This window comes from Leucopleurus acutus (assembly GCF_964270905.1).
Source record: "Leucopleurus acutus genome assembly, chromosome: 1".
NCBI lineage: Eukaryota > Metazoa > Chordata > Mammalia > Artiodactyla > Delphinidae > Leucopleurus > Leucopleurus acutus.
Genome location: NC_139142.1, coordinates 185560313 through 185704491, shown reverse-complemented (window position 1 = coordinate 185704491; position 144179 = coordinate 185560313). Strand labels below are relative to the sequence as shown.

The 144179-nt window shown below is 41.5% G+C and overlaps 2 protein-coding genes across 2 annotated transcripts; one reads left to right on the top strand and one right to left on the bottom strand.

The window, feature by feature from the left end:
• Nucleotides 1-37673: 37673 nt before the first annotated feature.
• On the top strand, nucleotides 37674-38479 carry LOC309965335 (ester hydrolase C11orf54 homolog; the record flags this gene model as incomplete). The annotated part of the gene is given in 4 exon segments (XM_082844760.1): nucleotides 37674-37926; nucleotides 38130-38256; nucleotides 38258-38280; nucleotides 38283-38479. Coding segments are annotated over 4 exon segments (600 nt in total).
• A 36521-nt stretch (nucleotides 38480-75000) lies between these two features.
• Nucleotides 75001-141134, bottom strand: CUL2 (cullin 2). Its single transcript, XM_082841631.1, has 20 exons — nucleotides 140998-141134; nucleotides 133261-133363; nucleotides 125774-125868; nucleotides 119570-119675; nucleotides 115056-115138; nucleotides 103355-103451; nucleotides 103148-103258; nucleotides 100216-100378; nucleotides 95418-95542; nucleotides 93397-93504; nucleotides 92613-92672; nucleotides 91554-91682; nucleotides 91366-91452; nucleotides 90210-90362; nucleotides 89849-89926; nucleotides 84908-84974; nucleotides 80865-81067; nucleotides 78593-78694; nucleotides 76210-76326; nucleotides 75001-75464 (listed from the first exon to the last, which is right to left on the bottom strand). Exons 1-20 carry the CDS (start codon nucleotides 141114-141116, stop codon nucleotides 75333-75335), a joined length of 2238 nt encoding a protein of 745 aa, XP_082697757.1. The 5' UTR covers nucleotides 141117-141134; the 3' UTR covers nucleotides 75001-75332.
• Nucleotides 141135-144179: the final 3045 nt, after the last annotated feature.

Here is a 144179-nt window from a genome sequence, read left to right as displayed (position 1 = left end):
CAATTTCAAGTTCAATGAGGTCACTGGGCAGCTTGAAATCAGCCACTGTGGGAGTATTTACACCTCGGAAATTGGCAGATACTACACATCAGGGCTTGATTTGATTTATTGTTTTGTTTTGTTGATTGTCTAGACTTAAGGAAGTAATAGGAAAAACTGCTACATTGCCAAATGCACAGAAAATTCAGGAAATATTTTTCAGTTTTCAAAAACCATTATCCAGTTCAGCAATCAGTCACTCGTGTTGCTGGTGAACCAGTGAGTGAAGTTATGACACACATCTTGCTTGTTTCACTTTCATCTTAACTTGTTCACTTAAAGGAAAATATCAACCAACATGCATGATGGAACCACACTTGTTCTCTAGTTGTAACCTTAGGTTGCCTGTGGACACAGAGTTTGACAAAAATCAATGAAGCCAACTTCCCTGGTAGCGCAGTGGTTAAGAATCCACCTGCCAATGCAGGGGACACGGGTTCCATCCCTGTTCCAAGAAGATCTCACATGCCGCGGAGCAACTAAGCCTATGCGCCACAACTACTGCGCCTGCGCTCTAGAGCCCACGAGCCACAACTGCTGAAGCCTGCATGCCCAGAACCCGTGCTCCACAACAAGAGAAGTCACCGCAATGAGAAGCCCGCGCACCGCATCGAAGAGTAGTCCCCGCTCGCCGCAACTAGAGAAACCCCAGCCTGTGCACAGCAATGAAGACCCAACACAGCCAAAAATAAACAAATAAAATAAATACTTTTTTTTAAAAAAAGAAATGAAATTTTAAAAAAAATCAATGAAGCCATTCTGTGAGAATTAATTGGCTATATGGAATTTACAATAAAAATTGTAAATACTGTTGACTCTTGAACGGTAAGGGTTTAAACTGCACTGGTTCACTTAGACACGGCTTTTTTTCACTAAATTATGTGCTACAGTACTACTCAGTTAGTTGTATCCACGGTTAGTTGATGCAGGACCGCAGAAAACAGAGGGCCGACTGTAAAGTTACACTTGGACTTGCCACTGTGCAGGGGTTGGCGCCCTTAACCTCTCTGTTGTTCAAGGGTCAACTGTATTGTTAAAACTGTACATTTCATGGGAATTCCCTGGCTGTCCAGTGGTTAGGACTCTGCGCTCTCATGGCCAAGGGCTGGGGTTCAATCCCTGGTCAGGAAACTAAAATCCCATAAGCTGCACGGTGTGGCCAAAAAAAAAAAAAAAAAGAAAAAGAAAAATTGAACATTTCATTATTATCTGTAAATTGTGTGCTATACATTCTTTATGTTGGTAAAGTTTATAATAAAATCTTTACATATAAATTTTTTTTTTTTTTTTTCCCTGTACGCGGGCCTCTCACTGTTGTGGCCTCTCCCGTTGCAGAGCATAGGCTCTGGACGCACAGGCTCAGCGGCCATGGCTCACGGGCCCAGCCGCTCCGTGGCATGTGGGATCTTCCCGGACCGGGACACGAACCCACGTCCCCTGCATTGGCAGGCGGACTCTCAACCACTGCGCCACCAGGGAAGCCCCAAACTTTTTTTTTTAGAGAGCTTGCTGTTAAGCATTTACTAGCACAATAATCACACCTGTGCTGTGGTGTGGGAATGGGATTAGGTTTAAGATGGACCTATTCTGCTTTTCCATGGGGTCTCTCTCTCTCTGAGATTCATGGAGACTATTATCTTATGGAAAATATGCATAATTATGGCCACCAACGTCACTGCGTTCTCTGATGTTACAAGACATAGGACGTCCCAGGTACCATGTCCTACGCCACTCTGCCCTGTACCTTCCCTACACCCTTCAAGTCAGTATCCCTCCAGTCCAAAAGAAACTGATCTCCTTCAAGCTCTTAGCATCCCCCAGGCTCCTGTGACGGCCAGAGGCAAGGAAGGGCAGTGTGGGGAGCCCTGCTCGTCAAAAGCCAGGCTGGACAAATGGTTACACCCACGCAAACAACCCCACTGGCTGCTGTGCTAGACGCTGTCCACACTCCCCGTCCCTTCACGAAACCTTCGTTCCCTCCACAGTACTCACACCTTTCTGCTTACTTTACTTGTTTATTGTTTGTCTTCTCACTGAAATGTAAGCTCCACGAGGCAGGAACATCTCTCCCTTGTTCACAGTCATGTCCATGATGCCTAGAAAGTGCTCAGCACTTAACGACTGTCAACAGGCACTGGATGATAGAGTGAAACTTCGAGCTCAGGAACTCTAGTGCCTCCTCTCCATGACCACACACTGCTGGTGTTCAAGGCCCATGTCCATACATGCTGATGAGAGAGGACCAGCTGCTAGGAGATACCCATGGGGGGCCTGTCCAGCCCTCACAAGCCCAGGTGGGGACTGCTAGAGACAGCACAGAGCTGGGAGGGCCCCAGGGCATCACCTTCCATGGGAAGATGGGCAGTGGCATTGCAAAACTCCTTTTAAAAGTATTTTTGTAGGCATAGAGGGAACTTTCCTCAACATAATAAAGGCCATATATGACAAACCCACAGCCAACATCGTCCTCAGTGGTGAAAAACTGAAAGAATTTCCACTAAGATCAGGAACAAGACAAGGTTGCCCACTCTCACCACTCTTACTCAACACAGCTTTGGAAGTTTTAGCCACAGCAATCAGAGAAGAAAAGGAAATAAAAGGAATCCAAATCGGAAAAGAAGAAGTAAAGCTGTCACTGTTTGCAGATGACATGATATTATACATGGAGAATCCTAAAGATGCTACCAGAAAACTACTAGAGCTAATCAATGAATGTGGTAAAGTAGCAGGATACAAAATTAATGCACAGAAATCTCTGGCATTCCTATAAACTAATGATGAAAAATCTGAAAGTGAAATCAAGAAAACACTCCCATTTACCACTGCAACAAAAAGAATAAAATATCTAGGAATAAGGAGACAAAAGACCTGTATGCAGAAAATTATAAGACGCTAATGAAAGAAATTAAAGATGATACAAATAGATGGAGAGATATACCATGTTCTTGGATTGGAAGAATCAACACTGTGAAAATGACTCTACTACCCAAAGCAATCTACAGATTCAATGCAATCCCTATCAAACTACCACTGGCATTTTTCACAGAACTAGAACAAAAAATTTCACAATTTGTATGGAAACACAAAAGACCCCGAATAGCCAAAGCAATCTTGAGAACGAAAAACGGAGCTGGAGGAATCAGGCTCCCTGACTTTCAGACTATACTACAAAGCAACAGTAATCAAGACAGTATGGTACTGGCACAAAACCAGAAAGATAGATCAATGGAACAGGATAGAAAGCCCAGAGATAAACCCACGCACATATGGTCACCTTATCTTTGATAAAGGAGGCAGGAATGTACAGTGGAGAAAGGACAGCCTCTTCAATAAGTGGTGCTGGGAAAACTGGACAGGTACATGTAAAAGTATGAGATTAGATCACTCCCTAACACCATACACAAAAATAAGCTCAAAATGGATTAAAGACCTAAATGTAAGACCAGAAACTATCAAACTCTTAGAGGAAAACATAGGCAGGACACTCTATGACATAAATCACAGCAAGATCCTTTTTGACCCACCTCCTAGAGAAATGGAAATAAAAACAAAAATAAACAAATGGGACCTAATGAAACTTAAAAGCTTTTGCACAGCAAAGGAAACCATAAACAAGACGAAAAGACAACCCTCAGAATGGGAGAAAATATTTGCAAATGAAGCAACTGACAAAGAATTAATCTCCAAAATTTACAAGCAGCTCATGCAGCTTAATAACAAAAAAACAAACAACCCAATCCGAAAATGGGCAGAAGACCTAAATAGACATTTCCCCAAAGAAGATATACAGACTGCCAACAAACACATGAAAGAATGCTCAACATCACTAATCATTAGAGAAATGCAAATCAAAACTACAATGAGATATCATCTCACCCAAGTCAGAATGGCCATCATCAAAAAATCTAGAAACAATAAATGCTGGAGAGGGTGTGGAGAAAAGGGAACACTCTTGCACTGTTGGTGGGAATGTAAATTGATACAGCCACTGTGGAGAACAGTATGGAGGTTCCTTAAAAAACTACAAATAGAACTACTATATGACCCAGCAATCCCACTACTGGGCATATACCCTGAGAAAACCATAATTCAAAAAGAGTCATGTACCAAAATGTTCATTGCAGCTCTATTTACAATAGCCCGGAGATGGAAACAACCTAAGTGCCCATCATCGGATGAATGGATAAAGAAGATGTGGCACATATATACAATGGAATATTACTCAGTCATAAAAAGAAACGAAATTGAGCTATTTGTAATGAGATCGATAGACCTAGAGTCTGTCATACAGAGTGAAGTAAGTCAGAAAGAGAAAGACAAATACCATATGCTAACACATATATATGGAATTTAAGAAAAAAAAAGTAATGAAAAACCTAGGGGTAAGACAGGAATAAAGACACAGACCTACTAGAGAATGGACTTGAGGATATGGGGAGGGGGAAGGGTAAGCTGTGACAAAGCGAGAGAGAGGCATGGACATATATACACTACCAAACGTAAGGTAGATAGCTAGTGGGAAGCAGCCGCATAGCACAGGGAGATCAGCTTGGTGCTTTATGATCGCCTGGAGGGGTGGGATAGGGAGGGTGGGAGAGAGGGAGATGCAAGAGGGAAGAGATATGGGAACATATGTATATATATAACTGATTCATTTTTTTATTATTATTATTTGTTTTTCCGTATGCAGGCCTCTCACTGTTGTGGCCTCTCCCATTGCGGAGCACAGTCTCCGGACGCGCAGGCTCAGCGGCCATGGCTCAGCGGCCATGGCTCACGGGCCCAGCCGCTCCGTGGCATGTGGGATCTTCCCAGACCGGGGCACGAACCCGTGTCCCCTGCATCGGCAGGCGGACTCTCAACCACTGCGCCACCAGGGAAGCCCTATAACTGATTCATTTTGTTGTAAAGCAGAAACTAACACACCATTGTAAAGCAATTATACTCCAATAAAGATGCTAAAAAAAAAAAAAAGTATTTTTGAAGAAAGGGTACCGGAATTTTTCCTATCAGTCACTGTCTTTGGGCACCAAGTATCAAAGCCAAGACTCTTCCCTGTTTGTTTTCCCATGTGTGGTTTCAGATCAGCAGATCAAGGTCAATATTGTCAAACTGGCCAAAAGAGCAATCACGTCTTTTCCCTTGCTGTTGACCCCACTGAGCATACACCCTGCTGGTGTACAAATGGCAAGCAACATTGACCCTATTGGTTTCTACACTTGGAGGAATCCAACAGCTAGACAGAATGGTGACCCATTTTTGAAAATATGGTAGGCACCATATAATTAAACCTTATATAAAAATTCTGAAGAAAATAAAGATGTTCAATTTCTAATTTCTTTATAGGAGACTAAATGGAAAACCGGCATCTTATTATAGTAGCTGAAAACAACCCGTGGGTTTTATTAGGCCAAGAGTCATAATGCCCTTGAACTTGAGCCAAGGCAATTGTACATGAGCCATCCCAGTTTATCTGCCTTCAGTACCCAGAATTTATTTCCTTCAAGCTGAAGAACATTAGGATGGAGATGACACTTAACAGCAAACAGATGTGCGGCTGGATTCAACTGAAATAGACCCAACAGAATCTTTTAAACAGTGAATTACATCACAGGAACAACGGCCTTTCTAGGAGTCTGCCAGTCCTCTGGTGTGGGGTTTAGAGGCCTTAGGCAACTTTAAGCCAGAGCTTTATCTCTGGGGAGACCCACCACCACCCCGAGGTCTTTCTCGCTGTCTTCTCACCAACATTTTGTCTCCTGTTGCCGCTCTTCACATGGGAACATACATGCCTAAGCTTTCCCCATTCCCCATTCCTGCTCCCTCAAGGCCCTGCGTCTCCAGAATTTGGACTAACAAAAATTGGGTTTACTATTACCCTCCTTTGGCCACACACTGGTGTTTTTAAGGCACCTGCCCCAAAGTCACTAAGCAACCCCAGAGAAAGATCTTTAATGGTGGAATCCCCACATTAGGTGGGGCTGTGGGGCAGGGGTTGGGGGCAGGTGGACTCTGGCTTGGACAGTGGGGCAGTGTTGAATAGCAGGGCAGCTGTATCTTTTATTTTATGGCCACGCGTTGCGGCATCTTAGTTCTTCGACCAGAGATTGAAACCCAAGTCCTCAGCAAAGGCAGCTGTGTTCTGACAAAGGCTAGGAGGAAGGAGAAACAGCACTTCTTTCCAGTTTTCTGCTGGGATTCATTTGGAAGAGTCTAACCAGCCAAAAAGGCATTTGCTATTCCAGTAGCTCCTCGGAGCACACCAGACGGAGATGAAGCTGCCCTGATAAATACTCGATCAGCTGTTACCGCGTGGGCAGTAGACAGCCAGACGGCCGGGGCTGGGAGGACTCTCATTTCACCGGAACACACTCTCTGAGCAGTTTCCAGGGTCCATAGATTTGCAGTCTCCCCCTTTTAAATGCACACATTGTAGGCAAAGTCGTGGTCGCCTGCTCTTCAGAATTCCTGATCAACAGGCTAAACAGTGGATCAGTCCTGCCGGCCTGTGGTTTCTAAGACGTGGATTGTTGGCATGTGCATGGCAGGAAGCTGATTCAGCCTTGACCAATAGCAGCCTTTTTTCAGGAGCGAATAGATCAGGCAGCGAAAGCAGATCTGGCCACGTTCCCACCTTGGCCCAGACACTGCTCACGCGGTGGTCGTCTAAGTTCTGAGCAGCCTGCAGCAGCAAGGTGAAGTGTGCTGTCCGGTGATGTTCACAGCCAACTCCATCCCTCGACTAGTCCTTCCTTCAGTTCCTGCTGTGGTTCTAGTACCAGGGACAGAGAACTTTCACACACATTCCAACAGGTGCGACAACAGCACAGTGACCAGTCCATCATAGGAATAGCCCCCTGAAGAGTGACGTGATCTACTATCCTCCTTCCCAAGTGGAGGACACTGTGCCAGGCAGACAGAACAAGACAGTGATGGTGATGACAACCAACACTGAAACTGCCTGAAGGCTCCCAGAGAGAGGTGAGTGCCAGCCAGCGTCCTGGGCAAACAGGCTCCACTTCTGCCCCAACACCCCAGGGGCTTCTCCAGCCTCTGCACCTGGCCACCCTCCTGAACACACAACCCTTATTTATGTTACCCATCTTGGAGGATGTACCGGGTGTCTCATTCTTCCTGTCCCTGGGCAGTGTCATTTGTTCTTCAGTTCCTGCCCTGAAGCTTCAGGGACCAGCTACTGCAACCCAGCTCAGGCCAGAGCCCAGGACCCTGACCACTTGCTGGGAGAAAATAACCCTGGTTGAAGATAAATAAAATGATGGGTTTCCTGATTTGTGGTCCTGAAACCCTGATTCTCTTCAACCACCTTCACACGGAGGGGAAAACCTCTCGGCGAGCTGGCCTCTGCAGAGAAGCATAACCGTCCCTGAAATAGGACCTCTGCTTATGTGACTGTGGCGTCCTCCCCGTTGGTGATGGTGGCCTCCCGGCCAGCCCTGAATCCCCACTTAGCCAGGGCCAGCTCTTCCCTCTAGGTTCCGTCCAGCTGTAATCAAGGGTGTTGGCTTAAATAAGTGACGTGAGGCTCTGTAAATTCAGGCTGTACCTCAATCTGCTTGATGCTGACACTCCTATCACAGACGTGCTCGGAACCACCACAGGGAGTTGGAGGCCAGGATGTCCCTAAAATGCGTGTTGTCAGGAAGCACACAAATCGGTTATAATGATCCAAGTAAAAAGGCTTTTATTGTTGTGGGTAGGTGTTTCTCGTTTTCTTGGGTTTTGTCTTTTTACTGCTTCTTATGGGACTTTCTGTTTGTTCGTTTCTTACTGAAAACTGTAAGAAATAGTTTCATTAGAAAAGGAAAACTAAAGATGACAAGGTAATAGGTAGGTAACCGTGGTTTAAACATGTGGTTGACAATAAGCCCAGGAGTCTACTTGCCATTCCACGGCTTTCTGGATTTTAAAGGGCAATTGGGGGAATTCCATGGTGGTCCAGTGGTTAGGACTCCGTGCTTTCACTACCAAGGGCATGGGTTCAATCCCTGGTTGGGGAACTAAAACCCCTCAAGCTGTGCAGCACAGCCAAAAATTAAAAAAAAAGAAAAAGTGGGGCTGGTGGCTATTAGAACAGGAGACTAACCATTTGGAGGTAAGTATGAATCAGTAATTTTGGAAGAATGTATCTCTGAAATAGCAGATAACCATCACACATGGGTATAGCTATCCTAACAAAACTGACTTTGACATGAACAGCCATGTCACCTATTCAGACAAATGATATTATTCCTAGAGACTTGAAGTGAAATCATTTATTCTAAACCATTAGTAATCATTTATTCACACATGCATGTAGCAAAATTTTGAGTCCCTGTTATGTGCCAGGATATAGCACACAAGAACATGAACAAAGCATAAGAAGTAATGAGGGAAACAGACATCAAACCCAAAAATCACATAAGTAAATATATAATTGCTAAATGTGATGAGAGCTACCAAGAAAAAGTAAAAGGCGTGCTGAGAGACGACATGGGGATCAGGTGGGGGGTGGCAGAGAGTTAGGGACAGCTCTCTCATGTTAAACTGAGATTCGAAGGATGAAGAATGGCTGGCCAGGCAGAGAGTGTGGGGAAGAGAGTCGTGGGCATAGGGAACAGCCCGTGCAAAGACTCTGAGGCAGGGAGGACGTGGAGAGTGAGGAACTAGAAGGGGGCATGAGCATGGTGAGCCCAGGGACAGTGGCTCCAAGGAGGCTGCTCACGCAGGAGGGGCACACAACGGGTCCTTGAAACACTGGCGCGTGCTTAGATTGGCCCCCTGAGTGGTGGCTCTGGTTGCTCTGTAAAGACCAGCTTGGGGCGCGGTAGGGAGACCAGATGGAGCCCAGTCAGGATGCTCACGCAACCCTCCCAGCGAGAAATGGTTTCTTGGGCTGCGAGGGTAGTGGTGGGAGTAGACAGGGCAGACCAGGACAAGGTGGATTTTGGAAGTGGACTCAGTGGACATGTTAACAGACTGGATAAGAGGAGAGGAACATATTAAGAACAACTCTTAATTGTCAACTTAATTGAACAGCTCAGAGATTATCATACTGAGTGAAGGAAGTCAGACAGAGAAAGACAAATGTCATATGATATCGCTTATATGAGGAATCTAAGAAGAAAATGATACAAATGAACTTATTTACAAAACAGAAACAGTCTCACAGACTTAGAGAACGAACTTATGGTTACTGTGGGGAAGTGGGGGGAGGGATAGTTAGGGAGTTTGGGATTGACATGTACACACTGCTATATTTAAGATGGATAACCAACAAGGACCCACTGTATAGCACAGGGAACTCTCCTCAATCTTATTTAACAACCTAGCTTGGAAAAGAATTTGAAAAAGAATAGATACATGTGTATGTATAACTGAATCACTTTGTCATACACCTGAAACTAACACAGCATTGTTAATCAACTATACTCCAATATAAAATAAAGTTTTTTAAAAAACCAAACAATTCCTTCACTGACATTATGAGAAATGAAGACACCCAAGGGGGCAGATCTCAGGGTGAGGGGGAGAGGCAGGGAGCCAGAAGTGTGGTGCATTACGTCTGAAGTGTCCACGAGACAGCCACACAGAGAGGTGGAGGGGGCAGCTGGCTGGAAGGGGCTGGGGACACACACTGGGGCCTTGGCAGTGTGCTGACAGCATCCAAAGCTGAGGAAGCAGATAAAATTCACTTGGGGATGAGGGTGCTGAGAGGAGAGAAGATAGCCTGGCGCTGAGCTTGGAGAAGAAGCTGCCAACAGACAGGCAGGAAGGAGTGGGCACAGAGGCAGAGACTCGGCCTGGGGAACTGAGTCGAGGGGACAGGTTTGCAAGGAGGGGCACCTCCACCAGTGACGCCAAAGTCATTCAAGAGGACACCACAAAAGCATCTGCCCCATTTAGCCACGTGGAGGTCCCCGGCCACCTCACTGGGGCAGAGTCTGCAGCATGATGGGTGCGGGGAGCCCATACAGCAGGGGAAATATCAATAGTAAGCAGGGAGGGGAGGCAGAAGTGGGGGGCGACTGCAGTGTTGAGGGCCTTCTCTAGGGTGCGTGGCAGCCTGAGAGGAGGGCTGGGCTCATCTGAGAAAGCCTGGTCTCATCCCAGCCCTGTCATTTCGTGATGTATGACATCCTGGTGAGTGGGATGGAATCTGATGAAGGCACCCTGGTGCTGGGTCAGTGCTGTGACAGACATGCTGGTCACCCAGCCAGGCCGCCTTCACCCACTGCCCTGTCAGCTGCCAACTGTGTCAGCTCCATCTTCAACGTGTCTCTCAGATATGCTTCCCTTTCTCCAGCCCCGTCTTCATCTGTGTTGGCTGACGTGAGCCCAGGATGGGCCTCCAGGCCTCTCCCATCCCCGGGCCATCCACGTTTGGCTGAATGTCTCAATGCACACAGGTAGAAAGATACTTCCACAGAAATTTGAGTCCTAAAGACTCACAGATTTTCAACTAAAATCCATGGAATTATCTGCTACGGACAAAGGAGGAAGCTGGTAACCCTCTATTTTGTTTTAAAAAAAACCAACTTAGCTTATTAGGAAAAGTCTATCCTACAAGAACCCTGATCTGTTACAGGATGTCAGGTGATCACGTGGAAAATAGGATCTTACAAGAAACTGTTGGGATACCTGTTCTAAGAAAAAGAAAGAGACAGAGATTCTAAAGTCTATTCTTGAACACTGAAGAAGAAAATCTGGATTTAGTTCCATCTCACCAACTTCTTTTTCTTTAAGCAAAACAACTAGATGTTTCCCCTTGCACCGTAAGTTTGTTTCTTATTCTGCCTTTTCTTTAACACCAGTATTAATAGTGGACCCAGAGCAAGCAGAGGCGATTCCATGATGAGGCTCCATGGCCATTTGCTCTGGGTTAGAACTGACCCCCTGAGTGCACGGATGTCAAGGAAGGAGGCAGAACTGCTCCCAGCTTCCAGGGTATGCGGAGAGCAGAGCAGCTACCAAGGCCAGAGCTGACAGTTGACAACTGTCTGCGCTGGCCACAAAGTAAACGTCTTGATGAATAAAGGAGCCTTCTCTTAACAAAATATATAAGAACAAACGTTTTAATAAAACATTAGGCCAAGAAGACCAATTTCCATTTCTAAGAAACAGGCCCTCAAGCTTTCGAGATGCTCTTCCTCTGACCCAGAGGCAGGCATGACCGTGACGCTGGGGAAGGACATGAGCAGATGCAGGAGGTCAGGGCACCGGGTGGGCTGCCGCGTGGGCGCCCCCAGTCAGTGGGGAGAGAAACACTGGACATGTGGGGCGTCTCGGGACAGGCAGGGCTGACTGGACTCTAATTAGATTTGTGATCCACAGAGGCACTTTCAGAGATTTCACTGTGTGCTGTTCTTCATTTTCAGGGCTTTGGAAATGCACTCTGAATTTTATAGAAAACAGACAAGACTCCAGGTTACAAGAGAGACCGCACGGGGAGCTCACGCCTAATGGCCTCACTCGGGCTTGGGGGGTCGTCCTGGACAACGCACTAAGCCTGACTTACTGCCCATCACTCACACCCTGGAGCCATCGTTAAAATGTAGTTCAAGAGCAATTTTTCATCAAATTTAAATCATTATTTGTTTAAGTAAGAAACACTTTATGAAGAGGTAGGTATTGGAGCAGGTAGCAATAACAATGTCATCAAGAGACATGGAAAGACTTCCTAGGGAGCCTGAGATGATGGGTGCTTCCTTAGGGCCATGAGTGATGGGGATCCTGTAAGCAATGGAGACCCAGGCACGAGGAACCCTGAGTATAACTGGTAACAGTAGTTGTAATAATATGCTATGATTTTAATAATTGCTTCTATCCTCATAAAAAATCTTTAAGTTAGATCATTTTAAAGGTTGTATTATACATATCTGTATGTCTGTGTGTATGTGTATTGTACGCAGATGATAGATAGATAGATAATAGGTAGACAAAAGTGAATCTGATTTTTTAAAAAGCATTCTCTCACTTACTGGGTTGTTGGTTAATATAACAAACAGATTGAGGAAATTTTTCTTTGAGAGGACAAGGTCAATTCTATAGCCACAGGAAAGAACAAAAAGCTTTATTCATTGTAGACAAGATGTTTTGCAAGTATGCCTCTATTAACAGTAGTTGCTTCTGGGGATGAGTATGGGGAGGAAGTTGCATAATTTTCCTTACATGCTTTTTTATATACTTACACAGTTTGACTTTTTTTTGCCCCAAGCAGGTCCCAAGTATGCCATATGAAAATGGCATTGTATATTTTGAAATGAAAATGGTATTTTGTATTGTATTTTCACCCCAAACCGGGTGGATCTGGTGCCAGCCCCGTCAATCGTGGTCATATAATATAGGAGTGAAGACAGAAAAAGCGGAGAAAAGTGAGAGAAAAAAATATAAGGTTGATAGTGGGTTGTCTGAGCAAATTTAGAGAACAACCTTTCAAGCATCCTAAAACAATTTGGAAATATTCAGCCACTAATTGTTCTCAGCAATTACTAAGAGTTAATTTCTGTGGAGCCACTTCTGGCCTACTTTCATTTCAGTCGTTTTGTGCAGGTGTCTAAAAAATCTGTAATTCATATTGTTCTTTTCCTTAATGGAACTGGAAAGTATAATGGGAGTATGCGGAATTCCGGCCTCATGGAACCACAGTCTAAAGCTGTTCAGGAGGGTGTGGGGCAAGCCCTGCGGAGCCCCCTGCTGCTGTCAGGGTCTGAGGCTGGAGAGGACATGGCTGCATCATCTGCTGACGTCATTTGAGACTAGGAGGCAACTCAGGACGGATATTTCCATTATTTAAGTCAATTACCAGCACTCCTTTTCGTGTGCACTTAAACATAGTTTGGTTATCCCTTTGCCAAAAAAAAAAAGAAAAAAAGGCTTTCACTGCTAACTTCAAGATGAATAGTTGTGTATTATTTTGTATTGCATTCATGGTGTTCCCTGTAAAGTTAAATGTACAGCCGTCCTCCAGGCCAGGAAGGACCTTGTGCTGCCATCTTGTTCTCTCTCTCTCTCTCTCTCAGCGAGGGACCTCTAACCACCTCCAGCTCTCAGGTCCTCCGATCACCCCACCCTCTTTCTTCTTGGACACAAGAAGCAAGAGCTTGAGTTTCCTACACTCACTTCCTGTTGCTGATGTTCTGAGACCGTCATGAAAAAGATGGTCAACACTTTACACTCAAGTCACCCCTACCTGTGCCTACAGCAGATATTCCTAATACATCACAACTTTCTTCTCCATTGAACTTAGAAATTCTTAATTTGGTGCTCCAAGAAGCCATTAACAATTAATCACAGGCAATGTGGAAATGAAAACGTACAGTCTGCCCCTTCTCTTGATTTATATTCCCACTGCGTGGGGACCCCGACACTCAGCCCTCCACTCCGCACTTCACCCTTTGGGACTGCACCTAAGGTCTCGGCTGTGTAACTCACTCCGCTTGTCAGCTCCCACCTTCCATTTCTCAAGCGGAGTCTTCTGGGCTTGATGGAACGTACCAGCACCTCCCCTCACTGGCCCTGGGAGTGATGCTACCCTACCCGTCAGAGGAGCAATGCCAGTAGGGCTATGGGGTGTGACTGGGGATTTACTCGCTGTGTTTGTGTTCCAGCCTCACTCTAACGTACTTCCTGTCTTGGGAGCCAGGACAGGAAAGGTCACTTCATGAGCTCCTGAGCAGCTAGGGTTCTACGTGAGATTCAGGTGCTGCTAATTGGCTGCACTCATGCAAGACTTGAATTTAGAATGGAATTAGGTGGGGTAGAGGCAGGGCACTGGGCCTCCAGCCTGCCGGTGTGCACTGCAGCCGAACTGGGTGGATCTGGTGCCAACCGCTCCAGGGGAGGCCTCCCAGTTCTGCAGGCAGCTTTCTGATGTGGTTGGACCGATGACTCCCTCGCACCCACTGCTGGAATGTGGGAGCTGGCAGCTCAGCCCAGAGTCTGCTTCTTCTGTCGTCCCAGTGTTCCTTTCAGCCAGCCAATACCCTATACTAAATCCCTTTCTGCTTTAACCACAACTGGACAGGATGGACATGGGATGCAGCCATAGGATACTTCCCAAACATCTTCCTGTTGCTTCTTTCATCTGACCTGGCTCCACTCTCAGAAACTGCTGGGCTGCAAAGAGTGCAAATGCTGGGCTGCACCAGATAATCTAGTTACCATAGATAAGAGAGGAAAATGCTAAGTTTTCGACAGCCGTTAGCCAGAAGATATGTTGAATATAGGAGAACACAGAAGACTATTTAAATAACGTGTTTTGATTACTGCAGAGAATGAATTGTTTCTTTTTAAAGTGGAAGAACTTACATGCAGCACAGGGAGAAAGTAACAATGCTAATTATAACCTTAAGGAGCCACAAGAATGCATATCTTCCACACCTGCTGGGTGCTTATGTTGAGAAATCTTTTTCCACTGTGCTCCTACCAGAGTATGACCACTACTACCCATCACATCTTAGACAGAAGGTGTGAACAGACTCAGTATCTTTAAAAGATCGCTCTCAGGGATTTCCAGAGACTTCAATCCTTAAGGAAACTTTAGCATCCTAAATCTCCATGGGTACAAAGTTAATGCTATGGATGAGTTTAGTGAGGAGAGAGATGTTTTTCCTTTGATAAAAATAAAAAAAGGATACAAAGGGAAGGGAAAAAAGTAAATTTATAGTGGAAAAACCTGATACACACTACCTCATGCCAGATGACCAAGGGTAACATCACTGGTGATAATTCATGTCGGGAGCACATACCTTGATACGATGTGACGAGGACTGCACTTTACCTTCCACTCCAGGACCCAGGACTCCCGTCTAATTGTGAGAAAAATATCAGGCAAATCCTAATAGAGGGCTATTCCACAAAACACCATACCCATACTCCTCACAACTGTCAAGGTCAAGAAAAACAAGGAAAGTCTGAAAAAGGTAACAGCCAAGAGGAGCCTGAGGAGACATGACAAGTAATATAATATGGTATCTGATGGGACACTGGAACAGAAAAAAGACATTAGTTTAAAAATAAGGGAATCTGAAGTGTGGACTCAAATGATAATATATCAATATGGGTTCGCCATTTGTTACAAATATATCACACTAATATAAGATGGTGGTAATAGAGGAAACTAGGCAAAGGGTGTATGGAACTCTATGTGCTATCCTTGTAATAATTCTGTAAATCTAAAAATTACTAGGGAATTTCATGGTGGTCATTAGGACTCAGTGTTTTCACTGCCTGGGCCCTGGTTCAATCCCTGGTTGGGGAACTAAGATCCCACAAGCCGCGTGGTGCAGCCAAAAGTAAATAAATAGGGCTTCCCTGGTGGCGCAGTGGTTGAGAGTCTGTCTGCCGATGCAGGGGACACGGGTTCGTGTCCCGGTCCGGGAAGATCCCACATGCCGTGGAGCGGCTGGGCCCGTGAGCCATGGCCGCTGAGCCTGCGCGTCCGCAGCCTGTGCTCCGCAACGGGAGAGGCCACAACAGTGAGAGGCCCGCGTACCGCAAAACAAAAACAACAACAACAAAAAGTAAATAAATAAATTAAAATGTCTAGATAAAGAGTTTATTAAGGAAAAAAAGAGGTTTGCAGCTATTGTCATAAAAGGAGACTCACCAAAAAGGCCAGAACAACCCAGTGCCTGGATTTCCGAACTCCGAGCACCTGGCTGTTAGTTTTCATTTAGTCGCTATAAAAAAGTCAGCTTGAAGATGCCTTGAGAGTTTTCTCTGAGTATTTCAGTGAGTTTGTAATAGAAATGGAACTTTAAAACATCAAGTGAGTTAAAAAGCAACAGAGTAATTTTATCACTTATTAATTCTGAACTGCACTATTTACTTAGCAATGATGGTGCAATTCAGTGTACGTTTTGTCTACGTTGATACCTATCCAGAATGCTCCTTTATTTCAATTATTTTCACTGGGTTTTAAATGGAAATATGTATGTACACACACAAATTTTAGTGGCTGAGATAGCTGTATTTTCTCTAGTATCACTTCTATGTACTTATACACACTCAATAGAAACTGGAAGGATCTTATAAAGGTTTTCTTATTTATGGACACCTTTTAAAAACCTGGCCAAGATATTAATGCCAGCACTAAAATGAGGTCCATGCAGGTATTATGCTGCCTCATTTGGAACCCACACACACATTCTGGGATCTCCATCTTATTAGATAATCATAAAATACCAGAATTTTTATCAATTCCATCTCCCTCCGACTCACTTAGGCTCACATTGGCTGAGATTAAGACACTTATCTTTAAATGCTTATGGTATTGCCCATCAAGATGTTAAAGTATGATATTATTTGTAGCCCACCTGGGAAAGGTAAAATATCTTGAAACTTAAAAATCCCAGTCGGCAAAAATAGAATGGAGAGACAGCAGGAATTCTTTGCAGAAACTCTAGTTTTAAATATGCATTGGGGGAAATTACCTGGCAGTCCAGTGGTTAGGACTCTGCACTTTCACTGCAGGGGTCATGGGTTCAATCCCTGGCTGGGAACTAAGATCCTGCAAGCTGTGCTGTGTGGCCAAAAAAATAAATTATATATATATTTTAAAAGAATGACTGTAGTTTAAAAAAAATATTCATTTGGGCCATGGGTGTAAAGATTTTTTTCCTAATCTGGGAATGGCTGGCTTCTTTTTTTTTTTGCTGTACGCGGGCCTCTCACTGTTGTGGCCTCTCCCGCTGCGGAGCACAAGCTCTGGACGCGCAGGCCCAGCGGCCAAGGCTCACGGGCCCAGCCGCTCTGCGGCATGTGGGATCTTCCCAGACCGGGGCACAAACCCGTGTCCCCTGCATCGGCAGGCGGACTCTCAACCACTGCGCCACCAGGGAAGCCCCCTGACTGGCTTCCTTGATAGGACAGCGGAAAGAAGGCTTCTGCTGGCAAAGGTGACTTGAGCCGTGTGGCTGACAGGGTCTTGGTGCTTCAGCCTGGTATCAGGCCTGAGCCTCTGAGGTGGGAAAGCCAAGTTCAGGACATTGGACCACCAGAGACCTCCTGGCCCCACATAATATCAATTGGCAAGAGCTCTCCCAGAGAGCTCTGTCTCAATGATAAGACCCAGCTCCACTCAACGACCAGCAAGCTCCAGTGCTGCACACCCCATGCCAAACAACTAGCAAGACAGGAACACAACCCCACCCATTAGCAAAGAGGCTGCCTAAAATCATACTAAGTTCACAGACATCCCAAAACACCCCACTGGACGCGGTCCTGCTCACCAGAAAGACAAGATCCAGTCTTAACCACCAGAACACAGGGACCAGTCCCATCCACCAGGAAGTCTACACAACCCACTTAACCAACCTTACCCACTGGGGGCAGACACCAAAAACAACGGGATCTATTAACCTGCAGCCTGTGAAAAGGAGACCCCAAAGACAGTAAGTTAAGCAAAATGAGAAGACAGAGAAATACACAGCAGATGAAGGAGCAAGGTAAAAACCCACTGGACCAAACAAATGAAGAGGAAATAGGAATACTACATGAAAAACAATCCAGAGTAATGATAGTAAAGATGATCCAAAATCTTGGAAATAGATTGGAGAAAATACAAGAAATGTTTAATAAGGACCTAGAAGAACTAAAGAGCAAACAAACAATGATGAACAACACAATAAATGAAATTAAAAATTCTCTAGAAGGAATCAATAGCAGAATAACTGAGGCAGAAGAACAGGTAAGTAACCTGGAAGATAAAATAGTGGAGGTAACTACCACAAAGCAGAATAAAGAAAAAAGAATGAAAAGAACTGGGGACAGTCTCAGAGACCTCTGGGACAACATTAAACACATCAACATTCAAATTATAGGGGTCCCAGAAGAAGAGTAGAAAAAGAAAGGGACTGAGAAAATATTTGAAGAGATTATAGTTGAAAACGTCGCCAATATAGGAAAGGAAATAGTCAATCAAGTCCAGGAAGCGCCAAGAGTCCCATACAGGATAAATCCAAGGAGAAACACGTCAAGACACATATTAATCAAAATATCAAAAATTAAATACAAAGAAAAATATTAAAAGCAGCAAGAGAAAAGCAACAAATAACATACATGGGAATCCCCACAAGGTTAACAGCTGATCTTTCAGCAGAAACTCTGCAAGCCAGAAGGGACTGGCAGGACATATTTAAAGTGATGAAAGGGAAAAACCTACAACCAAGATTACTCTACCCAGCAGGATCTCATTCAGGTTTGATGGAGAAATTAAAACCTTTACAGGCAAGCAAAAGCTAAGAGAATTCAGCACCACCAAACCAGCTTTACAACAAACGCTAAAGGAACTTCCCTAGGCAGGAAACACAAGAGAAGGAAAAGACCTACAATAACAAACCCAAAACAATGAAGAAAATGGTACTAGGAATATTCATATTTCATATCGATAATTACCTTAAATGTAAATGGATTAAATGCTCCAATCAAAGACATAGACTGGCTGAACGGATATAAAAACGAGACCCATATATATGCTGTCCACAAGAGACACTCTTCAGACCTAGGGACACATACACACTGAAAGTGATGGGGTGGAAAAAGATATTCCATGCAAATGGAAACCAAAAGAAAGCTGGAGTAGCAATTCTCATATCAGACAAAATACACTTTAAAATAAAGACTATTACAAGAGACAAAGAAGGATACTACATAATGATCAAGGGATCAATCCAAGAAGCAGATAAAACAATTATAAATATATATGCACCCAACACAGGAGTATCTCAATACATAAGGCAACTGCTAACAGCTATAAAAGAGGAAATCGACAGTAACACCATAATAGTGGAGGACTTTAACACCCCACTTTCACCAATGGACAGATCAACCAAAATGAAAATAAATAAGGAAACACAAGCTTTACATGATACATTAAACAAGATGGACTTAACTGATATCTATAGGACATTCCATCCAAAAACAACAGAATACACTTTCTTCTCAACTGCTCATGGAACATTCTCCAGGATAGATCATATCTTGGGTCACAAATCAAGTCTTGGTAAATTTAAGAAAATTGAAATCGTATCAAGTATCTTTTCTGACCACAACGCTATGAGACTACGTATCAATTAGAGGAAAAAAACTGTAAAAATTACAAACACATGGAGGCTAAACAATACACTACTAAATAATCAAGAGATCACTGAAGAAATCAAAGAGGAAATAAAAAAATACCTAGAAACAAATGACAATGAAAACACGATGGCCCAAAGCCTATGGGATGCACCAAAAGCAGTTCTAAGAGGGAAGTTTATAGCAATACAGTTCTACCTCAAGAAACAAGAAACATCTCAAATAAACAACCTAACCTTAGACCTAAAACAATTAGAGAAAGAAGAACAAAAGTGACACCAAAGTTCGCAGAAGGAAAGAAATCATAAAGATCAGAGCAGAAATAAATGAAATAGAAACAAAGAAAACAATAGCAAAGATCAATAAAACTAAAATCTGGTTCTTTGAGAAGATAAACAAAATGGATAAACCATTAGCCAGACTCATCAAGAAAAAAAGGGAGAAGACTCAAATCAACAGAATGAGAAATGAAAATGGAGAAGTAACAACTGACACTGCAGAAATACAAATGATCATGAGAGATTACTACAAGCAACTATATGCCAATATAATGGACAACCTGGAAGAAAAAGACAAATTCTAAGAAAAGCACAACCTTCTGAGACTGAAACAGGAAGAAATAGAAAATATAAACAGACCAATCAAAAGCACTGAAATTGAAACTGTGATTAAAAATCTTCCAACAGGGGCTTCGCTGGTGGTACAGTGGCTAAGAATCCGCCTGCCAATGCAAGGGACATGGGTTCAAGCCATGGTCTGGGAAGATCCCACATGCCGTGGAGCAACTAAGGCCATGTACCACGACTACTGAGCCGGCGCTCTAGAGCCTGCGAGCCACAATTACTGAGCCCGCGTGCCACAACTACTGAAGCCCACGCGCCTAGAGTCCATGCTTCACAACAGAAGCCCCCGCAATGAGAAGCCCGCACACCGCAATGAAGAGTAGCCCCCACTCGAGCAAGTAGAGAAAGCCCACTTGCAGCAACGAAGACCCAACACAGCCAAAAACTAAAAAATAAATTGAAAAAAAAAAAACTTCCAACAAACAAAAGCCCAGGACCTGATGGATTCACAGGCGAATTCTAGCAAACATTTAGAGAAGTTCTAACACCTATCCCTCTCAAACTCTTCCAAAACATTGCAGAGGGAGGAACACTCCCAAACTCATTCTATGAGGCCACCATCACCCTGATACCAAAACTAGACAAAGACGTCACAAAAAAAGAAAACTACAGGCCAATATCACTGATGAACATAGATGCAAAAGTCCTCAACAAAACACTAGCAAACAGAATCCAGCAGCACAATAAAAGGAACATACACCATGATCAAGTGAGGTTTATCCAAGGAATGCAAGGATTCTTCAATATACGCAAATCAATCAATGTGGTATACCATATTAACAAATTGAAGAAGAAAAACCATATGATCATCTCAATAGATGCAAAAACATCTTTCAACAAAATTCAACACCCATTTATGATAAAGACTCTCCAGAAAGTAGGCATAGAGGGAACTCACCTCAACATAATAAAGGCCATATATGACAAACTCACAGCCAACATTGTTCTCAATGGTGAAAAACTGATACCATTTCCACTAAGACCAGGAACAAGACAAGGTTGCCCAGTCTCACCACTATTATTCAATATAGTGCTGGAAGCTTTAGCCACAGCAATCAGAGATGAAAAAGAAATAAAAGGCATCCAAATCGGAAAAGAAGTAAAACTGTCACTGTTTGCAGATGACATGATGCTATACATAGAGAATCCTAAAGATGCTACCAGAAAACTACTTGAGCTAATCAATGAATCTGGTAAAGTAGCAGGATGCAAAATTAATGCACAGAAATCTCTTGCAGTCCTATACACTAATGATGAAAAATCTGAAACAGAAATTAAGGAAACACTCCCATTTACCACTGCAACAAAACGAACAAAATACCTAGGAATAAACCTACCTAAGGAGACCAAAGACCTGCATGCAGAAAACTATAAGACACTGTGAAAGAAATTAAAGATGATACAAACAGATGGAGAGATATACCATGTTCTTGGATTGGAAGAATCAACATTGTGAAAATGACTATACTACCCAAAGCAGTCTACAGATTCAACGCAATCCCTATCAAACTACCAATAGCATTTTTCACAGAACTAGAACAAAACATTTCACAATTTGTATGGAAACACAAAAGACCCCGAATAGCCAAAGCAATCTTGAGAAAGAAAAACGGAGCTGGAGAAATCAGGCTCCTTGACCTCAGGCTATACTACAAAGCTACAGTAATCAAGACAGTATGGTACTGGCACAAAAACAGAAAGATAGATCAATGGAACAGATTAGAAAGTCCAGAGATAAATCCACACACATATGGTCACCTTACCTTTGATAAAGGAGGCAAGAATATCCAATGGAGAAAAGACAGCCTCTTTAATAAGTGGTGCTGGGAAAACTGGACAGCTACATGTAAAAGAATGAAATTAGAACACTTCCTAACACCGTATACAAAAATAAACTCAAAATGGATTAAAGACCTAAATTTAAGGCCAGACACTCTAAAACTCTTAGAGGAGGGCTTCCCTGGTGGCGCAGTGGTTGAGAGTCTGCCTGCCGATGCAGGGGACACGGGCTCATGCCCCGGTCCGGGGGGATCCCACATGCCGCGGAGCGGCTGGGCCCGTGAGCTGTGGCTGCTAAGCCTGCGCGTCTGGAGACTGTGCTCTGCAAGGGAGAGGCCACAGCAATGAGAGGCCTGCGTACCGCAAAAAAAAAAAAAAGAAAAAAAAAACTCTTAGAGGAAAACATAGGCAGAACACTCTATAACATAAATCACAGCAAGATCCTTTTTGACCCACCTCTTAGAGAAATGGAAATAAAGACAAAAATAAACAAATGGGACCTAATGAAACTTAAAAGCTTTTGCACAGCAAAGGAAAACTTCAACAAGACGAAAAGACAACCCTCAGAATGGGCGAAAATATTCACAAACAAAGCAACTGACAAAGGATTAATCTCCAAAATATACAAACAGCACATGCAGCTCAATATCAAAAAAACAAACAACCAAATTCACAAATGGGCAGAAGGCCTAAACAGACATTTCTCCAAAGAAGAGATACAGATTGCCAACAAACAAATGAAAGGATGCTCAACATCACTAATCATTAGAGAAATGCAAATCAAAACTACAATGAGGTATCATCTCACTCCAGTCAGAATGGCCATCATCGAAAAATCTACAAACAATAAATGCTGGAGAGGGTGTGGAGAAAAGGGAACCCTCTTGCACTGCTGGTGGGAATGTAAACTGATCCAGCCACTATGGAGAACAGTATGGAGGTTCCTTAAAAAACTACAAATAGAACTACCATACAACACAGCAATCCCACTACTGGGCATACACCCTGAGAAAACCATAATTCAAATACAGTAATGTGGGCTTCCCTGGTGGCACAGTGGTTAAGAATCTGCCTGCCAATGCAGGAGACATGGGTTCAAGCCCTGGTTCGGGAAGATCCCACATGCCGTGGAGCAACTAAGCCCATGCGTCACAGCTACTGAGACTGCGCTCTAGAGCCCGCAAGCCACAACTACTGAGCCCACGTGCCACAACTACTGAAGCCCGTGTGCCTAGAGACCGTGCTTCACAACGAGAAGCCCCCACAATGAGAAGCCCACGCACCACAACGAAGAGTAGCCCCCGCTCGCCACAACTAGAGAAAGCCCCCACGCAGCAACGAAGACCCAATGCAGCCAAAAATAAAAATAAATAAATTTATTTTAAAAAAAAAAAGAGTCATGTACCACAATGTTCACTGCAGCACTATTTACAATAGCCAGGACATGGAAGCAACCTAAGTGTCCATCAACAGATGAATGGATAAAGAAGATGAGGCACATATATACAATAGAATATTACTCAGCCATAAAAAGAAATGAAAATGAGTTATTTGTAGTGAGGTGGATGGACCTAGAGTCTGTCATACAGAGTGAAGTAAGTCAGAAAGAGAAAAACAAATACCATATGCTAACACATATATATGGAATGTAAAAAAAAAGAAAATGGTTCTGACGAACCTAAGAGCAGGACAGGAATAAAGATGCAGACGTAGAGAACCGACTTGAGGACACGGAGAAGGGGAAGGGTAAGATGGGATGAAGTGAGAGAGTGGCATGGACATATATACACTACCAAATGTAAAATAGCTAGTGGGAAGCAGCCACATAGCACAGGGAGATCAGCTCGGTGCCTTGTGACCACCTAGAGGGGTGGGATAGGGAGGGTGGCAGGGAGATGCAAGAAGGAGGGGTTATGGGGATGTATGTATACGTATAGCTGATTCACTTTGTTATAGGGCAGCAACTAACACAACAATGTAAAGCAATTATAGTCCAATAAAGATGATAAAAAAAATATGCATTTGAAGACAAGGTCTGTCTACAGGTGTTGGCTCAACCCTGCCTGAAACAGGATGGACCAGAGCGAAGACATGAACATCTCCTGGGAACAGGAGGTGGGTGGTGGTGACCAGCTGTGCACAGCCTGCTGGGCATGGAGGTTCACCATCCCACAAGAAGGGTAAGGCAGGTACCCCTACACTTTAGGAAACAGGCTTACAGAGAGGAAGTAAGTTAACAGGACCCAACAGCTCATAAGGAACAAAGACAAGAACCAAACCTGGGTCCACAGTCTGACACTGAAAGCAGGTCCTGCTTCGTTGGCCCTCACCGTGCTGTGGCCTGAGTGTGGCTGCTTCAGCACCGCTGTTTGCTGAGAAGGATTTCTGCATCTGATTAAAAAGTACTTTTTCTGTCAAAGGCTTTGGGAAATCTTTTCACTTTTATTTTATTTTTGCAGTTTCTGCGGGGTGATGTCAACAGGCCCTGACAGCTACACAGAAGCCTACATTTCCATCTTTGCCAGCTCTCCTGCCCTAAACTCACACTCAGAAGAAGATACTGGGCCTTCTGGTGACCTAATGGGGTTGAGCTGTGGAGCCCTTCTCCCTGATTTTATTGCAAGGCAGCCAGCAAGACTAGTCAGTAATTACCTCAGGTACTTGCATAACATCTGCGTGTGCCTTGCAAACCTGGTCTGGAGCCATGCAGATACGTGCAGAATGAAGTCTTTACATGATGGGATCTGCTGCTGCCTGCATTGTTCCTGCCACCCCAAAGGGGACGATTGGAAGATAACTGAATGGGCCAAGCCAGGGTTTTCTTTGGTAATCACACAGGGACCCAGGCCTCAGAGAGTTAGAGCCTAAAGATCTTAAAAGACCTTTACATTTGCATATCAAACACTGTTTACATGTTTGAAACATTTGGAATAAATCTACAGACAGAGCACCACATTTCATTGTGTTTCTAGAGGCAAACGTGGATATGAACCATGACGGTGTAAAACTAAAAGTCCCCTGATAAAAACCAAGAGAGGAGGAGGGGTGGTGGGAGGGGAGAGACAGCTGGAGAAAAGCCTGTGGTCCTTCACGAAGCCTTTACGCTGCTGGAACTTTTTAACCAGATGCATGTACCACTGTGGCCATTTTAAGTACTTTATTAAAGACGAGAAACAAATCATTTATATCCACCCAGCATCCCATGGCAAGGGACCAAAGACAACCTGGGCCTCCGGAGTCTGGGGACCGTATGTCAAGACATCCCCTGATGTGAAGTGCTTCGTGTTTCTTGAAGATGGTTGCTATACAACACCCATGATGCTTTCTCTTACGCCTTTCATTTCACTTTGAAGTCACTGGTTCTTAACCGCCTGTTTCAGAAAGTTTTAAGGAATGAGCACAAACATTCAACAAGAAGCGCTCTGAAGGCAATCAGCTCTCATAGTCCCAGCTGGCAGGAGCCAAACACAAAGACCCCTTGCTTTCCTGTAACCAGCGCCCACCAGGAACTGGGAGGCAGTAGGCTTAGCACACTCAGCGCTCTGGGCTTTCTGGCCTTCGAGGAAGAAGCCGCCAGGGTTAATTCCTGCACCGAAGCAAGTAGGTGCAGGCAGGCCCAGGCTGACCCCTCGCCAAAGGTCAGGCAGCCCCTGGCTCCTCCTGCCTCTTTGTCAGAAGGAATATCTTTTTGTGACTTGATGTGATTTTAAATCTGTTCTGTAGAAGGTTTTTCCTGGAAGAGCGTACTCTGAAGCAAAAATTGTCAGCGGTCTCTGCAGGAGCCATCAGAACATGGAGTTCCAGTAACAGTTCTTGGCTGCATTGTAAGTGTCGACTCCCTCCTGGGGTTAGAGCAGGCTTGGCGGAGGATGTAGGGCCCAAGGCCAGGCTGGCTGTGACCCGCATCGCAGGCAAGTGCTCTCAGCGGGCCCACGCCAACCCTGGCCGGACACTGGAACCACTGCTTTTCTGGGTAACTTTCCTTTTTTCCTAACGGTAAGTCCCAAGGAGACCACTGGGACTGTTTGAACCCCACGTATTGTTTCTCCGAGGATTATTCCAACCTCAGAAGAATGAAAACTCCCCACATTCCCAAGGAAAGCTTTTCAGGTACCAGGTGGATGGCACCTTCCTTCCTACTAGCACAGGAAGATGAGCTAAGAGGTTGCTGCAATAATCCGACAGCCTGAACCCTGTTGGTGATGGGTGGCAGATAAAGTCTGGATGTATTTTGAAGACAGAATTTGCTGACAGATCTCTGCGTCTCTTCCTCTTCTTATAAGGACACCAGTTCTATGGGATCAGGGCTCCACCTTTACAACCTCATTTAACCTTAATTCGCCGTAGGGCCCTCTCTCTAATACAGTCACATGGGGGCTTAGGGCTTCAACATATGAATCTGGGGGACACAATTCAGTCCCAAGCAGCAACCAAAAGCATGAAGTTGTCATTTACTGAAATAAGAAGCCATACGAGCAGCAAGTTTTGGGGGAAAGAGCAAGAGTTGGAGGCTTGAGATGCCTGTTCCCCTGGGGTGTTGGACATAAACTTGGAGTTAAGGGAGCTGGTCTGGGCCGGAGATCTGAATATGGGAGACCTCACCCTACCGGTGGCCAGGAGACTAATGAGATCACCAGAAGTGAAGAGGACCCATGATACCCCAAGCACCGCAATGGGCAGAGTTTGGGGGTGAGGAAGAATGGCACAGGAGACTCCAAAGCAGCAGTCAGGGACAGAGGAGAAAACCAAGGGAGTGTGGTGTTCCCCAAGCCAACTGAAAGCAATCGTGTAATGAGGAGGAAGTGGTCAAATGCGACAAGAGCCGCAAATTGGTCAAGAAAGAGGAAGACTAAGAATTGCGGGTTGATGTAGCCCCACGAAGGTCACTAGGGACCCTGATATTGGTAGCCTTCGTGGAGTGAAGCCTGATGGAGCAAGTGCAAGACAGAACAAGAGAAAGCACAGGAGGATGGTGTAAGAGGCAGCCTGGAGTCCTGCTGTGGACGGAGGAGAGATGGCGGGACCTTCCCTGGAGTCAGGAGTGGATGGAGGACAGAGGGTTCAGTAACTGAAGGGGCGTGTGGGTCAAAGAGGGATTCTTTTCTGGGGGACGTCATTAATATGGCATTTGTATGTTGAGGAGAGGGAGGAAGGATGACAATAACCTACAGTTTTTCCTCTCTCACTAGGTGATTACTGATTAAACCTTCTCTTCCTGATTGAACACCAGAAGCTGTGTCAGCCTCCCCTCCCATGACTGGGCTTTTGCTCAAAACCAAACTTTGCCACTTAGGCTCCGTCTGGCTCACCGCATCCCGCCACCCCGTTCCTCCGCTTCTTCTGCACGATGCTGACCTTCACAAGCGCTAAGGGCCAGACTCTACAGATACTCGCTGAGTTAATCCTCAGAACAACCCTGTGAGAATGATGAAGGATGCCCTTAAGCTACAGGTGGGGAAGCTGAGAACAGAGTTGAGGTCTTTGTCTAAGTTCTGGAAGGAGGAGTGGGGACTCAGCCCAAGAAGGCAATTTCTGAAGCTAATGGTTTTAGTCTTTACTGACTCAGGGAGAAGAAACAGCCTTATTGTTCAGACCCTCCTCTCTCCAAATACTATTGGCTTCCAGCCCCTGCTGAACCCATATCAGAGCATCTTACTGCCTCCCAACAGTATCTGGACATGAGTGTTATGTGCCTCCATGACCACCGTCCATTCGGACATGGCCTTGTTGCTTATCCTACTTTGGGAAAGAAGTGTGAATCACACCCATCCAAGTCCTTTCCATTGTACACTCTTCACTGGGTTGTGTGAATGAGTAAAACAGAACTGAGTTTTCCCTTGTGATCCAGTAACACTTACATCTTGCTTCTGATACAAAATATAGAGTTATTAAAATTTCACTACATGCCAGAAAATGTTTTAAGGGTCTTTCATTCAGGGAAAATCATTGTCAAACACGACAGAGGCAACTTGAATGGAGCTTCCCCGCCAGGCACAAACCCTGCCCCGACCCCACCTGACTGCACAGCCTCCAGGGGCCCTTTCCTTCCCACCAAGTGCACTTGCTTGGAAGTGGCCACCAAAGGCTAGGGCTCAGGCGCAGCATCATCAGTCAGCATATAGGAAAGAAGGATTCAGGAGATGACGCTGCAAGTGTCACTGTCTCTGACTTGAGTCCTTTTCCTCTGCCATTACTCCCACCTTTTATTCTTTGTGGTTTGCAATGTTGCTCTTTCTTGCTCAGGTGTCCCCATGATTTGACAGATGAGGACTCTGAGGCCCAGGCAGGCTCTGTCACTTGCTCAGTCACAGATCCAGCCGGTGGCAGACTTTGCCTAGATCCAAGCTCCTGTCTTCAGAGCTTGATCTGATGTCCCAAACCCAAATAAACTCGATGGAGCTGGCCGACGGACTCTGGGGGAGCTTAGAGGCTGTGCGTGTAGCTGGAGTCCCGTCCAGCTCACTGAGGGGGACTCTGTGTCATATATGTATGGTTTGATATGTTCATTTATACATGGGAGAGTGAGAGAGAACCATCTATCGAATGTCTATCACATGACATTATCTCAAGTGCTTTGCCCGTATTTTCTTGATTTTTACCCAAGCTCATTTCCATCTTGCACAGGAGAAGCTGAAGCTCAGAGGTTAAGTAATAAGGTCAAGATCACACATTAATGAGGGGAGAAGCTGAGAATGGGAGCTGGGTTCCTCTCATTCCAAGCCTGTGTTGCTTCCATATGTGACGCTGGCCCCCGAAATCCAAATTCACAGAGGACTGGCTGTGGCACTGCAGAGCATTAACGCATTCACTCCTGTGTAACATGAGCATACTTGTTTCACCCAGTCAGCACTGTTTCTCCCCAGTGGGAAAACGCACTACAAAATGCAAAGGAAGGTAAGAACGCTACTTACTGGATATAAAGACAGAACAAAGAAGACCCGATATCTTTAAAGTATCCCCTTTTCAGGTCCTTATGGCCGTGGCTGTCTGGCTGCATCTGGAGGACCGAGTCAGCCTGCTGGTGCAGCCGCTTCTGACATATCTCTGGAGTTGCCCAGCAAACCCGTATCCTGACTTCTCCTTGTGACCATATTTTCTCAGTTGTGATTCACTCTCCCTCACCCAGTTACAGTTTAAACATGGCACAACTCATGGCTTGTTTGGCATGGGGTACATTTTAGGTTGCCTGCTTCTTATGGAATCTGGGGAGCCTCCTTGCCCCTCTCCAGACAACAGCTAGGAAGCACTGTCTCTGGGAAACGGTGAGCTTTTAAAATCTCATCTACAGTAAGTGCATCAAGTAAATCTCACTGACTTTAGACCTGGCTCGGCTGGCTTCCCAGAGCCAAGGGGAATTCTAATTCCCTTCGTCTTGTAGTAGCCACTGTTTACCACTAAAAACCATTGGTTTTGCTTTCTTGGTTGACTTTTAATGATAGCATGTGCTCATATTAAATCTAACAGTATAAAAGGGCATTTTGTGAAAAGAAACTCTCCTGCCCCCTGACCTCCTGACCTCTGATCCTCAGTTGACTCTACCCAGAGGCAATGGGTCTTTCCCACTGTTGGTACATATTTACACGTAGTTCTTTAAATTAAGAGTAACAGTGTGTGTTTCAAAGAATGGTCATGTGTGTCTAGATTACCGTAGACATTTAAGAAATGTAAACTGCGTTTCAGATCTAAGCCCTCGCTCTGCTTCTGCCACCCAGCTCCTGACGTGGCCTCTGTTAACCTGGACAGCAGGCAGAGCTCAGATCCGTTTGGCTCCCCGATGGTAGATAAATCTAGCAAAGGACTTAGTAGTACAGGAAGAAGTTGAATTCATGGACAAAACTGTGATCTTGGATTAAGTTAGGATATTAGGATCTAGAGCTGCTTTGTTCATACAAGAACTCCTGGCACACGTGGCTACTTATATTTAAATTCTTAAAAATTTAATAAAATTAAGCGTTCGGTTCCTCGGTTACATTAGCCTCATTTCAGGCGCTCACTAGGCACATGTGGCTATGGCCGCCACCTTGGACGGACCAGATCTAGAGCACTTCCCTCACTGCAGAAGGTTCTATTAGACAGACTGTTCTAAAGGGCCCTGCATCTTTTCCTTTACCACTGTCCCCCTCGGAGATGGCTCAGGACCCATCCTGAGCAGCTAATGGCTTCTGATTCTCTACACCTGTTTCACCTCCAGCTGCCAAGCCACCCTTTCCTCTGCCTAGAACATTCCACCCACTCCGACCCCACACTCTTTGCCTAACTAACTCCAGTAAGGTCCCAACTTAGGAGTTATTTCATCCAAGAAAGCATCCCTAACGCCCAAAGTCTCGATTGCAGCTGCTCTTCTAGCTGCCCTGTACTTTGCCCCTATCGCAGTATCATACCACTACGTATTATTATTATCTGCTTGTTTGTCAGTATCTCTCATTTATCCATTCACTCATTCATTAATTGAACACTTAGTTATTAAGCTCCAGGCACTGTGTTAGGCATGGGGATTCTCTGACGACAGACATAGCCCTTGTCACAGAGCAAGTGCACTGTGAGGCTGGAGCCTCGGTCTTGCCCACAGCTTATTCTAATCTAGATGCCTAGCCCATAGCAGGTGCTCAGTCCATTGCTGTGCATGGGATGAATGGAAAGTTCTTCAGGAATGGGCCCTTATGACTCTTCCATCTGGGTTTGGACTGGGACACAGACAATGGGCAGTAAAATGAAGCCATCAAGACCTATGGTTACCATAGTGAGTTGAATAGTGGTCCCCCAAAATTCGTGTCCACCCAGAACCTCAGAATGTGACCTTATTTGGAAACAGAGTCTTTGCAGATGCAATTAGTTAAGATGGGCCCCAAATTCAATGTCCTTATAAAAAGAGAAGATGCACAGAGAAGGCCATATGAAGATGGAGGCAGAGACTGGAGTGATGCAGCTGCAGGCCAAAGAACACCAAGGATTTCCTAGAGCCCCCAGTACTGGAAGAGACAAGAAAGGATCCTCCCCCAGAGCCCTGCGGGAGCATGGTCTTGCTGACACCTTGATTTTGGACTTCTAGACTGCAGAATTGTGAGAGAACAAATTTCTGTGGTTTTAAGCCACCAAGACTGTGGTAATTTTTTTTAATGGCAGCCCCAGGAAACTAATACAGCCACCAAAAGTTTTCATGATTGCACCCATACTGTGGAATGGTATGCCCTGGTTGAAAAGAATGAGCTGGATCAAATATACTGCTAGGAACACCCTCCTGATGCAGTGTTTTTGTTTTGGGTATGTAAGCTACAGCCCTATGTACATAAGAAAAAGAAAAAAAAAATACCATGTGTATGTTTAATGTGGATTGTGTGTGCACTCACACTTAATGGACAGGAAAACCTCCAGAAAGGTGCACCAAACCTTTCAACAGTGCTTACAACAGTGTCCCATGTGGAAGTGGGAGTGGAGGGCAAGAAATATAAAGAAGGATTTCACTTTTTACTCCATATACAACAGCATTATTTTGATTTTTTTAAGCAATAATCTTGTATTTCTTTTGTGATTTTAAACCATAAAACCATTGAAAAGCATTTTGATTCGTGGAAGGTCACAGTTCATCTCACCTGTAGGGCAGCTCATTCCTAAGGGGCCTGTGTCTGTCTCATCTACTCTAATGGCCAGGAGCCTGGTCCGGGAAAAACGCTTGGAGCCCCTGATGCGGCACATTTCTCCGTTGTTTGAACCAGTTAGCTTATCCCTGGGTGTAGGGTAGGAACAGGACAAACACAAGAAGGCTAAAGCACATCACCATTCCTGCAATCGCTCCACAAGGAAACCCCTCCAGATCAGACTCGCAGCTTTGCCTAGAGGGACCTGAGCCAACAGAGGGAGGGTGACCCCGCCCACCAAGGCCCCGCCCCTCCCAATACAGGCTCCACCTAGGGCCCCACCCCTTCCTAGGCCCCACCCAACCCGGGTGGGGACTTCAGGTCCCGCCTACCCTGCCCCACCTCGGGCTCCGCCCAAGTTGAGGCCACGCCCCTGAGTTCAGGCCCTACCCAGGACACACCCTTTCCAGCCCAGGCTCCACCTCTCCCCAGGCCCTGCGCCTTCCAGGCTCCTCCTTATCCTGCCGCGGCCCTGCCCCCCCAGGTCCAGGCCTGTCTGGAGATGGAAGCTCCTGGATCAGACAACCTGTGGCCTGGTGGACACTGGGAAGCAGGACAGGGACTTCCGCCCTCTGGAAAGAGAGCCGGGCAGGCCTGCGATGGGCCGAGGGCTGGACCCACGGCCTGCGCTAACGCTTTAGCGACTTCAGAACAGAGGCCGTGCCCGTGTGCCCTGGTGAGACCCACCTTATAAAGGCCCAGTGGCGGTCCCTGCCAAGCCTCCCAGCTGCAAGCAGGGAGAAGCAGCAGAAAGACGTTGCGTTGTAGCAGAAGTTACACATGTGGACAAGCCTACACTTCGGAAACCGCAGATGTGCGCAGTACAAACAGGGTGTCCCCTCTTTCACTGTGTGCATTTCCAGACCCTGCACTTTCCTGACTGCAGTGGGGAGAAAAGAAGGTGACGGTCTGTGCACTACAGTCACAGATTCTGCGGGACCTGTTTTCCTCACCCACGGTCTCCGAGGCCTCGTGTCTGAGTAGCCGTAGGCTTCAAGGCCCAAGGCTGTTCCCTTCCTCATTTGTGTGGGAGTGGTTCATGTGTCTGGTAGGAAAGCTGCCAGCCCCGAATGCTCCCGGGGAAGGCTGAAGACCCGCTGGTCCAGACTAATGGTCGGCATTCATTCGCATTAACTTCCGGGTGGATAGATCAGAAAGATCCGGGAAAATCCTTCAAACAAAAACTGCTGTGCTCATCTTTGTCACCAGGTGCCCAGAGCTTTTGCTATTTGTCTGGTAGGTGACTGCCGTTCTAAGGCGTTCCTTCTCGGAACTGAGCCTCAGCTGACAGCCAGTCAGCTCTCCTCAGGGAACACAGGCAGGTTGGCCCAGGGACCACCATGCAGCCTCCCGCCCCATCCTGACCGATGCAGATGCTGAAGTTCCATTCTGAAGGGCATTAAAGGAAAACTGCACTGTGAACGTCAGGCATGCCGTCAACAGGCCATTGCTCTAATATGCATTCTCATGCTTCCAGCTTTAACTCATTCGCTAATGCATTTCCATACTATTTCTCACCATTTAGGATTTCACTAACCAAGTGAACAATCAAGGCTTGCTTCCCCCAGGTGGGAGTCATCACAAACTTCAATAACTGTCCCTCCAGCCCATTAACCTCCTGGTGGACCATGCCACCAGAAGGAAGATATTTGGGGGCGAGCTGGCCTTCCTCAGACCCTTCCAACTGCACAAGACTACATGAGTGGTCTACTCACGAGGGCAGCCCTGCCCGCAAACCTGGAAAAGCACATACATAAGAATAAATTACTCATGTTAGAAACATGTTTTAATTTACCATCACACTCAAATTGTTTTTCAGGATAATTAAAGGTGCTAAAAAGGAAAAGAAAAACAGGCACCCATGAATCCATCTATAAGACAGCAGACTCAGCTCAAAGGAGGCTGGGCTCTGGTCCTTCTCCAGGTAAGACGTGACTGAGCCATAGCCCAGTGCAGGGAGGATGGGCTGCAGCCCCACAGGCCTTCACCAGAGCGACCATGTGATACTGCTCCGTTAGGTAGATTGAGGCATCACACTGATGCCTCCAACAGATGTTTATCAAGTGCCTCTGGATGCTTGAAATAAACAGGTATTTATCAAGTTGGGGATGCATCAGTGAACAGAACAAAGAAAGATCCCTGCCTTCCAGAATATACATTCCAGTTTAGGGAGAAAACAGACAATAACCGTAATAAATAGGCAAGTTCTACGGTTTGCTAAGGGTGATAAATAAGGGCTACGGAAAGAGGAGGAGAGTGGCATGGGGAGATCAGCACTGTTTGGGGGAACGGGTTTGTGACAGGACGGTTTCCCATCCTGAATGGGAGTATTCACACCAGGCTTCAATAAGAAGGCGAGATTTAGATCGATACTTGAAGGAGGTGAAGGAACCAGCCAAGTGACTATCTGGAAAGGGAGAGCAAAGGCCTGGAGGCAGGGTGGAGAGGGCAGCGTGGCTGGTGCAGAGTGTGGAGCTGGGGGCAAGGAGTGTGGGCCTGGGGACTTTGACTCTCCCTCTGAGTGAGGTGGGCCATGGCAGGGCTGGGACAGGACAGTGACAAGATCTGACTCATGCTCTAAAAGGGACACTCTGCCTCCTGGGCAGAAAACAGACTGAAAGAGGACCAGAGCCGGGGCAGGAGGACCAGACAGGAGGACGGTGCCCAAATATGGGGCCTCACTCCAGGATGGCAGGGGAAGCTGTGAGCCCTGGGAAGATTCTGGATATATTCCACAGGTTGAGTCAAAAGCACTGTCTGGTGGATTTGGATGTAGAATGTGAGAGGAATCAAAAATGATTCTGAAAGTTTGGCCTCAGCAAGTAGAAGTATGCGGTTGCCATCCATTTAGGCTAGAAATTATTCATGCAGCATTGTCTATATTCTGTAATAAACAAAGGATGCAGTTCTCCTAAAGATACTTATAACCCGAATCTGCCTGAATCATCATAAAACAGTATATAAAGTATGAACAAATATCACTGACTGACGTGTAGCAAACTGCCAGGACTTTAGAGAAATCGAAATCTGGAGACGATGCCTGACAATTGAAAGTGTATACTAAGAATATGTGGTGCATGACTTTTTATGAAGTAATTTCCTTGCACCCAAACCTAGTCATGGAAGCTACTAAATGAACGGGATATAAAACATTAAGAACATTCTCCAGGCTTTAAAGCTACATATAAACAGTGACAACTATCTGCATCTTTTGACCTGATTTTTATAATGTATCCCATTTCCCAAGTGAAAATAGACATTTGCTTTTTATGACAACTGCAGAAAATAAAGTAGATCCCAGACTGCCCCTTTTGTAATTGTCTGTCAGTGTGAATACAGAAGGACAGTCATTTTCTATCATGTATATTATATCCTGGGGAATGACAATTCCTTTTTGTTGCTTAGACCTAACTACCCATGGTAAAAATACTGAAATAAGTTAAAAAGTATATAGCCAGGGGCTTCCCTGGTGGCGCAGTGGTTGAGAGTCCGCCTGCCGATGCAGGGGACACGGGTTCGTGCCCCAGTCTGGGAGGATCCCACATGCCGCGGAGCGGCTGGGCCCATGAGCCATGGCCGCTGAGCCTGCGCGTCCAGAGTCTGTGCTCCGCAACGGGAGAGGCCACAACAGTGAGAGGCCCATGTACCGAAAAAAAAAAGTATATAGCCAGGTATGGTCAATTTAAAGAGGAAATAAAGTTTTTTCTGAAATATGTTTTTCTGCCCTAAAGATGTTTTAATTCTATCTTTCAGAGTGAAATATAAAATAATACAACAGTCAGTCCCTGAATTGATAAAGTGAACCTTGATGTACTTATGCAGCGTTAGTTGTGACTCCCTAAAATACAAATGTACTGCGAAATTACAGTAGCGTGTGGGTTTATGTGTTGGTCATCTACAGCTAATATGATTGCCAAAATTATTAATCTGCCACATTGTTTCACGTATGGACTGGAAAACTGTATTCAGTACAGTTGTACACAGTGCATGTGAATGTCATTCACAACACACATATAATGTGCATTTTTATGTTTTTAACTTTAGTTCATTATTTAAACACTCAGTGTACCTGTTGGGCTAGATTTCTGGAGACAGATACCCAAACCCCACTAATTACAGCCTAACTCTTTCTGGCTGGTCTTATCAGCCTTTGGAGCTCTTTCTCTGCCCTTGACCATTTTCTCAATGAGTTGTCCCTCTCCAGAGAGGGGCCCTGAGCCATCCTGCCCAGGAGGCATCAAAACCACAAGCAGATAGCACGTCAGCCCCTCAGGGGGGAGTGAACAGGTGGGCCGGCGCTAAACAGGGTGAGGCCAGAGGTAGGAGTGGAGGAGGAAGCTCTGCTTGCTTCAGCAGAAGGCCTTCTGAACCTCTTCTAATTGTGTTTCTGTGACACATAATGTTTCTCTCAGCTTTTGTCTCATATTTATTTTCTTTAAAACCAAGTTTGCTCTCTGTTCTTCACTTTCCATGGTGTTGCTTTAAAATAAACATCAACCTGTTAGGATGCAGGCAGCCCCACATAAGCAGACCCTATTTTCTCTGAACACAACTCAGTTCTAGGAATTCTACAGAGAGGCAGCTCCGCAGGCTGGCAGGGGAGTGAGCTCTGGAAGAAATGGACCCAGATTACAGCCTGGGCTCTGCTGCTCATGAGCTCATTGCTAACCTGGCCAGCTGCTAACGCCGCTGCCCCAGAACTTCCAGCCTTGCTCGGCCCAGTGGGAAAGCCAGCCTGAAGCTGCCTGCCCTTCCTTCTCTTTGACCATGACCCCGGGCCCCGCAGAGCCCTGTTTGCCTGGCCCAAGCAATGCCACTGCCGCCCAGGCCTGGGCCACCAGCTTTTTCCAAACAGCACCTCCACCAGCCGCTGACAGACTGAAACTTCACAGATGAGCTACACAGCGATAGCTTCGTGCCAGAGGAAGGGCCCGTCTCCGTTCCTACCTCTAGTGCAATGTGGAGGCTAGAACAGTCATCTTTTGTATTAATTCACACGTTTAGTCACTAACCCAGGAATCAGAAAGTGCTCTCAAAGCCGCAAAGCGTTACCCAAATACAAAGTGGTATTTTGATTGCTGTGGCCGGTCTGTTGGAATCAGACTGTTGTTGGATTTCTCAATCTCTTTCCCTCTGAAAGTGTGTGCTTGTAACGAGTACAAGGTGTGAGCTTAGTTTAAAGTGCAGGGACTTAAAATCATTTTATTTTTGGAATTTCACGATCGCCCTTGGAATAAAGACACTTGGGGGTGTCCTAAAACCGGGGCTGGGAATCATTGACTTAACCACTTGGAAAGTCGCATAAACAGGGTGGACTTGAAAATCTACTTTGGATTTTTTTCACAGCTCTCTATCTGTAAGCTGGCCACCGTTGTCACTCTTGTGTTGTCTTTCGCTTTGGGGTCTGGGAAGTAGAGGTAGGTAGGAGTAAAGGGGAGAGAACGCAGGGAGTTCAATACACATCATTCTCCCCTTTAGTCAGGGTCTCTGGGCAGCTTGACGAGGAGGACCCTGCTGACACCTTTCCCTCTGAGCATCCAGAGGTGCCCATGGGCGCAATGAGACTATTTTTTTCAACACTCAGAACTGTAATTGCCCAACTCCCCAGGGCAAAGCCTGACACCCCCCCCCCCCCCGCCCCAGCCACGGTGAGTAATCAACCCAGCAGCGTGTGCAGGAGGCAGGGAAGGAGGCACATGTGCGCTCACACTCGGGTCTCCTGTTAGTGTGCTTCTTCCCAGCTCTTTCTCTCTTGAAAAAAAAAAAAACACCCATCTTTTTTTAGATTTCACATGTGGGTCCCCCAGGCGTTCCCTGGTCAGGCCTCATCCCTGCGTGTTTCTCCTCTTCTCAGCCCCATCCCGCTCCCAGAGTAGTGCGTGAGGGGCTCCCCGGCCGCATTCCCTAGATGGTGGACGGTGGCGGGCAGTACCTGGGAGCTGGCGTCTCTCTGCCATGTGTGTCAGTTAATCCAGGCCTGCGACAGGCCCCAGAGGTCTGCATCCGCGTCCCTGGCCTCACGCGGGACCCGCTCTGCACTGGGTCCCCGCAAGCGGGAAGAGCCCCGCTCCCCGCCTCTCCCAGCAGCCTTCTTTCGTTTCCGGGACGTTGGAGCGTGGGGCGGGGCCTAGGCGGGGCGACGTCCAAGCGTGGGGTGGAGCCTCTGCTTAGGACCTGCGCAGAAGGGGAGAGGCAGCACGTGGAAAGGAGGGCTGCTGCAGCATGGAGTTCCGGAGTTTGGAGTTCAGCAGAAGGTGCTAACGGATAACTTTGCTGATGTCCAGGTGTCTGTAGTTGATTGCCCTAATTTGACTAAGGAGCCACTTACCTTTCCCGTAAAAGGTATCTGTGGGAAAACTAGAATTGCAGAAGTAGGAGGTGTGCCTTACTTATTACCTCTTATAAATAAAAAAAAGTTTATGATCTAAATAAAATCTTAAAAGAAATCCAGCTTCCTGGAGCTTTTGTTTTTGGAGCAGGAGCAGGCCCATTTCAGACTCTTGGATTCAATTCTGAGTTTATGCCAGTTGTTCAAACAGAAAGTGAACACAAACCTCCTGTGAATGGAAGTTACCTTGCTCCTGTTAACTCGGCAGAAGGAGGGTGCCTACTAGAGAAATACAGTGAGAAATATCATGATTTGGGGTGTGCATTACTGGCTAATCTTTTTGCCAGTGAAGGCCAACCTGGAAAGGTCACTGAGGTGAAAGCCAAAAGAAGAACTGGAAAACTTAAGTTTGTGACTTGTATGAGACAGACTTTTTTTTTTTTCGGTACGCAGGCTTCTCACTGTTGTGGCCTTTCCCGTTGCGGAGCACAGGCTCAACGGCCATGGCTCACGGGCCTAGCCGCTCCCCGGCATGTAGGATCTTCCCGGACCGGGGCATGAACCCGTATCCTCTGCATCGGTAGGTGGACTCTCAACCACTGAGCCACCAGGGAAGCCCAAGACAGACTCTTGAAAAACATTATTGAGATAAGCCTGTAGGAATGGGAGGTACTTTCGTGACTCAGAAGAGAAAAGTGAAGATTCACATTATGCCAGCAGAATTGTCTTCCTGCCCATTGAACTCTGATGAAGACTTGAATAAATGGTTACGTTTTTGAGATGAAGCCTCCTTTGGTTTGCCAGTTTTTATCTCCAGAGACCCAGGGTTTGATTTGTGGTTGGAGCACACTCATTGTTTCAGTCATTATAAAGGAGGTGGGCACTACCATTATGACACCACCCCAGACACAGTGGAATATCTTGGATACTTCTTACCTGCAGAGTTTCTCTATCGCATTGATCAACCAACAGAGACCCATTCATTTGGGCGAGATTAAATCAACTGATACTCATTTGACTGATTAACTCATTAATTGATACTAATATAAAGCCTAATAGAAGTGATCTCACTACTTAAGGCCCATTTTTTTTGGCCTTTGAAATGAAAGGTATGTCGACACTGTGCTCTGTGTTACTTCACAGATCTATCTGAAAGGGATTATTGGGAACAAAGACACATGATGGAGATGTTCTTCATTCTTTTTATTCTAAAAATCAGTCTTATGTTTATAATTAAATATAAACAGGATTAAGAATAAGTGATTATTCCTACTAGCTAATAGTAATAATTTACATTTGTATAATAGTATTCAGTTTTTCAAATTAGTCTTACAACTGCTAAGTGGATGTTTCTGGGTATTAGAAAAATCAGTGTTGGAAATGTTCATAGTTGTTAAATCTTTCTACTGAATTTTTGAAATCCATTTTAGAAGTCAAAGTACACTTTTTTCATGGAATAAGGTGGTCAGAGGGAGCAACTTTACTTCTTTTGGTGATGTTGAACCATACTCAGAAGTTTGCAATTTGCCTTTAACAAATATTAGCAACCAGACGGTTAGCCATGATTCCTCCTTTGTTTGGACTGTCAGTTGGAAGCAGTTTCTGCCTTGTTGGTTATTTGCAAGAAGAGAATTGAAAAGAAACAGCATCAAAATACAACCTCGAGGTTAGTATACTCTATAAATGAGGCTATTGCTAAATATGACTACTGTCCTTCATGAAATATAAAATTATACCTTTACCGATTGTAATGGTTGAAATTTTCTTCAGTGTTTTTCTATAATAATCATTAGCCCAAAACAACTCTCTAGTCTTGTAATGCCAACACTGTTCAGATTTAGGAGCTTTTTAGTACTAAGTATATAATAAATTGTCACGAAATATTTTTTGTCTTTGGATGTTAACTATAACATGTCCTGTGAGTATAAATTCCTAAATATTATTTTAAAATAAACACTAGTTTGTACCAAAAGAAATGAATAAAAATTTTACATTCATTAAAAAAAAGTGGTTTTTGTAATTTGCAACAGTGTTTTCACCACAAAGGCAGTTTTCTCCAATGTTCCATCTCTTTCCAGAAGCACATTTCAATAGATACAACACAATGTACATCAGTGACAAACTTGCCAGTCAGTCAACTTGTGAATAAAGAGTAACTGTGTGAGGTGATGGCTGTTACCGAAACTTACCACCATGATCATTCCTCAATACATATATATACATATAGCAAATCATTATGCTGTACACCTCAAACTAAGACAATGTTATATGCCAACTATATCTCAGTAAAACTTGGGGGGGGAAACACCGTGATTAAATGTGAATCTCTTTGGAAAGTCCTCCCCTGCCCTGCAGATTTCATCAATGCGTTCCTGCAGCTCCCCTCTGTGTTCCACGATCTAAGCTCCAGCTGGCGAGGAAGCCAGACGTGGGAAGAGATGTCGGGTTGCCGGTGACTAGTCACCTCACCTCGTGGCATCACAGACCTCTGGGCGAGCCGTCTCTTGGGGCTTTCTGTGGCGAGGGGCCTTCCTCCCCACCCCACTCTGCTCCTCGGCACTGTGAGGCTCACTCATCACAGAGGTCCACCCCGTCGCATCCAGCCCAGGCTTTGGGACCAGGCTGGTTGTATTTTTAACTTCAACTGCTATAAATATGCCCCTTGGAGTGTCCACTTCCTCCCTCCTCCATGGACACCTGTCCCTGGCCAGGCTCAGTCAGCCGTCTGACCTGACACAATGCCATTTTCGATGACTGCTTTAGGATAATCAAGTTTCACATGTCGATCTTAAGGGGCCTGGGGAAGGGGGGAGGTCAGGAGCTCGGAACAAAACCGGGGGAGAGGCACTGGCTTTGCAAATGTCTTTCTTTCCTGGGTAAGGACCAGGCTCATGGCCTCCCCTGTACTTGACTACAGCCAGCAAGAGGGCCACACGGCATCCCTTAAGATGAAGTGAGCTAAAATCCAACCTTCAAATAACTTTCCACCTACCATGTGAAAATGCCAACTCATCCTATTAAAAGTACTTGACAAGCCTAGAAGCTGGCTCTACTTCCAGCTCACAAAGCCCTTCTCTTTCTTAGTTTTTTTTATTTTCATCAAAGTAATATGTATGCTTGGCTTCAAAAAATAAAATTTGTTTGAACAGTTCCATGTCATAAAAACCCGGCTTCCCAGCAGTATTTTAGCCTTGCTGGTTCTCAGCACCACTCTGGACCGTGGGAGGTAGGTTCTGCCCATCGGCTGACCTCCCACACCTTTGACCTGGAGCCTCGCCTCCTCGTGGCGAGGAGGCTGCTGCTCTCAGCAGGGCAGTGGGCGTCCAGGCAGTGGACGTTTCTGCAGCCCAGTGTGGAACCACCGTAGAAACCCAGCCTCTTCACATCTCCCCGTGATTCCTGGAGCTCCAGCTAGTCCTTAAACTCCTGTCTTCTTAAGAAAAAAGCTAGAGTGGATTCTGTCGTCTCAACTAAGAACTCTGACAATAAAGGATTATAGGTTCCTAATGAAAAACAGCAGCCCCACCCTAAGCCCCACTCCCAGTGGCAACGCTGGAACCATTTTAGTCGATGATTCTGGTACATATTAACTTTAGAGCCAGTGTTTTCACAGGATTTTTCTGAACTTAACGCAACTACCTACTTCTATTTTTTCCTCTTGCATTCTCCAAATATATTTATATGTTAATGATCCACTTTATATTAACTATGTAAATACTGACTGTTGAGTTAAGCCATGTACTTCTCATGTGACTTTTATGTCTTAACTGTTTTCCAGTTGTTTAGTTTTCTGAGCAAAAAAAGATCTATTGTTCTCAGACCTAGGATGAGAATGTTTACGCACTTTGCCCAAGATGCCCCAGAGAACAGATAATAAGGGTGCAATGTGAACGTACTTTGTGTTCTGAAGGGGCTTGCCATCCTTCAGGTATGCAAATTTACAAAATACACCCCAAAATTTCGTAAGGTCAGCAGTGATACACAGGAGACAAAATCCAGAACTGAATTCTGTTCCAACAAGATGATGGCAGCCAAGCCAACACCACAGACTCTCAACATCCATTGATTTACAACTATTCTCAAAAGGTTATAGGACTTCCCGGGTGGCGCAGTGGTTAAGAATCCGCCTGCCAATGCAGGGAACACGGGTTTGAGCCCGGGTACAGGAAGATCCCACATGTCGCAGAGCAACTGAGCCCATGAGCCACAACTACTGAGCCTGCGCTCTAGAGCCTGGGAGCCACAACTACTGGGCCCACGTGCCGCAACTACTGAGGCCCGCGTGCCTAGAGCCCGTGCTCCGCAACAAGAGAAGCCACTGCAATGAGAAGCCCGCACACCGCAACGAAGAGTAACCCCAGCTCGCCGCAACCAGAGAAAGCCCGCACGCAGCAACGAAGACCCAATGCAGCCAAAAAAAAAAAAAAGATTATAAAAGTCAATGACGTGGAATAATGCAGTTTTGCTAAGCCTCCATTTCTTTCATTTTCTCTTAGGCTTCAAATATTTATTTGGATGGATGGATCAATCGATTTTAAAATTTTCTTGCTTTTTAAGAATTACCAAGGTAATAAATTGGCCCTGGATAAAAATTGAATCATCCACAAACAAATAGAGTTAAAGGTGTGTCTTCTTAACTCCCTCCCCACCCTGCTCCCCACCCTCTATAGGAGGGTGTTCCCTTCCAGACTCCCCTGAGTGGGAGGCGTGAGGCAGGTGGTCACCCGGCCAGAGGCTGGGAATAATCAGCTCTGCTGTGAGGGAACCCAAGGGCAGAGTTTTGCTCTGCCCTATAGTAGCTGAATGACCTTGGACAAGCTCCTTGGGCTCTGAGCTCTGGCCACCCCTCTCCAGCACGCAGACAGCAATGTGTGCCTCATAGGCTCGTGTGGGTGCATCTCACCCAGTGTGGACCCAGAACCTTGGGACTCCCAGGGACCCCACCTTGCTGACCTCCCAGCAGCTGAAACTCAGCGCATTCTTATTGTTCCAACTCATCAGGGATAGAACCTTTAGCTTGTGTATATATAGTACTTAAATCGTTTTTCTCGTTTTTAAGTAAACTTAAATCGATTAGTAGCTTTGTCGAAAATAACCCTTAAAAAAGCCAAATGCTATGTGTCAGTGGTGGAAGATTTTTTTTTAAATTAAGAAAGTGATGGTCCTCAACCAAGAAATTCAAAATTGGGGGTAAACTAAGGAGTGAAATTTTAGCTACGGTGTTGCCTTGGAACAAGGATGTGGACAGATGCCTCCTGCTGTGCTGTATAAACAAAAATGAATGAGGACGGCATTTGTAGAACTCTCCTCAGCAGAGGCTCTAAGGGGTGCAGAATCGTGCAGGTGAAAAATATTCCTGAAAATCAGAGCTCTGATTGCCTCGGGGTCAGGGGCGAGGACTGTCCCGGAAACCACGAGAAACCAGATGGAAGTAGGCATGGCTGGGAGTCACAGAAAACACCTCCTTAGCCAAAACATGTACAGATGATTAAAAAAAACTCCAAAATATCCCATGAAAAACCTTTCTGTTGCCCGAGGAAAGTGCCAGAGAAGAAGGGGACCTTGAGAGGCTGGACTGAGGGTGGTGCAGAGGCCGAGGAGTGAAGACACTGCTCTGAGCATCTGCGTCACTGCCGGGGCTGCGCCCGCAGGGTCCGAGGTCCACTCCGCCCGTGGAGCACCCCCAGGTGCCGAGGGGCTCGGTTCCCCTCATCCCGCCCCAGATAGAGGTGTCCTCTCTCACTTGCGACCTCGAGTGCCCCATCCCGTGTCCCCCACCTTTCTCTGTGTTTACTCTCAGAAAAGGGTACAACGAATTCATTTACACTCGTGTGTGTGACAAGACAGTCACCTGCACTTAGCAAAGCTGGCACACTTGTCACTGTTACCTACCCAAATTCAGATTTTTGGTGTCAACTTTTCCATTAGCAACTAGCAGTTTGTGTTAAAATACACGTCATGGGCAGCATCTGGTGACAGGACACAGGGAGAGGACCAAGTGAAGGGGGAGGGTTGGAGTGATGGGTCTGCAGGCCAAGGAACACCGAGGATGGCCAGCAACCACCAGAATCCGGGAAGGCCTCCCAGCTGGTGTCAGAGGAAGCCCGGCCCTTCTGGCACCCGGAGTTGGACTTCCAGCCTCCAGAACCAAGAGACAATACACGGTGTGGTACCTCATTCAGCAGCCCCAGCAGCCAGCACAGATGTGGTATTTCATGGCCTCTGGCTAACACGATGTGGAGTGTCCTGTTAGGCCTCACTAACCCACAAGCAGCATCTTGCACGCCATGTGCTGACCAGCAGGGCTTGATGGCCCCTTTCACATGGCCTCTCATTGGAAGGAAGGTCAGGGCCATGCCAGAAAGCAGTCCAAGTCACAATTGTGCAGAAAGTCACAATTGGGTATAGGTCTCTGGGAGCTAGCAGGGCATCTGGCATCATGAAGTGGCTCAGAAGTGAGTTTGAATCCTATTTTCTCAGGTGACACAGTTCCCTCTGAGGACTCCGGCCCAGACTCTACTGGCGATTCACCTACTGGACCAGAATGAAACAGCAGGAAAGGCACCCCAGTCACCCACTGCCCCACAGCAGATGGTGTTGGGTGGAATTCAGCAAGGATACACGTCTACACCCGCCTCTGGAATCAATCACATCTTCAGATACAGGGTCTCAGTGGAACTCGGGCCTCTGGACTGATAGCATTTCTACTAGATTCCTCTCCCGAGCTGGATCCTCACACCAAGGCAATGGGTGGATCTGTCTAAAGAGGACAGAACAAATCTGGGGAGAGCCTGAGTCATGGCAACCAGGAGAGCAGATCCCATCCTGGACGTGGATCCCAGGCAGGGGGAGGAGAAGTGCTCAGGAGGGCATGGGGACCAAGCAAGCACGCTGGGCCCGGCCCATTTGGGTTCTGAGCCTGTGGCCTAGGGCGGAGGGCTGCTTTATTTATTTATTTATTTTCACATCTTTATTGGAGTATAATTGCTTTACAATGGTGTGTTAGTTTCTGCTGTACAACAAAGTGAATCAGCTATACGTACACATATATCCATCCCCATATCCCCTCCCTCTTGAGCCTCCCTCCCACCTGGAGGGCTGCTTTTAAGAATAGGACCAGCCTGTGAACAAGAGGCCTCTTGTTTCCCCTGTGGAGCTAAGGAGGATTCGTCTGTGTCCTTCACAGGCAAGCTTGTCAGATAGGATACAGGACACCCAGTTAAATCTGAATTTCAGATCAACAATGAGTAATTTTTAGTATAAGTATGCAAATATTACATGGGACATCCTTAGACTACGACAATGAAAAATCTTTATGTAAGCGTGTCCCCAATATTGCACAGGACATACTAAAAAAAGATTCATTGTTTATCTGGAATTTTGATTTAACCCGCGCCCTGTATTTTTATTTGCCAAATCTGGCAGCCCTATCCCAGGCAACAAAGACAGCACCTCCTTCAGCATCACATTTCTCATCAACACTCAATAAATACCCACATACAGGAGGAAAACATCCACTGCGCTGCAGAGAAAACAGGGATATCTGAACAGGCAGAAACATAGCACATTAAACTCCTCTTCCTGCCTCAAACAGCTTGAAGGTCGTGGTGATGACAGCCCTTTAGAAACTCAACCCAAACAGTCCTTTTTTCCAGACCAAATCCTAGTGAGTTGCAGGAGATCTCGATTTCTTTTATGATTCTACCCAAAGACACCATCTTGAATGTAGCTGGCCATGCCAGGAACGTGGTTTGGGATGGGGCCCAGCGCAGTTTTTCCCAGAGCTATTATAAGGAAGTAGTCATGAAACAAAATGCATCTGTGTGGTTGAAACTGCAGTGCTGACCCAAAATATTTCTGATGTGTGGAACTAGCTGGCAGGCTGAGAACCTGAGAAAACACAAAGAGCTGTCTGGCTGTTTGAGATGCCCAGAGCCTCCAAGGGTGGCTTTTGCTCCATGCTATTAGCTGTTTTCCAACAGGCAGGGAGCCAAGGCAGGCAACTCCCGGGGAGACATGTTGGCGGACACAGTTCGGCCCTGACAGCTTCATCTGGAGGACAAGCAGGGGTGAGAGGGAGGTAGCACTAGGGGATCGGAGGGCAGAGGCCCAAGCCCGCCTCTGGGTGGCGCCCCAGAGCCCGGCCCGTGCAACCCACTCCCTGCAGCCACCCTGTGAAGTCGCATCTGTTTTCTCCATTTCACAAATGGGGAAAGTGAGGTTCCCTCGGTTACCTGAGGGTTAAAAGTCAAACTCAGTTCTTTGTAATCACACTATTTTTTGCACGTGGTTCAACATCCAAAAGTTACTTAGGGATACGGTGAAAAGTTTGTCTCCCCAGGCCCTGGCCTCCTAGCTCCAAGAAGGTGATTGACATTGTCCATTTATTATATGTCCTTCGAGAGAGATTTTATAAATATATGTTTTTTTCTGCTTTTCTTGTTTTAGACAGTCACCTGAAACCAAGCTCTTTCAGTCTTTCTAACTAAAAAAAAAAAAAAAAAAAGGAAAAAAAGAGTATTTCCCCATTACAAAATACGGTCAATTTAAGAAATTAGAGAAAATGGAAAGAATACACTATCATCTCCTGCCCTACTCCTCAGAGGCCACTACTGCTAACCTTTGGGCCTTTCACTCCAGAATTTTCACAGAGGTGTTATTTGTAAACAACTTTATGTGTCCTCTTCCTACTGCACTATAGTTACCTCTTTGGACAGAAAGACAAGGAAAAGAAGAAGAGAAGAAGAAACAAGAGCAAATAATTTGTCCAGAGGGCGTGGGGCTTGTGGGCAGGAAAGGCCAGTCTAGGGAGGAAGTGAACACTTAATCATCCTTCTGAGAACACTTTTCTTTTTTTTTTTTTTTTTTTGAGCCCCAAGCACCTGCTCTGTGGGAACACAGATCCGATCAAAAATCAGAGACCAGGGCAAAATAATAGATCAACAGGCCATTTCAACACTGTGCGATAAGTGTTAAAACAACAGGAAGCTGGGGAGCTGAAGCCAGAGGAGGTGGGAGACAGAGCCGGGTCCCCAGGAGAGGGGCACCGGAGCTGAACCTTGACCCAGAGACCCATGGAGTCAAGCCAGGTGATGAGTGGAGGGGGCATTCCCATGGAGAAAGGGACTGCAGAATTAGAGATCAGTTAGTAAGGCAGCAGGAATGGCAAGAGGCAGGAAGGGACAGGTGGGTCCTATGAAAGGAATGTTGGCTTTATCCCAAGGATAACGTGAAGCTCTCGCAAGTCACAAAGCAGGAAATGGGCACAGTGGGATTTGCACTTTGACAATGACCAAGTTGGCTGCTGGGGGAGGAATACCTTAGGAGTGGACACAGTGGAGGGGAGTCTGGAGACTGGAAAACTAGTTAGGGCAGTGCTGCATCAATCCAGGTGAGAGAAGATGGTGGCGTGAACAGAGGCTGTGGTAACCCTACGGACGGAGAGAGAAGGATGAATTCTTAAAGAGGTTACGGATGTAGATATGCTGACTGATTGGGGAAAAGAATGGCTTCCAGAATGAGTCTTGGGCATTTCTCGATTCAAAATTCTTCTCTGGTTTCCCCTCTTCTACAAAAGTTTAAGCTTCTAAGCTTGACCTGAAGACCGTCAATGACATCATTTCAACCTTCCTTTGATGATCTCTCTCTGTCTCTGTGTCTCTGTCTCTCTCCTTCTCTCTCAACTTGTACTTGAGCCATAGTGGAATGCTGGTGATTCCCCAAGCACACCCTCCCTTTGCCCAATGTTCTCCTCCACCCATCTGGACTTCCTGAAGCCTTCAAGCCCAGCTCAATGCCACCTCTTCCAAGAAGCTTTCCCAGACCTGCCTTCCTCTTTTTCCCTGTACTCATTTGAACTAACCTCCTCTCAGCTCCAGCAGTACTTTGCTTCTCCATCTGCTGAAACACCACAACCTACATTTTGATTTTTGTGGAAGTGTCTTATTTTCACTACAAAGTTAAAGGTTCCTTGAAGGCAGAGACTGCAGCTCTCTTGGAAGCTCAAGGAATGTTTGTTGAGTTGAAATGAGCATTCACTGGGGAAACCAAGTTCAGAGCCAAGAAGGTTTGTGAAATAAAGGAGAATCGGGCAGGCCTGGGGTTCAGTGGGGTAAATAGGGTCAAACCTGTGAGAAGACCCTGAGGAAGGATCGGCAAAACCATAGTTACTGTTAAAGTCGTGACCTCTGGCCTGGGACAGAGGCTGATGCCCTGAGTTTAGGCTTCCTCCTTCTGTCAAGGAGCAAAGATTCACAGATGCTGGTAGACCCTGAATAGAGCAGGACCAGGGACGAGGCCTTGGGAGATGTTTGGAGTCAGACCCCGACCCCATGAACTGCGATGAGAACCCAGACATTTTCACGAATTCCCTGCAGCCATTAGATACCCTCCCATCCCCTCCTGGAATAAGAAACATGCTTCCTTGTCTTACTCTCCTCACTGTCAACTTTTACTACTTGTAGGAGCCTGCAGTGACCACAGGCCAGCCTGGCACTGCCAGAAAGCTCCCATAACTCAGCCTCAAGGCAACTCTTTCTAGTGGAGCATTTCGCTTTCAACATCGGGTTGGAGGCAGTGAGGAAGCAAGCTGCTGATATCCGCAGCCTGAGCAGAGAGGTCAGCGTTCTGGGCTCCGCCTCCTGTGCAGGTTCCCAGAGACCAAGATGTGTCCTTGTCCCCTCCAGATGGTACCTTCTGCCTGGAGAAATGAAGGACCAAACAGGAGAAGAGAGAAGGTCCGCAAGGTCTTCTCTAAAGCACAGGAGAGAAAGCAGTTTGGGGCGCCCCACTGGTAAGAGTGAACACCTTCCAGATGAGAAGTCTGAACGGGCTCCAGGTGCCCACCTGCAGGCCCGGGGAACTGCAGGGCAGTGGGAGAAGCTTGGAAGCTGCCAGGATGGCACTTGGCCACCTCCGCAGCCTCCTGGCCGGAGCCCCGGCTCTGTGTGAGGGGCACTGGGCCGTGAGAAGAAAAGAGGGGAGTGATTAGTAGAAACATTGAGAGGAAGCAGCAAAGGGCAGGACGGGATGCTTCAATGCAGTTGAAGGCTGCTCGGCAGTGGAGGGGCATCCAGACATGGAAAGAAGGACCAGCTCTGCGGTCGCTCATGTGCTGCTCCCTCAGGCAGGTCGGAGGCCAGGCTGAGGGGTGACATGGACAAAGCCCTCAAGGAGTTCCCCGTCAACTGTGTGCAAACAGAGAAGCCCACAGAATGACAGAACACAGATGGCTCCCGCACTGCGAAAAGGGGCATCGGAGGATTTCCAACAAAGAGCTTTCGGCTTTCGGCTTTCAGCTCGGATTGAAGAGATCAGCAGAGATGGCTCTGAAGACTGAGCAGGATCTTGATCTGTAGCGGCTGAGAGGACAGTGTGAGGAGATAAGAAGGAAGGAGACGGTAAGGAGGTGACAGCAACAGTCGGTAAAGAGATGACAGCTGAGAGGCCGTGAGAGGAGAGACAGGTGACAGAGACCTTGGGAAGATTCCAGCCTCTTCCGAACTCAAGAGACAGGTGTGACCTGAGGTGGAACTAGAAAAGGGGATAGAAATGGACCTGAGGGTCAGAGGAAGGGGATTCTGGAGTGTCCAGTGCCCTGTAGGAATGTCCTACATTATATGTCCTGTGGTGGCCACTCAGGGGTTAGGAAAGGTACTGCAGACCCCCGGACTCCCATCTTCCCCGAGGTCCAGCACAGGTGAGGGACCCTCCCTCCAGCCCGCCTGCCCCGGAGGCCCTCCCTGTTCCAGCTCCCCTCGAACTTGGCCACGGGACATGGCAGAGACTGCCATGCACCCCAACTCCCAGCCCGCAACCCTGCCCCTCAGCTCCCCCGGGCCTGTTGACGCCAGCCAGTGGGGCGGGGGCGGGGTCCTACCCAGTTCCCTAACTTACACTGAGGCTCAGAGAGGTTCAGCCACCTGCTCAAGGCCTCAGAGCCTCAGGAAGTAGAAGCCAGGTTCAGACTAGGGATAGAGCCCGATGCTGGTCCCGGCACGTGTCCCGCGGAGGCAGCCGGGTGAGGGGAAGGCGGGGACCTGACTCACCTTTTCTAAACCTCAGCTCACTCTCCTGTAAAAACCACTTTAGGGGGTTGATTTGAGAATTAAATTATTTTTAAAATAGAGGATGGGGGACTTCCCTGGCAGTCCAGTGGTTAAGATTCCGTGCTTCCACTGCAGGGGACATGGGTTGGATCCCTGGTCGGGGCACTGAGATCCCGCATGCCTGTATGGCACGGCCATAAATAAATAACTAAATAAATATTTAAAAAATACAGTGGGTGGTGGGAGGAATTGGGAGATTGGGATTGACATATATACACTATTGATACTATGTATAAAATAGACAACTAATGAGAACCTACTATATAGTACAGGGAACTCTACCTAATGCACTGTGGTTACCCAAATGGGAAGGCAATCCAAAACAGAGGGGATTTACGTATATATATGGCTGATTCATTTTGCAGTAGAAGCTAAGACAACATTGTAAAGCAACTATACTCCAATAAAAATTAATTTAAAAAAAGAAGCAATCCAGTTTAAATGAGACCATTAGGTGGGTCCCAATCCCATATGACTGTGTTCTTATAAAAAAGGGAAATTTGGACACATAGACAGACACACACAAAGGGAAGATGATGGGAGGACAGTGAATGAAGATGACTGTCCACAAGCCAGGGAATGAGGTCTGGAGCAGATTCTCCCTCACAGCCTCAGGAGGAACCAACCCTACTGGCACCTTGATCTCAGACTTCCCACCTCCAGAACAGAAAGACAGTACATTTCTATTGTTTAAGCTGCCCAGTCTCTGTATTTGGTTAAGGCAGCCCCAGCAAACTAATATACTTCCTGACCTGCATAAATAAATAGATAAATAAATAAACAGATAAATAAAATACAGGGGGAAATATGGGAAGCCTATCCCAGACCCTGGCACACAGTTTAACTGAGCTGACTCCCCCCTGCCTGCTGCTTCGCATCCCAGCACCTCCTCTGAGAACTAGGTGGAGGAACAAGGTGGGGGAGACTATTCCCCTCTCCATCCACTTCACAGCACTCCAGGTCACAGGTCCTAGGGCCCAGTGCCAAGATCAGAGGGCCATGGAGCTCTGGAGGAGAGCTCATTCACAGGCAAAGAGAGGGGAACCCAGAAAAGAGGAAGGGCCCTGCAAAGCATCACGTTGCCAGTCGAGGCAGCGGTGGGACAGTGCAGCCCTCAGACACAGGTCACCGAGCCTCCTCGGTGTGGCCAGGCCCTCCGAACCCCCACCGCATGGGGTGGTCCAGGCAGATGGGTGCCTTGCCCACAGGGAGCATACACTTCAGCAGGGAGGCAACAGTGACACAGGGCTGCCGAGGTAAGGAGACTGGGAGAGGAGGGGGCTCCATCAGGAGGAAGAGTTAAAGATTCAGAAGTGTGTGTGGTGTGGTTCTTCCCTAGCGGCGCAGTGGTTAAGAATCCGCCTGCCAATGCAGGGGACACGGGTTCGCGCCCTGGTCCAGGAAGATCCCGCATGCCGTGGAGCAACTAAGCCCGTGTGCCACAACTACTGAGCCTGCGCTCTAGAGCACAGGAGCCACGACTACCGAAGCCCACGAGCCACGACTACTGAGCCCACTTGCCACAACTAGTGAAGCCCGTGCGCCTAGAGCCCGTGCTCCGCAACAAGAGAAGCCACCGCAATGAGAAGCCCGCGCACCGCAAGGAAGAGTAGCCCCTGCTTGCCGCAACTAGAGGAATCCCGTGCGCAGCAACAAAGACCCAACGTAGCCAAAAATAAATAAATAAATATTTTTAAAAAGTGAGAGGGATCCAGAGCATGGGGCAGATGGGGAAAGAAACGCCCCATTTACTGCAAGAAGGAGAAGGGGTGGGGGAGGTGGAAGCAGACAGGACTGCAGGTCTAGGGGCGTCTCCGGGGGCACGTTCACTCTTCTGTAGCTCAGGGTCTGCTCCTCTGCATCACTTCGCGGTTACCTGAGCCCCTCCATCCACGTTGTCATCATGGCTTCCAGCGAAAACAACTCTCTTTGCATTTCGTACGCGAATACACCACCACCTACCCATTCTGCTGTTGATGGACACTTGGGTTCTTTCCAATCTTGGGTTATTTGAAACAATGCCACTGTGCACATTCGGACACACCTCTGTTAATTCCTAGGAGCATATGTGGGGGGTATAAAGGTAGGAGTAGAATTGCTGGGTCACACGGTATGTATATGTATTTTCAATTTTAAGAGACAGCCATCAGTTTCCTAAAGTGATTGCTCTAATTTACTGCCACCAGTAATGCATGAATTTTTCAGTAGCCTCACATCCTGGAAGTCAGTTTCTAAAATTTTAGACATTCTGTAGGTGGGTAGTGGTATATTATTGTGATTTTAATTTTAATTTCCTTGATTAGTAAAGCAATTGAGCGTCCTTTCATATGTTTATTAACCCTCTGGATTTCTGCTTTTGTAAAGTTCATTCTCTTGCCAATTTTTCTGCTGGGTTATCTGTCCTTTTCTTATGGATTGGCAGCACATCTTTAAATATTCTAGATAGAAGCTGCTTTGTCAGCTAGACAGGCTGCAAGCATTTTTTCCCAGTCTGTGCTGGCCGTTCTATTCTCCCCCTAGTGTCTTTTCATGAACAGAAGTTCCTAATTTTAATGTAGGCAAATGTATTGATCTTTTTTAAAAACAAAAATAGTGTTAATGCAAGGTCAGGAAAATCTTCTTCTATGTTATTTATCTTCGAAAAGTTTCATTGTTTTACCTTTCACATTTAGTGCACAGCCTATCTGGGGTTGACTTTCTGTCTGGATCCGGACAGATGCAGTTCTTTTTCACATATGCAATGTCATTTTTTTTAAATAATATTTTGCTAAAATTTTAAAGTTTGGCTTATCTCCATGAACATAACAGGTATTGTGATTTTACAGTTTCTGTCTAGTTAACTGCACCTTAGAGTATCTCTGAGTCTATTCCTAGTGCCTGTTGGTTGTGCTGATTCTTTTATTTGCCTCAGCGCCTCATGTAGTGGGTTATATTTGATCTTGCATGGATTATTGCAGTTTTACAATTGTTTATAGAAATAAGCTGTGACCAAGCATAGGTGTTATTTTCCTCCAGAGATGCTTTTCTTAAGTTTCTGCTAAGGTCTTAGGCACACCAACCATCATTATTACCTCAATATTGTAACAGTTGAGATTTTTCTAGACAATCCAAAGGACTTGAAAGTAGGCTGCAGTTAATATCATGGTTACTTCAGGTTTTCCTTTATTCCTATGGTACAGCCCTTGAAGACTGCCCACACCCTCGCACCTCCCTGAGTCCATTGCTTGTCCTCCTAGTCCTGGAAGGCTATCCCTGTGCTGCCAGCCACTCACCCACCTCTTCTGGGTCAACAAGTGTCCTCTAGGCAAAAGCAGTCCCAATACTGGACTTCATTCTCTGGATTCCTATCTCATCCCACATCCTGTCCTTGTAACTCTTCACTATCTGTTTAGTTCTTTGATGCTTTTAGGAAGACTATGTTTTTTAAACATATTGTCTGGCTTTTTTGCTGGCTTCAGTAAGGCAATTGGGGTGTTAGGTAGTTCAACTCAGACCTAGTAGTAGAAGAGAGTCATCATTCATTGTTTACTGAAAACAAAGTGTTGATGCTGTACTGTGGACCACCTGTAGGCTTAGTTCCTACTCTGGAGCACCATTTCCCCCCGGCAGCTGTCTTTGAACACGCACTTTCACCTTCCACAATACCCTGTGCATATTTAATTATCAACTTAATACTGTTAGACTGTGAGTTGCTTGAGGGCAAGAACTGCTTCATATTTATTCGTTGTATCCTTAGTGTCAACTATGGTACCTTGCATATTGGAGGCATTCAAAACAGCTATGTGAGTGAAGGTATGGTTAATAACAGCTTTGCTCTTATTTCTTAAATTTTTGACATTCCCTCTGAAAAGCTGATCTTATCTTTGGGAGCAAGAGTTCAATCTGTTCTTCAAGGACTAAATCTTAAAGGAGACCCAAGAAACACGCCCAGGCTTGCTATGGACGCCTGTCTGTCTTCCTCTTTCTCACAGAACTCATCTCTGTTCCTAGGAGAACTTCCTTTCCAGGTAATCATGTTTCAGCAAGTCAGGAGGGACATGATGAGACATGAATGTAGTGTCAAAAAGAAGTCAGCCTGGAATCACAAAAGAGATTTTTAACAATCCACACACAGAGAATTAATTTATTTTAAAACACTGTCATTTTCTCAAAAGTATTTTGGTAAGAACAATATGATGTAAATGTGTGTGTGTGTTTATTTAAAATGCACTTAAGAAATCAGTTTCTTTAATCAGAAACTTGTCCTTCAAAAGTGTTCAGCTAATATTTAACCCAAAAGCCACACAGCAGAGTCAGCTACTACAAAGGTTTCATGATAGATAGATAGATAGGCAGATAGATAGATAGATAGATAAGGAGAGTCTTTTTTACTGGAAAAATAAATGTCATAAGTAGGTTTTCATTTGAAAAATTAGTGACTTTCTAAACATGATGTATGTCAGAAATGGGCTCTTTCCCATTAAAGAAAACACGAAGCCCAGTTTGTCTTACAGGCAAGTCAACCTATTTGAGGAATAGATTATTCTAATTTTATAAAGACATATCTATAATAAAGAAAAAAGTTTACTCCTCAATTCATTTCATGAGGCAAATATAGCTTTGATTTTAAAAAAACAGTAGGAATAGTGTCCTATAAAGTCAGAAAGAAGGCAACAATGTCCACTATTACCATGTCCATTCAACATGTCCCAGCCAGCACAAGACAAGAAAAAGAAATTCAAGTCATAAGGACTGAAAGGGAGGAAATAAAATTATAATATTTTATGATGATATGATTGTCTTCATAGGAAACTAAAGGGAATTAACAAATGAATTACTAGATATAAAAAGGAAAGAGAGTTTGGCAAGATGATATATATAAACATATAAATGACAGTTTTATTCTACTCACTAGCAACAACCAATTAGAAAATTTCATTTTAAGAAGTCACCATTTAATAGTAACAAAAACCTTAATGAACCTAGAAATAAATCTGATAAATGATATGCAAGCCCTATACACAGTAAGTTGTATACCTTTATCGAAAAACATTAAAGAAGACCCAAATAAAGGGAATGATATTTTATGTTGATGGGCAGGAAAGTTTAACCTAAAAGTGTCATAATTCACATAATGATCTATAGTGTTAATGCAACTCCCATCAAAGTTCACAACAGAATTTATGTGTTCATTTTTATGAAACATGACAAATGTACGAGGAAGAGCAAAGACTATCCAAGACACTTCTGAAGAAGAAGATGAAAGAGAAAAGACTACCTCTGCCAAACACAAAGACTCAGGATAAAGCTAGAGTAATTAAGGCAACTGTGTTATTGGCAGACAGGCAAAGTGACCGATGGAATGAAATAGCCTGAAACAGAACCATGCAAAAGAGGAACATTAAAATATGACCTAGGGGTCATGGCACATCCTTGGGGAAAAGAGAAACTGCTCAATGACAAAAAACAGGTTATCTCTATGGAAAAAGAAATGAACATGGATCCTCACTATACAAGTAAATCCTGAATAGATTAAGAACTTGAATGTCAAGAGAAAAAATTTTAACTTTTAGAAGAAAACAAAGGTGACTTCTTCTAGCCTGCAAGTAAGGACTAATTTTTAAATAAGGCCTTATCTACAAAATACTTGACCACTACTCCTCAAAAGTGTCAGGGCATGAAAAGTAAAGAAAGCCGGAGAAACGGTCCTGGAGCAGATTAAGAGATGTGACAAACAGATGCACTGTGGTTTCCTGCGTGAGGTCCTGGAACAGAAAAGGCTGTGAATGGAAAAATCAGCAAAATCCAAACAGAGTCTGGTGTTTAGTTAATAGTAATGCACCAGTGTTGGTGTCTTAATTTTAACAATGTCCCATGGTAATGTAGGATAACGTTAGGGAAAATGGAAACTGGTCAGGGGAGACGGGAACTCTGCACTTACCATCCTTGCAACTCTTCCATAAATCTAAAATTATCCCAAAAGATACTTATTTATTTTAAAAATAAATAAGACCAAAGAATCTCTAATGATAAAATACCGATAAACTTGACTACCTAAAATTAATAACTTTTTTTCATCAAAAATACCTTCAGGGCTTCCCTGGTGGTGCAGTGGTTGAGAGTCCGCCTGCCGATGCAGGGGACACGGGTTCGTGCCCCGGTCTGGGAAGATCACACATGCCGTGGAGCGGCTAGGCCCGTGAGCCATGGCTGCTGAGCCTGCGCGTCCGGAGCCTGTGCTCCGCAATGGGAGAGGCCACAACAGTGAGAGGCCCGCGTACCGCAAAAAAACCCAAAAGAACCCAAAACAAACAAAAACTAAAAAACAAACAAACAAAAATACCTTCAGTCACTCATTGATAATTGTTAAAAACTGCTGTATTGTTAAAACCCAGGTATCTGGGGATTCATTATATTATACTTTCGACTCTTATGTGTTTGAAATTTTCCACGATAAAAAGTAAAAAATAAAAAAACACACAATTTAACAAACAAACAAACAGAAGACACCCTAAAGAAAGTGAAAAGACAAATTACAAACTGGAAGAAGGTATTGCCATAAATATCATTGATGAGAGATTACTACCAAATATACATAAAGACCTCCTAGAAATCAGTAAGTAAGAAAACACAACCCAGTAGAAAATAGGCAAAGGATATGAACAAGCATTTCAGAGAAACGGAGCCAGTTCCGACTGAGGAACTGCCATTTCTACTACCCGTCCGGGAAAGCATCCTTACTTTCTGGGACAACAAGATACTCCACAATAATTTGGAGAATTGTCTGAGGATGGCCAAAGTGACTGCAGGGCCCCTCTGGCCCACCACTGGGACCCCGTGATCTCTCAGATCACGTTTAAGGAAAATGTATTCAACTGGTTGTTGAAAAGCCACCCAGGCCAAGTTATTTTCTAAAATTCAGTCAGTGTCCATCCTAGATGTGTCAGCTTCTGTGTCTAATCACAAGGAAACCCCAAACCAGCCCCAGCTGGGAAGATCAATCAAAGATGGCCAGTAGCATCCCTGTGCTTGGACAACAGCAGCATCCCTGCGTTTGGACAAGCCGGCCTTATTCTTCGTCCTATCAAAGCGTGTTAGGAGGACCTATGGGATTTGGGACAGGTGGTATGGAGGAGGGTTTAAGGGCATGGGCTTTGCTCTGGGTTGGTTACTGTTGAGACACAGGGGTAAGTTATGCCCAGACGTCTTAATCCTGTCTATGGGGAGGGCAGGCTAGAGCAGCTGTCACTTATTAGCCAGAGCGGGTGTCTGGTACTTTGCAGCTTTGGCAATGGTCGTGTTTTCTGTGTTGAGACATGATCAGAAGGTGGTTTTGTTTTTGTCATGATCCAGCATGGTCACAGGGTGGCCCTGGGGTTCTGTGATATCGCTGGGCTTCAGCGGAACACTGATCCCTTCCTGTGGGTGCCGGCTGCTCAGAGCAGCACCACGGCCCAACTGGCGGGATCTGCCAGTGCCTGGGTGTCGGGGATGCTTCTCTCCTTTTTGGAGAAATTCTATAGAACTGCCTCCTGCTCTTCCATAAGCTCACAAAGGACAATGAAATACTGAGAAATGTTTCCACGTTGAAATAGACTGAAGAGAAATGATACTGCATGATCTGGGCTTCGATTCCAGATGAGAAAAATATGAAATGTAAATCGGGATTGTTATTAGCTAGTGGTGGTTTATAAATGTCTCCTGCTTCTGATTGCCCTGTGGTTATGCAAGAGAACACACTTATTTAGGGGCAAAAGGTGTACAGGATCAGCAACTTATTCTCAATCAGTTCAGGAAGAAGAATGTTTACATAAATAGAGTAATAGAGTGATTTATTGCTCAAATAAACCAAATTGAGCAAAATGTAAATAATTGGTGCATCTGAGAAGGGGCATAACAGGGTTCTTTGTGCTATGCTTCCAACATTTTTGCATGTTTGAAATTACAAGAAAATGAAAATTCATCCTCCCCAACCCCAAAAGGGCAAACCCTAAACAGGATGGTTTTTCTTAATTTTCTTCTTCCAAAATGGCAACAAAAACATAGCCCAACAGCTGGGGCTCCAGAGCCTGTACTTGCCTGGAATGAGGAGGACTCAGGCCCTGGTTTCTCCACGAGGCACAGGGAAGGAAGTGGGGCTGGAAACCGCGGGTCTCTGCGTCCTCTGCTGCTCTGACTTGGTGACTTCAGCCAGAAGTGGGTCCATCACCGCGTGGGTCTCAGGCATCACTTAGATCAAGTCTTCTTTTCCAAACATGAAAAATGAAGCACAGCACCATTAAAGTTTGTTCTCAAACTCGGGCTTCACAGAGTTGTGAGAACAGTGGGACGATGTTTCTGAAAGTGTTTTGACAAGAATGAAGAGCCATGAAAGTGTAAGATATTATCAGTAATAGACACAGCTTTTTTCTTAGTTTTTGTTTTGAGTTATGTTCTTCACTCCAGTGAATCTGGTATAATTACGCACAAGTCATTTTCTTTCATTCTATGCCTATTTTAGTTTTCTTAAAAAATAAATGCTGATTATTATCAAATGACTCTTCTGCATCTGTTGGTATGATTGTAGATAAGGATTTTATTGATATTCTGAATTTGTGATTGAATTATATCAATAGATTTCCTGATATTTCCTTGCATTCCTAATCAGAATTTATCAATTTTTGATATGTTGCTTGAGTCAGTTTGCTAATATTTTACTTAAAATTTTCTGCATCTCTATTTATAAGGGAGATTGATTTATAACTTCGTTATTTGATTTGTCTTTCAAGTTTTGATGTAAATGATGCAGGACTCATAAATGAATGAATGAACTATTTTTATGGCCTGGAATAGTTTAAATAACCTTGGAATGAACTGCTCTTTAAAGATTAGATAGAACTCAACTGTGACATTGTGTTAATGGCAGATTCTCAAACAACATTTCACTTTTTTCTACAGTAATTGTTCTATTATTCTTTCATCAATTTTGACAATTGTACTTTTTCTAAGAAATCATCCATTACCTCTAAGTTTTCAAGTTTTGTCAAAGAATTGCAAGTGATAGTCTCTTAAAATTATTTTAATATCTATGTAGCTGTGGCTCTATCTCCTTTTTCCTTTTTCAACTTGTAATCAGGCTCAGAGGGCTTTTTCCATATTGAGTTATTCAAATAACTCTAGGATTTATTTGTTCTTGTAAAAATACTTTGGTTTTTTATTTCACTGATTTCAGCATTAATGTTTTTAATTCTTTTTCTTGTACTTTCTTTTAATCTTATTTTTCTTTTTTAATTTTTAAAAACGACTGCTAAGTTATTTTATATTTTTATTCTTTAATTATGAAGGGATTTAAGGCTATAACTTTTCTTTGGAATATAGCTTTAACTACACCCTGTATATTTTGGCACAGAGTGTTAAAGAAAATTTAATTTTGATTTTTGGTGGGGTTTGTTTTGTTCTTTGGTTCCAAGCATTATTTTGAAGGATATTTTTCTTTCTTTCTTTTCAAATTTACATTCAGTAAAATTGACTCTTTCTAATTACAGTTCTATACATTCTGACAAATGCCATCTCACAACGACAACAATGGAGATACTAACAGGTCCATCACACTTCCCCTGCCCGCCACGTTATTCCTGTGTGTTACCACTTTGCAGTCAAACTCTCCACCAAGTCTTAGACCCTGGCCGTCACTGATCTGTTCTCCATCCCTGTAGTTTTTCCTTTTCTAGAACATCATACAAATGGAATCCTAGAATTTGAACCTTTTGAGTCTGGCTTCTCTCACTTAACATGATACATTTGAGATTCATGTACACTGCTGCATGTGTCAATAGTTCATTGCTTTTAATTGCCAAGCAGTTTCCCATTGTATGCATGTACCAGTTTATCTAGGCAGCAGCTGACGGACATTTGGGTTGTTTTCAGGTCTCAGCAATTATCAATAAACTGCTAAAAATATCCCCACAGAGGTTTTTGTGTGAACATAGGTTTTTGTTTTACTTAGGTGAGTATCCAGAAGCAGGATTGCTGGGTCACATGGTAGGTTTGTGTTTAAATTTATACAAACGGTCGAACAGTTTTTCCCAGTGTTTGTACTATTTTGCATTCCCACCAGCAATGTATGAGCATTCCAGTAGCTCCACATCCTCACCAGCACTTCGTATTATTGGATCATAATGGTGCAGAGTGTTTCTTAACTTTAAAGTTTTAAATATCATTTTAGCCATCTTTGTAATGTGTACTTTTATTATCTCTTACCTATCTAATTGAATTGCTATGATCAGATAACGTAGCCAGTAAACTTTCTGCTTTTTAAAATTAAAATTTTCTCTGTCATTGATCTTTTCCATAAATATCTATATGTGAAATATACATATATTTAACTTTTATTGAGATATATATAGCTCACATACCATAAAATTCACCATTTAAAGTATATAATTAAGTGGTTGATAATATATTCACAATGTTGTGCAAATATCACCCCTATGAATGGAAGATAAAATTTTATCATTTCAAAAAGAAACTCCATAGCCAGTAGCATTCACTCCACATCCCCCTCTTCCCAGCCCACAGCAACAATTTATCTACTTTCTGTCTCTATGGATTTGTGTATTCTGGACATTTCACATAAATGGAATCATACGCTATGTGGTCTTACAGGACTGGCTTCTTTCACTTAGCATCATGTATTCAAGGTTCATCCATGTTGTAGGTGGCACGTATCAGAATTCCATCCCTTTTTGTGGCTGAATAACATTCCATTGTATGGATACAGTACATTTTACTTTTCCATTCTTCAGATGATGGATATTTGGGTTGTTGCTCCATTTTTTGGTATTATGAACAATGTGACTATAAATACTTGTATACAACTTTTTGTATGAATATAAGTTTTCAACTCTGCTGAGTATATACCCAAGAGGGAATTGCTGGATCGCATTCTATGTTTACATTTTGGAGGAACTGACACATTTCCCAGGGCAGCTGCACCATTTTATTATCTTCCCACCAGCAGAGGATTCTCATTTCTCCACATCTTTGCTCACACTAGTTCTTACAGCCATCCTAGTGGGTATGAAGTGGTAGCTTTTTGTTGGTTGATTTGCATTTCCCTAGTGACTAATGATACTGGGCATGTTTTTCATGCACTTATTGACCATTTGTATTTCTTCTTTGAAGAAATGTCTGTTTCTTGGTCATTAGCTGACTCAATTATCAGACTGACTGCCATGGTATCAAAAAGTTTGTATTCTAATAACCCTTATTCTACTTAATATTGACCCCAAAACGCAAGAGGAGTGATGCTGGCAATGCGAATATGCCGAAGAGAAGCTGCAAATGCTTCAGTAAGTGAAAAGGCAAAAGTTCTTGACTTAATAAGGAAATAAAATCATATGCTGAGGTTGCTAAGATAATGAATCTTCTATCGATGAAATTGTGAAGAAGAAAAAACAAATTCATGCTAGTTTTGCTGCTCAAACTCAAACTGCAAAAGTTACAGCCACAGTGTGATAAGTGCTTAGTTAAGATGGAAAAGACATTAAATGTGTACAGTAAGGCATTTTGAGAATGAGGGACCACATTTACATAACTTTTATTATAGTATATTGTTATAATTTTTCTATTTTACTACTGGTTATTGTTATTAATCTCTTACTGTGCCTAATTTATAAATTAAACTTTATCATAGGTATGTATGTATGTATAGGAGAAAACATAGCATATATAGGGTTTGGCACCGTCCATGGTTTCAGCCATCCACTGGGGGTCTTGGAATGTATCCCTCACAGATAAAGGGGGACTAGTGTATTTCTGGAATGCAAAGTTCTCTGTATATAAAACTGCATATCTATTAAACTGTATTTGTTGATTATCTTGTTCAATTTCTCTGTTTTTACATGCCTTTTTATCTAATAGGTTGGCAATTCTGAGATTGATACATTAAAATCTATCATAATTGGCACCATGTTGATAATTTTTGAAGCTGGGTGATGAAAACACAGGAGTCATAACACTTTTATAACATAGTGTAATTCTCTCCTCTTCTATGTATGTTTGGAAATTTCCTTAAAAAGAAGTTTATTTCTTAAATCTTCAACTACAATCACACTTTTACAACATTCTCTTTGCATTCCTAATCATTTTTGCTTTATACGTTTAGCTGCTATGTTGTTTGGTGAATACAGATTTATACTGATTATATTTTTTTCATGAAGTCTGCCTTTATTATAAGGCCTCTTTCTATTTTGTTTTGTATTAGTAATCTTAAACACTACTTTGTCTAAGGTTAATATTGCCACTTCTGGGTGTTTTCCTCCCTGTATTTGCCTGGATCACTTTGCCTATTCCTTCATTTTCATCCTATATTGATTGGTATAAGCGTGCTTCTTATAAACAACATATAGGTTACGATTTCTGTATTTTAATATAATAGGGAACTCAGCCTATGCACACTTAGTGTAACAAATATTATAGATTTTAAACCTTACGTACTACTTTGTTTACTATTTATTTTATACTGTTGTTTCTTCTCTTTTCCTTGAGTTTGCTGATGTGATCACATTCTCCTTCCCATCTCCCTTTTCCTTCTTGTTAGTTAGGAGATTTACAGGCAAGCTGCTTTCCTACCGGAAAGATGGATGCCGAGGGGCCACTCAGGGTGCCTGGATACTGACTCTGACTCCCACTCCAGCTCCAGAGACGAGGCCTTGATGGCTCTGAATTGGGCTCAAGAACCAGCAGATCTGCATGTCTGTGTTCACTCCTGAAATGGAAGTATTAGAGTTGTTTGTATAAATTCTCCCTGAACAGAATTGCAAGTCCTAAAAATATACGACTGTGAAGCATAACAGAATTAAGCCTCTCAGATCCAGGATTCCAGCTACACCAAAACACACAACTTTTCTAGTTCTGTGTGGTCTCTTCAAGTTTCTGTATCCTTAGCCAAGGAAATGGAGACCTTCCAGGATGTGGGGCTGGGGAGTGGGGATGAGGCAAGGGGCAGGTGTGGATTTTTGTTAGTCCTTAGCTGACTTGAGAAAAGTTCTACCATAATTTTCCATTTTCCTAGTGGATACCATCCTACACCTGGTACACAGGGACAAATATTTCTCTACCACTGTACGTAAAAACAAAACACAGAGCAAACGATGTCTCTCCACCATGGCACTCCATTACCTCATGAAGAAGGAAGCTTGAGAACGTTACAACTACCCTGCAGGTTCCTGGACCCAGATGGATCACACAGGCCACTGCACGATCAGGTAGTTTAGTGCTTTTAGTTCCCGGCTATTATTACAGTTTTGCTTGTAGCATCGTTTCTATTCCAAGATCCTTATCTAGCATTTACGTTACACATTCCTGACCACGCTATCATTTTACATATATCACAACACACACACTGCAAAGCTCATTGCCCATCACTCCAATCTTCAGGTCTTTTTTTCTGTTTTATTTGTAGTTTGATTAGAGTCCTCAAGTATAATATGTTCATCAAATGGAAGTAGATGATGATTTATTCTCTGAATCTTTGCACAATGTTGAATATTTGTCTTTTACCCTAATAGTTGTACAGTAATCTTGGCTGCTTTTCTCTCAGTAGTTTTAAATGTTATTCCACCATTTCTAGCTTTCAGTGTTCTAGAAGACAAATCCAGTGCCTTGCTGATTCTTTTCCTTTTAGTCCAGAGTATGAAAGATTTTTCTCTTTTCTCTTGGAATTCAGAAATTTTACTAGGATATTCCTTAAGTGGCTGTTTTATTAATCCAGACTAGGATCTGGTAAATTTATTCACTTTGAGCGCTCAAGTCTTTTTCTTAGCACACAGGAATTTATTATTATTATTCTTTTTTAAATTATTGCTTCTCCTCTACCTGGTTATTTTACCTTTCTGGGAATTTTACTATCCACATATAAGGTCTTCTGGATCTAACTTTCAAGTATGTTATCTGTTCCTTTAATATTTCCATCTGTTTGTAATTTTGTTCTACATTTTTTTGGCTGCGTTGGGTCTTCATTGCTGCGCGTGGGCTTTCCCTAGTTGCGGCGAGTGGGGGCTACTCTTAGTTGCGGTGCGCGGGCTTCTCGTTGTGGTGGTTTCTCTTGTTGCGGAGCACGGGCTCTAGGTGCGCGGGCTTCAGTGCTTTTGGCTCACGGGCTCTAGAGCGCAGGCTCACTAGTTGTGGCGCACAAGCTTCGTTGCTCCGAGGCATGTAGGATCTTCCCGGACAAGGGCTCGAAACCCGTGTCCCCTTCATTGGCAGGTAGATTCTTAACCACTGCGCCACCAGGGAAGCCCTGTTCTACATTTTGAGACTTTTCTTTTCACTGAATCTTCTGGGCCACTAATTCAGATCTCAACCATCCTCTACTTTAATTCATCAATTGAAATTTTAAATGCAAGAGTCATGTTTCTTGTTTCCACAAAGTATTTTTATGCCATAATTCTCTTCGATTTTACTTTTTATTACTTTTGGTTCAAGTGGTTGAATGTCTCTGCTGATTCTTGCTTTTCCACAGGCCAGATCCCTTCTGGCGGGCTGTTCCTTTTCTTTGCTCACTCATGGCTCTATATACTCTTGGGGTCCAGACCCACTCAGGGGACACTTCTGCAATCCCAAGAGTAGTGAAAGGTCCACCATTGGCTGCCCTGTGTCAGGTGCTACGGCAGCCGCAGGCTGACAGGGAACAGGGCAGCTCTGCTGTCTGGGCTCCCCCGCTGCAGAATGAACCCTCTGCAGACCCAGGGCTGGGGGACCGCTGCCTGGGAGACGGGTTAAGCGCACGGGTCTTCCCCAGATCCTCTCTCTCTCCAGATGCGGAGCTCTGGTCATGGCCAAGGGCTCCCTCCTGCTGGTCCCACTCCCCTTCTGCCCAGGAAAGGAAGCTGGGGGCAAAGCAGGAGGCCTGCCAGCTTCACTCGCCTGCTGGCCTCAGCTTCTGTTGCATCTGAAAGGAAGCTGGTGGCTGAAAGGGGTTAGGAAAGAAAGCCTGCCATGAGCTTGCTGTTGTCATCCAGGGGCAAGCAGCCACGACGACGCCCATGAAAGGACTTATTCTTCGGCTGCAGAGAGAAGAGAGAAACATTTAGAGTACTGGTTCTTATTGGTGCTGGTGGCAGGCACATAGTATTTATCAAACACTTAAATTAATATGTCAGGCCCATTGAATGGCACTCAGAGAAGCTGTCTCATTTCATCCTCACAACAATGCCCCAGTTATTTTTCAGCAAGAGATACTATGTAACCTGGTCGGGGTCATTTCAGGCAGCTAGCAAAATTATTTTTGTTTAAGATGTCTGCAGTTCAGCTTGGGCTGGAGATAGAGAGGCCTCCTGACAAGTAAGGGCCCAGAGCTTTAGCTCCTGCAGCCTGCGGTGCACGTGCAGGCATGCACACACACACACATGCGCACACATACACATACACAACACGCACGCACAATACACATACACACATGTACACACGTCTACGTGTGCAGGAACACATGCGTGTACACGTGCAGACACGCACACGTCTATATGCATATATGCACTCATACACACATACATACACATGCACACACATGTGCACACGCACGCACACACACACCAGTTGTCACATGACAAAGTGCTGCCATCCATGTTACTCCCTAGGAAACCCTCTGTCTGTTGGAACTCACACCACCAGAGGGGGAGAGAGGTCTCCAAGAGGGCACAGTGGGAAACATTTGTTTTCCAAATCCCGCTTCCTCCCCGTGGCCCTGCCTTTCCCAGTCTCCTGGGCTGATCCTCCCACTTCCAGGGCCCTTCCGACTGTCTCCTTCCAACCAGAGCTCGAGACCTGTGACCCAACCCCTTTGCACAGAGAGAAAGGCCTCTTGCTGGTTTGTCTGGTGGAAAAGCAGAGGCGTTCGAAACCTGTGAGCCCACCCAGAACACCAGTTTGCACAACCAAACCCAAAGGAGCCCCAAATAGAGGAATTTTAGCCACTGAGGTCAGGGTCATGTTTGGAAGGAGGTTTGGCCTGAGATGTTCGCAGACCCCTCAGCGCACAGCAGCACAGCGGCCTGTAGGCAGCTTGCCTCCACACAGCACATTCTTGTTGCCCCAGCAATTGCAGCCTAGGGTCAGGGAAGATGCCCTCAGTACTCTTCCTTCCAGAAAAAGAGCAGGTGGCCTTTCTCGTGCCTCCAGAGAGCCTGGAGGATCCCCTCACTTGGTCCATGGGAGCACCAAGAACATGGACTTGAGCTGAGAATCGAGGGGCCTCCCTGGGTGTTGCTGCTGAGCGTGAAAGAATTGCATTTACACCAAACACGTAACCAGGGACTGGACTCAAAAGCAAACCTTTGTCTTACGTAGACTCCTCCTTCACCCCAAATGCTCAGAGGCAGGTCGTGAGCCTCCTCAGCTCTGAGCACTTGAACGCTTAGTCTGGTCCCCACGGGTGGTGCCTCCCAGCAAAGTGCACACCATCGTGGAGCTCGGTATGGAGACCAGCATAAGTGAGGGTGCTTAGCTTGCAGCAGAGAAGTTGTGAAGAGTTCCCTCGTAGCAGGGGATTACTTGTGTCCTCTGCTGCTCCAGAGAACCAAGCTGGAACCAAGAGGGGCGCTTGGGAATGAGGCATAAAGAAGCAAGCTCGATAGGGGAGAAGCCTGTGGACAGTGGTGCACCAGGGAACAGAAAACCGACACGGCAACGGCTTCCAGGCACCCCAAGCCCAGGGTGAGAGAACGCAGGGGACTCAGCATCTTCCGGGCAGTCCCAGGACCAGGCGTTCCTGGGCGGGAGAGGCCCCACAGCCGGGGGTGTGAGACAGCATCTGGAAGGTCCTTCCTCCAAGGACCGTAACAGCTCTTGGGGTGGGAGTGGGGGGCAGCAGGGCCGCATCAGCACCCGGGTTCTGGCCAAGGCCCAGTCTTAGGAGCAGCTCGGGGGAGGGGAGCAGACCCACCCTTGGTTAAAGCCTAGCCCGAAGGCCTTGGCCAGTGGAATGAGACGCGAGGGTAGAAAGGAGAAGCAAAAGGAGCCGCGGTCTGAGGCTGCTTCGCGGGGCCCATGGCCAGCTGGCCCTGGGAGGGTCTAGCAGAGCACATGTGGCCTGGGGATGGAGTGCAGTGTGTGCAGCTGGGGAGACTTGGGAAGCCGGGGAGACAGGAAAGCAGGGGCCACCTGAGGACATGGTGATGCCCTTCACGCCTACAGGGTGAGAAGTTTACCCACTTGACTCTTAGGGCCTAATCCAGCTCCAACCACGGATTCTACTGAGGCCCCTGAGACACAAGGCCTGGAAGCTGCTGTCCCTGGCCCTCAGCATGCACACTGGCCTCCTTGCTGGAATCGAATGTTTCAGAAACGGTCCCCCATGGCAACCTCTTCCTCCACCCTCTCAAAGTCTCTCCAAACCAGGGCCTCTTGACCTCCTTTACAGGCGCAGCCTCGTTCCAGCCTCCAGAGCAGCCCCTGCGGTAGTAGAAGAGGGATCTGGTCCACACTGCTGGCTCGGGCCTGTCTGGTGTCCACGTCTGCTGCGTGAACGTCCTCCTGTGTCTGAGACTCTCAGGCTCCTCTTGGGTTAAGGAAGGAAGTTGTAAAGAATTACCTCTCGGCAGGGGGTGACATGGGTTCTCCGCCTGCCCCGTGCTCAGATCCCTGTTATGGAAACCCTGTCCTCGGCTTGCACGGTCCAGACTCGGTGGCCGGGCCCTGATGTCCGCCGACTCCTTTCCTGATGGCAGCGTTCGCTCTTCCTCAGCCTGCAGCCATCTCGGGGTGCCGACTGCAGCTACTGCCTGCTGCGTCTCTGCTGCGTCCCGTCCTTGTCTCAGGCAACCCGCCTGCCAGCCTCTGAATAGGTTCTAAAAGCAGAGCCAACATGTGGGCTGTGAAAGAAGAGGTGAGGAAAGAAACCTCCAAGGTTTTGGCCTGAGAAACTGGAAGGAAGGAGCCGCCATCAACTAAGCCAGGCAAGATCGTAAGCGGCACACGTGCGGGGCAGCTGGAGGAGGCCTGGGAATTCAGCTGTGGATATGCTCAGTCAGAGACGCCCACTGGCCATCCAGGTATGGAGACTGAGTTGGCCATTGGAGTGTGGGAGAGAGGTCTGGACTCAATGTTATGATTTTGGACGCCGTTGGCACTTAAGCCATTGCACTGGGTGAGATCACCAGAGTTGATAGAGAAAAGAAAGTCTGAGACCCCTGTACATTAAGAGATTGGGGAGAAGAGGAAGAACCAGCAAGAAGACTGCTTACTGGAAAACTGCTTGCTTTTTTCAGCAGATAACTAGTAATCTGCTGATCCAGATGCTGGGATCTGACCAGAGCATTTCTTCTTTGTGAGTTTCCTTATCATGCGTTTCGTACTTTACGTGCAGACAAGATGCTACATACTCACCATTAGCACAGGTCTTCTTGAATAGTTCTGGCCGCAGACTTGGGTTGCTCCGAGCCTTCCCCATGTTCTCCTGGTACGTGTGGGATTGGTGGTGAGCACTTTCAGGAAGATACAGCAGAAACAGAAGCAAAAGCTCTGTCCAGGGAGCAGAGCAGTTTCTGGTGGACTGAATAAGATTTAAGGACAATCTTCTCTCTCCAAATACGCTAACCAATCATACATGCAAGGAGGGCATTTGATTTTTTTGTTCGTGTATATATTCTTCATCTAGTAAACGGTGATTCTTTGGGAGCTATTCCTCAATGTCTTTTTAAGGAAAAATCAGAAAAATTTGTATTTAGTTGATTTTTATACCAAAGTGTAATCTCCAAATTAAAGTATAAAATACTTAAAATATAAAAACCCACAAAAATTTAAGCACACCCATTTTAAAAATGTATAAAGGGAACTGTATACGTTTTCCAGGACTGCCATAACAAAGTACCATAAACCTGGTGGCTTAAAATAGCAAAATTTATTCTCTCACAGTTCTGGGGGCTAATAGCCCAAAACCAAGGTGTCGGCAGAGTTGGCCTCTCTATGAAGGCTCCAGAGGACCCTTTCTTGCATCTTCCTGGTCTCTACTGGTTATTTCTGATGCTTGTGGCTACATCACTCCAATCTCTGCCTCTATCTTCACGTGGCTGTCTCTCCTGTGTGTCTGTGTCCAAATCTCCCTTTTCTTATAAGGACCCCATCATTGTATCAGGGCCCACACTAACCCAGTGTGACCTCACCTTAACTTGATTACAACTGCAAAGACCCTATTTCCAAACAAGGTCACATTCACAGGTTCTGGGTGGACATGCAGTTTCGGGGGAACACTAACCAATCTGGGGCAGTAATTGAGAGCAAACGACAATCAACGTGTAACTAAATACAGGGTATTAGACGAGTCTCATTAAAATGAACATACACACCCACTGCAAAACAGTTAACGAAGTAAGCCCTTCAGGCAGAAGAGGACTGACCCTAATCCTGAGTTCACATCACACCTCGCATCTCTCAAGTGTTTTTTCAGAAACCACAGCACAGTGCTCCACTGAGCCCCCTGAGCTCCCTGAGTTGGCCCCATCCTTGCCCCTTTATGAGTCACCCCTGGGGGGATTGATGGTCTGGCAGGGGCAAAGATGCATTAGCTAGCTGCCTGGTCCTTTAGCTCTGCTTCCCGGAGAATCCCAGATTGGTCACTTTGGGGAACTCCCACTGGTGCCAGAGCTTTTGGATCGAGTCAGCTGGGATTTAAATGACTGGGTCAGGGGCTTCCCTGGTGGCGCAGTGGTTGAGAATCTGCCTGCCAATGCAGGGGACACGGGTTCGAGCCCTGGTCTGGGAAGATTCCACATGCCACGGAGCAACTAGGCCCGTTGAGCCACAACTACTGGGCCGGCGCGTCTGTGCTCCGCAACAAGAGAGGCCGCAACAATGAGAGGCCCGCGCACCACGATGAAGAGTGGCCCCCGCTCACCGCAACTGGAGAAAGCCCTCGCACAGAAACGAAGACCCAACACAGCCAAAATTAAAACAGAAACAAAAACAAAACCTTCAATGTTTAAAATAAATATAAATAAATAAATAAAAATAAATGACTGGGTCAGCAGTGAGCCTGATTGACTTTTCCAGATCAAGGCTGGCCTCGTGAAGGAATGCAAACCAGCTCTCTCTGTTTGGACACGGGCCGATGCCAGCGTGGAAAAGGGCAGAGGCGGCGGGGTCAGGCTGTAGACACCTCTTCCTCAGCCTGAGTGCCTCTGGCCCTGCTTCGTGGAGCAGTGCCCGGGGTGGCCCCAACCCAGGTAGAGCAGGTGGTGTACAAGCAGCGACGGCATCCCCCCTCCTTTCCCGCCCCCCTTCCCCGTCCCTTCCTACACCACGCATTTCCAGTTTACCGTTTCTCCAGGTGGCTGGAGAACCACATCTTCCTTGGCTGCCACCATCCAGAGATGGTTATTTTTAAACGTACTGCCTAAACACGGCGTCTCAGAAATTTCCTCCATGCACGGCATTGATTTGAATTTAGTCACCTCAGCAGTATATGACTAAAATGCTAAAACAGCTTTTTTTTTTTTTCTATTCAGCTTTTCCTTTGTCAGAGGACTTCCATTGCATCAGTGACCTCCTTGAGCCACATGTTAGGTACAGTTTATGTTAAACCAGCTTATTTCTGCTAAAAGTAGATCTTTGCTTCTCTGTGCCTATCCTTTCTTCCCCAGAAGACAAACTAATGAAACCCACCCACTCTGAGAAGGTCAGGCTCTCAGCACAGGATCAAGTGCTGTGCTGGGGCAGTACCACCCTGTAATGATACCTAAACAGGGCGGTTATAAAAGTCACAGAACATTTCCATCGTTTTCCTGCAACACCAAAGATCTTCCAAGGAAAATACTGATCTGGCCACAGAGGATAAAATTAGCAACCCACTCACTTTACCCCTCTCCCCATGGCTGTAAACCTCAACACAGGCTGCAATTCTTCAATTATTGTAACTATAAACAGTAAACAATGGAGAAAAAGAAAACAATAAATGAAAACTGAAAAAACCCTGCCTTTCTTATTCAAGTTCTTTTCCACAAGTTGGTTCTCAAAGTTGGTTCTTTTGCTGAAAAACAGTACCGTTAAAGTTGCCGGGAGAATGCAAAACACAGGTGTATTCCTCCCTCTAGGTAAGTGCCTAACACTAACAAAGATTGTGAACATAAGAAATGATCATATGGCACTTTGACTTATGGCTCAATGTTGCTGCTTCTACAAACGGGTCCTCGCCTCCAAGTAGGGTGACAAAGACCACCGTTTGAAGTTCTAGGAAGACAAACCCTAGAACGTGTATAAACAACTAGATATTCTCATCCCCGTTCATTCTTGTTTTCATGATTTAAGACGTATGTACTGTATTCGTGTGGTAGTAAATGTCTGTTACTCTCTAGTTGCATTTGTCCTGGACATTAATTCAAGGGCTAAAGAGTCAGGAGAGTGAGAACGGATTAAGCAGCCTCCAGGATTGGATTCTGAGGTTCAGGTTCAGAGCATCTACAAGGCGGAGCACCAGGCCGGTACGAACAACCGCCACCTCCACTGGGTTATCTCACAGGCACGACAGGCACGTCGCATGCGAGGTGCCTGGAACAGAGCTCATCCGCTCCTTCTCCACCCTGGCCCCGTCCAGGTCCCCCATCTCACTGGATGGCATCACTGTGACAGCCAAGAAAGAGTCTGGGGTCATCTCACTCACCCCTCTCCTCGCTCACCCAACTCACTGAGAAGTGGTGTCAGCTCTATCCACTGCCCCCTCTAGAGGGCGCCACTGCTCCTCTCCTAACGGCCGCTTCTGCCCAGGCCTCCTGCGTTCACACGACTGACTTCCGCCCTCCCTCCAGAGTCCATTCTGCACACGAAAGCAGCGTAGCCATTTCCCACTGAACTTTGCAAATACTCTGAAACAGTTCACGAACACCAAAAATAGAAATATATACACTACACACCATAATTAAAGGAATATTCATGCCCCCACCACCTAAGAAAACATGACCATCATCTTTTTTCTTTTCACGCAAATGGAGTTCACCCATGTAAACACCAGCCGCTCAGGCACACAGGTATTCTGGATCCGCTCGGGATCCATGCTGTTGCCCCTGCACTCTCCTGCCTTTTTCTGCCTTTCAACTTCTCTTACCTCCTCTGAGAGCCAGGAGTTCCCTTTGTGAGCACCTACACTTGGAATGGCATGTTCACTTCCGACTGTCACAAGTCTAAACGCTCCACGTGGGCACAGACCTTATCTTGGCTGCTGCTGGTTGCAGCAATGGGACCCACACAAGAGCTGGCCCCAGGGCATGGCTGTTAGGTGACAAAGGAAGGGGGGCTGCCTGAACACTGGATGAAGGCTGGGGAGGAAAATCTTTTATTTCCCAGGGGGCACAGTCACAGCAGGTCAAAATCATTCCTGCCCATCAGTGAAGCCCACCTTTAACGAACTCCAACCAATGGGGCTTATGTCTCACCTAGGATTGCCTGATTTAATTGCTTCAGCCTAAGGTATGCTCCATGAACATACCAATCTTCAACCAGTGAGCTTTTCTGTATTAATTTCCACTCATTTAGCTACGGCGCATTTACAACTGCCCTTAGGAGTAGTGTTTTGAAAGCTCACATCTTTACTCTGACCTCACTCAACCAAGAATCTGTCCTAGGGACCAAAAATTAAGAGCTCAATAAATTACCCATTGCTACCATAGAGCTCAAAAACTTCTAATTGAAAACAGGCTTGCATTTAATATATGCACTTGAAATAAATGTTCTATACTTGTGCATGTGAATGTAAAATATTAAATTCACAAGTACTCTCTGCCATGAATCAGTTTTGAGCCAAGTCACTTAACCATGTATATTTACAGCTTAAATAAGTACCTTAAGAAACTAAAATAGAAAATGTTTATTATATCACAAATTAACTAGACACAAACTTTTATTCTGAAAAGTCAGGAAAAACTATTCTTCATGTACAACATGAAGTTATTTCTATCTAATGCACAGGCTACTCTATATAAATAGACTGTATTTATTAGGTCCACAGTCCTGCCTGGGTTTTTTGTTTGTTTGTTTTGCCGTACGCAGGCCTCTCACTGCTGTGGCCTCTCCTGTTGCGGAGCACAGGCTCTGGACGCACAGGCTCAGCGGCCATGGCTCACGGGCCCAGCCGCTCCGCGGCATGTGGGATCTTCCCGGACCGGGACACGAACCCGTGTCCCCTGCATCGGCAGGCGGATTCTCAACCACTGCGCCACCAGGGAAGCCCCTACCTGGGTTTTAAATTCAGGTTCTGCAGTTCCTGGCAATGACTCCTGGAAAACACTCTACATTTAGTTTCCTCACCTGTGAAAAGAGAGGAACGCTGCCTATTTAACAGGATTGTCTGAAGATCAAACAAATAAGATGTGGAAGCACCAGCCAGTCTGCCTTCAATAAGGGTTTAAAAACAATTAACAGGAACGTTATAGCATTACAGCATACACAAGTTATAAAATCCTATCAAGATCGTAAGTTATAAAGTAAAACACAAACCCCAGAGCGTCTATCCTTCTGTTTATATTAAGGCAATTCTCGTAAAGTATTGGAGCAAACCCTAGGATAAACCTGCACCTCCAGCAGCAATGCAAATATCTGGTTTCGAAGGGAAAGAGCGAAGTGTTGACAAGAGCTGCACATTGTTTGGTTGTAAAATACATCCCTGGCTCACATGTTAACCACCTCAGTCTTCAGGATTTCTTTTTTAGCTTCTGAAAGTTTTGGTCACGTTCTTTTCGTTTTCTAAGCTACAGCGTTGAGAGCCGTTCCTCTCCTCCCTCGCCTTGCCCTTCTGTCGCTCCGACCCCTCCTGCCCACAGCACTGGCCACCACGCACAGAGCTGTGTGCCAAGGTTTGGCACCGTGACATCCACTGCCTGACCCCACCCGACAGCCTCAGCTCTTCCCAAGCTCCTGCTCCCCCGCAGAAGGTGCGCTAAACCCATCCTACTCACCGCCCTCTCGGGAGCGGGCTCGGTGAAGGGCATGACAAGCGTGTCTCCAATATGTCTCCTTTCAGGTGCAATGGGGAAAAGGGTGGGACAACAACTCCTGTCAGTCACTTCCGTCGACCTCAGCACAAGTATTTTGTCCATTTTTCAATATATTTTCTTGACAATTAGGCATCAGGATAAGACTTAATTTAACATTTATAAATATTTAAGAAAAAAGGAATCAATTTGGAAAACTTTATCAAGTTATAAAAACAAAGGTTTGTTTTTTTGACAGTGGACGTACAGTATTACATGGTTTGCCGTTATTTTCTCTCTGGGGGAAAAAAGGGAAAATGAGAAATACAGTATAGAAGTCATTAAAAGCTCAGTAGATTTTTTAAACACTTAAGAGACATGAGTTAGAAGTGCCATCAAACGAACCAACTGAAAAGCCATTTTTGCAACAATAAGAGAAGTTTGAATATGGACCCTATATTAAGTGATATGAAGTTACTGTTTATTTGTTAAGTGTAGTAAAGTAACTGTGGTTGTGGTTTTTTTTTAAAGGCCTTTTCTGTTAGAGATAGAAACTGAAGTATTGTAAGTGAAATGATACATGTAGGATATGCTTTAAAATATCTCAGCTTAAAAGAAATTGTATGTGTGTGTTGTGGTGGGGGAAGGGTAGATAGATAATAAATATGAAAACAGACCAGAGCATTCTAATGGTGCTGTTGATATATATAATAAACAAAATAATGGACTTTCATGTCTATGCAAGTGGCAGCTGGTGTAACGCACCACACAGATTAAAAAACCAAAAAAAAGAAAGGTGTTTAGGTTATGCACTGCTAAGAACACCTGTGACGTCGGAGAGTGACTCTAGTGTGAACGTGGTAGGGGGTGGAAGGGTAACAGGCAGGCAGGAGTATGGGAGGAATACACCGGGAACACAAGACCACCTACAACCCAGAGGAAGGGAGAAGGGAAAGCAGCAGAGGCGGGGCATTAGTCTACATTAGAACTGACACACTATGGAAACAAAAGTAAGACAACCTTTGAATGACAGCTCTTTCTGAGCCACATGTGAGGTCACACACATTCCCCTCACTTTTGGTTCTGAGCTGCAGCAGGACACCACCAGAAACTCTTGATGGAATTAAATCCTCACTATTCAAAATGCTCAAATCCAATGTAGTTCTAATCCATAAAAATAAAACACTCTTTATGATGAATGCATCTTTATGCATTCAAAAACAACAATCTAGACGTTTTTCATGTAGGATTTAAATAGGAGTATAAGTGAATTACACTGTTCAGATACAAATGCAACTAAAGTTGCATGAGCTGCTTTGAAAACTCACGGACATTTATATGTATTATTTTGTGATATTCCATCCACATAAAAAAGGCATTCTACTTCTTTATTTTTTTATTTGACAAGCAGCAATATCATGTTTGTCATTTTAATGTAGATACAATTATTAGGTTATCTGTCATATTACAATATTTAAGTTTTTTATCTTATGTCCTTTAAGATACATTAAAAAAAAAAACAAAAACAAACGTCAACTGCAAACGTGAAGGGGAGAAAAAGCATGGTACCCAGCCAAATTTCCACATTTCAGCAATACTTCACTCATTCTTTTTTAATAAAGTTTTAAGAAATGTCATAATGACATGAGCTTGAAATATCTCTAGGCATTTTCTCTGACGCTCATGACGTGGCACTGGTGATGTTGTAAACAGCAGAGAAACAGGGGCTGCCAAATGGCCAAATTATGGAGGCACAGGCCTGCTTTCTCCCACAGGACACACCGGATGGCGATGGCAATGACCTTCTCACATCCACACCGGGGGAGCGCGCGTCACGCTACGTAGCTGTACTCATCTGCTGACGCCTGGCTGCGTTCGATGTACTGTTTGTCTATGAGAACTTCAATGCACTTCTTAATCATGCTGATACTAGGGTTAAACCGAGCTCTTGACTGGCTAATCACCTGTGGGAGAGACAGGGATGTTTAAGTGCTCTTCTCACCAGGGGGGCACTGGAGCAAATAACTTTTTATGCAAACTAAGGAAAAAGCCCGACCTTTATGTTGTGAAGGGATAAAAACTGTGAAGAACATGGATACAGCAAAATAAAATAATAGTCATATATAAATTAAACCATAAACTAATTCATCTATCTAACTACTCATATACACCCCTCAAGCTTCCACTCAACCCCTACTCAACTTTCAGCTCTTAGCTGAAGTAACACCTGCTCAGGAAAGCTTTCCGCCACACCCCCAAGTCAAGACCTTTATACACATTCTCATGCTACTGTATACCTTTTCTTTGTTGCATGTGAGTGTAATTTTATATTTACTCCCATATTATTTCAATAACGCGTTTCTTCCCTACTAGACTGAACTCCAAAACAGCAGGAGCCACATCCTGAGCTGCTCTGCACCCCATGGTGACCAGCACGGTGCTCCACACATGGTAGATGCTCGTGTATTCATGGAACGAGTGAGTGTGTGATGTGGTCCACGTCCTTCAATAACTGGACACAAGACTGAATCGGTAAGACTTAGACCTCTAAATTCAAACATGAGTTTAATACTGAAATTTTAAGTGAGTACTGTTCTCAATAAGTAATGAAGCATTTCTTTATGTTATTTGGGAGTCGTATTATTTCTGTAACATCTTCGCAAAGAAACCCTCTGCCCCAAGAGGTTTGAGGACTTTTCCCCCTTTTACCTCCTGAATAAGGGCATTATGCCGAAGTACTTTTCGTGCTTTCATGATACGAACTATAGCAGCTTGGAGGTACATTTTCCGATCTTCATCTACAGCACTTCTCGTCTGCTCCATTTCCTGTTTTACAAGGACAAAAAAAGCCAATGAGACATTAATTCACTGCACTTGTTTTTAACTCATTTTATTTGTGAGTTTAAATAAATCTCCAATCAATACTGAGAATCAAATTATACAATTATGTGCCCGATATAACATAACCATTACCAAAAGAATATTTACAGTGAGTTATGTGTAATTTCTTAACTTAAAGTTGGAAGGTTATTTTTTAAAAAATGAACACTACTGTAAATTGTACTCAGTGTAAGTAGTCAATAAAGGAGAACTTAAGTGACAGAGTAATAGTTTTCAAGACTGCTGTCCTATCAATGAGTAAAAACTTATACCACAAAGCTTGTAGACTTTAGTAACTGGCTCCAAGTGCACACTGGAGCAGGCTTCAAGGGCAAGAGCTGTGAAGGGCTCCATTTGACTCCAGCAGAGAAGCCAGCAAGGATGGGCCAGAAGGGCCTCTCTGCATGGAGCTCAAGGAAAGACAGTGGAGGAGAGGCACAAGCAGGCAATGCCACATCAGTAGGGATCTCATAACAGCTTTTAAAAGAGAAAATACAATCCATATTACAAATTAGTATCGTGAGCCTACAGGAAAATGAGATCTTGAACATTTTAGGGTTCAAATTTAACAGCAATTAACATTTGTCTCCCATGGGGGAGTAAGTCCCTGGAGCGGCCTGTTATCTCTGATACCTTCACATCCTGCCCCGAGCCCAAGGTCAGGGTGGCACATAGGAGGCAATCAGGAAACTTCAGTGATATGAATAGGCTGCCCCAGAACAACTGCTGCTGAGGTGAAACAAGCAACAGCAGATGTTCACCGTGCAAACTGGCTCACCCGGGGTTGGACCCCACTCCAGACCAACAAGCTCACAATTTGAATTTTAACACCATCCCCCGTGGTTCATTTGCACAGGAAAGTTTGAGAAGCATTTTCTACAACTTTTCTTTGAAAAATGTGTTGTAAAACCTTCTGATATTTTACAAATGAAAAATATGAGATTATATTACTATTCAAGGTAGAAATTTTTGGAAAGAATACAAAGCAAATCCATATATGCTAATACAGTTTAAGAGCAAATATGACTATGTTCATTGTGGCATTATTTACAATAGCAAAGATATGGAAGCAACCTAAGGCCCATCAATAGATGAATGGATAAAGAAGACATGATATATATACACAATGGTCTATTACTCAGCCATAAAAAAAGAATGAAATCTTGCCATTTGCAACAACATAGATGGGCCTAGAGGGTATTATGCTAAGTGAAATAAGTCACACAAAGACATATGCTGTATGATTTCACATATATGTGAAATCTGAAAAACAAAACAAATGAACGAACACAGCAAAACACAAACAGAATTACAGATACAGAGAAAAAACAGGTGGTTGCCAGAAGGAAGGCAGATGAGGGGAAGAGAAAAATAGGTGAGGGAGATTAAGAGTTATAAACTTCCAGTGGCAAAATAAATGAGTCATGGGTATGGAATGTACAGTGTGGAGTAATTTATGTAATATCTTTGTATGGTGACACATTGTAACTAGACCGGTCATGGGGATCATTTTGAAATGTACAGAAATATTGAATCACTATGTTGTGTAACAAGAACTAACACAGTGTCAATTATACTTCAAAAACAAACAAACTCACAGAAAAAGAGATCAGATTTGTGGTTACCAGAGGCAGGGGGTGGGGGTGGGGAGAGGGGAAATTGGATGAAGGGGGTCAGAAGGTACAAACTCCCAATTATAAGATAAATGATGATTAGAGATGGAATGTAAACATGATAAATACAATTAACACTGCTCTGTGTTATCTATGAAAGCTGTTGAGAGGAAATCCTACAAGTTCTCATCACAATGAAAAGTTTTTTTCCTATTTATTTAATTTTGTATCTATATGAGATGATGGATGTTCACTAAACTTACTGTGATAATCATTTCATGATGTAGGTAAGTCAAATCATTATGCTGTACTGCTTAAACTTATACTGTGCTGTGTGACAATTATTAAAACTGGGAGAAAAAAACAAAAACAAAAGAGCAAATATGACTAAACTACGATAGCTTTTCCCTAAGATACTCATTATACTACTGTTTTTAAAATCTAAAATACTGTTTATAAGGTTAGTCAATGCAAAAAATAAACCAGAGAAGATGTATCATAATTTTGATATGAAAAGTTTTGCATTGGTCTCAATATTACCACTTGTAAAGTCCAATGCTTAAATATTTCCAAAAGAAACGACATTAGAAAGCATTTACCTGTGGTGTGTCTTTCTGCATCGATGTAGTAATTTTAAATTTTGTTCTTTTACTGCTAAAGTTCATATTTAATGAAAATGAAGATTCTGCATCAATGTCTTCCTACAATTAAAAATAATTCATTTACATTTATAAAAATAAAATCACTAAATAACAATTGCTGCAAATAATATGCCATGAAATTAAATAATGACCAAGGAAAAAAGACTCAACTCTCGTAATCTTTTACATTATAAATATTATTTAAGAGAAAAATAATTGTCTTCTATCAAACAATGAAGGAAAAAACAATTCTTTCCTAATTTTATGCTTGATAGAATTTCAATCAGCTTAGATTTAGAATAAAGCTATTTCTGGCCCAACTGTTTAATACATGACCACCAGATAAATCTGACGAGAGTCAAGCTCATTGGCTTAAACAGAATTTTAACATTTAAATTTTTATGAAATAGCGAGGCTCATAAGTTTTCCATCACATTTTGAAAAACCAAACAACCAAACTTTTTTTTTTGGAATGCTGCAGTAACAAAATACCAATTAAAATAACCTGACTAGAGAAGCCAACTGGTTCCAATGGCACACAAGCATCACTTCCTCACCACCCCGGTGTGATTCTGACATCAGCCCTCAACACCCATTTTATTCACTCTGCCAAAAGCGAGTGGACTTTTCTCAAGTGGAAGTTGTTAAGCCAATTTTTAGCTCTTAAGCTCTATTGGGCTTAAGAAAGCCACGCATGTCATACGGTGGAATCTGTCCACCAGCAGGACCACGAAGCACTTGGCAGATGGCACTTTCTCAATAATAGCCAAAGAAACTCTATTAAAGAATGCCAGATTCATAATTAAAATTTAATGTGCAAACAACCTATCAATATTTATTTTGGGCAGTAAAAATAACATGCTTTAGAAAACTACTTAACTTTTTAGGCACTTAAGCTTAAAAATTTAAACTTAAAATTTTAAACTTAAAAACTTTTACTTATAATTCATTGACTTAATTAAAACCTTAATATTAAGAACTTAATATTTTGTTAAGTTTCTGAAGTCAGAAAAATTAATCGTTTCTCAAAATTAAGAAAAGCTTGATTTGAATTTCAGCATATATGCCATTTAGAGCTGTTCAATTATAGGCTACGAAAGTCATCATTAGCAAAATGAACTCATGAGAGAAATAAGTCGTAGGCCATGAACCAAAATTAAAATGAAGCATCATTTACAAGACTTTTTTCTTATCGGCACAATAATCTGAAGCAGGAAATTTAACCCATATCTGTTGCTTTTTTAACCATTTAAATATCCAAGACATACTTTAAAAACAAAAACATGTTACTAGAAAAAAAAGTTATAAAGAAAAAAGGAATATACTATCAGCTTGCTAATTCTCAGGACAGATATTAAAAACATATGGGGGTTGGACTTCCCTGGTGGCACAGTGGTTAAGAATCCACCTGCCAATGCAGGAGACACGGGTTCGAGCCCTGGTCCGGGAAGATCCCACATGCCGCGGAGCAACTAAGCCCATGCACCACAACTACTGAGCCTGTGCCCTAGAGCCCATGAGCCACAACTACTGAGCCTGTGTGCCACAACTATTGAAGCCCGTGCACCTAGAGCCCGTGCTCCGCAACAAGAGAAGCCACCGCAATGAGAAGCCCCCGCACCTCAATGAAGAGTAGCCCCTGCTCACCACAACTAGAGAAAGCCCACATGCAGCAATGAAGACCCAATGCAGCCAAAAATAAACAAATTAATTAAAAAAAATATATATATATATATATGGGGGTTAGTTGAGTCCTGAAATTCAGGGACATGAGAGTGACAGCACCTGAGATGGAGTTACACATATTAAATATGTGTATAAATAGACATCAACAGGCTGTCATTTCCTATCACAGAACCATGTAATTAAATATTAACTAAACATATGGGGGAAAAAACCCAGCAAGATTTAGGACAGACTACAGTTTTAAAACCTCAATTAACCAGAATCCTTCTGCTGTCAACTCTTTAATAATTTTTCAGTAAACTGTCACAGTATAGGACAAATAAAATCAATCTATAAAGGGCACACGAGTACCAACTTAGACAGCCTTCTCTGTGACGCCTCAAGTTCTTGGCCATAAGGAGCCTGAAGTAATGTAGCTGATTCTAGTGCTTCTCAAAGAACAAAGGGCATTAACAATTATAACCTTACTTTTAAAACTGCAAACATCCCATGAAAAAGCTTTAATACTTATAATGCTTAAATTCCTTGAACTATTACCCCATACCTTTTCTGAATCATGGTTAATCATTTTCACATCGAGTAATGATTTGATTGTTTTTGTCAGTTCCTTTTCGTTCATCTGAGTGCTGTCTTGAAGTTCTTTATAGCTGACGGTTTCACTGTTGTTAAAGGCAAGAAGAACCGCCATTTGGTATGTTGTGACCATAGCTACGTATGGTTTGCCCAAATAGTTCATTTTAACTTCACCTACAATTAAAACAAAATTGTGACAATAAACTCATCATTCAAAGAAGCATTCCAAAATTACCTCAGTAATAATTGTTTATTTCAGATATTTTCTCCTGAAAGAGTGAACCAAGAACTCTTGGTTAAATTGTTGCAAAGCTATTCCTGCCAGCAATGTAATCATCTGTTTGCGGGGGTGGGGGGGATGGAGGGGACGGCTCTTAGTTTTGAGTATGTAGTATAAATCATGGTTAAGCTATCATAACATTACCAGTAAGCTCAAACAATGTCTTTAAATAGTAATAGGAAGGCTAAGACTCAGGCAGAAAAAAAGTAAGAAGAGGTGGAAGTAGGAGGAGAAACAGACAGACAAAGGGAGAGCATGATAGCCTGCTACCAGCAACTGCCTCCTGTGTGTGTATCTCATCTACCCCAGGGAAGGTTCAAGCATACAGGAGGACACCTGTACTAAAGTGTCTAAACCATAATTTCTGCCAAAATATAACAATGCTATTTTGTTTCATAAATAATGTTTTTCTCCCCAGTAATTTTCTAGGAACAAACACAAATGGGAAGAGAGACAAACAGGCAGATGCATTATTTTGTTGAAATAGTTGATGGAATAACAATGTTCTGGACCCTATACTACCCTGAGAGCTAGAAAGGTACATCAGGCTTAGGCCAACTACAGTTCTACCCATCCCAGGGGGCAGCACACTGAAGAGCTTGTTAACAAACAGTGTGTAAAACAGTTATGCATTTGCAACATGTAAAAACAGTTAATGCAAGTCAAAGAACTGCTTCCTAAAGAATAAAGTTATGGTTCAGTGATTGTATTTCTCTTTCTCTCTCTTACACAAGCACACACACACACATCCTGCATTATTTGACTGTTAATGAATTATAAATTATATCAGCATGAGATTTGGTTTTAGGGCTCTATATTTTAACTCAAGGAAGCTGTATGTTACATGAACTTACCCCAGAGGCTGCATTCTCCCTGTTAGTAGTGGTAATTAGTAACTCTGATCAAGATTGTGTGCTTCCTTTATTATTTAATAATATATATTAATTCATTATGTAATTAAAGACTTTAAAGGATATAAGTCAATTCTCCAGCTTACTATGACCACACAGATGCCTATGCTAACTTGCATTATGCCTCGACTTATTTTTTTAAAAACTGATATTCAGAAATATTTTTCAAAATTATTTGGATAGGAACACCTAGAGAAAAAATTCCTAATCTCTGAATTTTCATGAAAGGAAGTTTAATTAATTGGAATATCCAATTCATGTAGAGTTTACGTAGACTACAGTCATTAGGACTGTCCTACTAACAATTAGTATAAAGAGCACTTTAAGAGCCTCATCTCAACATTAAAGCTTAGAAAACGCGGTGAGAGGCAAAAAAAAAAAAACATCATGTAAACTGCATTACACCATTTGTGCAATGACTGCTTAATCATATCCCAGAAACAAGTATAAAATAATGCCTCAAGCACCTATATGATTAAGCTAGGACCATCACCTAGCTGTCACAGATGTTGCAATGTACTACCATGGGTTTGGAAACAGAATGAGGCTTCTGCCACAAGAACCCAAAGAGCATTAGGAGACAATGCAAGTAAGGGGTCTAAGTATCATTTACTGATATCAAATCCACTCTGCATCCCTTAAAAACAGGAAAACTTGTTAGTTGTGTTTTATGACTTTTTCTTGCTATTTTTCAATAAATTATCGGTGTCGGGGTACATGGACCTCTTTCCACTTTTTTTCAGCACCACTCTCTTATTACTCAGCTCATGGCTGGAAAGACTGGGGAAGGGGTGGAGGAAGGAAAGGAAATCCCAAATCTGGATGATTCACTTAATTACTGCTGTGTAAATAGAAAAGGAAAATGACAAAGAGGTCATTTAACCTTCAGAATAGGTTGACAAACTTTAAGAACCTCCAAGCTAGAATAAAACATTCCAATACATACATACTTGAAAAATCAGACAACCATAATTGAATTGGTAATTAACAATTACCAGAAATAAAGAGTAGGCAGAACTCTCACAATACTTTAATCCAAGTTACTCCTCTACTACCTATCAGCAACCTAGTCTCTAAGGGAAAGATTTTTTTACAGAAGAATGTCAGCTACTAAATGCTGAGTGCATGACAGAGTATCACTGATCTGCAACCAGGAAGAAGATAACTGATTCAAGCAATGATCACCAGTGGATGCTACAACCATCAGATACAGTTGTTCCTGGAAGATGGTATTCATTTGGGACCTAAGTGTCACCCCTCATATCACCTGCTAATTGAAAAGGTCTCCTCACAATGGAAACATCACCTCAATCAACCAAGTGACCACTTTACTGCCTCTCACAGTGGGACAGTCTGACACCACGTGCCTTCTGATGTAATGCAACACAAGTACACAGGACCACCAAAGAAGTATTCTCACCAATAATATCTTAATCTGAATATATAACTAGTTGCCAAACACCAAAATAGTAAATCCCTCATTAAAACTACTTTAGGAGACAGAATGATTATTGCTGAGGTAATGCAAAGGAGTTTAAACTCCCCAAGATAGATATTTAGGGGAAGTAAAAGTAAACTTAATCCAAATACATTAAAACACTGGTCCAGCAATGTTTTTTTCCTTAAAATCAATTATATTTACTAAATGAGAATATAAAAAATTCACAATAGATGTAAAATTAAAGGCCACCTACTAAGCGACCACTTACTAAGAATATCAATGAACATCTCTTTATTTCACAAACTACTGAAAAAATTAAAATGCCCAATTTGTTCAATAAACATAAACTTATAAAGATATGTATTACTATGTACTAATTATTATGTACTAATATGTATTACTAACAAAATGAGACATCATATTCCAAATATAAAGTAGTCAAATAAATGGTACTTACAAGAAACTACTTAGATGAAATTTCTCTTAGGTGAGTGAATTTCCTAAATAAAGGTACGGCAACTAATCAGATTTTCTTGTACCATTTCTAAGAGACATTAACATACATGGCCATCCTTTCCGTCTTATACAAAGAGAAAGTTGATTCAATGTACTTTTCAAAGCATAGCTTTAGCAAAAGTAGAGAAATTCTGAGTGTTTGCTTTGGCTAACATCTTCAGGCAGCTTAGAGAAACTGAATAGAGGCTCCAATCACTCAAAGTATTAATCCTACTTTCCAATTAGTAGACCCCACTGTTCCAGGAAGAAGCTAAGGAAATGATTAGATTTTGATTAAACTTTTCTAAAACTGGAAAGTACTGGAAGTTAATTGGGACATTCTGGAAAAAGCGTTTACTACTGCCGTTCACTACAGTACCACAAATAAAAATCAAATGGTTAGGTCTCCTTGTGATGCTATAATAGTTAATGAAATTTTTGAGGATATCTGCCGTATCTAGAGAGAAGAGGTTTTTAAGATATGTTTCATCAAGTCTGGGTTTCTAAATAAAATTCCTAGTATCTATAAAAAGTGATTTGTTACAGAAATATAGGAAACCATTATAAAATTCAGAAACTCCTTATAAGTAGCATAATTATAAAACACTATTAAAAATGCTGCACTTGCTTTAACCATATAAAAACGTGCTCAACTTTACTCATAATAAAAGGAATGCAAATTAAAAGAAAAAAAGTGCTTCACTTGAACTTCATTATTAGTTGCTTTAATGGTAACCAGAAAGGAAGATGAAGAAGAAAACGTTAAAAACTAAAATCAGGAAAAAAACAACAACTATAATTAGGGCCTATGAAATCGATTTCCAAATTTTTAACATAATCATATCAGGTAAATTTCATTAAACTAGATATAATTAAATGCATTTTACCTGTACAAAGATAATGTAACCATGTAAGTTTCCTTCCACTGAAATGCTGGCTGTAAAATAATTCAAACTGTAAAAAAGAAAAAAGGAATCAAATTATTTTCAGCTTCTACAACCTAACTTACTTGGCTATCACTACACTAAAAAAGCAAAAAAATTCATGTTAGAGAAGACATTAGAGCCCATCTGGTATATTTACTCATTTTACAGATGAGAAAACACATCTATGCAAGTTCCTGACAAAGATCATATAAATATCAGGCCAGCTCTTTTCACTTAAAACCCTGTCTGGGGTTCTTTCTACCAAACCACAGCCCTGCAAATTTAACTTTTTGTATAAATTCAGAAATTATCATTTTGAATGATATCAATTTGGACTTTATAAATAAAATCCCTGACCAAAACCACTACCATACGCATTTCAACATGAAAATATAAATCAAACCTTCATTTCTAGTCTCCTATTTGCCAACATATACCCTTGCTGAATGGACGGGTTGAATAATATCAGTGATCACTCCAAAAGTGACATCCACAATTTAACTTCCACATACAGTCAAACACTAATACAAGCAAAGCTTCAGAGGCCTGTCTTTGTATCTTTTGTTGACATTATTGTGAAAAATTAAATTTAACATTCTATTAACATAGCTTTAAAATTTTAAAAATTCCTCCCTCAGATTGAATGTAGGACATCAGTCCAAAAAATAGAGAGTTCATATCTTCTAAAGAGCTAGTACATAATCTACAGCGAGAAAATGATACTGAAATGTAAAAATGGTAAAAACTCAACTTCCATATAAAACTGAAAAATAAATATATTCATCACATCACAATTCAGAATTGTGGGCATACTTTTAGCATGACAAGCCATATGTAATATACCTAAAGCTTTTATCTGTACTTCAAACTTTACTTTCTGTACTTTCAAAATGAAGTTTAAATAAAGCAATCAGCAACATTTGACCTATAAGCTGCACTATGCCCACTCCTTACAACAAAAGTTCACAGCTGCCAGCCAGGAGAACTGGTGAATTCTTTTAGCAATTTATTCCAAGATAGTCCTGGGAAGCTGAAACTTGAGCATTTTTTCCCTCCAATGGTGCAGCATTCTCCTCTATGAGCAAATTCACCAGCCCTTTGGCATGATAAATAGGAAATGACTGGCACCGGGAATACTTATGATTTTCTGCCTGGTCCTAATCTAGACAAAGAAAAAAATCAAAGTATGTCATAAAAGGATCCCAGAGGTATGCTCTGACTAATAATCTCCCTGGGTGTCAATAAAGTTCAGTTACTACTATACAATTTGTAATTATGAAACATTTATAAGGAATTTATGGACAAAAGCAAAATAAAACATTTTTGAAACTGAGAAAACCAAAGTTTAAAATGCTCTTTACAAATTATGTAAGTGCAAAACTAGCTTTAGAATGTATATTCCAAGCTCTGAAAGCACATGCTTTACCTCTTTATAGCCCTAGCAACTAGTACCATCATTAAAGTTTTATTGATGATATCAATAAGCCAAAGAAAGCATTCCTTTATCCTTAAATTTAAAATCTGATTATAAAGATTCTCATATCCACAGCTAGTCAAGAACAAAAAGATTCAGTTCCAAAAGAGAGTAGTATCAATTCATCTGGTATTAAAAGACAAACGTTGTAACATCTTGCTTAACGATATCATTAAATAACTGTGTTATCAAAGTTTATTAGTAATAAATATACCTTGACTAAACTTCTCATGTTAAAGTCAGGCTTAATAGTTATAATAATCAGGCTAACAGAGAGCATCTTTCAAATACCATTTGAGGGCATTAATTGAAACTCAAGGGGCCTTAAAAATGAAAGTTTCATATTTGATGAGCATATTCACTTCAAACAGAGAGCTGCACTAATATACACTACCTTATATTTCTTTAGTTATTATTCAGGTTTGTGAACCAGGTACAAAAGTAGATTTAAGATATACTGGTCTAATATGCAAAATAAAGTACTTTTTTTTTTTTAAGATTTTCTGATGTGGACCATTTTTAGTCTTTATTGAATTTGTTACACTATTGCTTCTGTTTTATGTTCTGGTTTTTTTGCCCCGAGGCACGTGGGATCCTAGCTCCCCACCCAGGGATCGACCTGCGTCCCCACCTGCCCCGACTGGAAGGCAAAGTCTCAACCACTGGACCGCCAGGGAAGTCCCCAAAATAAATTGCTTTCAATTAAAGCTTAATTTCCATAGTTTTAAGATACGTGTAAAATGGATGTGATTTCTGATAAACAGCTATATTTAAGGGAAAGATGGGAAATATCTAGACGACCATTAAAGCAAAGGGAATTAATTTACATGTGAAAAATAAAATAATAAATACACAGATGGATTTTCATTCTTATGTGGCTGAAAACTTGGATTTACTAGGAGAAATGTAAGGACAAACTCCCTCTACTGGTAATTAGAGAAAGTCCAAACTGAGAGAATGATATGCTTGGAATCATAATTTATAGTCAGAAAGAAACCCACTTCCTGTTTGTAAATGAGGACACTGGAACCTGGGGAAGGTCATATGTTAATAAATAAAGTTTAAGGGGTTGATTTCAGTACTCCAATAATTACTGGCAAATAATTATTTCAAGGAGAAAGAGAAGAATAACAAACTTAAAGGAGATTTTAGTTCTGCCAGCCCCCACCCTGTCCCTTAATTTCGATTGGAAAAGCAGGCTCTTAAGAAGAAATAAGGTTTAAGACTGTCAAAGGTGAGGGGTCAGTTTTCTTTCTCTTGCCTGGTCACAAATACATCAAAGTGCTTTACACCTGGTTACCCCATCCCCTGCCCTGGGATCATATTCTGCCCATCCAAACAAATGCTCTTCTTCATGAAGTTTCTAAGATGGTTTGCACCATCATGCCTTTTCAAAGACGCAGAAAATCCTAAATTAGACTCCTATTCGGAAAGTCCACCTTATGCATGGTATCTTGAAATCTACCTGGCTACTCTGCTATTACCACTACTATCACTATTAACTATTACTTCTACTTTCAGCATTTATTGAGTACTTCTTATATACCAGACTAAGCGCTTTACATATTTCATCTTCATATTAACACTCTGAGTAGTAGTATTATCAGTTAACAAAAAATTCGGAAGTTATTTGAACAAAGTCACAGAGCACAGTAAACGGAAGAGCAGACATTTAAAATCAGGAGTTATGATTCCGGAGCTTACACTGTGTTACTTGATTTATAATCCTTATTTTGAAAGAAGCAAAAATAACATACATACATAATGTAATGATTCAAACTACACACTGTGAACATCTCTAGTAAATAGTGTAATGAAATACCATTTTCATTTTAAACTTCATAAACATATGCATAACTCACTGGTTCACAACCTCAAGTTACTGCCCAAGTAAAAGACTATTAAAAGATAAGCCTCCTTTGGTGAGTTAGAGAATCAAAAAGGGTCAGTTTCAAAAGAAACGAAAACATGTTCATCCACTCAAAAACTTGTACGTGAATGTCCATAGCAGCATTACTTACACACCCCAAAGTCAAAACAGCCCAAACGTCCAACAGCTGATGAATGGATAAATAAAATGTGGTGTCTCCATACAATGGAATATTATTTGGCAATAAAAAGGGATGAACTACTGGCACAGACTCAAACATGGATGGACCTTGACATTCTTCTGCAAAGTGAATGAAGGCAGTCACAAAAGCACGCGTGACATAGCTCTATATGAGATGTCCAGAACAGGCAAATCTACAGAGAAAGAAAGCAGATTGCCTAGGGCTAGGGAGAGGGGAGGGAGTTGGGGAAGGCGAGGAGTGACTACTGATACGTAGGGGGTTTCTTTTAGGGTAATTAAAATGTTCTAAAATGGTGCTGGTGGTTGCAAAGCTCTGTGAATATACTGAAAACCAATGAAAGTGTACACTTTGAGTGAACTGTATAGTGCTGTGGCCTGAATGTTGTGTCTCCCCAAATTCATATTGAAATCCTGACACCCAATGTGATGGTTTTAGAAGGTGGGGCCTTTGGGAGGTGCTTAGATCATGAGGATGGAGCCCTCATCTATGGCATTAGTGCTCTTATGAAAGAGACCCCACAGAGATTCCTAGCCCCTTCCACCATGTGAGGACACAGCAGGAAGTCTGTCACCTTAGGCCCTCATCCCACCGTGCTGGCACCCTGGCCTCAGACTTCCAGCCTCCAGAACCATAAGAAATCAATCTCTGTCATTCATAAGCCGCCCAGGCTGTGGTATTTTGTTACGGCAGCCTGATACAATGACTACAAGACTACATGACTAAGCCGTATGGTACAAGTTACATCTCAATAGCTGTTAAAGATGTAGTCTCCACAGTCTCTTTAAAAGCTTTGGGTAAGAAGTCTATGGTTTCTATTCAGTCACACTTTAAAGCCATTTTTACTTGAATTTTCCAGCTTCAATCTATTTTTTCTAGAATATTTCACATTCTACATATATTTACCTAAATTACAGCCCAGAATAAAAATAACTATTATAAGGGATAAATGAATTATAAAGATGACTCAATATTCAAATGAAAAATTAGAAAATGATTGTTGTAAGTACTGGATTCTAAACTTTCTTATAATATCAAAATCCTTGTAATTTAGAACTACTTAAGACAGATAACAGGTTTACTAAGAATAAGAGACTTGCTTTGACAAAGAACTGACACCCTTAGCATTTTAGTTTTAATATTAGAAACTACAATAATTTACAGTCTTCCTCAGTACCCTCCTTTTTAGGGAGGGTACTGAGGAAGAATAACAATAACAAGGCAGAATAACAATAATTTGTGAATATATTTTTATATCACGTGAGCCCTCAAGACTTCGGAGAAATATTTTAAGTGATATAACGTGAAGATAATTATTAAAATTCCTTAGGTCTTCCAATATATTTTCTGCCAACTTGCCATCTGTACACTTTTTTCCAATTCCTGGGGAATCGCAAATGTAGATGAAGGAGCCTGAGTAAGAGGCCATGCACCAGCCTAGAAGGAGAAAAGTCAAATAGTTAAACATCTCACTTGAAAGTAAATGTTTATAAAATGATTTAAGCAACTAAAGCACCTTTTTCTCCTTCCTCAAAATGTTGATAAAACCCACCAGCATTACTATCAAGGCACGGTTCATTCCAGATCAATATAACATATAACTTTAGAAGCTATAATATTCTGATTGAAAGAAAGGTAATCAGGCATCAATCTATTAATCATTTGTATCAGAGTATTTGAAACGGTTAGTAAATGCTCACAATGAAACACATATTCATACCTGTAGAACATATATTTGAAAACTAATTCCCAAATCTATTACTGTGTCTTGATTTTTGATAAAATTGTTGAACTTATTGTTCAGATCTGCACTGACACTCATATCTGTGTACATCCGATGTAACTTGCTGGTAAATTCATAACCACAGGCTTGCTGTAAAAGAAAGTTTTAAAAAACATATGACTTAAAAACAAAAATAATAAACCATACTGATTATTAAGAATGCTTTGCTACTGCTAGGTCTATGGTCAAAGGTCCTGCTTGTACACTTACACCAAAGGCCTGTATTATTCATGACCCAAAGCAGCTATTCAAAACCTTTCAAAAGTTCCTTTTTTTTTAATGCAGATTAAATAAGTGAATGAAAACAAATATTTATGAAACAACAAATTTCCCTTTAAAACAAGAACTTTTCTATAAATCTGTATATCATTTCAACACTACAAAATGCTCCATTACTGAATGTAAGATGATACCTTATAATGTTTACAGATAGTATCAAATACACATGAAAGATAACTGGGAATATCTGTTAAAAAGGAGGGGTACTGAGGCAGATTTTTAACACCATTAACTGAGTAATGAAGAAATCTATTTCTTTGAAGTTATTCAAAACTCTGCCATCACCAGGTCAGAAAATCTGGATCTCTAATATTGGGATATAAAAAGTTTTGTTAACATTACCTCTAAAAATTAAAGGGTAAATTATTTTTGGTATATTTAAAAAGGACCACATATTCAATGCATACCATACAGGAAAATTATCAACTATTGAAAAACTCAGGTTAAATAAAATTAGCAACTGCTTATCTTATCAGTGTGTAAGCTAAAATGACATAAAAGTGAACTGAAATTCAAATGCACTCCACAAAACTTGTACTTAAAGGAATACTTTAGGTGTGTTCCTTTATACATAATACAAGTTTTTTGTAAAGTTAACACGTTATCTTGTGGATGATTCTATATCAACATATAGAGAGACTTTGTCCTTTAATACAGCATTTGCATATCCCACCATGAGACTACACCACTTTACATTTAACCAGTCAACTGTTGATGAATTATTTCCTGTTATTACTCATATTGCTACAGTGAACATCTTTGTGTGCTAGTGGAATAATTTCTAGGACACTATCATATCAAAGGCCTACAGTACCTTTAATTTATTGATCATGGCTTCTTCAGAATCCATAGACATGGATAACCCATGAATTAAACGTTTCGCCAGCATTCTTGCGTAGAACTACATTAAAAAATATTTTAAAAGATTACTTCCTTTCTGATGATTTAAAGTTCAAAAATAAATCAAAGCTGACACATAAAACCTCTCGATTCACAACTTACCTTTTGAAAAACATCCTTATCGTCGATATATTTAAAGACAGTAATAAAGCTCGTGAGCTTGTCCTCTACTTCATTCTCTGTCATCCCCTTGGCTGATTTCTTCAGCAAGTTGTCACAGTACTTAGCGAGCTCAAATAGAAATTGACAGTAACGCTTTCAGAGGGCCCTTCTCAAAGGAGGCACAGTGGCAACAACACAAAATAAGATCACGGTCTTTGCCATCCTCAAGCTTATGTTTTAATAATCATGGACATGCACTAAAGAACTTGAAATATATGTCATCAGGGAAATTTTTAAAAAACTATAAACAGTAAAAAATCTAATCAACCCTGAATGATCAATACGGCAATGATACAAGTAATTAAGTTTTTTTTGTTGTTTTTTTGGTTTTTTTTTTGCGGTACGTGGGCCTCTCACTGTTGTGGCCTCTCCTGTTGCGGAGCACAGGCTCCGGACACGCAGGCTCAGCGGCCATGGCTCACAGGCCCAGCCACTCCGCGGCATGTGGGATCTTCCCGGACCGGGGCACGGACCCGTGTCCCCTGCATCGGCAGGCGGACTCTCAACCACTGCGCCACCAGGGAAGCCCAGTAATTAAGTTTTGATGGAACACCTAGGTGAGTTTTGAGCAGTTCTGTCATTTCTGACATTACATAAGTACTTTTTAAAAATCTCACAACAACCTTGTAAGCAAGTTTCCTTTAAAGGTTATCAAACATTTTTCATCAAATTCCCTTTAGATCTCAGATAAAATAAAATCTCCATGTAAAGTAATGCAAATTATTTTAAAGCAGTCATACTTTCCAACCCAAACATTGTAAAATGGTATATTTTCTCCTTCAATTATTTCTTAAGAAAAGGCTACAGACGTGACCTACTGCATTCCTTAAATAAAAGCCAAATGATATACAGTGTTGATATGTTTTTATTTTTAATAATTAATTTCAACTACATTTTAAAAAAATGCTACAAAAACAAATTAATTTGACATTCACCTCAGTTTTCATTTTCTAATGCTGACTTTTCATATGTTTACATTTATGCAACCATCAAACTTACCAATTCAGGTGCTTTGCAAACAGACTTGGGTTCTCTGTAATTTACAACTGATGTAAGGGCCTATATAGAAAACAGACCAGGAATTAGCCACCATTAATAGGGTAAAAACACAGCTGGCTCTATATATGCTATAATCTGTACGTCCAAAAATTACTACCCCACATAAAACATGGCATTTTGGGGGTAGTTTGTTAATACTGTTGTCATATCTAACACAGGGTAAACTCCTCTCACTGTGTCCCTCATGGTAATTATATAATGATTACATATAATCCTGTTCCTACTGAAAGATACTCTTCATAACTCATTACTGATATTTGAATACACATAAAATAAGACTATATTTTCAAAAATCTTACAACAACCATGTAGGCAAATTTAAATTTAAAAATTTGTAAAATATAATATTTACTTTTCTTTCAAATATTATTCATTATAGCCTAAGTATTATATTCAAAGGAAAAATGAGCACTAAAGAATATTAAAATTATACATGTATTTTTCAGAACATACTAGTGTATTAACAAGTCTCCTTTTGTAGCATAATCATGGGAAGTTCAATTCCCATATAATTCAAGCATTCAATCATTCAATTACTCACTTAAAAGTTAAGTTACACACTTCTATTTTGACTTTCACTATGAAATTGGTTGGTTAAGGTGAATCTCCATCTCCAGATTAGAAATCTCACCATTAGAAGCCCTAATTCTGAAACTACCTTAAAGAATAATGATTAAATGAAGAAAATCATATATAGATAAGAATATATGTATTAAAAAATTACCTTATCCAACGCACTCATAAAGTGCTGATCACCATTCAAAACAGTGTTGATAAGCTGAACAAATTTACCATGTACTTCCAGAACTGACTCCACAAATAGTGTTGGCATCTAAAAATATGAAATACAAAGTACAAAACCACATTTTAAGAAGTTCAAGGGTATAATTTGGCTTAGTGAAGAGTTGTTTAAGAGTAAAGTTTTCCCTAAGCAAATAATGTGACACACACCCTCAAAAAATGTTTTTAGCTAAGACGGTCTTTAAAATCTAAAACTTTGATGTTGAAGTTAGCTGTCATTCAACACTGTAAATGCAGGACTGTAGTTCCTCTGCTAGAAGAACCCATGGAAAAAACACTTCTCTCTGGTGCTGGAATTCTGTATCTTAAGTGTAACAAGATACAATCTCAGAACTACCAGGCCTATCACTTTCATAGAGGATTATGTAAATAAAAACGGCCTTCAAAGGCACTGAAGGCTGAGAGAGAGAGGAGAAGTTAAAAAGCCATTATCTGTGAAAATTGAGACCCCTAGAGTTGGGCAGTACAGTTCCCCACATCTCAGAGAGAAGAAATACCTAGTAGTGCAAAAGTGAGTTTTCATTCTTAATGGAGATAACTATGAAGTTAGACCTAAGACTTCTAAGTCAGCTAAAATTATCTGAGTCTCCTACAAACGCATTCTCTTGTATTTGCATCTCCCAGGCCTTGACACCAAACTCTATGCCTCTGTGCCCAATGTCATTCCACACCCTGAATCTGTAAAACTAATATAAACTAAGAAACCTAATAAATAATACAGGCTATTAGATCTAAGCAATATAAATTAATAGTTTTACAAAAAATGGGAAAGCTTATGCATTGCTGTGGCAGGACATAACATCTAAGAATTATCTGCCAAAGACAAATAAACCTACAACTAAGGAGATCAGCATTTAATAAATGCTCCTGAACAATGAGGTCTATACACAGATCACTGCATCACAGGAGGAGCAAACAGCTCTACATAGGAAAGAGAAGTGACATGTGATGTCATGTCTATCTTATTTGTCAACCATCACTAGTAAAAACAAAGAAGGTGGTCCAACAAAATTTGACAATAGGAACACACTTTGATAGGAGACACCTTATTGTAAACAGTAATTTAAATGGCAGGGAACTCTTAAGATGGGGATTAAGGATATGAAGGTCACTGCTGGGTATTTTGGGTAGTAAACATATATTTAGGGAAGATAGTTTTAATCCAAATTTGCTTCCCGGGCTATCAAATCCAGGGCATGTAAAAGGAAATCAAATTGTAAGTTGTCTATATTATCACTGATTAATACCATTACCACTACAACTAACTAAACATTAATGCCAGTTACACAGAAACAAGACTGTTTAGAAACAGCAAACAGGGACTTCCGTGGCGGTGCAGTGGTTAAGAATCTGCCTGCTAATGCAGGGGACATGGGTTCGAGCCCTGGTCCAGGAAGATCCCACATGCTGTGGAGCAACTAAGCCCGCGAGCCACAACTACTGAGCCTGCGCTCTAGAGCCCGCGAGCCACACTACTGAGCCCATGCGCTGCAACTACTGAAGCCCGCACGCCTAGAGCCCGTGCTCTGCAACAAGAGAAGCCACCGCAATGAGAAGCCCGCGCACTGCAATGAAGAGTAGCCCCCGCTCACCGCAACTAGAGAAAGCCAGCGCGCAGCAACGAAGACCCAACACAGCCAAAAATTAATTATTAATTAAAAAAAAAAGAAAGAGCAAACATACTTTTCTGTGAGAAATTAATTAACAATTGCTAAATGAACACGACAGTGTGTAGGAAGAAGTTTATCTTATTCACTGATTTTCTAATAATTGATAATTCCAAAATGTGTCCAACAACTTCTAGGTTTGAACATTTTAATAAAGACGTTTCATTTATTGGCATGGTAGGACTTTTCTTTCATGCTTTTAAACAGTAAAGTCAAAAGAAAAACTCCATGATAATCTGATTAAGAGAAAAATTTTCCAGTTCCTTATGTAACTCACATTTTCCTGAGTAAGATTACTGGTTGCTCTAAGGCCCTCATCATGGATATGATTTTGCAGCTCCTGAATCATATGAGGTAAACCAGTGGACACAGCACGGAGTAAGACATACATATTTGCCATGTCTGAGGGGAAAAAGAAATTTATTATTAAATTTCCAAATAGTTTAAAAATGTTTTTAATATAATAGGTAATATATGGTTCCAAATGCAGAATTACAGAAGAGTATGCAGAGCCAGATCCCCACACCTTTCTCCCAACCACCCCATCCTCTTCCCCTGGGAAAGAAACGTTGTGGTTGTTTAGTATCTTCTCAAAGCTGTTTCCTACCCATTCAAGCAAATACGCTATTCTTCCCTCTGCCCCTTTTTATACAAATAGGGTAGCGTATTTCAGGTACTATAAACAACACTTTAACTTAGAGATCTTTTTACATCAGTACACAAAGCATTTCCTCATATTTTACAACTGCTTAGCACTCCACTTTATGGCTACATTACAACAATTCCTTAACAATTGATGGGAATTTGGTTGTTTCCAATCTCTTGATATTGCAATGTTACAATTAATAATTCTGCATATGGGCAAGAATATCTGCAGTATAAATCCCTGGAAGTGGGACTGCCATGCAAAGCTTAGTCTTGCAGAAGGACCTTCTAGACAGAGCTCCCAGTGGCCAGGAGCTCCCTTGCCAACAAATGTTGTGATCTTTGCACTGAGAGGTGGAAAATGATATCTCAGTGTAGTGGGTTTTATTTTAAACTTTTTACTGAAGTATAACACACACAAAGAAAAATGTACAAACCATAAGTGTGTATCTCAATGAATTATCACGAGTGAACCCCCCTCCCAAAGTTATCACCACCCACAGTAAGAAAGAGACATGACCTCCACTCAGAAGTCCCCTTCATACCTCTTCCCAATCACTACCCCTCCTGTTCTTCTGCAACGGTAATCACTGTCGTGACAGATTAGTTACTTACTAAACTAAACCAAACCACAGGTTCAGTTTGCCTGTTTTGAACCACTTATACAAATGAAATCATACAATTCTTTCATGCTTGGTTTCTTTGGTTCAACATGTTCATAAGGTTCACCTGTGTTGTATGAAGCTATAATGTGTTCCTTTTCACTCTCCTATAATATTTTATTGTGTGAATATGCAGTACTTTAATTCATTCTGCTGTTACTGGACATTTGAGCTGTTTCCAGTTTGGAGCTATGACAATGTTGCTGTGAGCATGCTTGTGCATGTCTTTTTGTGCATGTGTGCATGCATTTTGGGCGGGGGGTTGAACACCTATGAGAGCAACAGCTGGGCCGCAAGAGAAGTGTTTGCTCAGCATTAGCAGTCGCTCGCTGGCAGTGTTTCAAGGTGGTTGCATTGATTTATACTCTAGGTCCAACATATAACAAGTTCCTGTTACTCTATACACTTCCACACACTTATTATTTTCAGTCTTTTTCATTTTATATCAAAATGTGACTAAGTACTGATACCTTAGTTTGGTTTTAATTTGCATTCCTCTGTTTTAGTGAGATTGAGAGCCTTTTTATATGTTTATTGGCCATTTGGATAACCTCTATTCTGCAGTGCCTGTTCAAACTTCTTGACTATTTTATATTTTGGACATAAACCTTTTTCAGGGATTGCAAATATATAACCGTATGACAGCCTTTTTTTTTTTCTTTTTGAGTTATAATTGACATAAGTTAGTTTCAGGTTTATAACATAATGATATTGGTATACACTGCAGACTGATCACCACAATCTGTCGAGTTAACATCTGTCACCGTACATATTTACAACTTTTTTCTTGTGATGAGAACTTTTTTATTTTATTTTTTTTATTAATTTTTATTGGAGTATGGTTGCTTTACAATGTTGTGTTAGCCTCCACTGCACAAGAAATGAATCAGCCATACACATACAGATACCTCCCCCCTTTGGGACTTCCCTCCCATTTAGGTTACCACAGTGCATTAGGTAGAGTTCCCTGTGCTATGCAGTAGGTTCTCATTAGTTGTCTATTTTATACATAGTATCAATAATGTATATGTGTCAATCCCAGTCTCCCAATTCCTCCCACCACACCCCTTTCTCCCTTGGTATCCATACCTCTGTGTCTCTATTTCTGCTTTGTAAATAAAATCATCTATACCATTTTTCTAGATTACACACATAAGCGTCATTATACGATATCTGCGAGAACTTTTAAAATCTACTCTCTTAGCAACTTTCAAATATGCAACATGGTATTATTACCTATAGTCATCATGCTATGCATTATTACATCCCCATGACTTATTTTTTTAATAACTGGAAGTTATTAAACCTTTTGACTCCCTTCAGCCATCCCCACTGACTCTGGCAACCACCAAGCTCTTCTCCGTATCCATGAGTTCACGTGTTTTGTTTTTTAGATTCCATGTATAAGTGAGATCACACCATATTTGTCTTTCTCTGTCTGACTTATTTCACTTAGCACAATGCCCTCGAGGTCGATTCATGTTGTTGCAAAATAGTAGATTTCATTTTTTTTTTTTTAATGGCTGACTGATATTTCTCTGTGTGTGTGTGTGTGTGTGTGTTTATTTTCAGCCATTCACTTATCAATGGACACTTAGGTTGTTTCCTTATTTTGGTTATTGTAAATAATGCTGCAATGAACATATATGAACAGGGTTCATATATTTTTTGGGGTGTTTTTGTTTTCTTTGGATAAATGCCCAGGAGTAGAATTGCTAGATCACATCATAGTTTTATTTTTAATTTTTATCCCACAACTGTACACGATGGTTCCCTTTTCTTTACATCCTCGCCAACATTTGTTATTTCTAGCCTTTTTGATAACAGTCATGCTAACAGGTGTGAGGTGATATCTTACTGGGGTATGGAGTTGCATTTCCCTGATGATTAATAATGTTGAGCACCTTTTCATGTACCTGCTGGCCATCTGTAAGTCTTCTTTAGAAAAATGTCTGTTCAGATCTTTTCTTTTCTTTTCTTTTCTTTTTTGTGGTACGCGGGCCTCTCACTGTTGTGGCCTCTCCCGTTGCGGAGCACAGGCTCCGGACGCGCCGGCTCAGCAGCCATGGCTCACAGGCCTAACCGCTCTGCGGCATGTGGGATCTTCCCAGACCGGGGCACGAACCCGTGTCCCCTGCATCGGCAGGAGGACTCTCAACCACTGCGCCACCAGGAAAGCCCTGATCTTCTCATTTTTTAATCAGTCTTTTTGCTATTGAGTTGTATGAGTCTTTTATATATTTTGGATATTAACCCCTTATCAGATAAGTGATTTGCAAATATTTTCTCCCATTCAGTAGGTCACCTTTTCATTTTGCTGATGGTTTCCTTTGCTGTGCAGAAGCTTTTTAGTTTGATGGAGTCCCACTTGTTTATTTTTGCTTTTGGTGTCAGATTCAAAAAATCATCACCAAGACGGATGTCAAGGAGCTTATCGCCTTTGTTTTTTTCTAGGAGTTTTATGGCTTCAGGTCTTAGGTTCGAGTGTTTAATTCATTTTGAGTTAATTTTTATGTAGGATATAAGACAGTGGTTCAGTTTCATTCGTTTGCATGTGGCTGTCCAGTTTTTTCAAAAACATTTATTAAAGGGATTGTCCTTTTCCCATTGTGTATTCTTGGCTCCTTTGTCCTATGACTGTCATTGTGATGCTATTTTGATGATCCAATGGTCTTAATGGTTTTTTAATGATCCAAAGTTTTTAATGATAAAGTAGTCAACTTGATCAATCTTTCCTTGTGGTTAGTGCTTTCTGTGTCTTATTTAAAATATTTTTCTCTACCTCCAAGGTCATGAAGTTATTCTCCTATATTATCTTCTGGAAGTGTTACTGCTTTACATTGAGATCAAAAGCCCAAAATGAATTGATCGATTTTGTATATGGTGTTTGAGGTAGAGATCAAATTTTGCTTTTTTCCCACATGGATATCCAACAGACCTGGCGCTGTGTGTTCAAAACACTATCCTTCACCCACTGCTCTGCAGGGCTGCCTTAGTCTTAAATGAAGTATCTACATATGTATGGGTTATTTCTTGGCTTTTTATTTTATTCCATTGGTCTCTTTGCCTATCCTTGCACCGACGCCTCATATTCCTAATTACTGTGGTTTTTACAAGTCATGCTATCCCGCAGTTTTCGCATCATGCTCTTCAAAATTGTCTTGAAGAGTAAGTATAACTTTCAGAGTTTCAGAGTTTAAAAAAAGAATCTTGGGTTTTGAGAAGATTGCCCTGGATCTATAAATCAATGTTGCTTTCCTGAATGTTTAGTTTTCTGTGTAGGTCTGACACATATCTTGTTACATTTATTCCCTGCTATTTAAAAATCCTTATTGCTTTTTTCTTAAAAATTCCATTTTATTCACTGCTTATTGTTAACATTTCATTGTATTTTCATTTTGTATTTCCCCTATTTTGAGTGAGACTGAGCATCTTCATATATTTAAAATCTATTTATATTTCATTTTCATGTTCTTTGTCTTTTCTCCTCTTATTTACTAGAAACTCTTAATGTATTCAGGAAATTAGCCCCTGTGATTTTTAAAAATGTGCAAACATATTTTCCCAGTTTTTCTTTTGACTTTAGAATACAGTTTGAAAATATACTTTTCCAAAACAATCTTTTAAAATAGATTATGTAAAAAGGCATATCGAATATTTTAGAGACTATTACTTAAATATGCTGGAAGTCTAAGGTAGCTGGAAGATGATGTAAAAAGTGGGTTTATAATTTAATTTCTATTCACATTGATGTTTGGTATCACTTACCATTTTTTTTCTCTTGTCGGATGATATTATGACATTCTGCATGTAAGAACTGTAAGTGGTCTGCTACCATTCGTTGCTGACATTCATGAATTACTTTAGTATATGAACTTGGATGTAAGTATTTTCGACATCGAATTTCTTCATCTTTTAATCTACCTAGAACCTTTAGAAATATATTCTTACAGTCAGAAACTACTATGAGAAAACACCTGTAATATCAATAAGTAACTTACATGGCAAAGTAACTTACAAATAAGAATTATATAACTAATTTAAACTCACATTCCATAAGTCATTTCAAAATTTTATTAAGCTGCTAGATGTCACCTACATTTCAGCACTGTCTTATGAACAGCACGGTCTTATGAAAAGTTAAATGGTCTGCATTTTGCCCTCATTTATTGACCCCAATCACCCTACATATAGACAACCTATATGCAATAGGAAACATGGGTAAAGATCATTAAAAACCAGAATAGGTGGTCACTTTATGAATATTTAACTATCAAACTAGAAAGTAATTTACATCAACTGGATCATGTAGATTAAGCTAATTACTTTATGTTGATTCATCTTACAAAACAAACAGTATGTACATGATAGTAAACTATCGCATTAAATATTCCACTAAATTTTTTTAAAGTAAAAAAAATTTAGTCATAGTCAAATATTTCAATCAAGATCTTTATTAAAGCTTATCCTATTAAAAAACCACTGAGGTACAAACAATACACTGGTTAACATCAACAAGAACCAGATAATAAAGATAATAGCCAGAGAATCTGGCTAATTTCTACCTCAAAAGAAAAACAGACCTAGCCATGTTTAGTATACAAACATGACTTTAACCTGCTTATGGATTAACTAAATAAAAAAGGAATTAGAATGTGGGTCTGAGGGAGGCAAGGGAGGATGAGAAAAGGAAAAAAATAAAATAATGAAAACGGGGGGCAATGTGCATATCAATAAAAAGTAGATTAAGTTTGGAGTGCCTCAATGCAGGGCTTCAAATAAACCACCTGTAGCTGGCAGAAAAAGCCAAAACTAGAGGAAAGATACAGAAAGGGAAGTAGGAAGGCCATATGAATTGTCTGTTAATTAAATGACCTATTCTTATAAATGTTATTTCCCAAATATAATCTCCAATGGCCTTCCTTTTAATAGTTTGAGATCTAGTTTACATATAATATGATTCACCCATTTAAAGTATACAATTCAGTGGTTTTTGGTATATTACATTATTAGTTTTTTTAAATTGTGGTAAAATATATGTAACATAAAATTTGTCATTTTAACCATTTTTAAGTGTACAATTCAGTAGCATTAATTATATTCACAATGTTGTGCAACTGTCTATTTCCAAAACTTTTTCATTACACCAAACAGAAACTGTGTAACCACTAAGCTATAACTCCCTATCCTCCCCTCCCAATAACTTCTAATCTATAATACTTTCTGTATTATTTTGTCTATTCTGGATATTTTATATAAGTGGAACCATACGATGTTTGTCCTTTTGTGTCTGGCTTATTTCACTCAACATAATATTCTCAAAGTTAATCCATGTTGTAGCATGTGTCAGAACTTTATTCCTTTTTAAGGCTGAATGATATTCCATTGTATGTATACACATTTTGCCTGTCTTTTCAACTCCTGAAAGGCATTTGGGTTGTTTCCATTGTTTGCCAACAGCCTGTTTTTGAGAACCAGATATAACGAGGAGAGTATGTATTCCTGATATTCTGTGTGTACTTCTCAGGATTGGATCTAGAACCTTTAACAAGAGTCTAAGATGTAAAAAGGGCTAAGTGCTAAGACCCACTGACTTAGTGTAGCCTGCACTTAACGGAGGAAAATGTCCTAGATAACTTCCTCAAGGTCCCAGAGCTAAAGAGTGACAAAGCATGAAAAGAATTAAACAACTCAGACTTCTGGAGCTGGGGTTTGTGGAATATTCACCATTGTATCATATCAGTAAGTACTGATATTTCCTGACCTATGGCCTATGGAAGCCTCACTACAGCTATTCCACTTGAAACATTTTACCTTTTCTTAAAAATATATATATTTATTTACATATTTATTTGGTTGCACTAGGTCATAGTCGCGGCAGGCGGGCTCCTTAGTTGCAGCATGTGAACTCTTAGTTGTGGCATGCATGTGGGATCTAGTTCCCCACCCAGGGATCGAACCCAGGCCCCCTACATTGGGAGTGTGGAGTCTTAACCACTGTGCTACCAGGGAAGTCCCCATTTTACCTTTCTTAAAGATAAACAAACTAACAAAAATCATCTGATAATAAAATGCTTGAAATCCAACACTGCTGATGAAACAATCTAGTTAAAATTTCTAACATATCTTATCTGATGACTGAATTTATAATCTCACTATTCTTTTACTGAGAAAATATACATGGAATTATAAATATGGTTATCAATGTGTTGGTTTAATGATTAAAATTTCTCGTGGAGGTTTTTCTCAGCCTTCCACAAACTTAACAGACCAAAAAGACCAAGTATCTAGAATTATTATATTTTTACTATTTTTTCCTTCCATTTTAGAGGAAGATAAAAACCCCAACCCTTAGCTTTTGTACTTACCCTATTCCCTTATCTACTAAGCACAAAATATAGTTTATTTTGCCAAGAATATGAATATATATTAATTTTAAAGACAAGCAAATCTAGCAATCAGGATTTTATCAGAAAGCATCAACCACAATGAAAACTGGAATAGCACCTTTTCTATGGAAAATGCCATAGCAGGAACAATGATTTATCAATAGGTGTTGTACATTAACTATAACTCAGTGAAATGATCAAAAAAAAAGAACTTCTTCCACCAAAAAAATATATTAACTAAGATAACTAATATTAAATAAAACCATGCCTGATATATAATAGATGATGTAGTTAACATAATGTTTTCTTACCTTTTCCATATACTGTGAGCAATTTGATTCTTGTAATAAATTTGAAGCTTCTTGTTTGTAATACTCTCCTGTTTCAGTCAGGAAGGGAGACTCAAAGATTTCCTGATAAAACTAAATAAATCAATTAAATCATATTTAAAAAATTAGAACAGGCAACTTAAGAAATTAAAGGTCTAATTATTTATGTTTTTAAAGGAGGCTTTTTACCTTTAAGGGGAATTTTTTCTTATACTGTTCAACATGAACAAAGGAGTTAATAACCCCATGGATTACTTTCTGGTTTGGGTCTTCTCCACCACGATCACTAAAACAAGGTATAACACAAAACATTCTTGAGAATACAAATATCTATGGGAATATACCAAAGTATGCCACAACATGGCTGCTTATTCTATTGGTCTAATCACATTATGTATAAAGCATTTTAAAGGTCAATGCACACGATGCTTAAAAATGATTTTTCATATTGCAGCTGAATTAGTATTTATGATAGTTTATGTACACATTAGATGTCATTTCAATAAACAACAGAAAAGCTTAACTGTAAAATTAAAGATACTATGTTGACACTAAGATGATACTTCTTCAATTTTAATAAAGTAGCTATGAGCCTATCAATTCAAGACTTTAAATACCCGTGGTTAAGAATATTTGAATTTCACTCACCACAAACTCTATTACTAGAGGATGTGGTCTGAGAATGCAGTCTTTGAACCATCACAAGTATGCCTACAGTAACCTGATGAGACTCATTCCTCAAAGGTACACTCTAATACAATATATCGCTCATTAAAATGACTAATAACTGTTGTTCTCTCTCTAAGAGGTCTGCCAGAGCCACTGAGTTGCTTTCATTTAAGCACAAAGGTATTTCTCTACTTAGAAATTTAGTGAGATATGTTTTAATATTTCTATATTCTGTTACAGTTACAAAAGGATCTAAAATCATCTCAGTTATTCATGTGACATTTTGGTAAGTTCCTACTTAGTCAAGGGTACTACTGTGATGCAAGTCTTAATCACAATAAGAAATGAAGGTGAAGTTTGGCTTTTATAATTACAGAAATAGGAAAATGAAATAGGAAAAGAATAAGAGTGGACCTAAAGCCACAGTAAAACGGTCTGGCTCTGTGTTGGAAGTTTCTGACTCCAGTAATAATGCTCAAATCAAACCATTATACAGTCAAAGGTTTACCTTTCCATGGTAATCTTCCACCTCACTTTAAAATATTTTTTTTCTTTGAATTAATAATTATTTTACAAAGAAAGCAACAGAAAAATATATTATCATCATTTCCTAGTAAAATCTTCTGGTTTTCGTACTGGGATATAAAGATTTTCTAACATTTAAGAAAAGTATTGTGGCAATTACCTTTATATATCAGTGTCCCTCCCTGCCTCTGCCTCCCTCTAATCCTCATTCTGTCTCCCATTAATTATCTGGATATTCTGGGAAAAGTTTGTTGTGCTTGAATTAATATGGCTACAGTCCTTCTGACAGTCACAGAAATGTAGTTACAAAGTCTACATTTTGATATAAGAACTAGTAAGAACGATGAGTTCATACAAGGTGACACATGGTGAGCTCCTTTCCTCTGCTGACCTTCCCTCTTAAGCCCAAATTAAATCTGCTGAAATAATGATATAACCTATTCCATTGATTTGGAGCGCATCACTTTTTGCCTTTTAACTTTGTCTGGGACCAAATGAAAATCAGTCAAAAGTGAGAAATATCTAAATATTTGGAAAATCAGTTACCTAAAATTATTTTCATGACCAAATCCTACTGTCCCTGCTCAGCACCAGGAAAACGTCCACTGCTGCTATTCTCAGCACTCCTGCCATTTGTTTCTGACCCCAAAAGGCCCAGAGAAGCGGGAATCAGGTAAGGCAGTGCCTAGAAAGAACATCGACATTCCTACTGCTTAATAACTAAATTGTCCTCTCCTGTAAGAAGAACATCTGAACTCAGAAACTCTTAGGCATAATTATTCAATTCACCATACACTTTGATAACTGCACAAAAGGTACAATAGAAAATCATTGTAATTTATTTCTATTAGGCTGACAGATAATGAAAATAAACTGAAATGATGCTAAGTTAGTACTATATAAAAGCAATGACTAAGCTGGTTATCTGAATAAGTTCTGGTCTCATCTAAGAACAGTGATCCCAAGAGACGAGGCTTGAGAAAAGAATATGAAGAATTTTTAGAATATGGCTCATTATTTGATCTTGACAGAGCTAAGTGGAAAATGCCTACAACAATCATAATGAAATCACTCAGCTGGGAGGATGGGAACTAATAGGAATAGTTTATTGTAGCCCCTAAGACCAGGGTTTTGGAGTCAGACTACCTAGGTTCAAGTTCTGGCTGCATTAATATGTCACCTTGTGCAGGTGCCTATTAACCTTTAGTACTCAGAGATGTCCCCTTCTGTAAAGTGGGGGTAAGAAATGTATGTACTCTCATGAGGATATGGTAAATATCATGCATAATCCAAGAAAGTATGTAGCACAGTGCCTGGTACATGAGTAAACCATCAATAAGCTAGTATTTTAAGTACAGATAGGCGCGAAATGGAAGCATTTTCAATAAATTAGAGAGGAGAAGAAAGCTAAGAGACCAAAAAAAGCACTAACTGTGATTTTAAAACCAAGGCATTTTAGAGAGCAGACCAGGTTTGTGATGGTCATTGAAAGTTAGGCTGGAACTCTCAAAAGTCCTGATTCTGATATGTGACAATGGGTAAATTAATCTCTTGGTGAAACTCCCATTCACCCCCTATGATTAAAATGAGAATATGGTTCCAACAAATTAAATGCAGCCTCCTGCTCTCACTCCAAATCTGAGAAGTGACAGGAAGGATACTTTTAAACACTCCATTGTTGGCTGTAGCCCTTGGACCTGTAGAAATTGAAAAAAAGAGAATGAAGACTAGACAGCACAGAAAAACAAAATTACGGACCAAAATGCACAAGAGAAAGAACTGCTAAAGGGAGGGGGTGGAAGATAGTGAAGGAGGACAGGCAAGAAGTGGTGTTACTGAAAGCGGGCTGGCATAAAACCATCAAGGTCATCAGCAGACTAGCTGCTCGGCGTGTCCCTGCAGGAGCAGTGAGTGTGGTGCCACGAGGAAGGGAAGCGCCTGCGCCCAGACTGCCCCCAGACTGTGCCCAGACTGCTCCAGACTGCTCCCAGACTGTCCCCAGACTGCGCCCAGACTGCGCCAGACTGCCCCCAGACTGCCCCCAGACTGCGCCAGACTGTCCCCAGACTGCCCCCAGACTGCCCCCAGACTGCACCAGACTGCCCCCAGACTGCTCCAGACTGCCCCCAGACTGCGCCAGACTGCCCCCAGACTGCGCCCAGACGGTGCCCAGACTGCCCCCAGACTGCGCCAGACTGCCCCCAGACTGCGCCAGACTGCCCCCAGACTGCCCCAGACTGCCCCCAGACTGCGCCCAGACTGCCCCCAGACTGCGCCAGACTGCCCCCAGACTGTGCCAGACTGCCCCCAGACTGCGCCCAGACTGCCCCCAGACTGCGCCCAGACTGCCCCCAGACTGCACCAGACTGCCCCCAGACTGTGCCAGACTGCCCCCAGACTGCGCCCAGACTGCGCCAGACTGTCCCCAGACTGCGCCAGACTGCACCCAGACTGCCCCCAGACTGCACCCAGACTGCCCCCAGACTGCCCCAGACTGCACCCAGACTGCCCCCAGACCGCACCAGACTGCACCAGACTGTGCCCAGACTGCCCCCAGACTGCGCCAGACTGCCCCCAGACTGCGCCCAGACTGCGCCCAGACTGCGCCAGACTGCTCCAGACTGCGCCCAGACTGTGCCCAGACTGCCCCCAGACTGCGCCAGACTGCCCCCAGACTGCACCAGACTGCACCCAGACTGCCCCCAGACTGCCCCCAGACTGCACCAGACTGCCCCCAGACTGCCCCCAGACTGTCCCCAGACTGTGCCCAGACTGTCCCCAGACTGTGCCCAGACTGCGCCAGACTGCTCCAGACTGCGCCGGACTGCTCCAGAGTGCTCCAGACTGTCCCCAGACTGCCCCCAGACTGCACCAGACTGCACCCAGACTGCCCCCAGACTGCCCCCAGACTGCACCAGACTGCACCAGACTGTGCCCAGACTGCCCCCAGACTGTCCCCAGACTGTGCCCAGACTGCGCCAGACTGCTCCAGACTGCGCTGGACTGCTCCAGAGTGCTCCAGACTGCGCCCAGACGGTGCCCAGACTGTGCCAGACTGCCCCCAGACTGCTCCCAGGCTGCTCCAGACTGCCGCCAGACTGCCCCCAGACTGCCCCCAGACTGTGCCCAGACTGCTCCAGACTGCGCCAGACTGTGCCAGACTGCCCCCAGACTGTCCCCAGACTGCGCCAGACTGCGGCCAGACTGTTCCAGACTGTGGCCAGACTGCACCCAGACTGCGGCCAAACTGCTCCAGACTGCGGCCAGACTGCGCCAAACTGCCCCCAGACTGCGCCAAACTGCCCCCAGACTGCTCCCAGACTGCACCCAGACTGCTCCGGACTGCGGCCAAACTGCTCCAGACTGCGGCCAGACTGCTCCCAACTGTGCCAAACTGCTCCCCGATTGCACCAGACTGCTCCAGACTGCACCCAGGCTGCTCCAGACTGCGCCAGACTGCGCCAGACTGCCCCCAGACTGCACCCAGGCTGCACCCAGACTGCGCCAGACTGTGCCCAGACTGCTTGGCCCCAACCCCAGAGCACCTCAGGAGGCACTGGAAAATCAAGGAAACAGTTCACCTTCAGACTGGCAAGACTTGATGAGTAGTAGAGAAACGGGTTCCCATACTCTGCCTTTGGAAGAACAGGTACTTTACAGAGGGCAACATTAATTCTAAATGCACATACTCTATGGCTCCAAACATCTGCACCTGCGCATGACAGAACCAAGAGTTGTAGTAATGGAAAAGCTGGAAACAACCTAATAGACATTACTAGGAGAAGAGTTTAAAAATTGAGGTAGAGCCATACCAAATATTATATAGAGTTTAGGAAGAATGAGGAAGATCTCTACGTACTAACATAGAAAAATTATCAAGATATAAAACTGAATTTTAAAAGAAGTACGTCATAAATGATTTTCAGAAGTTAGAAAAAAAGAAAAAATTCTATACTTAAAAAAAGAAAACAGAACAATATTCTGTATTGTATTCTGTATCATATTTATTTCTCTACATAGATATAAAAATTCATAGGAAAAGGTTTGAAAAGACAGTTAACCAAATGATAACAGGGATTACCTCTGTGGAGAGGAAGATTGAGGAAAGGATCTGGAACACTCAAAGGTTTTCAAGAATGCATGTACATGTCATTTGTGTATTTGGAACTAAGTTTTTCACTGAGTAGCTGGTACCAGGTCTGGGGAAGAAAATGTACAAGATAAGCCTGGAATACACTGACATACTAGATAGCAAGAAAGTTATCAATGATGACTAGGGTCACTTCAAAAAGGCTCTGGCACCAACTAACCAAAGAGAGGCTATTTAAACTTTAATAAAGTTAGACAATAAATAGGAACAAGTCAAATATAAAGTCTATAAGTTTCATCACAGTATGTTGGAAAAAAAAAAAGCTAATTGGCCACTTTTTGAACATGACAGCAAACCAACTCATTATCCTGACAACTGGGTAAAGAAAAGAAAAGAAACAAGCAGTTATTTCGCCCTTCCTATATGATAACCAAATAGTAGATAAGGGTAAGAATATTTTTATAAAATTTTTCAAGTTAAAAAATGAAAACCGAATGACAGAATTAAGGTGGCATCTTTTTACAAACCCCAATATAGTAAAAGATGTCAGCATTTAGCATCAGTGGCTGCTTACATCAAAAAAAGAGTGAAAAATCAGACATTACCAAAGAACAAAATATCTTTGGTTTTGCCGGCAAGAACCAACCTGAGTCTGAGTAAAACACTGAACTGCCAATTTACAGGAAACAGAGGACAAAGAAACACGTATAAATGGGCCTCATGCATACAATCAGCAAAATCCAGACAGTGGTAAAGTCTAAAGATCAAATGGCCAGGATTCATGAACAAATAAGTTACAAGTTAAAAAAAAAAAGGGATGGAGGAGAAACCTATTGATTAAAAGATGTGTTAGATTAGAAGTCTGGGCACAGTCTGGTGCAGTCTGGAGCAGTCTGGCACAGTCTGGGCGCAGTCTGGCGCAGCCTGGAGCGGTCTGGAGCAGTCTGGGGGCAGTTTGGCGCAGTTTGGGGGCAGTCTGGGTGCAGTCTGGGAGCAGTCAGGGTGTAGTCTGGAGCAGTCTGGAGCAGTCTGGCGCAGTCTGGGGGCAGTTTGGCGCAGTCTGGTGCAGTCTGGGTGCAGTCTGGAGCAGTCTTGGGGGGGCAGTCTGGGTGCAGTCTGGGAGCAGTCAGGGTGCAGTCTGGGTGCAGCCTAGCTCAGTCTAGCTCAGTCTGGGCACAGTCTAGAGCAGGTTTTTTTAGGATAGACAAGACTAAACTACAGAGTCTAGGAATGCACACATGGGTGAAAAAACCATAAGGAAATAGAAGAAAGTGATTGCCTCAAAAGTTGGGTAGTGGTTACTATGGGAGAAAGGGAGGGGATAGGACACACACAAGGGTCTCAGGGGAGGCTGGCATGGTTCTAGTCCTTAACCTAGGTGGCAGTAACAAGCACATTCACTTTATAATAATTCATTAAGCTGTACATTTGTGTTGTATGGCCTCCTATATCTATATTTAATTTTACACTAAAATGATACACACACACAGCAAAATCCCCAAAAGTCCAAAAGAAAACTGTTATAACAATATTAATATGTGACAGAATACAGAAAAAGAACACAAGATAGATAAAGTTACTACACAACAATAAAAACAATTAACCATGAACAGAATAATCCTGATATTTATTCAACTAACAACAGAGCCTCAAAATTCATAAAACAAAAACAACTGCACCGATGAAAATCCATAAATCTAAAATGAGCTGGGAAATTTAAAACATCCCTCAGAAACTGAGATACAAAAGAATAAAAACTACTACATTAAATTTTATTTATTTTGTTTGTTTGTTTGTTTGTTTGTTTGTTTTTGCTGTACGCGGGCTTCTCACTGTTGTGGCCTCTCCCGTTGCGGAGCACAGGCTCTGGAAGCGCAGGCTCAGCGGCCATGGCTCACGGGCCTAGCCACTCCGCGGCATGTGAGATCTTCCCTGACCGGGGCACGAACCCGTGTCCCCTGCATCGGCAGGTGGACTCTCAACCACTGCGCCACCAGGGAAGCCCTAAATTTTATTTTTATCCAAGATATTTTTCCTCAATGAAATCTATAATTTCTTAACAGTTAAGAAATAGAATAACAAACATATGAACATGCCAGAGAAAACACAAATCAGCCATAGCAGCCTATGTTATAGATTGTTCCTAATTCAAAGGGGAAGAAAGAATTTTATTTATAGTTTTTATTTTGGGGTTTCTCTGGTGGCACAGTGGTTAAGAATCCACCTGCCAATGCAAGGGACATGGGTTCGAGCCCTGGTCCGGGAAAATCCCACAGGCCACGGAGCAACTAAGCCTGTGCGCCACAACTAATGAGCCCAGGCACCACAACTACTGAAGCCCACACGCCTAGAGCCTGTGCTCCGCAATAAGAGAAGCCACTGCAATGAGAAGCCCGCCCACCACAACGAAGAGTAGACCCTATTCGCCGCAACTAGAGAGAAAGCCCGCGCACAGCAACTAAGACCCAATGCAGCCAAAAATAAATAAATAAATAAAATATATTTTTAAAAAAATTTTAAAACTTAAAGTTTCTACTTTTGTTCAAAGACTACTTGACACTAGAAAGTTAACTGTGGAGCTACTGGAAAAAAGGAAAGCAATTCTGAATCCATTTAGCATTAAAAAGTCTGTGTTTTCAACAGTATCTTTAAGCATCTAAGCAAATCCTTTTACCTGCATTTAAAAATGTATCTACTTTCTTCTCTCTAATTTCATATTCTTACACTGTAACATTTAGATCCACAAAGTTACAGCATTTTATTTATTAAAATTAAAAACAATGTTAGGTTGTTACTATGCTGAAAGCCCCAATTGGCAATTCTACTATTTTATTATAAAAGACAAGTTATTATATGAATAGAATTACTTTTATCTTTCCTTAGTGAAGCAGACACTGTGAAAAACATGCAGATACACAACCTATGACTACATCACTTGTATCTTTCTTCCTTATATAGGAGGAGCACTTTTACTTTTGGATTATCAATTAAATTTTATGTGTACAGATTTCATGATACCATGAAAAAAAAATTAAACAATTGTTTCATTGACTCTCTTAAGCAAACAAAAAAATTTTGCAACCTACATTCCACTTTTAAATCTAGTACTTCACTGAAACAGTTTCTCTAAAATGCATGAAGCTGGGATTATTCCTGTAGCGTTTATATACCTCAAAAGAAGCCACCTTTATAGAATACAATTAATCAAAAAAAGAGCCTGGACCTAGTCTGTACCTTAAAAGCAGAGGATACATGGTCGTTTAGCCTTTTACGTCACTTTATGTTGCTGTCTTGTTTTCCTGCCTGTGACCTTTTTAGACCGTCTTTTCTGATCTACAGAAAGCCTACTCCACCCAATACAACTTTTTTCAAAAGTCATGAAATTGTATTACAGTTTACTGAGCATTTCAGCATTCATGCCTAGTAAGAATTTTCACTTAGCAGAACATTTTGATTTCACAAGAAAAAGTCCTCCATTAGCTTGACAGATAACTTTACCTCTTTCAAGGCTGAGATGGCCCTCAACTTTGTGAAATCTTCCAAGAAGATCAACACACTACCTGTGAGTTGGGGAATTTTTATGATCTGTATATTTCTCTTACAATAAGAAAATGAAGGACAGTTCTATGTGTGATTCTATACAAAAACTCCTAGAGATGCAGGTGATGGTGCAGCATAAAATATACCTCTGCACAACCAAAGTTACATTAGGAAATACTCTTTTCCTAAAGGTGCTAACCAAATTAATTCATTTACTGATGAAGCTAAGAGCACACAGTGAAAAGATGGAGAAAGTATATTACTTGGGTAAAATAAAGAACAATTAACTGAGGTAGGGATTATCTAACCCAAGTTGTAGGAAAAGAGCTGTATCATTAGTATCAGATAAGCACCTGAGTGGTGGAAGCAAGCATTTTAGCTAAAGGACAAGTGCTTAAGAATCACAGGGCTAAACAAACGTAAAACCCTGGGAACAGTTTTAAAGCAGCAGTATCTAAAAAATGTTGACGTCCAAGGGTAAACAGTGTACCAAGTACTAAATATATTTAAGAACTAGGAAAGACACATGTCTTTTCTTTTAGTAACTCTTGGCTATTATGATAAAAAATAACTTCTCAGACTACATTAAATAATGTTAGCACTAAGGGAGACCTATCTAGGCAGGAATAAAACCACGTCTATCTGTTAGGGATTGCCGGCATGTCATTTGTCCTTGCTCTGAAATCTTTTCACTGTATAATCCTCTCCACTTCATCTCACCTTTTTCAATCTACTTTTCCCAGTGCTCTGGGCAATTTACCACTCTCTCATCATGCTTTATTGTCACCCTATCTGTCCATGATATCTCACATGACAAAGGGTAAATAGATGTTAAAGCAATGTAGCAGAAAGACCCAAATTGGAAGCTTAAAGACATGGAATCTCTTTCCTACCTACATCAAGTTCAGTAAGTCATTTTTCCTTATTGAAGTTCAATTTGCTTACTTATAAATAAAACCTGCCTGGCCTCCTTGAGATCAAATAAAGAAAATACGTGTGAAAACACTAGAATACTCAAAGCATTATAAAACCAAAATATATTCATCATTAAGCTAAAGTACTGGAGCTAGAAGTGGAAGAAACATTCTGTGGATTGAAATGACAGGCATAATGGATTTAGAGTTAAAAATTCCAGATTTGAATCTCTGGAATTAAGAAGATGGGAGCTGAATAGAGCAACACAACTGTAAAATGGTAAACTGTACCAATCACTTAGGGTGAAGATTAAATGGGATTCACACGTAAAGTTTTTAGATCACTGCTTGGTACACAGTTTCCATATTTTATTATTATTATTAAGCCTTAGTACCCTTAGCTGTAAAATGTAAGATAATACCTACCTAATAGAGTAGACATAAAAAATAAATGAGATATTAGTAAAGCATGTTGAATAATACTTTAATGGAAACTGATTTTAACAACAAAACCAAAACAAGTTGCCCTAATGTCTCTAAACATATAGTCCCTACGTCTTTTCCAGAATTAGTATCCTACTGTTGTATTATTTTTCTCAGTTATATTTTCTTTAATTTTTCATAAAATTCATTTTTAACAAGTTAACAATCACACTTAAGGAAAATGTACTAGGTTGGATCAAAATTATATTAAAAGAGACATTTCGGGGCTTCCCTGGTGGTGCAGTGGTTGGGAGTCTGCCTGCCAATGCAAGGGACACAGGTTCGCACCCTGGTCTGGGAACACCCCACATGCCACGGAGCGACTAGGCCTGTGAGCCACAACTACTGAGCCTGCGCATCTGGAGCCTGTGCTCCGCAACAAGAGAGGCCGCGGTAGTGAGAGGCCCACGCACCGCGATGAAGAGTGGCCCCCGCTCGCCACAACTACAGAAAGTCCTCGCACAGAAACGAAGACCCAACACAGCCATAAATAAATAAAATTCTTTAAAAAAAAAAAAAAAGAGACATTTCATTAAAAGTTCATTTAGAAAATTATAACAATATTTTCATTATACTTTTAATGTAAAATAGCTGAATTCTAAGTCAAGAAGAAAGCTAATATTTCTTAGCAAAGGAAATTATACTAGAGCCTGTAACTCTCGTTGGACGTGTTCTTTTAGCCAGTCATAGTTCAGTGGAGAAAGAGGAAGGAAGAAAACTGTTCCACCCTACTGCTTCACTACTGCCTTTCCTCTCTCTCATCACCTTTGGAAACAGTAGAATCATGAAAAGTGTGAGTGACCATTTTTAAAAACCAAGTTACTAACTCCTACCACATATTTTCTATTTGGTGTTAACATTAATTATTAAAATAGTCTCTCCTTTTGTGGCTTTTTTTCTTAACCTCTTATTTCTTATTAGGAGCCCCATAGTAAGAACAACGCTCTGCTTTTTTCCTCACATAAAAAACTCCATATTTGGGTCTTCTTAATGAAAGCAGTTTCAGAGGGAGTGGCCATTATCACACAGCAATTCACTGGTCTACAGCATTCCTTTCACAGTAGTTCCAGTCACCTAAAATTTATCTGTGTGAGCGATTTCAGTTTCGGATTCCCCAGAGCTGAGGTCTAGTAAGAATCTTCTAGGCCAGAGCTGACCAAGAATGTTCTACTCTGGACTCCACAGGATAACTTACTTGGTGCCAAACGTTATTCACACAGCAGTTAGGTAAAGAGTCAACCACTCTAGGCCATGAGGACAGTGGGAAGCCCTTTTCTCATAAATTTACCTCACAAGTTAACTGATTATTAAGGTGACCAACAACTGGAAGAATCTGTTTTCCTGAGTAGGTTACTGTCATCAGGGTTTCAGCTGAGAATATGTTCAAACAACTCAGCACTGCCTACAAGATCCAAGATGTTTCAGGATTACAAAACAAGTCACTTCCTTCAGGGACTTATTTATTTACTAAGCATATTAGGTCATAGTGAAATCTGCCCCCCAAAACCAAAAGATTATAAAACGATTTTAAAATATTGGCATTAGAATGGAAAATGAGGCTTGTTACAGTAAAACGAGGCCTATGTGCAGTTGAGAGCCATGCAACCGTTCACTATTTTAGACCATTTCAAACTAGAACTGACTCAGGAAGATCAATGTCAGTACTCACTTTTTGATTTCTCGGAGCAGCATTCGGATGAGGATGGTCTGAAGTGGTTCAACCATCAATTTCCTCCACATATCCAATGCTAGCTGCCAGGAAAAATGAAAATCATCAAGGCTGAATTACTCAGTATTTGATTTAAACATTTGTTCAAGACTTCTTTTAAAAGTAAAAACACCCATCAAATGAAGTAGTTATAACTCTACTTCAAAATTCAAATAAAAATTGAATATAAGGAAAATAAATTTCTAATTTAAAATGACAATGACTATCATATCAGGCTTGTACAAACAACAGAATTAACCTTTTATCATTAATTGAAAATCTTACAGAAATAACTGATTTTTATAAAACCTTAATTTATTGATTGTTAAATGCCCAATATTAGGGAAGGGCTATAGACACCAAAACTATAATGGAAACAAAGGAGTTATGTTAAATAAAATAATGTGATTTGGCTGTTGGCTGGTTTTTGAAATTATAACACCTCTCATACAAACATAAAAGAATAAGTCAATTTAAAGAATAATAAAATAAACATACCTGTATTCAACACCCAATTTAAGAAATACAACTTCACCATTACTGTTGCCCCAAATGTCCTCCTCCTTTCTTTCCCCTCAGAGATTATCACTATCCTGCGTTTTGTGTTAAATCATTCCCTTCCTTACAGCTCTACCAAGTGTGTAACTATCCCCATATGATATTTTTGAAGTTGACTATTTCTTTTTTTTTTTGGCCACACCACGTGGCATGTAGGATCTTAGTTCCCCGACCAAGTATCAAACCCGTGCCCCCTGCAATGGAAGCGCGGAGTCCTAGCCACTGGACCACCAGGGAAGTCCTGAAGTTGACTGTTTCTGACCTTGATAACAAAATCACATTGTATGCTCTTCCATGTATGATTTTTGTTTTGGTTTGTTTTGTTTGTTGTTATTTTTAAATTTTATTTATTTTTTGTTATTTTTTAATCTTATTTCTTATGTATAATTTTTTAACTGTAACTTTGTTATTGAAATCCAACCAAATTGATAGAGTTTATAGTTCAATCATTGGCATTGCTATATAGTATCCTCTTGTATGAAGACACTATGATCAGCTTTTACTTTCTACTGCTGATGACACTGTCTGTGATCCCAGCTTTTGCCACTGAGAACACTGCGGCTGTTCCTGTATTCACCTTCTGGTGGTCATAAGCAAGCGGTTCCCTGATACACACCTACGAGTGGAGACGCTGGCCGACAGGAGCAGGCATGCGTGCAGCTTTACTAAACAAAGCCACGTGGTTTTCCACTTTACACTTGAAGCCAACATCCTGACAACAACTGCTACTGCCAGGCTCCGGTCAGACTTTGCCAATGTGATGGACATAAAATGGACCTCCTTCACGTTTTAACTGGCAATTTCCTGAATAAGGCTGGGCATCTTTTTATGATTTTTGTGCATTTCAGTTTTCTTTTTTCTCTGTAAACTGTCCATTCATCTCTTTTGCCCATTATTCCATTAATGTTTGTCTTGTTCTCAATGCGACCTCGTAGTTCTTTATATATCGTGGAAATTAATCCCTTGACAATTTTACATATCACACTTTGTCATAGTTTGTGACTTGACTTTTGAATTTCTTTACAGCATTTTTTAAGTAAAAATATATTATATTTTAATGTGCTCAAATTTATCAATCTTTTCCGTTATTGTTTGCATTCTTGTGTCTTTTAAGAACTCTTTCGCTCCCTAAGGTCAACCTTGAGGAGATATGTGTGCTCCTATGCTGCCTTCCAAAGTTTTCAAGTTTTGCCTTCACATGAAAGCCTTTAAACTCCAATAAATTTTTCTCATACAGAGTACAAATTATTCCAGTATCAAAAACTGATTGCTCCTAAAAAAAAAAATTGATTTCTCCTGTTTCCAACGTAGCTGCATCCACACAGGTATGATTCTGTTTTTAGTCTCTCTACTGTTTCCCTGGGACAACTTTTTTCTGATCACTGGTAATTTTATAAAAATAAGTAAAAGCATCTGTTTTCCCACAAGGCACAATCTTCAGGTTTTGCCTTCTTTTTCATTAGCACAAAGAAGATAATACATAAGAAAATGGGATTTTATAGCTGTAGTAGGAGGGCAAACTGGTAAAGCCTTTGAAAGGCAAGGTGGCAGGGCTATCAAAGTTCAGGCTGTGCTTTGACCCAGAAAATCCACTTCCCGGTACTCACTCCATGAAAATTTCTGCTCATGTACCGGCAGATATATACACAAATGTAACTCCATGATTGTAAGATTTCTGTTTACTTTACTCATTACCATATTCCCGGCATACAGTACAGTGTCTAGCACACAGAGGGATTCAAAATATATTTAATAAGTGAACAAATGAACAATGATGTTCACACAGTATTGTTTGTGACAACAAAAAAATGAAAACTAAGGGGAATAGTTTAATAAATAATTAATAATTATTTGATACCCCTACTTGTTAAACAAAAGGCAAGAAATACAAGTTACAGAATTTTATGTATGCTCTGATGTCAAAACTATTATGTGTGTATATTTATATGTAAATGCGCAGGTAAAATTCAGAAAAGATATAAATCTAATTGTTTATAGTGATTTCCTCTGGGAAGAGGAGTGGGCATGACGGCGTTAGTGATAAGGAACGATTATAAAATAAAACATTCACTTATAATCCTACAAACTAAAGCAACTGCTATTAAGATTCTGGTATTTCCCACTGATCTGTTTCTCTACATCATTTCCCCTCTACAGCTTTATTCCTATTAAACATATAATGTTGTGTCCAAATGTTTTCAAAAACCATTTCCCCCCCTTTGTTAATGCTTCTATGAACTGTTTTCTACTAATTTATCCCTTGCCTACTTTCATAACAAAATCATATTGTATATAGTCTTCTATGTGTGATTTTTATTGGATATTGGAAATTTAGACTGTTAGTCCATTAGTCACCCTTATTAATGACTGCAAGGAATACTTTTAAACATTTAAACCGTTTTTTCCGTATTAGTTTTGCAGTACAAATTACCAGACAGGGGATTACCTGGTCAACAGGTATTGAACATTTTAAAGTCTACTGAAAGACACTGATAAATTTCTTTCTAAAAGGGTTATTCTAATTTAAATTTCTACTAATGCTGCATCTTAGTTGTTTATTTCCTTCACTGACACCCATCAAAATTTAACATTAATTTCTCTACTTTGTTGGCATCTGCTTCCCCATGAGGAGAGCGGACCTTCTGTCTGTTCACCATTGTATCCCCAATGTCTGGCTACTCGATAAATATGTACAACATGAATTAAAAAACACTGCATTAGGGCTTCCCTGGTGGCGCAGTGCTTGAGAATCTGCCTGCTAGTGCAGGGGACACAGGTTTGATCCCTGGTCTGGGAAGATCCCACATGCCGCGGAGCAACTAGGCCCGTGAGCCACAACTACTGAGCCTGCGCGTCTGAAGCCTGTGCTCCGCAACAAGAGAGGCCACGACAGTGAGAGGCCCGTGCACCATGATGAAGAGTGGCCCCCGCTTGCCACAACTAGAGAAAGCTCTCGCACAGAAACGAAGACCCAACACAGCCAAAAATAAATAAATAAATTTTAAAAAAACACCACACCAGAGTATTTCTTGCATAGTCAGTATATGTTTTATATATTATTATAATTTTCCACATTTAAATCTGAACTGTACCTCAAAAATTTGAGTGAATTGGTTGAACTGCACACTTTATTGTTTTACTCTGAATTTCTTTAATTACTTTTTTTTTTTTTTGCAGTACGCGGGCCTCTCACTGTTGTGGCCTCTCCCATTGCGGAGCACAGGCTCCGGATGCGCAGTCTCCGCGGCCATGGCTCACGGGCCCAGCCGCTCCGCGGCATGTGGGATCTTCCCGGACCGGGGCACGGACCCACGTCCCCAGCATTGGCAGGCGGACTCTCAACCACTGCGCCACCAGGGAAGCTCTCTTTAATTACTTTTTAAAGTTAAAATAAATTTGTTGCATCCACAAATTTGTGTTTCCTCTCTTGTAGGTTCTCTGTTAAGTCCATGTCCTTCACACTTTTCAACCATAAGAGTCTCAACATTTTCTAAATATTTTTTATGAGATTTTTCATACAGCAGAACTATTAACCTTCTGTCATTCATCCATCATTAATTTAACTATTAAAATAATACTCATCACATCTTTTCTGTTCGTCTCATCTATCCGAAGATTCTTAGGAAATCATAACAGTATTTCATTTACTTAACATTCAGGATATTTTTCTTTTTCCCTTTGGCCACGCAGCTTTCAGGAACTTAGTTCCCCAACAAGGGATCGAACCCGCGTCCCCCTGCATTGGAAGCACAGAGTCTTAACCACTGGACCGCCAGGGAATTATTCCCTAGGATGTTTTAAATCTTGACAATTTTAAGATAGTCCACTCAGTGTCCTTAAGAAAAGGACAGTGAATCAAATTTCCTCAGTATATAAAAACACTCTTATGTTTGCCAGTCATTTAAAGAATGTCCTACCTCTCCTATTTCCATAAGTGGTTCATTCATATCTACACCACCATAACCATACTGAAGGTCAGCTTCTGTCAATTTATTCTTTTTAATAAACTGGGTGTTGAGATACCTGAAAAACAAACATAATACCAATAGACACTGTCAAAATCAGTAGGAAAACAAGTAACGTGCAACTTTAGAGCAATAATTTTAGGGTTATAATCAACTGTAGAGTAGTTCAGTAATATATCCAAAAGAAACTAATTATATATAAATTAGAAATATAATTTTTAAAAAAGATAAAAATTACCAGCCCAACTCCCTTTGCTAGGCCCTAAGAGACAAAGAGTAAGACCTCTAGAGTAGCAAAAAAGAAAAAACCCCTATTACCACAGTCTCACTTAAAAAAACTCAGGGGTTTTGTTCTAAAACTTTCCAATACTCTTACAGCCCAACAGCTCCTATCCAAGGGTCAACCCTCTACAGTCTAATTTGCTCATTCCCGGATTCTTCTTGTTAAATAAGCCAAGTTCACTTTGCAAAGAATTAAACAGAAAATGGTTAAAAGATCAAAGTCAAGAAAGTTCTCTATATTTTATCACCATTAAATACATAACTTTTCATTTTTAAACAAACAAACAAAAAATCACAATCAGTAGGTAAGAAAATGCAATAGATTCTTACAGACAGTAAGAAGTATGGGCAAAACTGACAGATTCAAGATCACTTTGTCTACCGGGGTAAACAGCTTTATAAAGAAAGACTAATAACTATGATGAACTCTAAGAACTACTAAGATGAATAAAGAGTTCTAAGATTAAATAAAATGTGTACAAAGGCATGTAATATTCAAGCATCACTTTTCCCCATCCCAGATTTCACCACAAGGCCTTTAATGCTGAACACCTAAAACTATTCGTTTGACAGCTTCTGCCAAGGTGAAAATAGCTATTGACAATACAAGTATTTACGCAACAACCACAAAAACACACACTTTCCCACGTTCACTGAATCAAAATGAAAGGTCTGCTGAATGTTCAGACAACTGAAACTGCAAGCAAAGAAAACAAAAATTTCAACTGCATAACTCCACTGACAATCCTAGTAGACGATGAAAAATAATAAAGCGCTACGGCCACCACCACTTACACAAGTTCCCTCCCACATTCACTCACTTCCAGCTCTGGACTCCAGGGCTTACAACCTTGGTGCTCCATGTGACATTTTAGTCTCTTCTGTCCACTGGTTACAAAGCCATTTCCTTCAAAATATCATTTAGCTTTCCCTTCCATTCTCACTGTAACCCTAATAATTTCCTGATGTGCTTCCACCACGCCTTCCAGCTGAGAAAAGGGGAACAGGACTGAGACGGAAGCAAGAGCTGGAGAGAAACGGCTGCTTCACCTGAAACAGATTCCCTGGGGTAGGGCATTTCACCTCTGGCCTCTGTCACTCTGGTCTCGGCTCAAACACACCTCTCTCAGGCCTGACCTGACCCCAACCCAAACTAGCCTTTACTTCCCACCCCCAATGAAGTAACTATCTAATACATAACTGTTTTCTTCACAGCACTTGCTACTATGAGAAATAATCCTGTTCTTTTCTTTGTCTACTGGTTTTGTACATCCACCTCCTCTCTAGAATGTGAGGTCTGGCAGACAGTGTCCAGAACAGTGGCAGGCAGACAGGCAGTCCTCGAAAAATACTTCTCCGAATTACGAAATGAATAAACGGGTAATGTTCCAGCAGCACGGATGGCAAAAGCTAACATTAGAACACAAACTTGGAAAAGCAGCCTGGAGCCAGATCATAAAAGCATGAATGTCAGGAAATAAAAGTAATCACTGACACTTATGGAGCGCCTATCGTGTGTCAGAGACAGGCGTAAGCATTGCAGCTAGCTGAATACTAGGAGGTAGATATATGGGGTACTATTAGGATCCTCATTTTACGTGTAAGAAAATTGCAGCTTAGACAGCTTAAAGAACTCGGCAAAGGTCCATCAGCTACTAAGTGGCAGAGCTGGGCCAGAAAACTCACGAGGTCTCCCACTCTCATTCAGCAAGTACTGACCAAGTGCGTACTGCATGCCAGGTACGACAAGGCACTGAGGATAGAAAAACGAAAAACAAAAATGTAGTCTCTGCCCAGAGAGCTTACCCATCTGGTAGGACATAAAAACATAAACAAATGTAACATATCAACAGTGAAAAGTGCTGAGTAGGGGGAACTTAGTCATATCTGCACCATTACATGTGCCTTTCTATAAGACCCTTTGCTCCAAACCATTCCTTTTCTGGTCACTGTACCATGGCCATCCCAGTAATCCTACCTAAAACATTAGCATCACTTATCTCATCCTTCCGTTTACCTCCTTTACTCAGCTGGTCCTCCTGTTCTCTCACACCATTCCTCACCTCCTCCCATTATTTTCCTTTTCACTGTCAATGCCATTCGTTGACTCTCTGCTTGGATCATGTGCAACATTGTCATGACTGATCTCTATTTCCCATTTCTGGCATATCCAATTTACCTAAAAATTCTGCTTTCAGGATATCAACTCCCTATTCAGAAGCCTACAGCAGCCCCCTTATTCCTATACAGTAAGTGTAAACTTCTCAGCGTAGGAGTTTGCTGACTCTGAAGAGTAGCTGCTAGATCTGTAGAAGTCTGGATTCACTAGAGATCTGTGTGTATATTCCACAGCCAATACACTGTTTCAGTGGGGCTTTATACGTTTTATATCTGATAGGACAAGTCACTATTCTCTTTCCCACATGGAATAAATTTTACACTAACTTTCATCATCTATATTCTTCTCATTACAGATTTCTACTCTTGACAGTTTAAGCTTGATAGAGAAGCTTTTAAAATAATTTATAGATATGATTTAAAATGTAAGTAGCATAATTTTTCACTTTGATTCAGACGCCATTCTTAATTTCTAAGTCACTGTAGTATTTTACAATGAGATTTATTAACCACACATTTGTTTTTAAATAAAGATATATATTCTAGGAAATCGTAAAGTAAAATAGCTTTCAATAATTTCTTTAAATAGTCAATACTCTACCACACAGTCAATACCTGACTGTTCTGCTCAGGTCTAACTCATGCAGTAGTACATGTTTTTATAATTTATTCTGGCAACAAAGTGATTGATAAGTATCCTTTGCTTTTCTGGAGTATCAGCAGTAACACAACAGTATTAACTAACAAGAACTAACAGCCTAAGGTAACTGTGAAGCCTCTAAGAAATCAGGCATTTCAATCTATCTTTAAAAAAATCTATTATAAGAACTGTTCCCATACTAATACCTACTGGATTTCAAGAGTCGTTAGTTCTCAAGGTAATACTTTAAGTATCCCACTTCAAGGGCCCGCAGGGCCTAAACAGATATGTAGCAGCAGGAAAGGTGGCGTAGGAGCATCATTATTTTTCTTTAAAATTGGAATCCTTAAGTCACCTATGCTAATGCATATCCATCTTATAAATCAATCAGAGTAAAGAAAAGGCTAGAAATTACTTCAAAACAATAATACTGAAAAATGCTTTGAAATAAAACTGATTTTTTTCCTTTACATTTCTTCACACAGATTTCCTTATAGACTAAGATTAATAACAAGAGATAGCCTGGATAACCTACTACCCAACAAGCAAAGACTATCAAGCAGTTTTTATCTAATTATCTAGTTTTTATACTAATTACAGTTTTTATCTAATTATCTAATCAAATGTACCCTCTATGAGAAGGATCTCACCACCCAGTCTACCAATATAATTAAATAAATAAGTCACATGAAGCCAACCCCACAGAGGTCAAACAAAACACTCTATAAGTGAATCCCATGAGCCATTGGTTCTAAGTCTTTACAGTGGAAAGTTACTAAGTGATTTTGGACGGTGATCAAATTTGCACTTGAGAAGTTTACTAAATAGAATAAATTAGAAATCAAAGGCTGGGAGACTGGTTACAGGGATGTTATCAATAATAGTCCAGGTCAGAAACAATAAAAAGCTTGAACTACAACACTATAATAGCACTGCAAAGGAAATAATAAATTTAAGAGACATTTGGAGGATTTGACCAAGAGGGGTCAGGTAGAGAGGATAACCCTAGGTGAAGGACAACTGAGACTTCCGGCATATACATCTGGATGTCCAGGACTACCATTAACCAAAATGAGTTTTTCTGGGGCAGCGTGTGTGTAAAAGATAACAAGCTCAGTTGTGAACATCTGCAGTAGTACGATGTACCCACGGAACATCCTGGAGGTACAGGCAGCTAGGTAAGAATATTCCTCTGAAACTTAGACCACCTTCAATAAACATTTATTTTGGTGGTTATCAATATATAGGTTGTAGCTGAAACCAGGAGTAATAGAGATCATCCTAGAAAGAATGCAGAGTGTAGCTAAAGGATGAGAATAGAACCTATGTAAGTGACTACAATGACTCTCTAGAATGAGGCTAGGTAGAATGAAGAAGTTAAATGGATTTATTCAGACTGATCTGGGTTTAAATTCTGCCCTTGTAATTTTTCCAGCTCAGGGACCTTGACCTCTCTGACTCTTAGTTTTCCTCCATTGTAAAAAACCAACTACCTCATATGGCTTTATATATACACATACGTATGTGTATATATCATATATATTGCAAAATTTAATAAAAGCTCATCAACAGTACCAATTTAATAGTACTACTTTCAATAATACCAATTTGATTTTGGTAAAGAGAGGTGCAGGAGAACCAAGAGAACGGTGCCCCAGAAAACTAAGAAAGAACAGAAAAACAACTTGAATCTTTACTGAAGTATCTCAGCTAACGAGGGATCCACTGCACAGCACACAGTCGAAGCACTCTGTTTTGTCATCCATATACCAGTGGCCCCAGCTTCTCAGCAGTGACAAAAACACGCATGTGCTCTCACTCTGATCCTTAAAACTCCCCCCACTCTCCCCCACGGTTTAGCTAAGGAATTCTCAAAGTTTTATTTATGACTAGGCCACTTTGGTGGATGGAGGGGGGAAATCAAATGTCAGGATGTTTAATGGATGGCAGACATGTTCTGTAAAAGCCAAAGCCCCAGCAAACCTTGCCCATGTTAGCAATTGCTGGTTTCCGGTTTTATTATATTTTGCTCTTCTAAGAGGAAATAGAGCTACTGGCCATTTAGAAGTGAGTTCCAGTTTCTAACATAGGCAGCTTACATCTAGTAAAGTCCAGTGTTGTTATAAAAACCAAAGGGAATACGAACCAGTAAAGCAAAGGACAGACACACCAAGGCGACCATGCCTTGGCCCCATGCACCTGTGCAGGAAACGCTTTGAGCCCTAGCTCTACTCCTCTTCTCCAGCAAGAAACTGAGGCAGGGGTTCATCTGTGGCCCAAGCCACAATGCACAGGGCAAAATTATCACTGCAACCATCACAGGCCACAAGGCCCAGGTGCTTAACAGCACTGTTCCCTATTTATCCACTGTCCTTCAACAAATGGGTCTCTGCCTGTGTACCTAGGTACTGTACTTATTTCCACCGTCTACGTGAATGAGTTAGAGAGGACCAGCCCAGGGTGCCACAGGAACATACATGAGTGGCAGTTAACACCAAAGATCTAAGCAGGAGACTGAGGCAAGGAGAGGGGAGTTCAGAGCGGGGAATGGGAACTAGTCATTCAGGGAAAGGAAGAAAAGCAATCCAGACAGACAGAATAGCACAAGGAAAGGCGGGATGATATGAGACCACAAGGCATCACAACACTGCCAGTAATTCAGTACGTCTAGAGGAAAGGGCGGGAGAACGTCAAGAGAAAACTGCCAGGTACTTCCATGAAACATAAAATGCTGAACCCTAGAGTCAAACAAGAGCGTGCTAGAGGGGGGCACGAGCTTAGATTCTCTAAAAGTTTCATCCAAGCTGAAGTTTCACTTTGGATCTGTCAAGATTTAATGTGTGTTACACAGTCCCAGCAACTGAAGAAACAGAGCTATGCCATCAAATACAGTTTTAGTTTTCACAGAATAAGTTTCCATACACTGCCTGGCTCCCAAATACCCACATGACCCACACTACAAACCTTTCCCCATAGCAGAGAAAAGTCCATACATCAGGTAATGCTTTAGTTCTGCTCATTTTCATGGGCAGTAGGTAGTAAAAACAAAAAACTCCTGCAATTACCAAATGCAGGCAATACTGTTTAGACTGTCGAGAGTCTAAAAGTGTACTTACCTATACAAGCAGTCCATATAGTCTGCACCCTTGCTGTATTCCTCCCAGTACCTATGATACATAACAAGTACTTGCTCTTCAGACTCCAGAACTCTCTAAAAAAAGAAGAAAAATATTTTTTACTCAGAAAGCACTAATCATTTTCATTTGTAAGCTATGAAATTTATCAAAAACTAATGTTCTTAAATAAGTGACATAATTCAAGCACTATATATTACATTTACAAATTACATTCTTATTTTTAACTACCTTCAGTAACAATTAAAGAGCTAGAAAAAAAAAGTGAATCTTAGATATGAAAGTGAAGCGTCCATACTAGAGAGTAAATGTTTCATTCTCTAAGATAAAAAAACAAAATATAATGGTTTGATGCTGTTCTTTGGGCTAGAATATTAGATCAGATTAAAACAGAATGTAATTCTATTGTGTTTCCTCACGTCCATCACTTTTGATCAGCCTGCAGTTATGTCATCACCTCATATTATTCACTACTGTGAATAAGACTACTTATGAAAATTGACACATTTTCCATATTCCCCAAATAAGTTATTTTATATTTATTTAATAAAAACCTACTATTTTTTGAAAAATGAAAATCAAACTGAAATCTGAGGGCTGATGTTTAAAAAGTTAATTTTAATGGAAATCCAGTCTAACAATAAAAATCCACTAGAGAGGACAGACATTCCCGAGGCCACAGATGCTCTTAGTTCGGTTCTTCCATCAACCGTCCGCGTGACCTTAGGCAAGACATGACCTCAACACTCATCCAATTAACTCTTGATGAAAGCTATGCTTTTAAACTTGGAGTTTTACCAATTAAGTCTCAGGATGATAGGAATAGCCTATAAATAGTACTTTTTTGCCTATCATATGGTAAATAAATTAAAAATCGCAACCACTATTAATAATGCTGGGGAATAGGGCCCACTTAGGAACTACTGCTGCTGGTTGGATAGAATATAAATCTAGGAACAATTTCTTACTACGGTTGTTCCTCAGCATCAGTGGGGAATTGTTTCCAGGACCCCACCATGGATACCAAAATCCGCAGGTGCTCAAGTCCCTACAGCTGGGCCTCCATATCCACCAATTCGGAACACAGAGATATGGAGGGAAATGTTCATGACTTATGACCCAGTAATTCCATGTCTAGGGACTTACCCTATAAAAAAACTTGGTAACACAAGAATAACTTAGCTACAAGGGTGTTCATGGAAGTATTGTTTATAATCACAACTTTATGAACTGGAAATAATCTATATGCCCAGCAATATAGGAATATTTAAACAAATCACAGTATCTCCACAAAATGAAAAATTTTACAATCACTGCCAGGATTACAAAAGTCTATTTAATGACAAAGAAAGAGACCTACAATATTATTAAAAGCAAAAAGCACATTATAAAGTATACAACATGACTTCATTTTCTAATAAAAAATGGAAGTCTACACAAAACAAAAATATGCAAAAGACATATATCAAATTATATTTTTGTTAATATGTATCAAAAAAGATATATTTAAAAATAGATATATCAAAAGTATTAACAGTGGTATCAAAAAAGATATATTTAAAAATAGATATATCAAAAGTATTAACAGTGGTTAATTCCGGAGGTATGTTATGGGTGATGTTTATTTTCTTTTTCCTTATCAGTATGTTCTAAATGATCTACAACATAATGCAATACTTCAGTAATTCAAAAAGTTCTCACAGGTGAAACTTTTCAGTTCTGTTGGCTATATTAACAATTTACTTTGTCATCTACATAATAGCCAACTTCTTTTTTTGTCACTGGACTTGAGAGAAAATATGGTATACAATTATAATATTCTAAACTTTCATAAAATACTTCACAATTGTAATTTTTTAATCACACAATTATACCAATGTTAATTTCTTGGTTTTAATAATTGTATCACTGTTATGCAAGATGTTAATATTATGAAGCTGGGTAAAAAGTATTTGAGAAGTCTTTGTATTATTTTTGCAACTTTTCTATAAGCTTAAAATCATTTCAAAATAAAAAGTTTTTAAAAATCACACAACCTACGCTAAAACATAAAATTGCAAAATTTATAAATGACTCACACAGTTATCTAGTATATTATAACCAAAGCTAACCAGCTCACAACAGCAGAACTTTAACTTCAAAACTAACATATGAAAAATGTTAAGACTAAGTTAAATTACTTGTCATTAAAACCACTTTCATAAACTGATAAATGCACATACTAGAACACTAAAATGTATCTGCCATATAAAATGAAAAGTAGAGCATTTCTTGCAAATCAAAAACAGAATGAGCTATAACCTCACACCTGTCAGAATGGTTATCATCAATAGTCAAGAAACAGGACTTCCCTGGTGGCGCAGTGGTTAAGAATCTGCCTGACAATGCAGGGGACACGGGTTCGAGTCCTGGTCTGGGAAGATCCCACTTGCCGTGGAGCAACTAAACCCGTGTGCCACAACTACTGAGCCTGCGAGCCACAACTACTGAGCCCACGTGCCACAAATACTAAAGCCCACGCGCCTAGAGCCCGTGCTCCACAACAAGAGAAGCCACCACAATGAGAAGCCCACGCACCACAACGAAGAGTAGCTCCCGCTCGCTGCAACTAGAGAAAGCCCGTGTGCAGCAACGAAGACCCAACGTAGCCAAAAATAAATAAATAAATAAAGTCAAGAAATAGCAAGTGCTGGCAAGGATCTATAGAAAAGGGAACCCTCATGCACTACTGATGGGACTGTAAACTGGTGCAGCCAGTATGGAAAACAGGGTGTTCCTCAAAAAATTAAAAACAGAACTACCATGTGAGCCAGCAATTCCACTCCTGGGTATTTACCTGAAGAAAAAGAAAACACTAATTCAAAAAGATACATGCACCACAATGTTCATAGCAGTTATAGCAGCATTACTTACAAATAGCCAAGACACATAAGCAACCTAAGTGTCCAACAATAGACAAATGGATAAAGAAGATGTGGTATATATATATACAATGGGATATTACTCAGCCATATAAAGAATGAAATCTCGCCATTTAAAACAACATGGATGAACCCAGAGGGTATCATGCTAAGTGAAATAAGTCACACAGAGAAAGACAAATACCGCATCATCTCACTCATATGTGTAATCTGAAAAACAAACGAACTAGCAAAACAAAATAGACACAGACTCAGAGATACAGAGAACAAACAGGTGGTTGCCAGAGGGGAGAAGGCTGGAGTAGGGGGCCAAAAAGGTGAAAGGGATTAAGAGGTACAAACTTCCAGTTAGAAAATAAATAAGTCATGGGGATGTAACGTAGAGTGCAAGGAATATGGTCAATAATATTGTAATAACTTTGTATAAGGACAGATGGTAACTAGACTTAATTTGGTGATCATTTCATAACGTATGTAAATGTTGAATCACTATGTAGTTCACCTGAAACTAACAAAATATTGTATGTCAACTATATTCCAATGAAAAGAAAATAAACATAAAATCGGCTCTGAAAATCTGAGCTTACAAAATATTGTATGTCAACTATATTTCAATGAAAACAAAATAAAAGAAAATAAACAGATAGATAAAATAGGCTTTGAAAAACTGAGCTTTTCTTCAAATGTTATAAGGGAAATATCACAGGATCAATTGTGCTCTACTTATGGGTTATTACCATTTGAAAAAGATCTACTCCTAGTCATATACAGGGTTAGACATATTATTACACAGACTGTGTTACTTTATCTCCATTTTACAGATAAAGGAACATGAAGTTCAATCTACAAGGTAGGTTAGGTGAGTTGTCCAGGGTCACAGGGCTAACAAAAGGTAGTCAAGCTTCCACAGACTTAGAGAAGGAACTTATGGTTACCAGGGGGGAAGGATGGGGGAAAGGGATAGTTAGGGAGTATGGGATAGACATGTACACACTGATATAATTAAAATGGATAACCTTTCGCTATTCGGGTTCTTTTGTGTTTCCATACAAATTGTAAAATTCTTTGTTCTAATTCTGTGAAGAATGCCACTGATAGTTTGATAGGGATTGCACTGAATCTGTAGATTGCTTTGGGTCATTTTCACAATACTGATTCTTCCAATCCAAGAACATGGTATATTTTTCCATCTGTTTATGTCATCTTTGATTTCTTTCATCAGTGTTTTATAGTTTTCTGAGTATAAGTCTCTCACCTCCTTAAGTAGGTTTATTCCTAGGTATTTTATTCTTTTTGTTGCAGTGGTAAATGGGAGTGTTTCCTTAATTTCTCTTTCTGATTTTTCATTGTTAGTATATATAGGAATGCCAGAGATTTCTGTGCATTCATTTTGTATCCTGCAACCTTACCAAATTCATTGATTAGTTCTAGTAGTTTTCTGGTGGCATCTTTAGGATTTTTTATGTATAGTATCATGTCATCTGCGAACAGTGACAGTTTTACTTCTTCTTTTCCAATTTGTATTCCTTTTATTTCTTTTTCTTCTCTGATTGCCGTGGCTAGGACTTCCAAAACTATGTTGAATAAGAGTGGCAAGAGTGGACATCCTTGTCTTGTTGCTGATCTTAGTGGAAACGCTTTCAGTTTTTCACCATTGAGCATGATGTTTACTGTGGGTTTGCCATATATGGCCTTTATTATGCTGAGGTAGGTTCCCTCTATGCCCATTTTCTGGAGAGTTTTTATCATAAATAAGTGTTGAATTTTGTCAAAAGCTTTTCCTGCATCTATTGAGATGATCGTATGGTTTTTATTCCTTAATTTGTTAATTTGGTGTATCACATTGATTGATTTGTGTATATTAAAGAATCCTTGCACTCCTGGGATAAATTCCACTTGATCATGGTGTATGATCCTTTTAATATGTTGTTGGATTCTGTTTGCTAGTATTTTGTTCAGAATTTTTGCATCTGTGTTCATCAGTGATATTGGTCTACAATTTTCTTTTTTGTGATATCTTTTTCTGGTTTCGGTATCAGGGTGATGGTGGCTTCGTATAGCCAAAGCAATCTTGAGAAAGAAAAACGGAGCTGGAGGAATCAGGCTCCCCAACTTCAAACTATACTACAAAGCTACAGTAATCAAGACAGTATGGTACTGGCACAAAAACAGAAATATAATCAATGGAACAGGATAGAAAGCCCAGAGATGAACACATGCACATACGGTCACCTAATTTACGACAAAGGAGGCAAGACCATACAATGGAGAAAAGACAGCCTCTTCAATAAGTGGTGGTGGGAAAAGTGGACAGCTACATGTAAAAGAATGAAATTAGAATACTACCTAACACCATACACAAAAATAAACTCCAAATGGGTTAAAGACCTAAATGTAAGACCGGATACTATAAAACTCTTAGAGGAAAATACAGGAAAAACACTCTTTGACATAAACCACAGCAAGATCTTTTTTTGACCCACCTCCTAGAGTAATGAAAAAACAAAAATAAACAAATGGGACCTAATTAAAAGCTTTTGCACAGCAAAGTAAACCATAAACTGGACGAAAAGACAACCCTCAGAATGGGAGAAAATATTTGTAAATGAAGCAACAGACAAAGGATTAGTCTCCAAGCTATACAAACAGCTCATGGAGCTCAATATCAAAAGAGCAAGCAACCCAATTAAGAAATGGGCAGAAGACCTATTTAGACATTTCACCAAAGAAGACATACACATAGCCAAAAGGCACATGAAAAGATGCCCAACATCACTAACTATTAGAGAAATGCAAATCAAAACTACAATGAGGTATCACCTCACACTGGTCAGAATGGCCCTTATCAAAAAATCTAGAAACAATAAATGCTGGAGAGGGTGTGAAAAGGGAACCCTCCTGCACTGCTGGTGGGAATGTAAATTGATAGAGCCACTATGGAGAACAGTATGGAAATTCCTTAAAAAACTAAAAATAGAACTACCATATGACCCAGCAATCCCACTACTGGGCATATACCCTGAGAAAACCATAATTCAAAAAGAGACATGTACTCCAATGTTCACCGCAGCACTATTTACAACAGCCAGGACATGGAAGCAACAACCTAAGTGTCCATCGACAGATGAATGGATAAAGAAGATGTGGCACATATATACAATGGAATACTACTCAACCATAAAAAGAAATGAAATTGAGTAATTTGTAGTGAGGTGGATGGACCTAGAGCCTGTCATACAGAATGAACTCAGTCAGGAAGAGAAAAACAAATACCATATGTTAACGCATATATGTGGAATTTTTAAAAAAAATGGTACTGATGAACCTAGTGGCAGGGCAGGAATAAAGATGCAGACATAGAGAATGGACTTGAGGACACACCATTGGGGGAGGGGGAAGCTGGGGTGAAGCAAGAGTAGCATCGACATATATATATATATACTACCAAATGTAAAACAGATAGCTAGTGGGAAGCAGCAGCATAGCACAGGGAGATCAGCTCGGCGCTTTGCGATGACCTAGAGGGGTGGGATAGGGAGAGTGGGAGGCAGCCACAAGAGGGAGGGGATATGGGGATATACGTATGCATATGGCTGATTCACTTTGTTGTACAACCGCAACTAACACAGCATTGTGAAGCAATTATACTCCAATAAAGATGTATAAAATAAATAAAATAAATGGATAACCAACAGGGACCTACTGTATAGTGCACAGAACTCTACTCAATGTTATATGACAGCCTGGATGGGAGGGGAGTTTGGGGGAGAATGGATACACGTATATGTATGGCTGAGTCACTTTGCTGTGCACCTGAAACTATCACAACATTGTTAATTGGCTATACTCCAATATAAAATAAAAAGGTTTAAAAAATAAATAAAATAAAATACTGGGGGGTAAAAGAAGATAGTCAAGTTTCTAGTTCAAAGAATAAATGATCTCATCCAGTTCCTGATAAGATCAGTAATCCAAAAGAAGTCAGAAATGCTGCGTGTAGCCAAATACTACAAAATTCATTCACTGCTTATACAGAGATCAAGTCGGTGATGTCGCCCTCATGCACATGGCACACTGACCAAAATAACTGGTCACAGAGGCTTTCTATCATACTTTTTAATTTACCATTCTCCTTTTTAATTCTAGGTTTTTAAAGACCTTATATAGGATATGAAGAGGCAGCTAAAAGGTTGAATATAAAGACAGAGATTCACCAAGAGGTGGGAAGCAACAGTAAAGAAAACTTGGTTCTATAAACACCATCCAGAGGATATTTAAGCACTTGATTTCAAGTTGAACACATCTTGATTTGAAACCCTACTCTTTAACTTACTAGTTGTATGATCTGGAGCAACTAAACTGACTTCCCTTGGAGAACCTAACACAGAGCTTGACCCAAAGCTCTTATACACATATTAGAAAAATGCTAATTAGGAAACAAAACAAATAACCTTAACCTGATACAAGTTCTGCACTGGAAAACAGTGAACTAGTCAAATAACTATGTAGCCATAAACACATTTACATCATGTATATATCAATCCTTACCTTGTGCAAATGCCGTACGTGATTTTCCAAAAAAATCTTAGTTTCTGTATAAAGTCTTTCTCCAAGGGGTTCAGGATAGGCCACACATAAAGCATAGATATCTCTAGTTAAATTGTTAAGGTTTTCATATTCATTGAAGATACTACTTTAAAACAAAAGATTTAACTCAAGTCTGGCATTAAAAAATGAAAAATTCTTATTTCATTTTTGCAGTTTAGGATTATATAGATACATACACAGAATGAAAGACACTTACCCGACACATTGGTGATAGAAGGGAGGTGGGAAATCAACATGCTCTGACTCTTTACCTTGTATCCTCACCCCAAAAAGAGCAAGCAGCCCTCTCCACGTGATGTCGTTGACTGGGAGGCCTCAGGCAGACTTTCCTATGTTCCCTCCAAATTCTTTCATTGTTTATTTTTAATTGTAATTAGTAACCAATAAAATATCTCCATGTATCCATGTATAGATATTTGTTCGATTACTATTATATTAAATATTTAAAATTTTATTTACATACTTAAAAAACAAACATGGTGAAGCAAAAATATCACCCAAATAGTGTAATATCACTGTGCCAGGTTTCTTTATAGAAAAAAAAGTTACAATAAGAAACTATTAAGTTATTTTAGGGATCGGGAGGGTGGGAGGGAAACACAAAAGGGAGGAGATATGGGGATATATGTATATGTATAGCTGATTCACTTTGTTATAAAGCAGAAACTAACACACCATTGTAAAGCAATTATACTCCAAAAAAGATGTTAAAAAAAATAAACTATTAAGTTATTTTAAGTCAACTTAGATATCATAATGAACCTTTATAGACTGGAAGATTAAATAAAATAGTACAGATATAAGAGCTATTTTTCAGCAATAACATAAAAAATATTCACCTGTATTACAAAGAAAGTAGAGACTTGAATATACACTACCTAAGAAAGAAAAATTTTTTAATTTATCTGGACACAAATTCTATTGAGAATTGACATGGTTTGGTGGAGGGGAGAGGGAACAAGGCATCAATGGAGAAGGAGCTTCAAAGTAAGGTACTACATGAGCTCCCGGATCAGCCTGGGGTCCCTCCAGGTTTCAGCTAAAAATGCCTTTAGAAAAAAAAGTCCTAGTTCATGACATAATTTAAATCTTAACTGATCATAAGCCTATCCTAGTAAAACTAGATGTAAAAGGGCTGTCAGAATTAGGTGTTGTAGAAGCCGGGACAGCAGTTAACTTCAGCGACTGCGGAACAGAGGTTCCTGGTTGGTAGGAGCACTCTGTTTACTGGGTACACAGGTGCGCTCACTTTGTGAGAATTCACCTCTACATTCACCAGTCAGCACGTATATCATACTTAAATTTAAATTAATTTTTTTTAAATTCCCTGGCAGTCCAGTGGTTAAGACTCGGAGTTTTCACTGCCGTGGGCCTGGGTTCAATCCCTCAGGGAACTAAGATCCCACAAGCCACACAGCACTGCCAAAAAAAAAAAAGAAAAAACAAAATTTTTTTAAATGACTAAATTTGGCCAGGCTCTAGATCAACAATCAGAAGTGATACATTTATTATCTTTAAGTTCTGAATACCTACTTCCAGAACTTCCATCCAACATGATGATGATATTTGCTCCTCTAATCTTCCCTTAAGCCATATACACACATTTCTAGAATACACAACTTACTTGATACTGAAAAATCAGCAATTCAGTACCATAATTTCAACATGATATGCTAATTATGTGCTCAAATGTTTTACATCAACAAAGTTAATGTCTCAGTATAGCCACTGCATGTATATGTAAACAGAAATGACCAGCAAAATTCACCTAATAGGGCTTCCCTTCTCTCTGCTGAGGGAAAGGGATCTGTGCAAGGTAGGAATCCAGGGAGACTTTCCCAGTTCACTCCACATACAGGACTTATATATTGTTTGACTCTTCCTCAGTGAGAATGTACTCATGTATTGCTTTTATGGAGTCCACCTTAATAAATTTTTTAAATGAATATTTTAACTCAGCATAGTTTGGAGTCTCACTGCATAATTTCTCTCAACTGCCTAAAAGATATACCTAAATATGTTCTTTTTCTTTAACCTGTTCAAATACCCAACCACTCTGGAAATGGTTAGGCCTTGGGAAGAGCACCCAAGAGGAGCACTCTTCAACCCTCTAGCGTTCAATTATGATTTGGTTATAGACAAGATACTTTAAAAAACCAAAAATGGGAAATAACGTAGGTGGTCAGATTTAGATTTAAACACTGTCTTCTCCAAGTCATCTTTTCTGGGAGCCGGAATAGAAAGATACCTGTATGTACAAACTTTCCACTTACAAATTCTCAAAGTCAGAAACAAAATGTGTTCAGGAGCAAGAGCTCTGAACTCTGTTACAACCAAAAGGCAGTGCTGGTAAGCGGCAAATTACTTATTTTAGTTCATTTTCTCTATTAAAAGATGCTTCCTATGCTTGGGCTTAATTTTTAGTTTTAACACTATTAACTCTACTGCACAGTGGGTCAAAAACAATGTTTTGCAATGGGAATAAAAGTAAAGATTACCTTAAAATTGAAAATGGTAAAATAATGGTCAAAAAAGAACTGACAATACAAAACTACAAAAAATGAAAAATTTTATTGACATTTCATAAGCGAAAAAATAAAAATGTGACATGTAAAAAATGCAGTATCTATAAAATCATCAATTAGCAAGCAAGGATAAAAAAATGGCTCATTAAATAAAAGAACTCTGACATAATTTAGAAGAAGGGAGTGAAACTGTTACTGATGCACCAACCAGGGACGACTACAGATACAACCTTTTCCAATCCACACAATCTAAGAAAGACTGATGGGCTGCTAAGTGTAGATGCCAAGGTTGCTAAGAGGTCCTCCTTCTAACACTTGTGAAGATCATCAAGGATGGAGATTTCCCACCTCAACATTTTTCAATGCAGTCAAAATTGTTCTATGTTTGAAAAAGACTCCTCATAGAATATGTATTTGAAATAAGGACAATAGTTTTAGAGCCAGGTTTTCGTATCTGGGAGAATTATATTCAGGGAAGCAATCTTAAATAACCCCTCACTGAGTCACTATGGACTTAAACATAAAACCATTTATTCACTAGAATCTATCTTGTCCTTAAGTAGGAGACCGTCTATGTTACACTGCTGGGGTTCGGAAATTGTCCCAACAGCTACCAAAAGGCAGAAAATCATGAATACAAGTACACTTGTCCCTCAGTATCCACAGAGGATTGGTTCCAGTACCCACTGTGGATACCAAAATCCGAAGATGCTCAAGCCCCTTACAGTCAGCCCTCCAGCCCTGGTTACAGGACCGACAGTATACTTATTGAAAAAAATCTGAGTATGGGCAGACCTGTGCAGTTCAAACCTGTGTTGTTCAAGGGTCGACCGTAAACCAAAAGAACCAAAGAACTCCAACCCAGGGAAGCAAATAGTAAATGTACATGTACACCTAGCCTCTATCACATCATAAGCATTTGATATACCTCTTAAAGAGTAAGTCCCAAACGACCCTAGACTGCACCTAAGCTGTCACAGAGCTTCTGTTATAGAGCATCATTATTACTTGTGTTAGGGAGAACTCTAAAAATGGCCTCTCAAGACTTCCTTCCCTAACCCCTGGGGCTGTGAATGTAAGAAAGCACACCCAGTTACTTTACATGGCAAGGGGACTTGGCAGCTGCAGTTATGATTACTAATCAGTTGGCTCTAAAATAGGAAGATGATCCTGGACTTCCCTGATGGGCCTAATCTAATCGCATGAGCCCTTCAAAGGCAGATCCCTACCAGCCCCTGCCCCCTGCGCCAGCTGCAGAAGGGGAAAGGCTTGACTCGCCACTGCTGGCTGTGAAGATGGAAGGGGGTCACAAGCAACAACTGGAGAGTGACCGTAAGTCAATGAGAGCAGCTCACGGCCAAAAGTCAAGTAGGAAACCGGGACCTCAGTCCTATAGCTGCAAGGAATTGAATTCTGCCAAACAACAGGAATGAGCTTAAAAGTGGACCCTGAGCTCTAGATGAGAAGACAGCCAGCCAACCCCGATTTCAGCCTTGTGAGATCCTGAGCAGGGAACCTAGTCACACGATGGACTCTGACCTACAGAACTGGGAGATAATAAAAGAGTGAAACACTAAATTTAAGCCACTACGTCTGTAGTAATTTGTTATGCATCAAAAGAAAACACTGATGTCTTCTATTTACATTACCTATCAACCAGAATGCCTTGCATACATAACTGGACCCAGTACATTTATGAAGGATGAGGGTTAAGAGCCCTCTTATCAACACAATAAGAGAACTAGCTAAATATTAATGCTACTTCTTTAATCCGTACAGTATGCTTCATGGCATTCAGCTGACAGTAGCTACTCACTCACCAAATATTTGCTAGGTGTCTATATGTACCAGATACTGGGAGTACAGCAGTGAACAAAACAGACAGGTATCTGTGCCCTTACAGAGGTTATATTTAGTAAAAATGTTGTAGACAGGGGTTCACTAAGTTCCATACTTACACATGTTAAACACTTCAGCTGGCAGACCAGGTTTCTTTGATACCCACTTCAAGGGTGTAAGGAGACTTGACCATTTTTATCCCAGCATCTAGCCTACAATATCAGGAAGTGAATCTTAACCCGCTTGGGCCACTATATTCTCAACTGTAAAATGGGCTAATAATATATATTTTACAAGATCATCTGTAACAAATTAATCACATGCATTATATGTTGAAAGACAAAATTATGACACAAAAGAATGTACACAGTTTGATTCCATTTATACAAAGTTCAAAACACAATTAACCAATATTGTTTAAGGCTGTATATATAAGCAATCATGCTGTTCTTTAAAAAACAAGAGAATAATATGATAGTAGTTACCTCCAAGGGAAAGAAGAAGGCTTGTGAACTGAGAGGGGCAGCTGGTGGGGGAAGGTTGGTGGATGCCAGCAGTGTTCTGGTTCTTAACCTGTGTGGTGATAATGCAGGTGTCTGCCTTATAATTATTTGCTCAACTCTACATGTATATCTTACTTATGTATGCATTATATTTCATACACCTCAAAAAATGCTTTGTAAAAGATCAAGTATTAATATATGGTGGTGAATAATTTGTAGGGAGGTCTCTTTTCCAGTTTCAAAATATTAAAGATTTATAGCCTCTAAAATTTCTACGTAAAAATCTGAGTATCAGATGTCAACCTTATATTCTAGGGCAAAATAACAGGGAAAAGGAGGGAATCTGGCTTTAGAACAATTAGGAACATTATTTTACATAATAAATAAAATCATAATAAAATGCTACTTTTTTCACAATAAAATTTAAAATGATATTCCATTCCTTTATTTTTCATAAAAAAATTTAAAATGATATTCCACTCCTCAGTTTATTGTTTCTGTAGATACTTTTTACTTCAGGGGAGGAGGAGAAAACTCGTGACCAGGTCAAGAGTAACTGAACCATCTTAGATGGATCAAACAATAAACATCTTAGAAATATCAGTAACTGAAGGGGCACTTTCAAAGGAAGTCAGCTATCTCAAAACCATTTATAAACCAGCAATTAACTGTATATTCTGTAGAAGAATAAGAACACATTTAATGACTCTATTTTCTTTACCTTATGCTCATTTTCTCTTTTCTTGTAATCTTCTATGACCAACTCTTTCTCTCCTCTCTCTGCTCATTATTTTAGTTAAAACAGCATTAAAAGTACCTGAGTATGTGCTTAGCCCAACCTCATTAACACACAAGTAACCTTTAACCCTTTCTCAGTTTTTACTGATTCCCACCAAAAACAATTCATGATGTTCCACAAAAAAAATTTAAGAGACTAATTCAAAAATAAGCTCTTCAAAGACAGACTCCATAACAATTATCATCTAGATACAATGGAAAGTACAGGAAATTAGATGTTAGACATCTTGTATGCAAGTCTGTATGCTCCATGAATGACTACCTGCATAACCCGGGGCAAGTCCCTTCACCTCTGAGTATCAGTTTCCTCATCTATTATATCTGCCCCACTGATCTTATAGGCTTGTTTCTATATTAAAAATATAAAAGATCTTTGCAAATTCTGAAGCCTTCTAGAAATGTTACCATCATTTTCTGTATCTGTAGTGCCTAGAACATAGGTACCCTAACAAATGTTTCTTACTGACAACTGCAATTGTAATGAATTCAAAGAACTTCACTGTTCTTGCATCAACATTCAGTTTAATATTGACAATTAGGTTAGGCATTGAGAACAAGCTGAATCACTGTCTTATGAAATCCAAGCTTTTATAGAGAACACACACCTCGCACAGTGAGGGCAGCCATCCTTCAGCCCCAGGACACTGCTGGAGAGGGCGGCACAGCGCGTGAGAGGACTCGGAACCTCCACGCGCAGTCTGGTAATAATACCTTCACATCTCACCTTCCCTTTTGGAGGAAAGAATCTCTGGTCCCTACAGTGTCCACCCAGTCCACAAGGCCTCCTTCAGGGCCCTGGGGCACTGCCATGGCACTCAGACCCAGAGACCAGGCCTCGACCCTATGCCCCTTCTTTGCCCTGGAATGTGGTGTGTGTGGTGGTCCCTGTGGTGGAAGACGGAGGCGGGTCAGGAGTCTGCCAGGGCACAGGCCATTCCCAGGCCCTCCCAGCCGTGGCCCCTGGCAAACACTGGGCAGAGTTGATGAGGCTGCCACCCACCACTCTGCTCCAGCTACCTGTGGCTGAGGGTTCCTAGAGACCCCTTTAACCTCCCCAGTACTAAGAAACTACAGTATTGTAATACTGTGGTTTTTTCCTTTGGTGCCAGAGTATATAGCCTGGGTGCTGGAGGTTGCACTGTGTTTTTTACATATATAATGTATATATAAAATAATATTATTAATAACGTTATAATAATATACATACATTATACATATCATGTACAGTGTGTGTATGTGTGTATGTGTGTGTATGTGTGTATATATATATATATATATATATGTATGTTTTAAAAAAAGATTGCTGTCATGTAGGAATGCAGGACAGCAGGTTTCAGACTGTCCTAGGGAAACCACAAATTTATATTTTCATATAAAACCCCTAAATCACAAATGTAGAAAACCCAAATAAGAAACGTTTCCATCTCAGAGCCACTGAATTTGCTGTTTGCCCTCTGCTTGGAACACTCCCCCCCAGGTTTCTGTGTGACCTGCTCCCTCCCTCGATTCCAGCCTCTGCTCAAGTATCGCCATCCTCGACATCCTCAACATCCTCAAGGAGACCTTCCTTGACCACCATCTAGAGAGGCGCGCACACGCACTCCAACCACGCTCATGCCCTCGCTTTGCTTTACATCCCCCCACGGGATGTAACCTGTTGTTAGAAGCACTGGCATCAGGTTTTGTGTTTTACATCCATTTATTATCTACTTCCTTTAGTAGAATGAAGGGAAAGTAGTTTGCTTCGTTCACAAATGTACTCCCAAAGCCTAAAGTAGTGCCTGACATATACTAAGTGCTCAGTAAAGTATTTGTTGAGCAAAAGGTTATCAAAGATTGTTGACTGCCACATACAGGCAATGAACTTGGAAATGTGAACAATAATATATATGAAAATAGTCACACTGGCATGTTCTTCCACTTAGGAAAGCTTAAACCTGTTGTCACTTTTCAACAAGCTTATGAACCTAGCATGTTGATCAGTGCAGGCATCCATGCCACTGGAAGGATACGAGAAGCGGTCGTTCCATGTTGCTCTCTCCACGTACTCCAACATGACCACAGCTTTGATTGTCGTGAGGAGTTTGTTCCAGGTTTCATCAAAATCCACTACTCTTGGTTTCAAAGACATTGTGCAAGTTTAGTGTTGAAATCTGTTAATTAAAAACAATGGTAACGTTAGCATGAATTCTACAAAGTCAGTTACTTGTTTCTAAAGCACCACATAACTAGACAGCATGCTGCACGGAAGGGGTGAGACCAGAACCTGGCACGTGGTGAGAACAATAAACACTGGCTGCCATCTTTTCATGACTGTCCAGACAAGGAACTCCACAGCATATGTGCATTCACTGCAAACTCTAGGAAATAAAAAGCTTTTAACACAAATTATTTATAACCCAGGGTGGTCCAAAGATTGAGAAGCCTCATTTAATTTGCTGAGAGAAAGAAGCTGGGACCTAATGAGCCAAAAAGTTAACTTCCATCATGAGAAATGCACAAGAGATACTCAATAAAAAGGTTTTGGCCCCAAATCCTTGTGGTTTGCACTCCTTAAACTGGAGACTGAGGCCATATATGAGAAAACACAAGACAATTAAAGGGTTTATTTTCCTGAAGCATCAGTTTAACTAGATTCCAAATCCTTTTCAATATCACACCAGAAGAACAGAATTAAAAAGAGAAACCTCTAAAGTTAAATTTAACTGCACAAGGGAGCACTTTTCCGGCACATGCCTTCACATCTTCCCCAAAGTTTTCCCTCGTTACTGGGACTGTGAAGCACCAAGCTAGTCTGTAGCCAGGGCCAAACAAGGAGGAAACATTCTTCCTCCTGTGTCCCGCTGTGGTAAAAAAGGAGGTAGGGAAACAGTGGGGAGAAGGGGGGAATGCATAGAGAGAAAGGAAAAAAGAGACAAGGGGAGGAGACCAGCTGCACGGTCCCAGCCCACAAACTGGAGGTGGCCCTGGGCCCTTCTTACGTTTCTGTCCTGTGAAGAAAAGAACTCAAGAGGAGTCCAAGGAAGGGAAGAAAAAGAATCAGAGAAGCCAAACAAAAACCCAAAAGAGGGTGTGCCACACTAAATCAACCCTCTTTCTTCAACATACCAGGGACTCCACCTACAAGCCTTAAACTTCCTCTAACTAGCGAGAATGGATTAGCAGTAGTTCCTGTGTGTGTGTGTGTGTGTGTGTGTGTGTGTGTGTGTGTGTGTGTGTGTGTGTGTGTGTGTGTGTGTGTACTGGGGGAAGGGGGAAACCTAAAGCTCTAGCTCTAAATCAGAAAATTAACCTTAACTCCGTCTCACCCTTATTCACACATCCTATCTAACTGTGTTACTCAATACTTCTTAAATCCATCCATTCCTGTACAACCCTATGAATGCTCTGAGATCAGGCCCTCAGCAGTTCCAGTTTGTATTAATCTTTATCAAACAAATACTAACAACTGTTAATATTTACACAGTACTTACTATAAGCCAAACACAAATCTAAGTGCTTTATATAAGTTCACTTAATCCTCCCAACCAACTGATTAGGTAGGGTCCAATGTTCTCCCCATTTTCTAGATAAGAAAACTGATCACAGAGTGATTAAGAAACTTGCTTTAAGGTCATGGAGCTATTCAGACCCGTGCTGTAACCCCTGCCCTCAACTGCAATATACAACTATACTGCCTTACTAACATCCTTAGTGAATACTTAGATACATGCCAGGCGTTGTACTAGGCTGAGGATACAGTGGTCCATAAACAAAGTTCTTGACCTTCAAGGTTAGACTCTTGGATCTGGCACTCAGAAACAAAAATGACCTACGTAAACCACAGAGCTGACCATGTCACTCTGGTACTGAAAGCTGTTTGTGATTGTCCACTATAGATAGCATCCGGTTTAAGCTCATTGGCAACATGGCCCACCAAGCTTCCATGGTTTGACCTTGGACTAAAGCACCTCTCCACCTTGCTCTTCTCATGGGACTCCCTTCCTTGACATCATAATCTGGTAACTTCTCTGCTTAGAGGTCACTGAACACAACAGGCTGATTCACACACCCTGCCGTTTATCCTCATTGTTTTCTGTACCTAAAATTCTTCTCTTCTCCTTGCCTCCCCCTTTCCACCCATTCCCCTAACTCTTACTGATAGTTCAGCCTTGGCCCAGAGTATCTGCTTTCAAGAAATTTTCTGGGCCCACTTAAACTAGGTAAGGTGCCCTCTTATGCATTACTTGAGAACTCTATTAGAGGATTAAACCATGCTCAACTGTGATTATCTGAGTGTTTCTTCAAGGTAGGGACTATTCTGTAACTGTCTATCAAAAAGCTGTCACTGTCTGCTTCACATTCCTTTCCTCCCCTTATAAAAATAGAATCATACTACACACCCTGCTTATAAATTATTTTAATGGTTGCACAGATTACCTTTTAGCTTTATTGAAGTTTTAGCAGAATCAGACTGGCATTGACTTCTCTGCTGAGACCAACAGGTTCCTGATAGAATGGGTTTATGTGCAGTGATAATCCATTCTTAGATGGGTGGAAAATGTGGACACCAAGGTGAGAGAAGCCTTCATTTTATTTCAGTTGTTTAAATGATCATTTACTCATGGAGCATTTATGTAAGGATGTGAAAGAGAGAGGGCAAAGAAAGAAACAAGACCACGACCACCACACTGTTCTTCTCCATGTCCCAAACTGTCAGACAACTCACAAGAATACATATGAGTCTTGTTTTCATTCCTGTGCCACATCACGTCTTTCACCTGGTGTCCTGTCAGGACCACTTCCATCCCCAGTCAGTGAGACTATGTCCTACTGAGCACCTGCAAAGTTCAAATCTCACATTACTACAGTTTCCTCTAGCTTTCTTCTGGGTCCATTCATGCAATGTTAGGGTTTTAAACACTTTGGCACACAGGTACTGTGCCTATGGCCCCTAAAAATAAATCATAGGCTCCAAATTAAAAAAAAAAACTGAAAAATAAAAATTCATGTTTACTTATGTTTCCAGATAACGTATGACAATATTTTATGACAATAACATTTACGAAATTTTCATTACATTTGAAAATGATTCCTAGATTAGATTTTCTCACTTACAGCACCATTTCTAAGTATGTATGGCTGTCAATAATAGTAAGTTAAATAATCACAAAAGTGATTTATATAAACATAGTTACCATATGACCCAGCAATT

Excerpts from the sequence above, each read along its gene's own strand:
- CUL2 (XM_082841631.1), bottom strand. The coding sequence starts at position 141,116 with ATGTCTTTGAAACCAAGAGTAGTGGATTTTGATGAAACCTGGAACAAA. Across the intron at positions 89,927-90,209 it reads TTCAAATATATGTTCTACAG|GCTGGTGCATGGCCTCTTAC; the intron begins GTATGAATATGT and ends TTCTCCTTCTAG. Across the intron at positions 75,465-76,209 it reads ATAATGCCCTTATTCAGGAG|GTGATTAGCCAGTCAAGAGC; the intron begins GTAAAAGGGGGA and ends TCTCTCCCACAG.